This window comes from Phyllostomus discolor, chromosome 12 (assembly GCF_004126475.2).
Source record: "Phyllostomus discolor isolate MPI-MPIP mPhyDis1 chromosome 12, mPhyDis1.pri.v3, whole genome shotgun sequence".
NCBI classification, from domain to species: Eukaryota; Metazoa; Chordata; class Mammalia; order Chiroptera; family Phyllostomidae; genus Phyllostomus; species Phyllostomus discolor.
This window is the reverse complement of record NC_040914.2, coordinates 76,593,468-76,732,082: the sequence shown is the minus strand read 5'-3', so window position 1 is coordinate 76,732,082 and position 138,615 is coordinate 76,593,468. Positions and strand designations below refer to the sequence as shown.

The 138,615-nt window shown below is 58.7% G+C and overlaps 2 protein-coding genes, 2 long non-coding RNA genes and 1 pseudogene across 5 annotated transcripts; 3 read left to right on the top strand and 2 right to left on the bottom strand.

The window, feature by feature from the left end:
- Nucleotides 1-580, top strand: part of LOC114488410 — a 3,177-nt pseudogene extending 2,597 nt beyond the window's left edge.
- Nucleotides 581-30,807: 30,227 nt separating this feature from the next.
- ZFPM1 (zinc finger protein, FOG family member 1) lies at nt 30,808-105,635 on the bottom strand. 2 transcript variants are annotated; one of them, XM_036012388.1, is made up of 10 exons: nt 105,193-105,635; nt 75,020-75,148; nt 72,135-72,260; nt 48,855-48,988; nt 38,656-38,758; nt 36,756-36,965; nt 33,561-33,794; nt 33,206-33,301; nt 32,966-33,112; nt 30,808-32,765 (listed from the first exon to the last, which is right to left on the bottom strand). In XM_036012388.1, the coding sequence occupies exons 1-10, from the start codon at nt 105,230-105,232 to the stop codon at nt 31,039-31,041; spliced, it is 2,946 nt and encodes a 981-aa protein (XP_035868281.1). In that variant the 5' UTR covers nt 105,233-105,635; the 3' UTR covers nt 30,808-31,038. The 2 variants fall into 2 exon arrangements, with proteins under 2 accessions (XP_035868281.1, XP_035868280.1); XM_036012387.1 differs by lacking the exon at nt 105,193-105,635 and adding an exon at nt 78,060-79,212 and having other exon boundaries at nt 30,808-32,825.
- Nucleotides 31,840-42,883, top strand: LOC118497582. Its single transcript, XR_004900115.1, has 2 exons — nt 31,840-31,926; nt 42,720-42,883. It is a non-coding gene; the product is annotated as an uncharacterized LOC118497582 (long non-coding RNA).
- On the top strand, nt 44,578-47,654 carry LOC118497583. Its single transcript, XR_004900116.1, has 2 exons — nt 44,578-44,662; nt 47,551-47,654. It is a non-coding gene; the product is annotated as an uncharacterized LOC118497583 (long non-coding RNA).
- An 8,836-nt stretch (nt 105,636-114,471) lies between the features above and the next one.
- ZNF469 (zinc finger protein 469) lies at nt 114,472-127,750 on the bottom strand. The gene has a single exon (XM_028501907.2). It carries the CDS (start codon nt 127,594-127,596, stop codon nt 115,891-115,893), a length of 11,706 nt encoding a protein of 3,901 aa, XP_028357708.1. The 5' UTR covers nt 127,597-127,750; the 3' UTR covers nt 114,472-115,890.
- Nucleotides 127,751-138,615: the final 10,865 nt, after the last annotated feature.

The following is a 138,615-nucleotide window of genomic DNA, read 5'->3' as shown; positions in this document are numbered from 1 at the left end:
TAGGTGCTGGAGAACACGACAAGCTGGCCGTCCTACCCTGCTGGGGCTCATGGCGGGTGGAAACACACCGTGAGCACCACGAGCACACAAAAAAGAAAGGAAATAAAGGAAGACTCAAAGCAAAGAGGAGAAGGAGTTTAGGAGAGAGTTTGGAAAGGCTTCACTGAGAGGTGACAATGGAGTAAAGATCTGAGATTGGCAAGGGAGCACACTGAGCAGGCATCCAGGCCAAGCATTCCTGGTGGGGAAAGAGGGAGGGCAGCACAAAGCCTGAGGCAGGAGGCGCCTGGCTCTGAGGACCAGCAAGAAGCAGAGGTGAGGAAGGGTCCTGTGGGCTGGAAGCTCTTGACTTTGACTAGAGGGAGCAGGGGCAAATGTCTAGGGCATCCTGAGTGGAGGGACAGAATCCGTCTCAGGTTTCAGCAGGATCTCCATGTTCGGAGGCCGAGACAGGAGTGAGTGTACAGGTTCCCACATATAAGCACGATGGGGCACTCAGAGAGTCTGAGGCAGGAGGAAAACTGAGCAGAGAGGGTACCTGTGAGTGAGCAAAAGATGTGAGTGTAGAGAGGGCGGGAGACAGAGACACAGTGAGATGGACTGGGAGAAAGAGGGTGATTGAGAGAGAGGGGTGGGGGAGAAATAGGTATACAGAGGTGGAGAGAAAGACAGACAGAGAGACAGGGAGGAGGGAGAGGAAAACACAGAGAGGGAGACAGAGAACCGAGTCAGGTGCGTTTGGAGCAGCAAAGGCCTGTGCTCACACCTGGGGTGTAACATGGCCCCAGACACACAACTGTGGACACACAGAAAGTCCAAGTTCCTGGGGCAAAGAGTGATGACTTTCTGGGTGCTCCTCTTCCCCACCAGAATTCATGAGGAGACTTCTGTTCCCTGGATGCTGCAAGTGGAAAAGAGAGGCTCTGAGAGGTTAGGGGGCACTGCCCAGGGCCCCACGGCTAGGAAGCAGGGAGTAGTGGTCTAATGTCGGCTTGCCTGCTCCAGCACCCACACTCTCACCTACTGGCTCTGCGCCCTGGAGGGGGCAGCAGGGAGGCACCAGGACTGGAGCAGGTGAGGGGGTCCCTGGTGTTGCTTTCAGCTGGTCTAACTGGGAGCAGTACTTGTTGGAATTAATTGGTTTTCCAGAAGGTACTCAGTCTAGAGGACTCCTTTCCTATCCCACCATACACACATCGCCTTCTTTGGATGAAGACCAGCCTTTGGTGTGGTTGGTGGTTCATTTCACTTGCCCCACAATCTCTTCCATTCCACATCATTGTAAAGTATCCACTTTTCATCACCCATCACAATTTGTTTTAAAAACTGAATGTTTTCATTATACTTAAGCAGAGAATCACATACAGAAATATGGTCACGAAGGGTTTTTTTTTTTTTCTGCCTAACTAATGTAGAACCCAAACATCAAAACGATTAACATAACCAAGCTGGTGTAAAGGATCATCAATGCTTGATTTGAATATTTTGAGTATGTCAGCTATCTCCCACATGGTATAACATTGACTGTTCTCAATTAATGTCTCGATTTGATCTCTGTCAACTTCAGTGGGTCTACCGGACCACGGAACATTGTCCAGAGAGAAACCTCCAGCACGAAACTTCACAAACCACTTTTGACGTGTTCGATCAGTCACAGCACCTTTTCCATACACTGCACAAATCTTTTTGCATTTCTGTTGCGCTTTTACCTTTCTTGAAATAATAAAACATGATATGCCAAAGTGTTGCTTGTTTTCTTCCATCTTCAATATTGAAGTGGCTACACAAAAATTCAGCAATTTTAGTGAGTTTTTAAAAAATCCATGCTGTTATGACATCTGTCACAATACAATCTAACAAAAAAGTTTTGAATGAAGTTAAAGACAACTAAGTGCTACTAGAGCCATCTTACAGAAAAAAAAAACTAAACAAACTTTTTGGCCAGCCCACTATTTCATGATCTTATCAATCAGCACAGCTTTGAATGTCAGCCCTGGGCGGCTGCACAGGAAGTGTTCAGCACAGTGCCCAGAGGATAGGCAGCAATAATTTATTAGTTTAGCAACACTCTCATCACTTACTTAGGAAACTCTTCATAAGGCAGGCGCCATGGCTGCACCTTTCTGTGGCGTGTGCTTGGCCATCAGCCGTGAGGTGTGCCAGGCTCCAGAGGCTTCCCCTCCCACACCCTCCCACAGGTCACTGAGAAGCTGGGGGTGCTCATGCTGCCCTGTGGATGCCTGACCTCACGCTCATGCTGCTTGGCTCCTCATGGCCCGGCCTTTCGCAGACCCTTTGGTCCTGCTGCATCCGCATCTACACCAACAGTGCTGTCAACTCCATTGTCTACAGCTTCATGTCCCCAAAGTTCCAGGTGGCTGTGCAGGTGCAGGTGCAGGGTTGAGAGGCCGCAGAGGTGCACAGCCCACCTCACCAGCTGCAGTGTGGTTTGAGAGGCCCCCCAGAAGATTCTGACTGGCAGGAGTGAGGTCATAGGCCCTCCAACAGCTGTGCGCCTGCCCCAGGTGCAGGAGACTTAACTTCAGCACAGTCTGAGGGCTGCCCTGCCGCTGCCCAGCCTGTCTCCTTCGCCCCTTTTGCTTCCATCCCTCCTGCTCACTTCTGGGTCCTGTAGGTGTCTGTCCAGCCACTGTGGCTGGCAGGGCCAGGAGAGGGGCAGGCTCCCCTGTTGCCAGTGGTTCTTAGCTTCAGGTCCTCAGTGAGTTTCTCTATAGAAAAGGACATTAGAGTCTCCTGGGTCAGGCGGTTGGAGTTCAAGGGTGGACTCCATTTGAGTAGCTCCTGCACTTCCTTTGGAAGTAGGAGAGGTAAGAAATAGGAAGAAGAAGAAGATGCTGGAAGAACCCCAGTCTTCATCAGTGTGAAATTATGACCTTCCATTGTTACTTCTGTTGTAAGCATTGTGTTATAAGGGGAAAGTCCTGGTGGGTATTAAAGGAATATGCTTCCCGTCTTTGGTAATGTCCATCGGTCTAGCTGTGGACAGTGCCACCTGGTGCCATGTCGAAAAGGTACCCAGCTTCCACTGGCAGACACCCAGAGACACTTCATGCTGCCCATCATCTGCACAGAGACTGTGTCCACCTGGCCACTCATATGTGCTGAGGAGGACCAGGTACACAGGGGTCCTGCTTCCCTCCCTTTTGCGTTCTGCCCCTGGGCCAGGATACCCACCTGGGGCTGTCTCTGGGTCATAAACAGAGTAGAGGGCTTGACTGAACCAGAAACAGGGAGCCATTTCTGAGCTCCCTCACTCTCAAATGTGTGAGCTGAGTCTTGTGGGGTGCACTTTGACCTCCAGGCATAGCCACTTGTTCCCCTGTGGGTGAGCCAAGGAGCTCCTGACCCCAGAGCTGGACATGACAAAGGTGTGGGACCCCTGATCCCAACCCTATCCTTCTCAGGATTATTTTCCTCCAGGGCCCCTGCCCTGGTCGTTAAAAGCATATTTTTGGTGGAGCATTGTTTGGAAGGAGGTCTGAGTTTTGCAGAGATGGCCAGACTGCAGCCTGGCAGTGGGGCACCTGTGTTGGATGGAAGGCGAGGCAAGGGTGGGAAGGTGCTGTGAAAGCTGGGTCAGCCCGGCGGATGGTGCAGGCAGTGGTGGGTGGTGTTTCCAGTGGCGCCTGAGAGATGGATGGGGAGGACGGGAAGGTTAGGGGCCTCCATGGAAGAGGGGCACCTTCACTTGCACACTCGGAGCTGAGCCCAGTGGACACAGGCATCGCTTCGGACCTGCCGGTGTTGAGGTCCAGGCACTGGCCTTGAGGCCAGTTCTGTGTCAGTCTTGCTATCTGAACTGTTCCTTTACTATTTATTTTATTTTCTTGTTTGCAAAGGAACATCTAATTGATAGGGAGCTTAACATTGTATCGCCCCTTTCCAGGACATAGATGAAAATCAGGAAGTGAATTTGCGCACCCCCCATACTGCTGCAAATGGAAACAGAACTTCTGTAAGCACAGGAGGCCACTGAGCAGATGCACGGCTGCCCAGGAGTGGGCCTGTATCTCTTCGCCTTCATTTGACACACAGCTCTTGGGGGTCCCCAAACCTGGTTGTGCATCAGCCTCTCCCCCTGTTTCCATTGTATTTCTCCAGAGTGAAGCCCCTTACTCTATCAGATTTCCCTGTCCATTTCTCACTGCTTGCTGTGGACCAGAATGGTGATTTCCACATACGGCTCCCCTGGGCCCAGCCTGCAGGCCTGGGGGTATGCGGTAGCAGGGCCAGGAGCTGCTCAGTGGGAGCAGTGAGGAGTGACAGCTGTGGCAAAGTAGTCTGTGAAAACCATGCCAACCGTCTCTTGGGGAGGGTGGGAGCACCTGAGCAGAGAGCCCTAGCCCTCTGGCTGGGCCGCCCCCACCCACATCAATCATGACAAGGCCTGGTGGCCAGCAACACCCCTGTTTAAGGTGACAGATACCATACATTATGTTCTAGACATATTTCCCACCCCAGTGGCTAAAAGGGAAAACTTTGGTGTGTGAAGGCATACACCAGTGGTTCTCAGATGCGTCATGAAATCTACACAGATGAGTGCTGAGTTCTCATTTTGGCATGAGATTCATTCTGCCACAGCCAGGATTCGTGCTCTCCTGGTATTGATCATCAGCGGAGCTTCAACTGTGTATAAGTGGGCACAGCAGTCGGCAGAGCCAGCCACGGCAAGGGCCTGTGTTTCCTAGGAATGGGCTCAGAAGATGACAGTGGCACTGAGAACCACTGGGGTGGAGTGTGACACCGGAGGAGCTCTCAGGTATTGAGACACATTGGCATTGTAGCGGTGCTGACTTACTCAGTGCCACCAGAGCTCACCACCACCACTTCTGCTCTCTGATGAGTGTTTGTGGCTTCAAATTGGGGCTGAGGCCTCGGGCTCAATGCCCTGAGCGGTGTGGCTGGTGAGGGTACAGGGCCTGGTGTTGGCACAGGCAGACCTGTGAACCCTGGCAGGCGCTCTGTCTCCTCCATGAGGAGATGGCTGGGAAGACTGAGGGAAAGATGCGGGGCTGGGTGCTTTCTGCCACAAAGCTGGAGCTCAAGACAAGGAGGCCCCCTCAACGAAATGGCTGCACCAGCTGGGGCACTTCTGTGTGTGGTCCCCTCTGAGCCTTCTTAGGGAAACATTGGACTTTACCTTAGCCTGTGCTCCCAGAAAAAAAGGGGCAGGGAAGAAGCCCCACAAACCTTTTGCTTTCCTAATATCCCAGGAGGTGGCTGACTGCAGAGAACCCCTTCCCCAAAAGACTGCGATGAGTCCCCAGTCTACTCTTTCTCATGACCCCCGTGAGACCCACAGAGCCCCCCTGGGTTACCTGAGACCAGGCCAGACCCTGACCCTCTAATTCCTGTTCTCTATTTCATGGCTGATTACCCGAGATTGACTGGAGCCGTTTGTCTTCCTGACGGACACAGAGGAAAACATTTCCCACTCAGCTGCCCCCGACTCCCCCAACTACAAAACAAATAGACCTCCACCTGTCACCTGCAGACCACCTGTCACCATACTACGCCTCATAGAGCCCAGAGCAGAGTCACCAGCCAGCACATGTGGTTGGTCTTCAGACTCACAGAGCCCTCCCTTATCGCAAAGGCCTGGACGAAACTTCCTACGGTTTTGTCTCTGGTGTTGGCCCGAGTGGTGCTTCCTGACTTAGAGTCTGGGTGGGGGCAGGGCTGGGAAGGTGGAGGGAGGTGGGAGTGAGGGAGCTATGCTCTGGGGAGGGAGTAGCTCTGGGTGCCCCCCAGGCTCCTTCTCTCATTTCCCACTTGGGTGGACCCTCACAGTGGTCCTAAGGATGAAGGAGCATGAGATGTTTATGGTAAATCCTGACGTGTTCCTGGCGTGTGGGGGTCACCAATGCAGTGGGTCATCATTTGGCAGGCTACTGGGAGCTGTCTAGGTGGCTTAGGCACCTGAAGACCCCAGCTAACCGGCTGGCGGAGGCCACTTCCTGTGGCAGGGGCCCCAGGCCCCAGGAGATAACCCAGGGAGGGCTGGCGGTGCAGGGAGCGGTGCTGGACCTGTGCAGACTGAGTGCTCTAGGGCTGGGATGCTCTCTGCCTGGCCTGGGGCTGGGGGAAATGGTGGTGCCCAGGCTCCACCGTCAGCACGTGGAGAAGGGCAGGGACTTGAGGGGCCCTGGGCTGTGCCTTGACTGGCTGTGTGTCTAGCTAGATACCACATTAACATCACCGAGCCTCCGGTTTCTTCTTCAGCAAAGCAGAGAGCTCACCCCCATGACCCAGGGCGGGGCTGGGGAGTACTTAATCTAGCAGTTCTCCAAGTGCGGTCCTCAGAACCCTCAAGGTCTGCACCATCAAAACCACTTAGATGTCGCTTGCTTTTTTCACAGGTTGACTTTCTCACCGACAGGGCAGAAGCAGTGTCACGAACCTGCTGGTGTCTGAGCTGGACGGAGGCTGGCCCCCAGCCGTGCTCATGGTCACTGCAGCCTTCAGGCTCACACAGCAGTCAGAGAGACGCTGCTCCCCTGAGGCTGGCCTTGAGGAGGCAGCTGCAAGTACTGATTGTATTCCATCTCAGCTCTTAAATTCTGTCTTTTTAATGTTTTCTGTGAAGTGCACAGGTTGTCTGGAGGGAAGGCTTGCATGCTAAGTCTGTGCTGTGAGCCAAGCTGGCCGCTCTTCCCACAGAGCAGCCGTGACCGCGACACACCAGGGTGACACAGACCCAAGTCTTCTCAGAGACTCACCTGATGAGCCTGACACCTCAAGGGGAACAGCTGACAACACTGTTGCTAATGATAGCAGTCGAGATCTCTGAAGAGAAAACCGAGTTTAGGAGAGCCGGTCTCTCCACTGTGGGCTGGACAGCTTCGTAGGGTTCCGTGATGTTTCTGATGAGACCAGTGGTGATGCTGAGCTCGGTGTTTTGATGTTATGTGATGGAGTGTGTCGTGGTTTGGAACGTTAGTGTGACTCAGTGAACTTAGATTTTCTGATGACCCAATGTGGGGTGTTTGAAATCATGCCTGTGTAACAGATCCTTTCAAAATGTAAAACTGGATAGTACATTTTAATGTAACAGAGAATGAAAAGTTGAATGATATGGTAGCAGCTTCTGCAATGAAGCTAATCTTTAGGAATCTACCACTTGCTGAGTTTTGGTGCAGCCAAGATGGGCTGACAAGGCTATTAACACACTCCTCTCTTTCCAACTGCACGTCGTGCGAGGCAAGATTTTCTTTTTTTATCAATGAAAGTGGTATATCATGCCAGAGTAAATGCAGACTCTTCCATTTAATTTTCATTTTATTTTGGAAATTATTATTTTTAATAAAAACATGACATGTTAACATATAATGGTTTATTCTTGTTAGTTCTTTTTAATCTATAAAAATATGTTTATTGATTTTAGAGAGAGAAGAAGGGAGAGAGAATGAGAGAGAAACATTGACTGGTTGCCTCCCACCTGCACCCCGACCAGGGAGTGAACCCATAATCTAGGTATGTCCCCTGACTGGGGATCAAACCTGCAGATTTTTTGGTGTACAGGACAATGCTCCAACCAACTGAGCCACACTGGCAAGGGCCCTTGTTAGTTTTGAATAAAATAAGTATTTTAAAAATTCTCAATTTTAACATCTAATACGGTAAATAGCTATGGCTCAACTCACATAAATCAAAGCTCTTTGGGGTTCTCAGTAATTTTTAAGTGTAAACTGGGTCCAGAGACTAAAAGGTTGTGAACCACTTAATAAAAAAATCAAATAGGTGCGAATTAATTTGCCTAGTACCTGGCAAAGACTGTTCTAATAAATGATCATCTTTCTTCCTTTTGGCTTACTTTCGGGGAAGCAGGTTTAGAAAGAGAGAATTACCTATGGGTACAGGCAGAACCAGGCCACTGCCAGGCTCCCAGACAGTGATGCCCGCTCTGTTTGCTCTGCTCACCTCGTTTCTCCACCCTCTTCCTCCCTTCCTCCTGCCTTCCCCCAGACCCACCTGTGGCTTCTGAGCAAGGGCATCTTGGCGCAGTGTCTCCCTGAGCAGCTCGGAGCCCTCATGCCTTTCACTCAGGACCCACCCTCCTCCTAGAGGCCGCTGGCATCCGGAAACACCTCAGGAGTGTGGGTCCCTGCAAGGGCTCCAGAGGCAGAAAGACCCAGTGCCTGCCTTTGAGGAGCCTACCTTCATGTCTCTAGTCACAACCAATTCACGGCCAGGTTTTAGCTGTAAACAACACCTGAGCTCCTTCATAGATTCATCCGGTATGTTCCACTGCAAAGCACAGTTGGCCCTTGGACATCTGGGAGGTTAGGGGTGTTGACTTCCCACGCAGCCAAAAATTCACAAATAACCACAGGTGGCTCTTCACATGCTCGGATTCCCAAGGGCAAAGTGGAGCCTTGAGCGATGCGGGGTTGAACTGTGCAGGTCAGTTGAAAAACATCTGTGTATAAGTGGAGGTATACAGTCCAAACTCGTCTTGTTCAAGGGTCGACTGTAATTCAAGTCCATTGTCTCCTGTGAGTTTTTCCCCAGGCCAATGAGGTGGCTACCAGTGTAGTCTTGTGACAGCCGAGGAGGTGCAGGGGGCTGTTCGTGGTTGGAAGTGACCCCCTGAGTCCAGACCCAGGCTGTGCCCTCCCCTGCATCAGCTGTTGGGGACATATGATAAAAATAAAAGGACAGGACAGTTTGCTGCCACCCAGAGAACCTGTCCACAAGGGTGGAAGAGAGAGAAGATGGTTTGATTACCAAGTAAGCATGACCCCAGGATGTCATGCAGGTCACATCCGCTGGATCATCACAGATAGGGGAGCCCACCCTTTCCTTTTGCAGAGATGCAGCTCATGACATGTGTGTCCTCAAAATAGAAGTAGTTCACACTCAACCCACCTGGTAACTGGAGGGCCATCTGTGTCAGCTGGGCGCCTTTATCTAAAGGAATAATAACACTTCTGTCTCTGACAGGGGCCAGCCTTGCAGCTGGGAGCTTGGTGCCTGCTGAGATAGGCCCCTGTCCTCTGTGGGGACTGGGAGATAGGGTGCCCCTTTCTTTCTTTTTTTTTTTTATCCTTACCTGAGGGTATGTGTTATTGATTTTTTTAGAGAGGGAGGAAGGAGGAGAAGAGGGAGAGAGAGAGAGAGAGAGAAGAAACATTGATTAGTTGCCTCCCATTCATGCCCTGACTGGGGATCGAACCCACAACCTGGGTATGTGCCCTGGTCCAGGATTGAACCTGCAACCTTTGGTGTCAGGGACAATGTTACAACCAGCTGAGCCACCTGGCCAGGGCAGGGTGCTCCTTTCTTAATGACCACATTCAACGAGGAGGTTCCCGGGTCCTGGGGAGAGATGGTCCTGGCTTATAAAACAGCAAGAGGCTCATACAGTTAAAGTGTTACATGTGTTTCAAAAGAGGCAGAACAAGAATTTACAAGTTTTTAACAAGAAATGCTCTAAGAAGAGTAGGTTGCTCTATTTTCTTTTTGTACCTGGAGAAATAAAAATTTCCCCTATTTTGATACGTATTTGCTCTTGCCCAGCCCACCAGCGTGTCCTGAGGGGGGTGGAGGTAACCTGCCAGCTTGCATCTGGGGCAAGGAGGGTCCGCACAGACAAACAGGCCGATAAAAGTTGTTAGTTCAGCCCTGACTGGCGTGGCTTGGTTGGTTGAGTATCATCCTGCAAAGCAAAAGGTCGCCAGTTTGATTCCTGATCAGGGTGCATGCCTGGGTTGCAGGTGCCGTCCCTGGTTGGGGCATGTATGAGAGGCAACCGATGTTTCTCTCCCTCTTTCTCCCTCTTTTCCCTCCTCTAAGAGTAAATAAATGGAAAAAGATGTCAGTTCGGGAGCACTAAACCTGTGAAGAACTGGCAGGGGATGTCAGCGAGTTCCGGAGACGCTGGCTCTCCTTGTCTGGGGAGTTGGGAGCCTGGAGCCACAGGCCACCAGAGTGTCCCCTGCAGAAGTCCAAGCTGATCAAATCCTTCTGAAACACAGATTCCAGGATCCACAGTTCCGTTTCTGGACAATAGCTCCCTGCGTTGTTGGGAACTAACAGTCTTAGAACATGCACACAACCCAGCTAATGTTCCCATGGAGCCTGGGCTTACTGTGTCTCATCTGCTGCTCCCGCAACCCCGGAGCTGGACCATCGCTGCATTGCTGAGGAGAAAAAAAAATGAATCTGATGAGTTTCCAGGCCTGGCTCAGCATTACGCCGCTAGAACACAGAGGAGGCAGGACCTACCCCCCATTTTAACTCTAAACCCTCGTCCCCCTCCAGCCTGCTCCGCAGGCCCCTTGGTTTTCCTTGGCCCCTCCTGTGTAGTGAGGAAGGAGAGCTGCTCTAAAGTTGGCGACACTGCCTGTATCCTGTAAGCCAGTCAAGTGCAGATGCAGACGTGTGAGAAACAGGCTCCGCCACTGTGCAGGTGCGACCCTCGGTCATCAGCTCAGGGTCCGTGCCCGTGGGTTGAGAGCCACGTAAGCCAGAACAGAGCTCAACTTTTACACCTGGGGAACCTGAGGCTCTAAGAGGAGAAGGGACTTGCCCAAGGTTACTTAACGACTATAGCTCCAGATGCCAGTTTTCCTGGTGCTTCTGGGCCTGGAGTCCACCACAGCAAGGTCTCCTGCAAACCCAGGCTTCTCTGCTTGGCTGGCTTGCATTGTTCTTTCGCCATAGCAACCAAGAGGCATCTGAGATGGCTTTTGTTTCTTGATGGGTTTTGAGTATAATCAGGGCTCCTGGTCCCTCTCACAACAGGAACAGGATAGCTCTGATACCTGCCTCTCACCCTTGCCTGGCCTGGCGGTGTCCCTGGAGCCTGGCTCTAACCAAGGCCAGGGTGGGGAGGGGATGCACCCCTGTCACAGTGCAGAGTTTCTGGCTAATGTTTAGAGAGTTTACAACAAAATCAGATTCCAAACAGGCCCTGCTGGGTGGCTTGTCCTTTCTGCTGTCTTGATTTAACACAACTAAAATCAGAGTGTTTCTTTTAGGTCAGACTGTGTGTAAATGTCTTAGTGTCTCAGGGCTGCTGTGACAAAGTACCAACGAGGGAGTTTAAAGCAACAATTTATAATCTCACAGTTCTGGAGGCCAGAGTCTGAAATCAGTAGCACTGGGTCGGACTCCCAGTGTCTGTGGCGCTGCACTGCCCCTGAAGCCTCTGGGGGAGGATTCTTCCTGCCTCCGTCAGGACCTGGGTGCCCCAGGCATCCTTGGCTTGTGGCCACATCACTCCAGTCCCTACCTTCATGGTCCCATGGCCTTCTCTGCTTCTGAATGTGGCAGGGCTCTGCCTTGTGAGGATCCACATGATGACACTGGGTCTGCCCAGATAACTCAAACAAATTGCCCCCTCTCAAGATCCTCAATTTAATCACATCTGCAAAACCCTTCTCCAAATAAGGTCACATTTATAGGTCCCGGGAATGAGGACCTGGTCTATTTTAGGGGCCATAGGTGGCCAAGCGCAGTGAGTACAAACCACCAGACTCAATTCTGATCTTGAGAACCACCTGCGGGTCTGTGCTTGGATGTCATGAGGTGACAGGAAGGACAAGAAATAGTGGCTCCTGAGCATGCGCTCAGGTGACTCTGGGTGTGTCTGGTTGCTCTAATTTCTCACTTTCATGGAGGGGCTAACTCAGGCTTCGGGTTGGACAGATCTGAACTGCTGTCTTTGCTCTCCACTCACTCGTGAGCCGGGTGGCGAGTTAGCTGAACCAGCTGAGCTTTATGGCCCTCACTCGTAAACAGGGCTGGGAGCACAGGGTCACCCAGGTTCTCCTAATAAGATGCCATATGCAAAGTGCTTGATAGCAGCCTGGCCTCTTGGGAAGACCCCAAAACAGGTAGCTTTTAGTATAAAACAGGAGTTTTCACTGAAGCAGTAATGGCCCTGGCACTTTATTGGAGCCACCCCTCCCACCAGGTCAGGGAGAGTGGGGGAGCCGGCGCTGGGGCGCCAGCAGGAGGCCTGGAGCCGGCCTTCCCAGGCGGGGCACTCCCTCCCAGCTCCACAAGCTGGGTCCTTCCAGATGGGACCCCACTCCGTGGAACCCTCACCCAGCTGCTGTCTTTTTCCCTGGATCCTCTAAACAGGGCTAGATCCTCTGCTCAGCACATTTCATGCCACACAAATCCTCTTTTAACTGAAATTTTATAAACACTTTAATCTTGCATGTTGTAGCTGAAATAATGCATGTTTGTGCAGTCTTATTGAATAAGGAGTCTGTTACCTCCCAGATACCCATTGAACTTGCCTTTTATGGCAGGTTTGAGAGAGGGTGATAAAAGCATTTCACTTGCAATGCCAACAAACTGTGTACACTATGGCTTTAAGAAAAAGCATAGAGGAAATGATGATGACTCTGGGGAGCATTGGCCTTTGAAGGCCTTGGCAAAACATTTCCTTGTTTGTCCCCGTCCGTGGAGCAAGGTCCACAAGGGGCTTCATGGACTGTCTCTCCACCATCCCTATGAGCCTCACCTGCCATCCTCCAGCCATTGTTAAGTGCCAGGTGCAACAATAATAAATGCGGGCTTTGTCTTTAAGGAAACTTCTGTTTGGTTTAGGAGGTAAAAGGTAAAATCTGCACATAAATCCCAGTGATTCACGGGATAAAGTTAGAAGGCCCCTGTGTGAGTATCCTGCTGTAACAAAGTACCACTCAGCTGGGTAGCTTAAAAGAGCAGGAATCTATTCTCTCACGGTTCTGGGGGCCAGAAGTCTGAGACTAAGGCATTGGCAGGGCCTGGCACTCTCTCTGGAGACTCAGGGGAAGATCCTTCCTGCCTCTTCCAGCTTCTGGAGTTACTGGCAGTCCCTGTGGCCACATGACTCTGATCTCTGCGTCTGTCATCACATGGAGTCCTCCCTGTGTCCTCTTCTTACAAGGACACCAGTGGGCTTGTGGAGGAGAGGGGTGGGGCTCTGGAACAGGCAGGGCATGTGTGGCCCGGGGAGCCACGGGAGGAACTGGGCCTAAGGGGACACTGCTGGCCGGGTGTCATTGTGATAGAACCTCTATACAAGGTTGCTGCCTCCTAGAGAGATGACACAGCCGGGTCTCCTGTCCTTGGGGAGGATGACGAGAAGCTGAGAGAAGAAGCCGCACAGGCTCAATTCTACCAGCCTCATGACTCTGTCCCGGCCAGTGCCCACAAGCATGTTTAAAATACAGGACGGACGCTCATTCTCACAGGTGGAGCAGCAAAAGGCGGCCTGTCACCGTACCGGGCATGAGCCTTGGAAATGCTCTACATGAAAAAAGCTGGTTGCAAAAGGCCCCGTGTTGTATGATGCTGTCCAATGCACCATCTGGAAAAGGCAAAACTATAGGGGCAGAAGCAAATGAGCAGTTGTGGGGGGCTGGGGGTTGGGGGGAGGTGGGGAATGAGTGTGTGTAAGTGGGCACAGCCTTTTGTTCAGAGTAAAACATGCTGGAGACAGACTGAGGGGGTGGGTGCACACCGTGCTGAATATGCTGAACACCACTGAATTGTGTGCGTGAAGAAGGTGCATGTGTTCCGGCAAGATGGAGGAATAGGTGGACGCACCGTACCTCCTCGTACAACCAAGATTAGAAAAACAATAATTTACAACAATAATTTACTATCAGAATAACACCCAGATCCGGCAGAGGATTTATCTGAATGGAAGTTGGGCAGCCAAGAAGTTGAAGTAGACACGTTCATCCGGACTGGTAGGAGAAGACGAGCCAGGAGGGTGGGCGTGGGGCTGGCTCGGGTCGGCAGTGCGCGGAGGTCAGGGGAAGGTTTGGCGAGAAATCGGCGCAAGAGCCATCTGGGGGTGCGAGAACGCAGCGGTGATCCCTGAGTACGAAGCTGCGGCTGGCAGACTCAGAGGGGTAGCGATTGTGGACCAGGGCAGAACTCGCGGCCCGGAAGCCCAGATAGGGGCCTGAGTCCAGGAGAACGGAACTACCGCCATTGTTTTCTCCCGCCCCCGCCCCCGCCCCCGCCCCTGCCCCCACATATAACGTCACAATCTAGCGACTGCGGTGCCCAGCCCCGGTGAGCACCTAAGGCTCCGCCCCCCCACCGTAACAAGAGCAACCAGACCAGAAAAAAAAATTTAAAAAAAGGAGAGACGGGGAAAAAATATGTTTCCAACAGAGCAGATCAGTCCCCCAGGACTCATCCTTTTGAGCGACCAAGAATTAGCCAATCTATCAGATGTGCAGTTCAAAACACTGGTGATCAGAAAGCTCACGGAACTGGTTGATTTTGGACGAAATTTAGATGAAAGGATGCAGGTTACTATAAAAGAGATGCAGGAAGATATGCGGAGGAGAGCCAATAGTGAAAGGAAGGAATCTGAGTCTCAAAACAATACAGTGGACCAGAAGGAAGATAGAATCAACCAAGCAGGAAAGCATGATGAAATAAGAATTCAAAAAATTGAGGAAAAGATTAAGAGCATCCAAGACACCTTTAAACGTTCCAATATCCGAATTATAGGGGTACCAGAAGGGGAAGGGGAAAAGCAACAGATTGAGCACGTATTTGAACAAATAATAAAGGAGAACTTCCCCAATCTGGCAAAGGGAACAGTCTTCTAAGAAATCCAAGAAGCTCAGAGAGCCCCAAAGAAGTTGGACCCAAGAAGAAACACACCAAGGCACATCATCATTACATTAGCCAAGGTAAAAACGAAGGAGAGAATCCTAGAAGCAGCAAGAGATAAGGGGACAGTAACCTACAAAGGAGTTCCCATCAGACTATCAGCTGATTTCTCCAAAGAGACCTTACAGGCAAGAAGGGGCTGGAAAGAAATATTCCAAGTCATGAAAGACAAGGACCTACATCCCAGATTGCTCTATCCAGCAAAGCTCTCATTTAGAATGGAAGGGCAGATAAAGTGCTTCTCAGATAAGGTCAAGTTAAAGGAGTTCATCATCACCAAGCCCTTATTTTATGAAATGCTAAAGGGACTTATCTAAGAAAAGAAGAAAAAGAAAAGGCACGTATAGTAAAAGGACAGCAAACTTACAAATATTAACAACCACACCTAAAGCAAAACCAATATAAACTAAGTAAACAATTAGAACAGGAACAGAACCACAGAAATGGAGGGCACGTGGAGGGTTAGCAGCAGTGGGGTGGGAGGAGGAGAGAGGGGGAAAAGGTATAGAGAATAAGTGGCATAGAATGTAGATTGAAAATAGATAGGGGGAGGGCAAGAATAGTATGGGAAATGTAGAAACTAAAGAACTCACAAGTATGACACATGGACATGAACTAAAGGGGGGAAATGTGGGGGGGAGGAGGGTACAGGGGGGAGGGGAGAGGAGGGGGGAAATGGGACAACTGTAATAGCATAATCAATAAAATATATTAAAAAAAAAAGAAACACACACACACAAAAAAGAAGGTGCATATGAATTTTACCTCGGGGGAAAAAAGGCAGTGGGGAGAGGAGAGTGTGCTGGGGCACAGTGAGCCAGGTGGGGGGCCTGGTCCCCACACTGTCCTGGAAGGACTCAAACCCTCCTGTGATCCTGGGCACTCCCCAAAATGGGGTGTTTGGCTGGCTGATTCCAAATCATCATAATGTAGATAAAAATGGCTTAGAAAAGTCAGCAGTGTACTGATCATTTCCTTTTATTGGTTTTTTAGAGAAAGAGAAGAAAGGGGAGTGGGAGAAACATCATTTGATTGCCTTCTTGTGTGCATCCTGACAGGGATCAAACCTGCAACCGGGGTATGTGCCCTGACTAGGAACTGAACCTGTGACCTTTTGGCCCAAAGGACAACCCCCAACCAACTGAACCACACCGGCCAGGGCTGTGATGGTCGTTTTTAAAGAGTCTTTCTCATCCCATATGGGGAAATGGTCAAGCACACAGCTCTCTGCAGGTGGTTACTTGGTCAGCCTCTCTCCGCTCAGCTCAGCCCCGGATTCCCTTTCCCCAGGAGCCTTGGGCAGGCGGGGAAAGCCAGGGGGTGGCCTGCAGGGGGCGTTGGCTACCCCCTGCTTCCTGTGAAGTCCGGGCCTGGGTAGGATGCTGGTGTTCCGGGGCTCTGAGATTTTCCTGGCCTGAAGTTTGACGTGAGGCTGCGCAGGAGACAGGCGGAGGAGAGAGATGCGTGTCCTCAAGCCCATCTTCTGACCACAGGAAACGTTCCCCAGCTGTTTCCTCTTCAGGAGGCCATTGAGCTTTTGCCCTTCACCTTGGGGACTCCCACTTGCCTCAGGGAACCATCCTTATCCAATGCTCAGAAAGGAGGAGCCCCCTGCCTGCCCAGGGCCTGGGGTTGGGGTCACCCTGGGCATCCCTGTCCCTGGGTGGTATGTGTCTTGCTCAGGCAGGGCAGGGCCCTGGACCTCTCTGGGTCCACCAGAGCTGGCTATGCTTATGCGGTGGCTCCTTTGGAGGCAGAGTAGACCTCAGTGCGTGGTAGATCCTGTGGTGTAGGGGGAGTAAGGGACAGTCAACACCCCTGAGGCATGCATGGTGCTGGGGGTGGGAGACAGAGAAACACAGAAAGTTCCTTTTATTGGTGTAGAGTTTGGGTTGGGGTGGGGAGCACCTCTCCCTCAACATTCTACGTTTGACCTGGCCTTGAAGGCATGGGAGGGCGTGGGAGGTAGCCCAGAAGGTTGTGTACGGATGAGGAGCCGACGTGCAGCGAGTGTTTGGGAGGAGGGAGGGAGTAGTCAGGGCTCGGTGAGGGAGAGACCCCTTTGTCTTCTCCGATGGGGGTTCCCACCAGGGGCCCTAGAGCGGACTGCAGCCCTGGGAGAAGACTGTCCAGAGGGAGTGTGGGTTCAGGCTGCTGGGTTGCACCCCAAGTCTTGATCGAAGCCTCCTCCACCTCCATGGGGTGCCTCAGCTGGAGGACAGTCCAAAACACCGCTCCCCTCCCCAGGTATCAGACTGAATCCAGAAGTTCTTATTGCTGTTTAAGTGACGGTTCGCCTGAAAGCTTCATTACAGACAATCTGACACAGATTGGAAGTGACCTGCCACTTTTTAATTTCTTTTCTCTCTCTTTTTTAATCCTCACCTGAGGACACTTTTTTTCCATTGCTTTCAAAGAGAGAGGAAGGGAGAGAGAGAAACACCAACTTGGTTGCCTTCCTGTATGCGTCCCAACCGCGGGCCGGACCTGCAACCTGGGTGTGTGACTTGAAGGGGAATGGAACCTGTGACCTTTGGGTCCCTGGGGTGACGCCCAACTAAGTGAGCCACACAGGTCGGGGCTCACTTCTACGTTTCTTGGACTGAGTATTTAAAAAAAATAAAAACCAGAGTATTCTAGACATTACAGTTAAGATAAGACAGCCTAATGTCTCCTCTTGTGAAACTGAGTCTGATGGAGGATCTATTTTTAGACTCAGAAATCGACTAACTTTATTCTGCTTTAATTTTTCCTGTGTCGAGACCCAAGCTCCCTCTCCTTTTTGCCGTGTGAGTTTTGCATGGAGTTCGGCCAAGGGCAGCAGGACTGGGCTTGCAGCGGAGCTGGAGCACGGAGGCAGAGCGGCCAGCGTGCCGCTGCTGAAGGGTGGTTAGCCTTTTGGACCCTCGGTCTCCTCTCCTGTGAAACAAAGGAGCTTGAGGAGGGGTTTGGCTGGGAACAGAGCTTCCGAAACCCTGACCCACGCACTTCTGCTTCCTCGGCAGCACTTCTACCGGTCTGCAGTGAAACGAGAAAAATAAAAATCAGGAGTTTCAAGAAATCAAATTTATTTCATGCAAAAGCCTGTCTTTTGTTCTGAGAGTATGTTGTTCTAACATTTTTGATGCTGAAATGTGTTTTCGTGAAATGTTGAGATGATAAAATAGTGGTTAAAAAAATTAACGTCAGTGTTTGGGGGAAAAAATAAAAGGAAAGATTAGATCCAACTGACCCATAGAGTGGTGGTGGGCAGTTTCCTGGCTCATAAATTTCCACAGTCTGAGGACCCTGTTCTGGGGGGCGCCCTTGCCAGCCTCCAGCTCAGATCCCACCGCTGATCCCCTTGGACCGACCAGCCGTGCGAGCTGGGCCAGAGGCTCTGGGAGGGAGCTGCTGGCTGAGCTGTGGTCCAGCTAGATCAGAGAGTCTGCAGGTGGGGCAGCGACCCTTCAGTCTGGGCCACTGAGAGGTCAGGCACAAGCAGTCCTGCCCGGAGCTTGAGGTGGAATCAAGGAGGGTCCCTTGGCTCCACACTGACAGTGTCACCAGAAAGGGTTAGGACAAAAGGGAGAGGACGTTGACTAAAGCTGGGGACAGTGGGACCAGGAAGGGCCTAGGACAGGAGAGAGCCTGGGCGGTGCTCTGCTCTGGATCTCGAGAAATGTAGGAAAGAAGTTCGCCAGGGCAGGACAGCTTTTAGCTCACTGGGGAGTCCGAGAAAAGGGGCCTTGGAGACAGGTTCAGGGGGTCAGCGATGGGTGAGCTGGCCCTGTGCGCTGCTTCCCAGGAGAGAGAAGTGAAGATGCGCGCCAGAGGGGAAGAGAGGCGTGGGCGTGCCCCAGAGAGAGCCCCGGCTGGGCAGGCGGCCTTTGTCCCGAGGGCTTTTTTATCTGGTGGGAATCCTAAGGGGAGGCGTCAGGGGAAAATCCCAACAGAATATCCATTAGTTTTCCAGGTGTGCCCTTCAACATCTTGATTCATCAGAAGGAATGCGTAGGGGAGTTTGGGACTACTCCCCGGTCAGCTTCACTGCTTCCCTTTTATCTTGGGTTGTCTGGCTCTAATCAGCATTTTGCTATTTGTTCCCCTGACTTCATCTGCCCTTGGGCTTGGATGGCACAGGTGGCACTAACTGGGCCTCTGTTCCCTATCTCCCTGACCAGGGTGATTTAAGTTGGTTAGGGAGGCAAGGTATAAACCACGTGTTCTGGAGAGTCCTTGGCTACGGAAGATAAGGTCTTGCCATTCACTAGCTGGCTATAAATTCATCAATTGTTTGGCCTTGTATAATGGTCTTTTCCCAGTTTCCCCATTCCACTTGCCAAGGAATTTTCTTAGCTTTTTGCTGTCCTGCCTCAATGCCACATGAGAGCCAGGAGCCCAGACCACGGGGCAGGAAGAGCCGGGGTGGCCCCACCACATGGCTCTGGTCCCAACCTGCCAGGGCTGGGCTGGGGGCTTGGAAGCCCTTTGTGACTCCCGGGGGATGAAGGGGGTGCTCTCTTGGGGGAATGGGCTTTGCCGATAATGACATGTCTACCACTGATATTAAAGGATGTAATCTTGGTGGTAATGCTGTGGGGTCAGCAGGACGCTCCCAGTTTACCGATGAAGAGGGGAGGCCAAGCAGTGAATGGCTCTGCCGTCATGGGCAGAGCTGGGATGTACACCCTGTGCCACGGGGGCTCCACCAAGGTCATCGGTCTGGCTGTGGTATCTTCCTGCTTTGAGCCCACCCAGAATCTGTTCTTTCAGAACAAGCATGCCCCCAGCTCTGCTCCTGTCCCCTTGAGGAAAAGGGTCTTCATGCTTGCCTCAGCTCCGTGCGGAAGGGTCCCCACCTGCTGGCTTTAGGTGCCTGACTTCTCATCCGCCCACAGATGTACAGCAAGGTCACTCCGTTGTTACCCATTGGACTGGTGAGGACGCTGAGGGTCCTGAAGGTGACTTGCCCAAAGTCAAGTGTCCAGGAAGGGCCAAGATAGGATTGAGCTGGGGTGTCTGAAGCCAGAGCCCATTCTTATAATTTTTAGACTCGAATGATCATCAGCTTCTGCTTTTTTGCTTCAAAATGAACATCAATGTGGTAGGGATGGGTGAAGGGTCTGAAAGGACTTTTCTTCAAAGACATACGAAGGGCTAACAGGTACGTGAAAAGATGCTCCACATTACTGTCCGTTGGGGAAGCACAAATCAAAACCACAGAGAGACCTTATCCCCATAGGACAGCAAGAAGAAAGAGTCGGACAGTGACAAGGGCGGGTGAGGATGCAGAGGACTCTGACCCTGACACACGCTGGCAGGGGTGTAACACGGTGCAGCCACCATGGGAGACAGTCTGGTGGCTCCTCAAGGGGTTACGCAGAGGGCGTTCATGTGACCCAGCCATTCCGCAGGAACACCTGTGCATGGGCAGTCGTAGCAGCCTTATTCATGACAGTTAAAGAGGGAAAGCAGTCTAAATGTCTATTCGCACTGAATGAACAAAACGTGTTCCATCCATACAGTGGGATGTTTGGCCATCAAAAGGAATGAAGCACCAACACATGCTATGGCTTGGACGAACCTTAAAGACATTATGCTGAGTGAGAGGAGCCAGGCACAAAAGGTTATGAATTGTGTGGCTCCATTTACATGAAATGTCCAGAGCAGGTACGTCTGCGGAGACAGGGAGTCAGTCGGTGGTGCGGGACCGGCAGCAGGCTGCCTGGGAGATGCATACAGGCTGGGAGCGTCATTAAATGCGCGGTGGGGCGGGGAAGAGGTCTTCCGTTTGCCCTGTGTGGGTGAGGGGGGGGGGTGGGACTATAAATAGAGCCCTAGGTTATCGCTGCTATCAGTCCCAATTATGTGACACCCCCTCTGTCATCACTCCCAGTTTTCTTTGCCACTGTCGCTCTCTGTGTCACTCAATTTCTGTCCGTTTCTCTGTGGCTCTTTCTGTTTATCCCTCTCCATTGCACTCTACTTTTCTGTCTCCGAACTGGGAGATGGGGATGCAACATGTCAAAAGGTTAATTCTAAAGGAGGGACTTGCTAGCTAAGGAAGCGGGCGCCCAGTCTCCCCCCTGAGCATGGGGTGCAGCTGACGCCAAGGTCGCTGCTATGAAGTGTAACTGAACGCAGGTCCAGCTGCCTGCTGCCACGACAGCCGACACTCGAGAGGCAGGTGCTGATGTAAAGGAAAGTGGTTTATTTGTAATTGCTAGCCATCTGGAAGATGGGGGACTCACGTCTCAAAGCCCATCTCTGCCTCTTAGTGGAGGCACAGGGGTTTTTTAAATAAGGAGGGAGAGGGGAACAGAACAAAGAGATCAGGGGAAGAGGTTGAAGAGTTCTCTGTGTACAGATGAGCACAGCCCATTCTGATAAGGCAAGTGACGGTCCGGCGTGCAGCATCTTGGCTTCACATCACCCTGGCTTCACGTCATGCTGGATCCATGGATCAAGTTCAGCAAATCTCCTGGAGTTGGGGAGTTGGGATGCTTGAAGGTCAGGACCTGCATCTTTTGAAATTAATTCCTAGCATTCCTATACAAACATGCTGTTCATCTATCAGCCACGTATCAGTCAGAGTCAGCACTTACAGAAACAATGTCAGAAGGTGGGGTGGGTTACAATGGTTCACTGTTATAGAAGAGATGGCTGCCTTTCAAGCCAGGATGCCCAGATACACACGAGGGAATCAGAGTCCACAGTCCTTTGCTTGTGGCCACTTCAGCTCTGAGGGGACCCATGCTGAAGGGCAGCCAGGATGACGTGGTAATGTCTGCTTATGAACGGGCCTCATGAAATGCAGTGACTGCCGTCCTCTGTGCCTGACATTAGCCAGCAAACATTAGCCAAACAAACCTCACAATACTTTCCTGACGTGAAACCATGCCAAGCCCTGTGTAGGAAATGGATTAAATGGAGCCGTTCTTGTCCGTGTAGCAATGAGCCACCTGGAGCTGCCTCCCCTCAACCCCAGCAGTTTCTAACATGCCTCCACAGACCCCATGGGTCCTGGGGGCACAGTCTGGAGACCACCAGTGCAGTGGGCAGTCCAGGGCCTCCTCCCGGGTTCCTACCACTGTAACATGGCTGTGTCCACAATAGTCCAGTTCTCCGGGGTAAGGGCTGGCCGGCTTCTATGCCCCAGACTGTGGAGCTGGGCCTGGGTGTAGCATGCAGGCACTCCAGTAGGGCATTGACAAAAGGGTCTCCAAGTGGCCGTCCTGCTCACAGCCTGGACGGGCCTTGGGATCAGGGCAGGCTGAAGGCTGTCCATTGGCAAAGGATGTGGCATTCCTGACACTCCAGAAGCTTCTTGGTCAGCAAAGAAGATTGCTCCTCCCTCTGAACCTTAAGGGGTATCAGGTTGAAAAATGTTCTTCTGACCCTGGCTGGTGTGGTTTGGTCAATTGAGTGCCAGCTTGTAAACGAAAGGGTCACCAGTTCAATTCCCAGTCAGGGCATATGCCTGGGTTGCAGGCCAGGTCCCCAGGAGGGGGCATTCGAGAGGCAACCACACATTGATATTTCTCTTCCTCCCTTTCTCCCTCCCTTCCCCTCTGTTTAAAAATAATTCTTTTTTTAAAGAAAAAGGCAGCCCCGGCTGGTGTAGCTCACTGGATTGAGTACAGGCCTATGAACCAAAGGTCGCTTGTTTGATTCCCAGTTGGGGTACATGCCTGGGTTGTGAGCCAGATTTCCAGTGGGTGGTATGCAAGAGGCAACCACACACTGATGTTTATCTCTCTCTCTTTCTCCTTCCCTTCCCATTTCTCTAAAAATAAATAAATAAAATCTTAAAATAAATAAAAGAAAAAAGAAAAAAGAAAAAGGTATTCCCCCAAGTCCATTTGGAGTTCTGAATGTGTCCTTATTTGGAATAAGGATCTTTGCAGATATAACTAGGGTGAGGATCACAACAAGGTCCTCCCTTATTAGGGTAGACCCTAAACCCAATAAAAGTGTTCCCCCCTGGCTGGCATAGCTCAGTGGATTGAGCTCAGGCTGCAAACCAAAGTGTCCCAGGTTCGATTTCCAGTCAGGGTACATGCCTGGGTTGCAGGCCATGACCCCCAGCAACCGCACATTGATGTTTCTCTCTCTCTCTCTCTCTCCCCCCACTTCCCTCTCTAAAAATAAATAAATAAAATCTTTTAAAAAAGTGTCCCAAAAAGTGACAGAAAAGGAAGACATTTAAAGGGACTCGGAAAACAATGCCCCGTGAAGAGATACCCAGCCGGAGGGAGGACTGATGCCCCTGCAAGGCTGGACGGACCCACCAGCACTGGGCCGGGAGGCCTAGGCCTGAAGCAGCTGCTCCCCTAGAGTGTCAGGGGAGGGGCGGCCCTGCCCGCACCTTGATTTCTCACTGCTGGATTCCAGAACTGAGAGAGGACCCTTCTGTTGTTTTAAGCACCCCTCACCCTGTCTGTGGTCGTTTGCTCTGGCAGCCCCAGGGTACTTGTCCAGGGATAAGGGACTTGAGTGGGGAGGCACTTGGAAGAGGGTGAAGGCAGGATCCTTCCCCGGGGGCTGACTTCCTCCAGTCCCGCCTCAACTCCCTCCAGCATCCCTTACGCTCCCTGAAAAACTCAGGGAGTTCAGATGGCAGCTCAACCCCCAGAGCTGGTGAGTTTCCAGCAGATGCCCTGTCACTGGGCTGTGAGAATATAGAGTTAGGTGGCTCCTTCTTCTAGAGCCTTCTGTGGCTCAGTCCTTGAGCCTTCTGCCCGTGCATTCCTCCACAGCCACCCCCGCCCCAGGGCACAGAGTGCCCAGTGAGCCATCAGTGTTCAAGGCAGCCCCTCCGTTGCCCTCTGCCCTCCTGTGCCCTGACTGCGCAGCAGAGTCCAGCGGTTTTCTCCGATGCCTGTCAACACCCCAGGGCTCCCACGACTCAGTGATTTAGGCAATTACGCAAACACGGTCTGGTTGTCTCTTCACAGAGCAATTTGCTGACTGGTTACGTGGTGTTCCTTTGCTACCAGTGGGCCCGTGGTCGCTACCAAGGAGCCCTTTCTCTTGTCACATTCGCACCAGCATTCCTCTGAGGGGAGAATCTTTGTTTTCCTCCAGGTGAGTAACTTAGGAGCAGGTATCCGAGAGTCGGAAGACTTCGGGCTCATGCGGCCTTTATGCAGGTGTTTCAGCTCCTTGAGCCTCAGTCTCTTGTCTACGAAATGAGAAGCGCACCTGGGAGGAGGGGGCAGGTGACGTGCGCTCTGGCTCTGTTCTTATACGTGAAGGGCACTTGTTGCCGGGTGTAGGATTCTGGGTTGACAGTGTCACTTTTCTTTTAGCCCTTCAAACATTTTATTTTGCTGTCTTCTAGATATCGTTATTTTCTGACAAGCACTCAGCAGTCATTCTCATTTCCTGCGTTTTAGTGTCTTTTTTCTCTGGGCGAGTGAATCTGACCCGTTTGTGGTTCTGTGACATCCTGTGTTGCCACGTGGAAGACACTGGCTTACCGAGTCCTGCAGAACCTCCAGAGTGATGTCATTTGTCTTACAACAGTAAAAATAATTCACTTTCATTAATATCACCACCCATCTCAGCAGGAACACGTCTTTAACTATTGAGAAGCTGTTGCGCAGACAGTGATGGATACAAGATGCCCCGAAATCCCAGTTTTCACTTGAAAGCTCCAGTGCTAACAGTGGCGAGAAATACTGTCGTCTATTTTCCTCCAAGGGACAGGCGCACTGGTCGTTTCCTAGGGAGGGGTCTGCCCAGTGTCTGATTCTGAACAGTCACAGTCTTTTCATTATTCATTTTTCAGATCAGAGAAAGGTGTTCCCTGAGAAAATCAGGGGGTTCAGGTGGCAACTCAACCCCCATTGCTGTTCCCCCAGCAGCCCCTCGGCACCTCCCGCTTCCTCCTGGGGAATTCAGAGGAGTGTGCCCAATGGTAGGGATTTAATACAGTTGGTAATTTCTACAGCTTCATCAAGGACATCCTTAATCGAAGTGTGAGTGGAGAGGGGTCACTGCCACAGTCTCGTGCAGCTGCCTTATTTGTGTGAAGGTCCCCTTGTCGTACCCACCTTGACTTTTGTGCCATTCATGCAAATATGGGTCAAAATAGGGTCTTGTAGACCCTCTGCAAGGGTCTTGGGGCCCCCTAGGGTCCTTGAAAAACACTCTGAAGGCTGCTGATATGAAAGCACATAGTGGGGTGTGTGTGTGTGTGTGTGTGTGTGTGTGTGTCCCTTTCCTTTCCACCCGGTCCTCTGTTGGGCAGCTGGAGTGTCCGGCTGGTCGGCCAGGCCCTGTGGGTGTGGCCTTCCCTGGGGTCAGCTACAGCTCTAGGCTTCCAGCTGGGCTCTGAGTTCAAGCACACAGCGTCTCGGGGAGCTTCTCTGCTTCTCAGCCCCTCCCTGCCCCCGGCCACCTGCCCAGCCTCTGCAGATCTGCTACCTGTGATCTCACCAGGAGCTGAGTTGGGATGAGGGTTGGGTGCAGCTCTGCTTACACCTCATTTCCTTGGGCCTCAAAGGTCTGGAGGGTGAGCTCAGGCCACTCTCCCTAGTGGCCGTAGGACCGAGCTCTGTCCACTGTAGGACTTGAGGCAGCTTCTTTCTTCCAACCAGCTTTCCCTTAGGGAGCCCCCCCGGGGGACGGACTGAGTCTGGCTTTCAGGCTCAGGTACACACACCACCCATGGATGGTGGAAAGTTCGGCTGGCTTCTTCTCATGCTCCCCTGAGCCCCGCTCCCTGGGATGCCCACCCCTCTGCCTGCCCAGACGATCTGCCGGGGCCCTGCTGGGCCTTGTGTGTCCCTCTGGAGTCTCTCTGTCTCAAGGTCACCTCGTTGGCAACCTCAATTCCCCTGTTCCATGTAAGGAAACATATTCACATGTTCTGTGCTGTGTAAGGAAACATATTCATACGTGCTTAGGATGCGGACAGCTTTGGGGCCGTTATTCTGCCAATCACACCATCCCTTGAAGCTTTTCATATCCTTGCTCCCTGCGTTTGAAGCCGCAGTTATGTCTGTGCCCCGGAGCACTTGCGTTTCCCCCTCAGCACGGGGCCAGTGCTTGGCGAGGAACACACCCGCCGTCCGGCACCGCTGGGGAACTCCCCCGTGGGGTATTAGTGGGCAGAAACACATCTGTGGCTCCTCAAACCAGTTCTCATGAACAGTGCGCTGTGGCCGGGAGGACCCTGGTTGTTTCTTTTCAAGTTTGTACTATGGGAAGGGAAGAGCGGCAGCGCTCTGCACAGGGCATCCTTCCACGCCTGGGGCTGGAACTGTCCCTCCTGGCTATTCTGGGCACTGGGGTAGTCCAGGCTTAGCAGGGCCAGGCTCCAAGGCTCACCTGCGTCATGGATGAAGGGCAGAAAGGTATCGGGGAGAGTGTCTGGGACATTGGGGTGGTCAGCCACATGCCCTGTGGAGGGGGAGCAGTGGTCTTGTCATCCCCCCAGGCTGCAAGAGCCTGGGGTATGGATCCAGCCCCTTCCTGCTCATCCCTGCCCCAGCTGACAAAGGTCCTCTCAGCACGGCTGTGTCTGCACCTGCCAGACTCTTAAGAAAGACGTGAACAGTCTATGCTTTTGTTATGTGGGTATTTCTCAAACATGTTAGAGAAGAATCCGCTGGAAGCTCATTAAATGCAGGTTCTCAGGCCTCGACCTGCTTTGGCCCCTGTGGGGGGCCCTGGAATGTGAATTCCTCACTGGCTTAGGTAATGCTGATGGGAGAAGAGGGCTGTCGGGAACTGTGGCCAACTGCGGCCAGAGCACCTCTCCTCTGAGTCGTCCCCAGTGGTGAGGCAGCTGGAGACAAAGGGAGAGAGGTCTGACCTGGCCACGCAGGAAGGACGTGCAGGCCAACCCTTCTAAGCCGCCACCACTGAGAGCCCCGGTGAGGGCAGGGCTGTGAGCCGGGCTGGGGCCCTGGTGCAGCGGGGACCCTGGTTGCAGCCAGGAGGCAGCGGACGAACAGGAGGCCGGCCGTGTGTCGGGGCAGTCTGGGGTCATGCGTGCAGTTTGCTTCAGCGCTCCCAGCAGGTGTCACAGTTTGGGGGGATTGTGGCAAGTTGCACCCCCTCTGAGCCTTCTGCCCATTCCATAAGAACAATGACAGGAGGGCCCTGGCCAGGGAGCTCAGTTGGTTAGAACAGACTCCCAATACACCAAGGTTGTGGGTTTGATCCCCAGTCAGGGCACATACAAGAATAAACCAATAAATGCATAAGTGAAGAGAAACAAATTGATGTTTCTCTCTGTCTCACTCTCTCCCCCTTCTTCTCTCTCTAAAATCAATAAATTAAAAAAAAGTGGCAACAGGAGGACAAGCCATACCATGGGCACTGTGGAAGCAGTTTGATTATGGCCTGGTGCCTGCTGGGACTCTGCCTGGGGATGCCCCATCCTCTCTGAGTTCCCTCGCCCCAAGGCCAACCCCAGTCCAGGCCCCTTCCTCACTGACTGGTCATCTTCGTTGCCCCCTACTCTCCTGTGCAAATGGACTATTCTCCAAACTGCAAGGTTGATCTCCGTGTCCTCTTGAGGCTCATTCTTGGTTGTTATGAGCTACCTCCCACCCTTCTTTGTCCCCCTTGCACCCCTCTCCTCCTGTCTCAGGGGACAAAGGGCCCACAGACTTGGTGAGCCTGGAGTGTGATAGGGCAAGCTCCTGGCACCTGGCCTGCTGGCCCACATAAATGAGTTGCTGCTGACCTCTGGTGCCAGGAATGTCCACTTGCCTTGATTCCTAGAGCTAGGCCGTCCCTGGTGGTGTGCGAGGGCACAGGGCTGCGGATGGCAATGGCCTGGGAGTGGGCTGATCCCTTAGTACCTTCACAGGACTCTGGCTGGACGGCCCGGTTAGGAGGAGACGGGGTTGCACGGTGGCCTTGAGCAGGGGCCACATGTGCAAGGAGCTGTTATATGATGTTCCTGGTCAGAGCTGGCTCCAGGGAGGTGCGATTGGTATAGTGGAAGGATGGGATCCAGGAGAAGCCCAGGGCTGGACAGGAGGGGCCGGCTTTGGGGATGGGCTGTAGATGGGCCATCAGGGTGTGGGGGAGGGGGACTCGCTTATGTTTCTGCTGGTCCTTTCACTCCGTTGTGACTTCAGTGACTGCATGTCCCTCCCTGGTGTAAGGCCACAGGCCAGGTGCCCAGCAGACAGTAGCCAAGGCAGATGACGCCCGTGGGGAGGGACAAAGGGGAGGCAAAATAAAACCAGATTTCCAGAGTGCCACTGCTGTGGGGGAAATAAACAGGGTGCTAAGTGAGGCAGGTCAGGGATAATCCTTAGACTGACAGCAGCCCGACAGGAAAGGCAGCGCTTTGGGGAGCAGGCCAGGTTGAAGTACTAACACGAGCAGGGTGGGCAGCACCACAGGGCGTGGTGTGGTAAAGAGGGCCTGGAGGCCCCCTCTGTGTGGCAGGAACCCCTGAAGGCTTGAGTAGAGCCTGATCGGAGCTGGGAGGAGAGCAGTGGTGGCCAGGGCTGGTGGGCAGTCCATTGGATCTAGTGTGGCTGTGGGCACAGGCGAAGCAGCAGTAGTCTTGAGAGGTAGGGCCAAGCAGACTACCTGATAGGTTTGACAGTGGCGAGTGATTAAGAGAAAATCCGGCATCCAAAGGGTTGCTGGTTCGATTCCCAGTCGGGGCACATGCCCTGGGTTACAGGCTGGGCCTGCAGTGGGAGGCAACCACACATTGATGTTTCTCTCCCTCCCTTCTCCTCTCTAAAGATAAATAAATAAAATCCTAAAGAGAGAGAGAGAGGAGAGAGAGAGAAAATTCAGGGGAAGTCGCAGACCTGGAAGCTAGATGGTGGGAGCATCAGGTTTGGCAAAATCAAGAGTTGCTGTGACAGTGAGGTGTGGTGCTCCATCAGGGTGGATGGCAACTTCTGCACAGAGGCAGGGGGAAGACGCAGGTTGCTGAGGCACTCTCGGACATTCAGGGCCCTTGAGGGACATCAGGGTGACATCCAGCGCAGCAGGAAGACAGATCTGGCGCTTACAAGAGGCGTGGCTGGGCTAGAGAGAGATTTAAGGGTGTGGGAATCCATGTGCACAGTGGGGAGGCCGGGGAGTGGGGGGTTGTGCGGCTCTGCAAGCGGTGAACTCTCCTCATTTAGAGAAGCAGCAGGCCAGGGGGGTGAGGGCGTGGTTGGGAGGCAGAAGCTTTGGGTTTCCTGGAGAGAAGTGGGAAGGAGGCCTGGGTGCTGTCCCTGGGCTGTAGCTGGGACAGTGGCCGCAGTGAAGGAATCTGTAGGGTGTGGGAAACCTGGATCTGAAGAAGGAGGGCAGTGGACATGGGCTCTGGACTGTGGTTGGCTGCAGTAGGGTGCTCGGCACTACCTTGGAGGAGGGGAGCAGTGGGAGGACCCAGGACCCAGGTGTAGGACCCTTAACGAGTTGTGTGGTGCTGCCCTGGAGACTCCAGCCGAGCCACCCCGGGAACCTCCCCAGGCCAGGGTGAGGGCAGTTGGCCACTGGGCCCAGGACCTTCCGGGTGACAGGGCCAGCAGTTCAGGCCTGGAGCAGGGGTCAGGGCCAGCTCTGTCTGCTGAACTGAGCTCTCAGAAGAGGCCACAGGACCATCAAGTGCAGCCCTGCACACATTTACAGGCGTGGGAACTGAGGCTCTTTTCTGGACAGCACGGTCCTCCACTCACATCTGCCCTCTTGATTCACTTGTCCCTTTGTGTGTGGGGGTGGGGGTGGCTCTTGAGGCATGGGGAGGATGTGGACGCTGGTCTCCCTCATCTGTGAGTCTGTGCTGCATTTCCCCCCACTTTGAGCATCTGTTCCTCACAAGAAGCCAAATCCCTGATCTCCGCCAGCATATTTTTTAAAAAAAAAATATTGCAAAATTTATACACAGTAAAACTCACTATTAGGTTTAATTTTTTTAAAGAACAGTGTGAGGACTTCAGAGTGCCTTTCATTCAGTGGTCTGGCTCAGAGGCGGAGCTTCCTGAACTCTCCATGCAAATTAATGTGAAACATTGCAAACAAGGAGCAGGGTGGAGGGTCTGTGCAATTCCCCCACCCCACTCCAGGAGGGCAGAGGCCAGGCTGGTCTTTTGGAGGACAGGCATCTATCTACAAGAAAGGGAGTTTGGCTCCCATGGGACACTCTCCCAACCCTTCCCTGAGGGCGTGGGAACCCTGACTGTCCAGAGGCTTTGGCCAAGTGACCTTGTCTGACCAAGCCCTGGTACTCGGGACTAGCTCAGAGAAAGTTCTTGCCTGTGGATGATGTCATGGAGACTGAGTCAAGGTGGTGGCAGGAAGCACCTCTCAAGTCAGACAAAGGTCAAAGTCGGAGCTGCTGAGTGAAACTGTGTTTGCTACTTCAAGCAACGTTGGAAAGGACTGATGGAGCATTTTCAAGCAGGGACACTAGGCTGGAGGGTGCTCAGTCACCCAGCTGCCGAATGGCAGGATTGCAGCTAGGCTCTTTGCTAGGGTTTGGTCTGGCATCGTCCAGTCCAGCCGTGGCACGAGCACCCCTCGCAGCACCAGTAGAGCAGACTGGGGGCGCAGTGCTCCTGTCCCTCACCCCCACTGCTACACCCAGTTCAGGATTTGTGCCCCCTGGTCCCAGGGGCCACTGTGGGCCTTGGTACCCTCTCCCTTGTGCACCTTCTTCCTTGGTGTCTGTTAACTGCCCCTCCTCTCCCACCAGCCATGGCAACAACAGGGCTTCATCCTTCCCAAGATGCTCCCATCCCCAGAACCTTGGTGGCCTGTGACTGGATGGGTGACACCCAGGCCCCAGAACCAAGTGGGGTGGGAAGACTGCTGGGTAGGATTAAGCCCTCTGTTTTGTTATCTGGTGGCCAAACCACAGCTTCTGGTTGGATTCAGGGGGCAGCAACAGTGGGCCTAGAAGGGCAGTATCTGTTCCCCCTGTGCTTCAAGTGGGTACAGAGCAGCTGGCAGGGCAGCTCTCACTGTGTGGTGGCATCGGTCCAGCTCGGTCCAGCTCTTAGGGCCACTAACTGCGTGACACGGCTGGGGACCTGGTCATTCCGGACTGCAGTGGTCTGTATGTATGCTGGAGGTGGCAGTGGTGGCCTCTAAGTGCTTGGCGCATGGATTGCCCAAGATGCTGGCCAGCATGTGCCCCCACCCTGCAGGGCCCTTTGCTCAGAGAACTAGGCTGCTCCACCAGTCTACTCATCAAACTGAACTTCTTTATTAAGTGCCAAGGGTCCAGGTGGGTGCTGCCATTAGCAGCCTCCTCTGCTGAGGCCTGTGCTTGGTGAGTTTCCTAGGAGCCAGAGTCACCAACAGCCGGGTTCCTGGGGGTGATTGTGTCTTTATGAGCGTTAGGCTGGTAGGTCCTGGCTCCTGGAGAGCAGCGGGGCGTGTGAAGCGGTCTCCCGTCTGTAGTGTGGCCTCCGGTCACTTCACGTGCTCGGCGGCATGCGAGGAACAGTAATACTTCTTGTGGGCAATGAAAGTGGACAGGCTGCTGAACTTGATGTTGCACAAGCGGCAATACCTGTGGTTGCCGTTGGGCAGGGGGGCCGGCGTCCCCTTACTGGGGGTCTGGACGCCCTTGTCCGAGTGGGAAGGAGGGGTTGATGGGGCTGTGGGCGGGCCGGGCAGGGGACTGCTGTCAGGAGGGCCAGTGGGTGGCTCCTGGCCGTTAAGGCCATCACGGGGGGCGGCGGGCGAAGGCGTCCGGGCCTCTGCGCTGGGACCGGTCAGGGGTTTGCCCAACAGCAGGCCGTGCGCCAGGCGCAAGTGCTCGACGAGGTCCCCACGAACCAGACCATTCGGGGGGCAATAGGGGCATACGACGGCGGGGTCCTCCGGGGCCCGGGGACGGCGCGGCGCAGCGGGGCAGGAGAACTTCTTGTGCGCTAGGTAGGCCTCGAGGCTGTGGAAGCTCACGCGGCAGGCCGTGCATTCGTGGTAGTCTGCCAGGGCCGGCAGCACTGGCGTGGGGCTGGGCAAAGGAGCGGCAGAGGTCTGACGCCGCGGCTTTTTGCTCAGATCGATGGGGCCCTCGGACTGATCCAGCCCGTTTCCGCTTCCGGGACGCGGAGACAGTGACGCCGGAGGCTCCGGGCCGAGAGCTTGCGCTGGTGGGGCGGGGCCTGGCGCTGCGGGGGCGGGACTGACCACCTGCAGCTCGTACAGCTTACGGCGCCTGCGCGTGCGCACGGGTGGCGGTGCTGGCACGGGGATGCTGGGGAGCCCGGGGGTTCCTGGGGGTGCAGCGGGAGCCGGCCGGCGTGGCGGTGGGTCATGGCGCGAAGCGCAGTAGTAGCGCTTGTGCACCGTGTAGGTCTCATGGCGGCTGAAGCGGATGTTGCAGGCTTCGCACAGCGTCCGACGGGGGTCGTCTTCCTCGTCCGCCCCGCTGCCCGGGCTCAGGCTGCCCTCACTGCCCCGACCGCCCGTCTCAGCCTCGGGCGTGGTTACGTCCCCCGTCTGGTCCTCGCGCGCTCCGGGTCCCGGCGAAGAGCTTGGCGCGTCGGGTTCGGCAGGTGGCGGGGCAGGGGGTGCGCGAGCAGGGGTGGGGGGCCCCTTGGGCCTGCGAGCCGGGGGTGCGTCGTCGGGCGCGCGGCGGCCGGAGCAGTAGAGGCGCTTGTGCACGTAGAAGTTGCTGACGTTGTTGAAGGTGATATCGCACTCGAAGCATGTAGCGCCCTTGGGGGCCCCTGCGAGTAGGCCTGCCGGCGCCCCCGCACCCACCCCCACCTGCAGCCGGCTGTGCACCAGCTCGGACATCTTGGCCAGAATCTCCGAGGCGGGGGGCGCAGCGGGGAACTGTGGGAGGAACAGTCCACCGGGGCCAGGGCTGGAGCCGGGTGTGGGGCTGGGCAACTCAGCCTTGACCCCGGCGGGCGCGGGGCTGGGCGGGGAGGGCGTCCGTGATGCAGGGGCTGGGGGCCCTGGCTCAACATCGGGCTCCTCGGCCGCCTCCACCTTGATGCTCCTGGGCGCCGCTGGGGGCTCACCGCTGCCCCCGTTCTGGGGGGCCGCTCTGGCCTCTCCATTGGTGGCCTCAGCCAGGGCTTTCCTGTCCACTCCTGGTGATGGGGTGGACCCCAGGCCCAGGTCAGAGGAGGCCAGGGGGCCATGCAGGGCCGTGTGCTGCTGGAAGCCGGCCAGACTGTCTGCAGGAAGACCCCAAGGGCCACACTTCAGGGCTGGAGCAGGACCTGCCTGGGCCAGACCTGAGGAGGGGGCAGGGTGGGAAGGGAGAGCTGGGCTGGGTAGAGATGGTGGAGGGCCAAGGCCAAATTGACCCCACCCCCCCGGCTGTTTCATAGACCAGACCACTCCCCTGTCCTCAGAGGGGCCCCCTGGGACTCACCTGGAGGGATCTTGGCTGAGGGGTGCCCAGCTCCTGGCGAGTAGATCTCAGCCTTGGAGCCTGGCTGGCAAACCATGTGGCTGGTCACCAGGTGGCTGTAGAGGATGTCCCTTGTGGTGGAGATGAAGCCACAACTGTGGCAGACACCTGCAGATGGGCTGTGGTGTCAGGGCCCCGGAGCTGGGGGGGGCTCCACAAACACCCCCTGACCTGGCCCTGCTCCCTTCCCAGCCCGCTTACCGCTCAGTGTGTCTGTGTGCACCTTGAGGTGCCGCTCACAGTTGGCCTTGGTGGTGAAGGCCGACAGGCAGATGAGGCACACGAAGGGGCGCTCGCCTGGAACACAGGGCCCAGTGAGGGGCCATGATACCGGCCATGCGTGGAGGGCTCTTCAAGCCTCCCAGGACCCCGGCCTGGGCCCAGCCCCGGGCTGACCATCCAGGCAGCCGGGCTTTGGGCTTTGTGCCCCAGGAGCTTTGGGAGGCTATGTGGTATGGTGGGAAGACCACACAGGCCTATCTGTTGCCTGGGCGTAGTGGGCACGCATGCGCTATCGTGAAGCAGGCTGGGGTCCTGGGGGGGCGTGGAGCCTCACCACTGTGGCTGCGCATGTGGATCTCCAGGGAGCTGGCACTGGGGCAGCTTTTTCGGCACTGGGGGAAGGGGCAGATACGCTCGTTGGGGTACGGCTCCTTGGTCTTCTCATCGGTGGTGGCTGAGGCAGGGGAGCTGGCATTCTGGCGGCTGGCGCAGTAATACAGGAGATGAGCTTGCAGGTTCCGCTCACTGCGGTACCAGATGCCACAGTCCTTGCAGGGGAAGACATCTTCTGTGGGGCAAGAGGTGGGTAACACCTGAGGGGACAGTTCAGAAGCAGAGGGGGGGCTGCCTGCAACCCAGGGTGAGGCGGTGTATTCTCTGCAAAGTGAGGGCTCTGCCCTGGCTGCCTCCTGTGTCCTGCTTTGGGCAGTGAAGTTTGTGACCTGGCCTTCCCTCCCCATCACTACTGCTCTTTCTTATCTGTTTTTTTTACAGCCCAGGGTGCCCTCTCTATGGATTTCCAGGATGCTGTGGAGCCATGTGGACAGGGGCTCTGGGTACTGCCCAGGATGCTCTCCATGCTGCCTTCCAACAGTGAGCCCATAAGGACATGCCATGGCCTCATGGGGTGCTCACGGGAGGCACGTGGACATATTAGTGGACACCTGCAGGAGTGGGACTCTGGTGGAGCATGTGGTTATGTCAGTTATTTGGTGGCAGCAGTCACGTACAGGGGAAGGAGGTGGCGAGTGTGTGCAGGTGCATGTGTGGTGGCAGGGGGGCTATGAAGGGACGACCTGGGTGCTGGTGGAGGATGAAACAGGCGTGTACACATCAACAGGTGTGTGAGTGGCCAGGTGCGTAGGGACCAGATGCATCAAAATCCCCAAGCACCTGGGCACGAGGTCGAGAGTTGAACATTGCTCTGGGTGGCTTCTGGGATGAGGGTGGGAAGGAGGTGAGGCCAGGAGATGCAAGGAAGAGGAGTCCTTCCTGTTCCCTTGTCATCCCCTATATATCTGGGTGTTTCCACGTCAGTTACTGACTGAATGATCACGTTAATGGATCCACTAACTTTACCCCAAGTAAGCTGCCTCTAATTTGTCAGGTTCTGGAGTTTGGATCGCAGGGCTGATTTTGCCCATGGGGGAGGATTTCTCTGATGGATGCTCCACCGTTCTCTGGTTCGGTGTGTCTGTTGAGCAGAATTTAAAGGAGTGCTCTGTGTGTCTCTGCTGCTGTTCTGCGGCCAGCTGCCCCTTGGCCAAAGGTGGCCAGGGCAGGGCTTGTTGTACCTTAGAGGTAGAATGAGGGGCCCTGGGTTCCTCATCATCTGGTTTCTATTTCTGCAGGTTAGGGTGTGTTTCTCATCTTGGCTTCTCCGATGTGTGTCCCGGGTCCCTCGTTGCTGTGCAGGTGCTGCTCCTCCACCTAAGAGGCCGCCAGGTTTCCTGCTTTTCCCACTTCTCCGAAGGAACTGCCTTTGTCTGTCTGGCTGCGGTGACCACCCCTTGGACCCTGTACCTACAGTTTTTCTGGCTCTGTTTCCTTCCTACTGTGTTTTCTCTGGTTTTCAAGTTCCCTTTCACTTGGGGTCTCAAGGCAGCTCTGTTCTCTATAGACTGAGACCTTGAGCTGGGTTGGGGACCTGAGGCCACCAATGGGTTTGTTTTTATATTTGCAAAGTCAGTGCTGGGGACTGTGCTGCTGCCCATGGTGTCAAGAGAGGGGCCAGAGCCTCGGAGGTCCATTCAAGCCCTGGCCACTGTGACCTAGGGCTGACCGCAGGTGGGCTGACCACGGGTCAAGTCTGGGGTGGGTGCAGCTCAGGAAGCCTGCACAGACACCTTGAGGCCGGTATTACCATGACCCCAACTTCACAAGCGAGGAAAACAGGCTGAGGGTGGTGGAGTGTCAAGAATTAAACACGAGTCCTTGGCAGACTTCCCCCCACCCCACGCTAGTGTCTGAAGGCCCTGTCTCTTCCTGGGGCTCTCACGCTGCCCCAGGGCTTGTGGAGCTCTGACTACCCTGAGCCCCAGCTCGGGTTCCCCATCTGCCTTTGGGTCAGGATGCTCAGAAGGGCTCTCCTCTGACCCCTCACCAACAACGGTGCTGACTAACATCGACCTGGATGGCCACACCGAAGCGCCTGGTGTGTTGCTTGCTGCTGCCTCCTCACCCAGCCCAACTGTAGCCGGCTGGTCCCTGTGGGCTTCAGTGTCACCTCTGGCTCTGTCTCAGCTGCACCCACTTACATCAAGCCATCATCACCTGTGACTTACAGTTTTGCAACCTCACAGTTGCCACCCAGCAGCCAGGGTGATTTTAAAGCCAAACTTTGCTGCTTAAAGCCTCTACTGAGGCCTCATTGCCCTGAGAAGAAATCGGTTCTTGCCTGGAACCCCCCTCAGAGACTGGTTGCCCGCATGCCTGCCGCACCACCAGGTTCCAGCCGCAGTGACCACCTCCCAGGCCTCGGCAGGTGACCAACCACTCAGCTGCTCTTTCCTGGCATGCAGGTCCAAACCTGAGTGTTCTCATCTGAGCAGCTTTCCCGAGCACCTCAATTAAAGGAGCTCCGCCACTGCCTGACCATGACATTGCTTTCCTTCCCAGATGTACCCTACCCTGCAGCCGCTGCCGCCACTCTTGCAGTGGGCCAGCACCCCACCTTGGTGGCCTTGGTGCCTCCACTGCTTGGTTCAGTGTGGGTGTTAAACGAGTATTTGTGGAAAGAGTGGATCCTATTTCACTGTCATAACTCTGAGGCTTAGTGTGTGCTGAGAAGTGGGGGCAGTCCCAGTGGCGATCCACATGTTGGTGGGGGCTGAGAGACAAGGGAACCTGCTTTGCCCCAAAGGGAGAGGCATGGGCTCTAGTGTGTGCTTGCTTGCTGCACCTTTCCCAGTGCAAGACCTGAGTCCTGGGGACCTTGCTGCCTCCCTGCCCACGCTCAGCATGCGCTGCTGCCATGCCTCCCTGCCGCCTGCTCAGGGTTGCCCCCTCACCATCCCTGAGCCAGCCATGTCTCATGCTCTAGCAGTAGCCCGGAGCCCCACCCCAAACCCCCTTCCTGGGGCCCTACTTTCAAGCTCTGTGTGCCAGCCCACTGCGGCCCATCTCCTTCCCTGCTCCAATCCCAGTGGCCACAGGTCTTTGTGCTCCCGAGCACCAAGCACTACCTGCAGCCCTGTGCCTGGGGACTGGGCAGGCCCTGCCAAAGGCGGGGCATGAGGGAGGTACTCACTGTTGATGACTGCTGTGGCCAGGATGGATGCCATGCCGGCTTGCTGGGGCAGGAGCTGGATGTCAGTATGAGAGGGGGCCGGGCACTCAGGCTCCACTGGCTCCTTCTTCACAGGGTGGCTGGGGGTGCTGTGGGGCTCTGCTACAAGGAGTGTGCTCAGCAGTCCTCCTGCTGGCACTGGCTTGGTGAGCCTGCACCAGAGGGCTTCATCTGTAAGGGTAAGGACACCTTGATCGGAGGGCCAGTAACCCCAGGCCCGCCACACCAGCTCTGCAGACTCCCCGAATAGCCTTCTGAAGGCCTCTTCTTAGCCCTGAGTTTGGAAGCCAGAGATGGGGGTGTGGAGCCAAGGCCACGATCAGGGAGTGGTCATGCCTGATTTATAGCTGTGGCTGGTTGGTTTCCACAAGTGGTCCTGCCTCTCTGGGATAACTGGGTGGTGGCCTGCCCAAGCCTTAGGTTTCCTTGCCCTGAGCCCATCAAGTTGGAGGGCCCCAAGGGTGGCAAGCAGAGCTGCCCTGTTTTCCAGGAGACAGATGGCACATGGGACAGGGGTCAGAGTGCCCAGGCAGGACCTGGTAGCCACTGGACCTGCCTGTCTGCTCCATTCAACTCTCCTGGAGCACTTTTCCCAGCGTGGCCTGCAGGGGGCAGTCTTGGCCAACAGGACCCCAGTGAACTACCCAAGTGTTCCACCTCCAGTGTTCAGCACAGGGCCATTTCACTAGCCGCAAGGACCCTGGTCCTGCGTGGGCAGACACAGGTGGCTGGAGCCCTGCCGACCAGACTAGAAGGAAGGGTGAGCCAGGCAGCACTAACTGGCCTACACCCTGGCTTGGTGTATAGTCTCATGAATGACTAATTGCTACCAGTACCCAGCCTTCCAGCTGCTTCCTGCGTCCTTAGAGTACCCCTTGATGGGGAGGGGGGGCCGGGGTTCTCACCCCGCCGTGGGTGGGAAGACAGGTACACAGGATGAAGCATTGGACAAAGGTGCATGGGGCTGGCAGGGCAGGATGGAAAGCCCAGGTCCTCACATGGTAAGTCCAGCACCTGTCTGTCCCACGGCCAAGCCCTGGCAACCCCCAGGTGGGAAGGGGCCAGGCTGAGGAGCTGGTCACAAGGCCGCTGTCACCAATGGCTTTTAGCTCTGTCTGGACACCAGAGCCACCCTTGGGATGGAGCTTTGCCTCCACGGGGGTGTTCAGCCAAACGTGCTGTGTGCTCAGGTGGCGGTGAGAGTGAGGCCTCCCAGGATGTTTCGGTGAAGCAGAGTGCCCTCGCAGGGGAGTGGGGTGGGTTTCCTGTGGTCAGTAGGCCCACAGCCCTCCTGGGTGGCTACGTGGGAAAGGGCCCTGCTTGTCTGTAGAAGTTGTCACGTGTCTGTCTCCACATCCTCCCCTTATTGTACTGGGGGAGGGGGTTTCCACACCACCTTGACACTCACACAATGGAAAGGCCATGCTGTACTTTCTTTAGGAATAAGACCATCCAGGGCAGGTGGGGCCATGGTGATGGAGACGAAAGCCCATGTATCTGAGTGGCCTTAACTCTGAATTGAGGTGAGGGGGGCAAGGACCCCCATCTTGGACCCCTTTTCTAAAAGGGGCAGAGAGGCAGGAGTGGGCCAGCATGTATAGGCCCTGGCCCAGGCTCCTCCACTGCACTGGTGATATCCCAGGGGCCTTGAGAGTGGTCCTGGCTTCCTGAGACCCTGCTCCCCCATCCTAGGCCAGACAAGTGCCCACCCCCAGATGGGCATTAATTGGGTGCTAGGAGTGTGGTGACCAATCCCTTGGCCTGGTTCAAAACGGGCTAGTTTCCCTTTAAGAGCCAGCCCAGGGAGAGCCAAAGGACCTCCACCTTCCGGAAGGCTGAGAGGGAAGTGCCAGATACCAACCCTTCCTGTGGATCTCCACATTGGCCTGGGCCTCCGTCGGGGCCCGGGGCAGTGTCCTCAGCCAGCAGGCCTCATCCTCCAGTAGCAGCATCAGGGTGGGGTTCTGGGGGGTCAGAAAGGAGGGGTCAGCAAGGACACGGCAGGGGGAAAGCCCATCTGGGGACCCTACAGGGAGACCACCTGGTGGGTGGCAGGCTGTGGGCCTGCTCCTTGTCAAATGCTGGGTTCTCTTAGGAGCTGAGACCCAGAGAGATCATGCAACATAACCCAAGGTCACGCAGCCAGCCTGTGGCAGAGAGGGGACTCCCATCCAGACCCGTGTTCTCTCCTTACTGCCCCACCACCTTAGCAGGCTGCTGGGTGCTACGGTGAGTTCCTAGGGTGCCCATGGGGGCATGGGTTCCTCCCATGTGGGCTCCCAGGGCCTCTGTGGGCCAAGGCCGAGATTGGTCCTGAGGAGATGGCCTGTCCTGACAAGGAGGCCTTCCATGTCCTCCCAGACAGTGGGGCTCCCCTCCCCCATTGCAGGGCAGGGCAGGCCCACTTTTGCTCAGACCGACCTGGGACTAGAAGGTGGTAGACATTTAAGGGACACCTGCCTGGGCCCAGCAGCTCACCGAGGTCCCCAGGCAGTGTCCCCATGCTGAGGCTGGCTCGGCACCTGGTCCCTTCCTCATGGCTCCCGGAGACTAGCCCCTTGCCCCCCTGGCTTTGGGCCAGGCTGGAGAGCAGGCAGTGTTCTCCCACCTGACAGGTGAGGAAACTGAGGCATGGGGAGGGCGGGAGGCAGGGGAGGGGCAGCCGGGCCTGGGAGCCAGCCTTCACAGCACCGGAAGGAAAGAGTGCTCTGGTCAGGCCCTCATTGGGGGTGGCCTGGTTTCCGGAGCCCTGCAGAGTGGAGGAAACACTCGCCCTCTGGCCCAGTGCGCTCTGGTGCCTGGCGGTGGCTGCCTAGGGATGGGCCGCCTGCAGCCCCCTCTGGCCCAGCTGCTGGTGGTGCTCGGGGTTGTGGTACAGATCCACGGCTGACTGGTGGGCAGGGCAGAACCATGGCCCTTTTTACCCAAGGTTGAGGTGACCACCGCTGCCCTTTGGGCCTCAGACCCAACCCTGGACCCTGGTTCTGGGCTCCTCTGCCTGGAGGTCCCTAAGCTCAGCAACTGAGTCCCACGTGGAAAGGTATGGCACCACGTGGAAAGGAATTGGGTGTTTTGTTTTATGCAAATAAATGCTTTTTACTTAGAAACGTGGGACATCAGGACCTTTTACTGAAGAACCAGTGTCACTTGCTCTCACCAGGAAATACCACCACCTATATGGGGGTGGTTTTGTGCGCCTACAGGGTATATATGGCAGTTGGAGGGGATGCCGCCACGTGGGACAGCTAGGGCCAGGGATGGGGTATGGGGTGTGGGGTGTACTCAGACAGGTTCCAGGCACCTCCCTGCCGGGTTGGAGCCCAAGACACTCTCCTGGGCTTTGGCTGTGAGGGCAACAGGGGCTCCAGAGCTGGGCATCGGGGTCACGTCCACGCTTGACCTCCACCACCGTGACCCCCTCAGCAGCCCCTTTGACCACCTCTGCATCTTGTCCCCATCCTGTGGCAGACTTGGGGATCAGGCCAGTGTGCTGGGCACTCCTGGTAACACTCCCAACCACGTCGGGGCACCCTGGTCACTGAAGCAGCTGTGTGGCTCAGTCATGGAACAGGCGAGCAGAGTACAGCTGGCCAGTGGGTCAGGGAGAGCCCCACCTGCCCCACTACCACGCAGCCCTCCCTGGGCCTTGGCATCTCTCTGCAAACAGGTGATGGACGCCCTTCCTGGTCGGAGTCTGGACCCATTCTTGTCCTGCCACATGCTTGCAGGGCACATCTCATCTTTGGCTCTATGACTCAGTTTCTCCTAGGACCCTGGGAAGAAGCAGTCCATGTGAGGCCCTCCTGTGAACAGTGCCTGTGTGGTGTGCAAGCAGCACTTGACAAGCCCCCGCCAGCAACACCCTTGCTTTTGCATTCCCTTTGGTCACCAGGACACACCGGGCAGGGGCTGTGCCTTTAGGCCCAGGAGGCTGGTGTCCGTGGGGCACCAGGCCAGTGGTTGGTAAATGTCAACTGTGGGCATCTCCACCAAGGAGCCCGCTTTGGGGCAGGCGGCTCTCTGCTTTTAGTAGACACCTGGTGATTGTAACATTGCAGAGCAGGGGGTGGGGGCTGGGTGCCAGCTGGGGGTTCCCTGCCGGCTGCAAGGCCTCCTGAGGCCACAGGGGTGGGTCAGGCCTGGGGCAAAGTGGAACTGGTGGGGGGTGGCTGGTGCAGGGGTGGGTGAACCAACGGGGCTAGCAGCAAGGCAGAGGCTGGGCCTCCTGAGTCTCTAATGAATATTAATGAGCAGAGAAGGGTGAAAAAAATTAATCTGCCTGATCCTCCGATGGGTGCTGCAGTAACGATATGAAATCTAATTATTCGTCCCAATATTTCTAAACCCTCAAACTGAGACTGACAGCCTCCCGGTCGGTTTAATGCTTATCATTCTCAGGAGTGCGTGTTCGCAGCATGATAAAAACCCCTGCTCTCAGCTTTGCTGACGCTGCAGAACCCCTAATTTTCTGTGTGCACGCTAAGCCGACGGAAGGCAGTGGCGCCATGTCCCTGGCCAGCTCTGTGCCTTTTGCCTGGAGCAGCCCATCTCTGTGTCTTGACGGGTACTGAGCACCTCTGCTTGGTGTTCCCTGGCTGGGCAAGGTGACAGCCCCTGTCTGGGGGGCAGGTGAGGAAGGAGGGGATACGGGGGCCCTAGGGGGGGGCCACACCTGATTTCCAGGAGGAAATGGGTCAGGAGATCTGGGGCTTTATGACTGACTTTCAGCCCATATTCCCTCAGCACTTAACATTGGAGTGGGCTCTTCGCCGCCCTTAGATGGGGAAAGCTGGAAAAGGAGGGGGCACAGCCATCTGAATGGCAGCACGTGCCTGCACTTGGCCTCTGGGGGTGCAGGGGCCACCACACTCTGGCTCCTGGGGAGTGTAGCTTGGCCTTGCCATGCCTGCCCCTCCCCTGCCCCCCAGCCAGCCCTAAGCCAGCACCCCCATGTATGCTGGCTGCAGCCTGAAGGCCACCCCTCTGCCCCCAGGGGCATGTCGAGCCTTGGGGGCTAAGGACATCCCGCGAGAAGCAGATTTCAATCTCTGCCTCTGCTGTGCAGGGGCTGGCACACCATGGGGTTGCCCCATGTTACTCTCTTCCTTTTTTCCCTCCTGCTTTCCCCCCAGTTCCGAGCAGCCCAGGGAACAGAGGCCCTTTTCTCTTGCAGTGAAGGCGCTGGGCCAAGGCAAGCCCCCCTTCCTGGCCTGCCCTGCCCATGGGCAGTGGGGTACGAACTTGGGAGGGGCTACTCATAGCCCCCCACCTTGCCTTGGCCCTTCTGCCCAAACTAGCAGTCATGTGTGCCACCAGCTGCTCTCCCTCCTTGGGTGCCCCCTGACTCGGTGCCCAGTCTGGGTCCAGCTCGCTGGACAGGCCCGGTAGGGAGAAAGCGAGAAGCCCTGCCTGACCTGCCTATAGCCCCTCAGGGTTGTCCTGGTCCCTCCCTCCTGGCTCCAGGCCGGCCCCACCCAGCCCCAGGATAACGGGTGGCCACTTTAAATTCTCTGGGTGCGTCTGAGAATGCTCCTTGTTTCCCAACAAAGAGGTCAGTGTCTGGATTCTCTGCCCACTGATAACCATCGGAAACCCTATCTCCGCCGCATCCGCTGTGACAACTTTATCTGAGGCTGTTCCCAAACCTCGCGGTGCTTCTCATGAAGCCGCATGGAAGGGGAGGTGGGGGCCCCGTTCTGGGGGAGGGTGGCCGCAGGGCCACAGGGCCTCCCCCAGGTCACTACAGGCAGGTTTGTGGGAGGGCAGGTCTGGGGCAGGCCCAGATGGGCTCTGACTGGGCCCCCCAGTCCCTGTTCTGTAGCCCACCCTGCGAAGCCCCGCTCATTTCCTCCCTACCCTCACCTCTACACTCACCTTGCCAGAGGCAATGGCCTTTCGCTCCTCAGGCCCCTCTTATCTCCCCAGACTCTGTGAAGAACCCATTTCACAGGAGAGGAAACTGAGGCCCACAGAGGTGAATGGCATCCAAGACCACAGGACGTGGCCTTGTGTGCGCAGGACTGGAACCTGGGTATGCGTGATCTCCACTGAATCACTGCATCCCATCCATTCATTCACTCACTCACTCATTCAAAACCAGTCCCAGAGGACGTGCTTTGTGCCGGGTGCAGGGACGCCGTGAACAGAACATGCAGTCCCTGATGTCCCAGCGTGGATGGTGGAGCGGGAGGCCGGCAAGAAACACGCTGTGGAGGCTGCGGGAAAGTGCTGGAGAAGCAGGAACGAGTCTGAGCTGGGCTGAGGCCTGGCCGGGGCAGGGGCTGGGTGTGAGCGGCCATAGCCCAGGCAGTGGGGCGAGGCCTGGAGGGGTGAGTGGGGCACTCTGTGGGCACCAGTGGAAAGGGGACACGGTGGGGGTGGGGGAGACAATAGGGGAGGGAGCAACAGGGAGGAAGAGATGGCGTGGGGAGGGACTCTGTGGCCCCCAGCTCTTTTCCTCAGGGTGGCCCTAGGGCTCAGGTAGGGAGCTGGTCCTTAGGGTGGGCCTGTGCCCTGGCCCCAGGGGATGGGTGGCCAGGGCTGAGGAGAGGTGGTCTCTCCCAGCCCCCAGCATGGGTCTTTCTGGTGTGGTGGGAGAGGTCCTGAGTGCTGACACTAGCTGCGTCCTCCTCCTGTGTCTCCAGGAGGCCAGCCTGGGTTGGCCCTGTAGCTACAGCCCCTTCATGCCGACAGGGAAACTGACGCATGGAGGGGAAGGAAGCCAGGGACCCAGGAAGGCCAACAGCAGGTCTGCTGCCTGTGGCGTGTCCCGAGAAGGACACCCACACTGTTCTGTTTCCTGCCCTGGCACTCCAGCCAAGGCCAGACCTGGGCACCCTCAGGGGCTGTCCCACAGAGGGCCAGGGGCCCGCCCGGCCTGGCCCTGGCCCTGCCAATTGCTAGCTCTGTGGAGTGGGCTGAATGTGGCCTCCAAGGATGTCCACCGGGAGCCTGAGTGTGACCTTGTCTGGGAAAAGGGTCTTTGCAGGTGTGATTAAATTAAGGGTAGCCCAGATGGAACCGTCCTGGATTAGCCAGGTGTGTCCTAAATCCAACGGCAAGGAGAAGAGAGAAGGCAGAGGTGGGACTAATGCATCTCTGAGCCAGGGACCCCCGGGGTCACCAGCAGCCACCAGAAGCTGGGGAGAGGCCTGGAACGCACTCTCCTTCAGAGACCCCAGGAGAAACCAGCCCTGCGCACACCTGGCCTCCGAACTGGGAGGGAAGGAATTCTGCTTCAGACACCAGGTTGCAGCACTTTGTTATAGCAGCTAGAGGAAACCTATATTCTGGCATCCTCTCTGAGCCTTAGTTTCCCCATCTGTACCATAGGGTTAGATGGAACAGCTGCCTCAAGACCAAGGTGAGTCAACAGCATCAGGGTAAATCTCTAGCCCAGGGCCTACTGGGGAACAACCACCATGGCCCTGGTGACCTGTTGGCACCCCAGGGTTTGGGCCAGGCTGCACGACACTGATGTGGAAGGGGGAGGGGAGCAGAGCCTCAGGGCGCTTCCTGCGAAGTCCCACAGGGCTGCTGGGTCCGCTGGACAGAGGACGTCAGGCCGGGATGGTTGGAAGAGGTCCCTGGGAGCACCAGGGGCAAGGACGGCCCATGGGGCTGTTAAGGAAGGAGGCAGTGCTGGGCAGGGGCGTGGGGAGGCACAGCCGGCAGGCCGGCTCCAGTGCTGCCAGGCTGAGCCCGGACCGTAGTGGGTAGCAACCCCGTGCTGTCAGGGTGAGTCCACAACATGTCCCATGTCACTCTCACTTTCCATGTAGGAACGTGGAGGCTGGACAGCTGCAGCCAGCGGCACCTGGCGCTGTGGGGAAGAGGCTGCCCTGAAATGCTCAGAAACATGTCAGCAGGTGAGCAAAGCAAGATGCAGGGTGGCTTGCAGTGCAACCCCACTTGGGTGAAGAACTCGCAGCACCCTGCCCCTGGGCTGGGAGTCCCAGAAGTCCCAGGGAAAGCAGTGCAGTGATGGGCGGGGTGGGAGTACTCTTCTCTATTACAAACAAATGTAAACGAGAATCAAAGGAGAGAGAGGCATCATTGGGAGTGTGCCTGGGCATCCCGCCTCAGTTCCCCTCGCCCCCCAAAAGGTTCCTGGCCAGTGCTGGCCCTACTGTGAGGTTTGCCTCTGCCGTGGCAGTGACCCCTGACGCCAGCCTTCAAGGCTTCCTGCACGGAGAGCAGCCCTGCCTCCATCTCCAGGTGAAGGACCAGGGAGGCTGACCCTCTACACTGACTGCTGGACAAAGACTCACCTGGGGCCACATGGGGGGTCAGGTCCCAGGGGGTTTTGTTTCAGTCTCTTAGGCAGGGCCTTTCCCCACTGAACCTGTTGCCCTGCTTGGCAGCCAGAGGTCCCTGCCAGTCTCACTGATGTCACAATGACTTTAGGGCTAAAGTGGGTGAGCCCTGGGTGTACAAATGGACAGAAAGATGGGCCAAGCCAGTGTGGGCCAAGCTGAGGGTGAAAACTTGTTCCTTCGTTCATCCATCTATCTATCCACCCATCCTCCATCCACCATCCACCCTGAACACCTTTTTTGTGGCTGGGCCTCCAAGCCCCATTTCCAACAGTGGAAGCTACTACTGGATCAGGGAGGGACCCCCGCCCCCTGAGTTAACACAGCAGGTTGTGCCAGAACCATCTCTCAACCACCGCTGGGCTCTGTGCCATCTGTGTCCTTCCTGAAGCTCCCAACCTCAGCGTCCAGCCACCCTGTCCTTTCCTCAGCCTGCAAGAAGCTCCCCCTACCACCAGCAGGAATGGACGGGTCACCACACCCCATCGGGTGCCCCTACTCCTGCCCCCTCCTCCTTCGAAAACAGCCGCCTGGCGGCTGATAGGACGATCTGGGGCAGGAGGTGCTTGGGGGAGAGAACTGGGACCCATCAGCTGAGCTCGATAAGAGGCCCGCTGAAATCTTAGCAAAAATATTTAGACAATAAATGAAGTATCAGAAAAGTGCGAGTATCTTTAAGAAATCAATCATCTTGTACGGTGCGTCTGGACACTCGGCGCCAAGGCAGAGATAGCGCCTGCTGGGGAGATAAGGGTTAATCAAGGATTTAATTCTGCAGGAGATAAAGCTGCAGGGAAGAGCAGGCGAGGCTCCTTCCTCCCCAGGCTCCTCCGCAAGAGCCTCAAAGGTTGTTGGCTCCTCTGGTGCTCGCTCCCTCGCTCCCCTCGGCATTATCTCTCCGCCTGGAGAGCGTTTCCAGCCTCGTGCCAAGTCTCCCCGGGCTGACCTGTGCCCCAGGCCCGAGGAGGACAAACCCCCACGGCGGGGGGAGGGGGTCAGGGGGGCCTGGGCTGGTGCCGGTGTCTCCGGTCCCTCAGCCCTGTCCTTAGGGAGCCTTCAGGAGTCTTTGGGGCTGGGCAGACAATTCTCCCTCTGCTACTTGATCTGGATGGCTTTGCAAAGTCACTTAACCTCAGTTTCCTCGTCCGTAGGACGGGGCGGCAGCTTCTGCCTCGTAGGGTGGGAGGGATGAGGAAACGAGGGGCTGTGTGTAGGCATGAGCACACACGTGTACATCTTGGAAGGGGCCGATTATCCCCAGGAGGGAGCAGAGGAGAGACATGCAGACCCCACCCCTCAGCCACCCTGCCTTTGTTCTGCCACTGCTCACAGGTTTTCTTGACACTTGGAGAGTTCGGAGACCAGGTCCCCAGAGCTCTCAGCCCATCCATTCCTCCTTCCAACTGCCTCCTGACAGCCTACCCTTGGAAGAGTCAGCTGCTACTTGAATGCCTCCAGTGACAGGAAGCTCACTGCCTCTAGAGACTGCTCTAAACAACACAGTCTCCATCCCACAGTGGAGCCAAAATCAGGCTCCTTCCACAAAGCCAAAACCCATCCTGGAGCTTCCACTATTTCCTCCCAGCTTGAGGCCACAGGACAAGATCATCCCAGCTGCAGGCCTGCTGGGCCCGGCGCCTGCGGAGTCCTGCCCTGTGGTAGGCACGACTCATGGGTCATCGCTCTTTGGCTCTGCCCAGCTGCCCTGGGAGGCAGGCATGCTGCTGGCTTCTCCACTTTGCAGACAAGCTGCAGCTCCTTTGAGCAGAGGCTGGGATTCTGCAGGCTCAGTCCTCAAGGACCGACCCTTCAGGGCTTCCTATGCCCCCTTCCAAGGTCCCAAACAGTGAGGAAACAGAAGCTCAGAGAGGTTAGAGGCCTGTCTGGGAGCACACAGCAAAACAGCTATGAGGTAGGAGACCCTGGGATCCGGACCCTGTGCCACAAAGGTGGGAGCCCTTGGTCCTGCGCCAGCCTCCCACTGACTCGTTGGGTGGCTGCCTCTCTGTGCCTGGCTGCTCAGCTGTGACTGCCATTGTGGGCAGCCCAGGGGGGCCTCAGCAGGCTTGCATATTTGGACCCTGGGAGCTTCTCCAATCTCCTGAGGCCCAGATGCAAGCCCAGAGATTCTGACACAGAGATTCTGGGCTGTGTGACCCACAGCCCAGGTTTTATCGTCCACCGCAGTGGGTAGGGGTATAAATGCTGGTCCAAGGGTCTGCAGCCGGGGATTCCGCCTGCAGCCCTACTGGCCCTCCACACTACTGCAGGCTGAGTTCCTGGGGCCCTGGTTCCCACAGCTGAGAAATGGGGGCTCTAACTGCCAGGTTGGAGGTGGTTAGAGCTTTCAGGGCAGCATTTAACCTGTAGGTGCTGGAGGGGGTGGGGGTAGGGGAGAAACCCACTCAACAAACCCACCGCTACTTGATGATTACATGCAGGCTGATTGGAGGCTGACACCTGCGGTCTTAGGACCAGGAGACCCAGCACTGCAGGGCACCCACGTGCTAGTATGTACCTTGGATCAAGCCATACCTGAATGCCACATCAGGAATCAAAAAGGACCTAGGCCATTGCTATGGCTGCACAGTTGCAGCACCTGAGCCTGGGCTTGAGAGGACCAGTCTGGCGTACCACCTGGCCTCCCAGGCAAGGGCCATCAGGACACTCATCATTCACAGGCCCCTCCCAGTTACCGTGATACTATATGCTGCCCACCTGCTGTCCCGTACTTACTCATAATTGATGCCCTTTCTTAATTGAAATGTATTTTATAAAGAGACTTTGTACTCCCTGCAAGAGGATGCCAGACCGACCTGCCATACATAGGAGAGGGTAGTTTAGAAGTAACACCAAGACAACGATGACCTGGAGGTGCTGCCGCCCAGATGGGGCTTCTTAGTCGAAGAGGGAGAGGAGCACGTGCCGAGGAGGCGCTGCTCACACCCGTGCCCTCTCCTGGTCCTCAGAAGGACCCGCAGGGACAAAGTCAGAACGGATCTCTCCCCCTCTGCTGCAGCTGTCCCTAAGTGCCCAGAAGCCCACCTAGTTTCCCACCGGGGGCCCTGTCCATAAAGTGCTGGGGGGTGGGGCGTTCCTGACGTCCTCCTCAGACGCACGCAGGGTCCAGCCCCACACTTGGGCTCCCTGTTGCTTCCTCCCCTCGAAAGCTCTTCTTCTCTGCCTCGCCATCATCTACTCCTCTGTTAAGGGCCCGCTTAAAACACCCTCCTCCAGCCCTGAGTTGGTTGGGCATTGTCTCGCAAAGCAAAGGGTCACTGGTTCGATTCCTGGCCAGGGCACATGCCTGGGCTGCAGGTTTGGTCCTCGGTTGGGTATGTATGAGAGGCAACTGATTGATGTTTCTCTCTCATATCGATGTTTCTCTCCCTTTCTTTCTCCCTCCCTTTCTCTCTCTTTAAAAATAAATCATTAAAATCTTTAAAAAAGCCCTCCTCAGGGAGTCCTCCCTGTGTCATCCAAGGTCCCACAAGCCTTGCATCACCTCCTCCAGGAAACCCTCCTTGTGCTCACAGGTAGTTAACCCTCCCTGCCCCAGTCCCCACCTGGCTCCAATACCCACATCTTCTGATGTGTTTCACATGTAGTGGTGGGGGTTCCTGAGCTGGAGTCTACCCCTGACCTGGCTCAGGAGGGTCAAAGGGGCCTGTGCCCTGGGTGGGAGGCTGCCCTGGCCACAACCCTGCAACCGGTGGGTGGTCTAGCGGTGGTTGGGGCTCCTTACCGGTTCTGCCTGCCTGGGGGATGAGGCTCTGCTCTGGATGCTTCCTTGGAATGGGCCCCAGGACAGGCCCTCAGCAAGGCTGCGTCGGGCCCGCACGCACCTCTGCCCATCCTGCAGGACTTCCTCCAGCTCGTCTGCGGGGAGAGACATCAGGGGTGTGAGGAGCGCCCACCATGGTGACCACCCAGCCCTGCTGCCTGCGCAGGTCTAGCCTACCTCTGCAGTCCCTGCCCCCAGGAGCAGTCAGGCGGCTGCAGGGCCACGGAGGCAGTGCCACCCTGTGGGCCTGGGCCTGAGGTACAGGGGTGGTAGCTGGTGCCCAGCTCCGGGGGCCAGGCCAGCCCCTCTGGTGGGTCTTTCCCGAAGACCAAGGGCTGCAGAGATAGGACACTGAGGGGTGCCTGCAGCTGTATTTGAGCAGGCAGGTGCATAGCTTGGGGCCCATAGCTGCGCTATCAGGGACATGTGTGGTCTGGGAACCATAGCCACTGTGCCAGTAACACACATGGCCCAGGGACCACAGCTGCCATGTCAGGGACATCTGTGACCCTCACACAGCCCAGAGAGGCACTGGCAAAGTTGCTTGTGCCCAGGATGCATGCATGGAGCCAGATCACCCTTGCCGCCTGTGCTGGGATGGGAGGAGCAGAGGACAAAGATGTTGACGAGACCCATCCCCATCCCTCCGCACCGTCCTCCCAGCTCCTTCCCAGTGGCAAGTCCCTCATTCTGCACAGCAGGCCTGTGAAGGCAGCTGTGGAAATGCTGAGCCTTGCTTTCCGCACCTATAAGACTGGATCCCCGATACTTCTTACTTCCCTGGGTGGTGTGAGGATTGAATGAGCTCCCCACCCAGCATGCTTAGCACAGTGCTCGGAGGGGCAGCCGAGGTGCAGAGAGAGCCCGAGCCCTCCTCACAAGGCCCTCAGCAAGGCCAGAATCTCCACCTGGGTTGTTGGAGCTCAGTTCCATTTACTCTCCAAAGATCAGTGGGGTCCCCAGGATGCTGTTGACCCCACGTGGCCTTCAGGACCTCTGTTCCCTCTCTGGAAGGACTGGACCCTGACTCGCCCTCAGGTCTTGGGCCAGCCATGGCCCCTGTAAGGGCCCGTCTCCTAGCTGAGGGTAGAAGGTGGCATGGGCTCTGCCAGCTTATGTGGCCTTGGCCGTGACTCTGTGGTATGGCTCGAGTAGTGGCATCCGCTGCAGAGCCAGCATTCTGCTCTGCTTACACAGACAGGCCTCAGCTGTGAGCCCCGGTGACAGTCTCCCTCACAGGCAGGGCCTTGGGCTTGGGCAGGGTCTATAGCCAGGCTCCTGGGTTCAGCCAAGGCATGATACACGATCCACATGACCTTGTGTGCTGGGCTGAAGGGCGGCCCCCAAGACATATGTCTACCCAGAACCTAGGGCTATGCCCTTATTTGGAAAAAGGGTCCTTGCTGACATTATCAAGTTAGGGTCTCCAGGTGACAGCATCGTGGGACACCCACTGGGCCCTAAGTCTAATGACAAAGGTTCTTGCAAGAAGAGACGCAGAGAGGAGAGACCCCAGGAAAAGGCCGTGTGAAGACAGAGGCAGAGATGCAGTGGTGCGCCCAGGAGGAAGCTGCGCCTGGGGCCCCCGGAGTTGGGAGAGGCGGGAGCGGCCCTCCCCTGGAGCCTCCGGAGGGAGCACAGCCCTGCGGACACACAGATTTGGGACTTCTGGCTCCAGAACACTGAGAGAATGCATTTCTGTTGTTCTAAGGCACCGAGGTGGTACACATTTGTCAGGGCTGCCCTGGAGGAATCACACCTGCATCTTACCTCTCCTCCCCCGCCTCAGCGTCCTCTTTGGACGAGGGGAGAGTGGCGGCCCTGTCCTCAGATGGCAGCACCTCCCTAGGCCATGCAACCTCTGCTCAGGAAGGCCAGGCCACCTTATGCCTCAGGTGCCACCCAGGCCGCCTGGGCCCACGGAGGCCTCATGTGGCCTGGCCAGGTCCCTGAGCAAGCGCTTCTGTGGCGGCCCCACTTCCTGGAGCCCCGATTGGGCAGGCTGTGGCCTTAATGGGCCCGATTATCAGATAACTGCCGGCCTAATGGCAGAGATAACGTGTAAATATGCCAGGAGGCCCGGCTAAAACGTTCTAACTGGGTCCTTGTCTTCCCCAGGGCAGATAAGATGGCAGGAGACCAGGGCGAGGCCGAGGAGGCCGGCGCCCCTTTATCAGCCCCGCAGAGAGGGGGGCAGTGGCCAGCTCTGTTGCTCTGTGGCCTGCCTGCAAGGGTCTGAGTCCTCTGCCAGCCCCCGAGGATGCCTGGGTCCCAGCCCACGGGCCACACCCTCCTCAGGCCCTCAGAAATTGGTGCCAAGGGACAGGAGTGGGGCCCAGCCACATGCGGTCACCCAATCTGGCCCAGGCGGCCCTACGAAGCTGGCCTTCTCCTTAAGCCCCCCTGTACGGATGAAGAAACCGAGGCCCTGACAGGACCCACAGCTGGCTGTGGGATGCCAGGACCTGACCCCAGGCCACCTGGCTCTGGATGCTGACCGAGGGTCCTGGCCCCTTGTGTCCTAAGTATATCTGGGTCTGTGGTCCTCCACCTGGCCATCCCTCAGGGGTAGGTGTGTGTGAGCGAGAGACGGGCGATGAAGAGGCTGTCTAGAGATGAGCTCGCTGGGCACTCATTTGTCTGTCCATGTGTTTGTCTGTCCAGCTACCTGATGGGCCCATGTGCTGCTGCTGAGGCTGGCAGGGAGCTCACCAAGGACTGAGCCCGTGGATTGCCCACTCGGGGCAGTAGGATCAAGGGGGAAGCATCCAGAATCCTAATGCAATGGCTCACCCTACCCTGACAACGAGACACGCACTAAGCCACGCGGGTTGGCCTGCACTTGGGCCTCTTAACTGGGTTGCCCATTTGCTCCTCTGGGCACTAGTTCTGCTGCTGGGGCCACAGACAGGACAGGCGCAGTGGCCCTGGCGCCCTCAGTCTTCACATATTTTCTTTTCCATGTGCAGAATGTTTGTGTAGGAGTCGTTCCTGGCCTTGTCAGTCATGGAGCCCCCATGAGGAGACAACACTTTCCATCTTAGGCTGGTGCCCACCTTCCTGTAGGAGGAGGAGCTCGGAATTCAACTCAGTCTTTCCATGTGTGGGCTGGGCCTCGGGGGCATGGAGGTGGAGGGAGGCAGCTGGCCCAGGTGGCTCCACACAGAAAACAGAGAGTGGGGCAGCCCCTGGCATCCCAGCCTGCCCTGTGTGTCATACCTGTGGGGGCCCGTGGTCCCCTTCCCGGAGCTCTGGCTCTGGCTTGCCCCCTACCTGCCCACGCATGCACCCACAGGCAAACGGCCGTGCTTCCTAATCGGAGCCCCACGGCTGGCGGGCCCAGCCTCCCAGATAACAGCATGGCTGGTGTTCCCCACGGCAGCCGCTCCATCTCCTGGGTATCATGCTTTGCCAGACAGGCCTGGCTCCTGATAAAGGCGACTGTTCTGCATGGCTGGGGACAGAACCCACCACTCTGGGCTTGCTGGGGGCTGGTGAAGACCCCGGAAACGTGGGGTGGCTGGGAAATGGCAATGGTCACTAAGACAATCCACCTTCCGGGTCAGGGGAAAGCCGTTTGAGGCTCCCCCTGTGGGTGGATGGCAGGTGCCGGGCACCTCCGTGCAGTGTCCAACCCGTGCAACTGTCCATGGTAGCCCTGGTGATGTTCAACCCCTGTCTGCTCGGATGACCTATTTCCAGGTCCCTGTTCCTGCCCAAATCCTCCCAGGGCCAGAAGAGGGTCAAGCAGGCGTTAAAGAGCAGTTAGTACCTCACAGAGACCCCCTTCTAACCACAAGTAAAACTGCATTAGAAAAGTGGGGGTGGGTGGGACCACTTGCTTCTGGCAGACTGGGTATCTCGTGAGGGTTCAGTTCAAGGCCAAGAATGAATGAAGGCAGACATAAGCAAGGGCGAGGGGCTAAGAGGTGGGAGGTGCTGAGCCAGGGGTGACGGCTGACAGGGAGAGTGACAGGCAGGAAGATGCAGTTATTTTTAAATAGCCTCTGTAAGAGCCGGAGGACCCGCTCAGCAGCAGCTGTGCAGATGGCCACTTCCCAGCCACACTGACAGGAAACCCGGGGCCCAGAGAGGCCCAGGAGCACCCACGCCACACCGTGCGCTCAGGCTGAAGGTGGGACTGAAACCTAGGTCTCTGGACTCATGGCTCAGTGTTCACCCAGGTGGGCACCCGGGGAAAGGACAAAGGAGGCACAGCGTCTGCCCTCAAGGAAACGCAGAGGGAAACATCTCTGATGGTGGGCCAGTCAGGGTAGGCTTCCAGGTGGAGGTGTCCTACTCCCCAGAAGCCTCCTGTGACCCATATCTCTTGTTTCCTCATCCCCAGCTCCAGCCAGGTACTGGCCAACTCTTCTCTATCTACCCTGGTCCCTAGCCCCTGAGCTGGAGAATGAGGGCAATGACATTTACCCCAAGAAGTCGCAATCTTCACATGGTTTCTGGCCATTTATTGAGCCTTAGCCAAGGGCTTGACCCAGTTTACAGAGATTCCTCCTGGCCACACTGCACTTATTCCCCAGTGTACAGAGGAGTGGGAGACTGAGGGTCAGAGAGGTTAAGCAACCAGCCCGAGGTACACAGTAAGTAGGTGGGAGGTCATGGCCAGGGCCTCAACACCCTTTTCTGGGCAGAGGCAGGAGGTGATGGAGAAGACAGAGGATAGAGAGGCTGCCGAGGAGGAGGTGGGGTGAGGGTGGGTGCTGCGGGCCAGCTCTGAGCTCTTCTGTCCCATTGCTGACTTCCTGCTGTCCCCAGTTTCTCCATTTGCAAATGGCACCCTCTGGGGGTGAGACAGGTCCTGATGCCTGGGTGGACCCCCCACCCCCATAGGGGTCAGCCCATCACTATAGGCACAGCATCGGGAGAAAAACTAATTTATTCCGGCAAACAACCTCACACGCGTTATTTCCAGAGCAAACACGCAGCATGGGATTCAATTTCACCCCCAAGCATCTGTGAGCAACCAGATGAAAAAACTCAGTTTTTGCATATTTATACGATTTACACGTCTATTTAGGTCTCAAAACCCTCAATGGCATCCCACGGGGATGGTGAAGGGAAGCAGGGCTGAGTGTTGCCACCTGGGCCGGTTAGACCCACTCCTGGGCGCTTGGCGGAGGGGCGGCTAGTGAAAGAATTGGGGTCTGGGGTCAGTGGGCTGGGGCCAGGGCCTGCCTCCGCTCGCCCCTCACCAAGCCTCAGTTTACCTGCTGGCTTGGCAGTTGTTCAAGTAGAGGCCCAAGTGTGGGCCGAGCACTGCTTTCCTCCCTGGGTCCGGCCCAGGGCTGCCCTGAGCGGCCGCCGCCCTCAGCTTTGGCTCCAGCTCTGCCCCGCCCTGGAGCGCGTGGTGTCCTCCCTCAGCAACCTGAACAGGCCAGGGAGGGTTCCACTCCTCCCTCTTCATCCCACAGAGGGGGCCCAGAGAGCTGGAGCAACTCCCTAAGGGCTGCACAGCAGGCACCCGCCCAGACCGGCCAGGCCTGGGCTCCTTTCTGACAGAAGACCCAGGGCTCCAACCTGGACCATCTGGCTCCGGAGTCCACTGTGCCTGGCTTCCTGGGCCTTAGTGTCCCCCAGAAGCAATGGCCCCAGCAGGCTGGCTTGCAACTCTGACCTGGGGCAGCTCTGTATGTTTGCTGGAGTGGCCCTTCCTTTATGCTAATGGCTGACGGCCTCCAGAGCAGAGTCCAGCCACTGGGCAGTCCCTGCCCTGAATGGTGGGCTATGGGCTCAGCATGTGGGTACTCACCCTGGGGTCACTGCCAGCACCCACTTATCTAATCAGCCTCATCACTCCCACCCAGCCCCGCCCTGTGGCTCCTGTGGGCCAGCTGGCCCTGGCTTTGTGGGGAGTGGCCCTATCTCAGGGATCATGCTGTTTGCCTTTGATAAAAGTCATAGAAAAGAGAGGGAAAAAGGAGCAAGAGGGAGAGAGGGAGGGAGAGATGGAGGAAAATCCCAGGACGAGCAGTACCCCCTTCCCCTCGGTAGGGCTTTAAAAGTGTTCCTGGGTTTGGGCTCACAGTGGAGCTGGCTTGGAGACTGTGTGGGCCCCGAGAGAGTGTATTTCTAACACATCCTATGCCAGTGTAGAAACCAGGCCCAGAGAGGGCAAGCGGCTGTTAAGGTCACACAGCAGATCACAGCTGGCCCTCTATTCGCCGGCAACAACGTTCTCCAGACCCGTTCGCTCACACACCTGCTCGGCCCCTCCCACCGCAGATGCACCTCACTGGACCCTGCCATGAATGATCTGGAGCAATGGGGACTGTGCCCCTTTTACTGAGGGTAATGTGACTTGGCTGAGGTCACCTGCTCTATAAATAAAGTCCAGCCCTTTCCCAGTCCTCAACTCGGCCCTCCTGACAAGGAAAGCCATGAGCTGGATGGCAGCTGAAGCCCTAGAAGAACAGAAACAAGGACAAAGGGAGGAGGAGGCTGAGTGACTCCTCCTCCTGCCCCAGGTGGCCACCACCATCCAGGGTCTGTCTTCTCTGCAGCTTTGGCAATTGACCTTGGCTCTGGAACCTGTGTTTGTATCCTACCACTGACATCTCCTGGCTGGACAGGTCATTTCCCTCGCTTCTGTTTCTGCTTGTGTGAAACAGGATGTAAGAGCACCTGCCTCTCAGGTCATTGCAAGGAGAAAAGACATAATAAATATGGTACATGAAGGACAGGGCCTGCACACAGTAGGTACTCAATAAGCACTCACAGAAGCATGGCCTGCAAGCAGGCCCCAGGGGTCCAGCTGGGCGAAGTGCAGGCTCTGCATGACCTCGGCCAGGCTCTCAGCCCCTCTGGGCTGCACCCCATCTCTAAAAGCGATGACACCAGTGCCTGCTCTCAGCGGGCCGGTGCTGCCTGATGGCTCTGGTACGGCGCCGCACGACTGCCAGTCCTTGCCTCCGAGTCCATGGTGGCTGCCGTGGCGGTGGAACACAGCTGCAGACACCACTACCTGCCTGCCTGGGCACCCCGGCCCCGGCGTGCAGGGGGACTTGGGAGCCACCCATGGGGGGGTGGGCGGAGCCCAGTCCTGTGGACATACCAACAGGGGTCACAGGTAGGCACAGAAGGCCAGCTCCTGGGTGGTGGTTGTGAGCTGTGAGTGGAGCATTCTAGATGGGGCGGCGCCACCCGAGGCCATGAGAGAGCCTGCGGCCCATGGCTGGTCAGCCTCCCTTCTGCCCTGTGAGAGCCTGGGGAGGGGGGGTGTTATTCCATGGGGATGCTGTGATGGCCTGGCTCACGTGGGACCCTCCTGTGATCTGGCCGGAGGGGTCAGATCGAGGCCTGGGGAGAAATGGCTGGGGGAAGGCAAGTTCCCACCAGCTTCTTGGAACATCCCCACCTGCTCAGCCCCACCCTTTGGTCCCCTGTTCTTTTCTTTTTTAAAAAAATTTAATGACATTTATTTGAGGTGGTTTTGGGGAGATGGCTTGGAGATTGTGGGGGATGTGATTAAAGCCCCCAAAGTCCTTGGCATGGTCTTTGGGACTCAAAACACAGAACAGGACTGATGGCCGAGGGACAGACTACTACACTGAAAGCCCATTAAAAAGGTTGGTCTTGTTCTGTGGGCTCCTGTTCTTGCTTCCATTTAAAGATGGGGCAACAAGGCCCAGAGCGGGGGATGCCTGGCTCAGGGTTCCTGTGTGGAAATGGCACCCCATTGTCCTAGGGCATGAGGACAGCTGTGGGGCTGTCTGGGTGAACTGGCAAGGTCACAGTGGACTGAGGACAGCCCGCTGTTTGTTCCCAGGAGGCCCACCCTTGCTGCCAGTTGTCCCCCAGGCTTGCCTGTCTGTGGGAGCTGTGCAGATTTTCCCACCTGGGCTGCTTTCCCCGGGGTGTGGCAGTAGCAAGACTCCCAGCTGCACTGCTCACAGGCTTGGTGCCGACCTTCTTGTACCCTCTAGGGCATGAAAAAGGCAGTCATATCAACATAACCCAGGGCCTCAGGACCTGGACCCCAGAGCTACAGGGTGCCAGTCAGCTCTGGGTATGTCCCCTGGATCAAGCCACACCTGAATGTCACACCAGGAAACAAAGAGGAGCAGAGTTTAAATTTAGCTGTGGCTCCGTCACTAGTGGCCACCATACCTTTGGACAGACCTTGCCCCATCTCAAGCCTTTGCTCTCATCTGTGAATCATGGGGACTCAGTGTCGAGAGGACATGGCTTAAAAAGCTTTGGGGAAAAAAACAGTATGGTCCCTTTCCCAGGCTCTCTGCCAGTCCAGGGAAGCAAGGCTTGGGAAGGTTGAGGGGTTGTCCAAGGTCACATGCCCAGCAAGTGGCACAGAGAGCCAATCAAGCTCAGGTCCCTCTGACCCCAAACACATGACCCTAACCCAGGCCGCGTGCCCGCTCTCATGGCGAACCTGGCCCCGCACATGGCTGGCACGCTCCCGGCCACAGCACAGTCCCGGTCCCATTTCACAGGTGGGACATACTGTGCTGACAGGGGAGTCAACGATTCTGATGCCCAGGCAGCATGCACAGGCTGCACCCCAGCCCTGAGGCTATCTTCCAGGCCCCGCTGCAGGACCCTGGCCCCATGGCAGTTGGTGCGGCCATGGTGGAAGGAATAGAATAATCCGGCACATGCTGCTCTGGAGGGAGGCAGTGGTGACAGGAGTGAGGAGCCTTGGAAGCAAAGCCACCAGAGCCTCAGCGGATTAGTGGCTTGTGGCCCGGGTGAGGATTTCTATCCCACCTCTGCCTGGGCCCCATCAGAGGGCTCAGACCCCCACAGTAATGCCAGATGGTCTGGGAGCTGGGAGCTGAGGACATGAATAAAAACGGGGACCTGCTGTTGTGATTTAAAAATAAGGTTTCACATACAATCTGGGAGGGAGATAGTGGATGCTGTGACGGAGCCCGGCTCCGGTTCCTGAAGGCCAGAACCCGTGTGAGCCCGCGCCAGCTGCTGCCCCTCGGACAGCAGCCACTCCCTGGGTGGTGCCCCACCCCCTGCCCCTATTCTGGCCACACTTCCACCACATCACTTCTGCGTTATTTTATAATATTGAGTGCCCAGTGCTGGAGATGTGGGTGTGACTGTAACCAAGCCTGGCATCCATTTCACTGGAGGGGAAAGTCAGGGAAAATTCCTGGGAACCTCCCAACCCCCTGCGCAGGGCCTCCTGGGTGTCCCCCTGGTCCCACCACCGCCCGGGGGCATCTCTGGCCTCTCTGTCCTTACCCTGGTGCCCTCTGCCCAGCATGGCTCCTGCTGGCCTCTGGGCATGGTTACAGGTGCCCAGCCTCTGCTAGCACCAGCCAGCCCGGAGCTCAGGCTAGGACGGTGCACAGAGCCTGAGTCCCCCCTGGAGAGGGCATTTCCCTCTCATTCCAGGTCAGAGCCTTCTTAAGAGGTGTCCCACAGACCCTGTGCTCCCAGGGGCTGGTTGCTGGGGGCAACATGAGTGTTGACCTCCTCCTGTGGCAGGGGCACACCTGCCTGGAGAACTAGGGTGGCTTGCCCAGCCCATGCACAAGGCTAAAGCGTTCTTTCCACTGAACATGGGCTGACTGCCCACCCACTGGGCAAAGCGCCCTCTCCTGAACCTCCCCTCTCCTGTCAAGCTCTGCACAGCAGCTGCACAACAGGGGGTGGGCTGAGATGAGGCAGAGCTGGCAGGTGACATTACTGGGAGCCAACGGCAGAGGGGGCTGGCATGTTGCTGGCTCCAGTGTGGGCCTGTGGATGCAGGCGCGATGACCGCCACAGGGACAGGGCCTAGGGGTGTGCTCCATGGCCTCTGTGTACCTGAGTGACCTCATGCATACAGCAGTGTCGATGCCCTTGGCCACCAGCCCCTAGCACTGTGGAGCTGACACTTGTATTTTATGAACTCTGTCTCTCCACCAGAATGTTAGCCCCTTGGGCTGGGGCTGCCAAGGGCTGTGTTCTGATGGCCCCAATAGAGCTGGGCACCCAGCAAGTACCTGTGTCTGGAGGACGGTGGTAGGAGTTGGCACTAGAAGTGGGTGCTCCAGTCCAATCAGCAAGCATAGGTCTGGGAGATTGGGGCAGCTGGTCCTGCTGGGCATGAGAGGGGCCCCATGCCAGCCTCCCCTCTGCATCTGTTCTCACCTCCCAGCCACCTCCCCTCCTGACCCTGGGGAGGGGCCTAGCCACTGCGGGCCTCCTCATAGGGGTGGCCCTCAGGCCGCCCACCCACAAAGAGGTGGTGGGCATGGAGGGGGACTGCCGGGACTAGAGGGACTAGAGTTCACCGTGGATTGGCCTGCCTGCCAGCCAGGTGAGGGATGAATGGCGGGGGGTGGGGGCAGCCTCAGGCACTGGAGCCCCCGGCCCTGCCCCCACCCTGTCCGCCAGCTGGTGCCTGTGAACTTCTCTCCCTATCACTGGAACATCACTGGGCATTATTGATTTTTTGATACAGAACAACAGCCCATCTTTATCGGGCTGAACCCTGGCCCCGGCTAATGGTGGAGCTGGGACCGCCTGGGAATAGCCCGGAGAACAGGGTGGGGCCTGGCTCCCCGGCCTGAGGCCTGTGGGGCCCTTCGCCGCTATCGGGGCCCGGAGACCTATCTTGGTGAGCGGTGACCCTAGGGTTGGGGGTCTGCAGGGCTCAGAGGGGACAAGGCCTTGAGCAGCAGGGGTCGTAGGGGTGCCACGCTCAGGCCCAGACGTGCCCTTTCTGAGGCCTTGTGGGCAGCTTAGAGTCTTTGGGAAGGTTGAGGTGGGGGACGGTCTAGAGCTCTGATCACCCCCAAGGTGGGGCTCTGAAACCCCAAGGTGGGGCTCCTTAAGGTGGCATGTGACCCAGATATCGACCTCCCCCAGGCATGGCCAGGAGCCCCAGCTTGACTGGCAGGAGCAGCCGTGGGGTGGGTGGTGGGCCTGAGAATCCTCAGGGGCAGTGTGCTGGGCTCAGGACACTGCCCTGACCTCACTGAGTTTTCCAACAGGCCCATCCCTGCTCCCCACCCTGGATGGAGCCTCCTCTCGGCCTTACGGAGCTGGAGAGCTATAGCTTCCTGGGTGCCTTAAAGCTCCAGGACTCATGGGCTAGCTGCCTTTTTAAAAAGCTAGCAGTGCTGGTCTCTGGGCCTCAGTCTTCCCACCTGTGAAGTGGGGAGAGGGAGCCCCTTCAGCTCCTGGGCCCTGGTAATTTGATCCTGGGAGACCCTGAGGCCTGAGCACTGGGGTCAGGGTCCCTGACTCTCCCGGCCCTGCCTCATCCTGTAGGCGGGCTGGAAGCAGGATGTGTGATAAGGCAAAGAAAATACCTCCTGTGCAAATAGCTTATCTGGCCCCTATCAGCCTGGGCGTCCTGGCCCCTGTCCCCTGTTTTTCCAGGGGCTAATACCACTGAGGGGGCCCTTTCTTCTCATCCAGCCTCCAGCTCACCACCGCTCAGCCCCCAGACTGGCCGTCCTGCCCTGCTCCCTGAACCAGGCTAGGACATGGTCCACACAGGGCCCTGACTCTCTTCTGTAAATGGGCAGGTGGAGCGGGGTTGAGCGAGGGTCCAGGCAGAGGCTGGGTGGTTGAAGGGTGAAGGGAGGACCCACTGCCACTGCCGAGGCACCAGGTACAGCCCCCAGTCTTGTCCCGCTGGGGGGCAGCAGTGGACACCAAGCCAATACACCTGAAAATATTATAATACTGCCACTACCTATGCAGGGTGAGCCCCTTAGGGATTATGAAGATCTCCCCAGAAAAGGCACCTGCTCACCCTTTATGAGCACCAAGCACCTCCCATCTGCTCTGCCCACAACGGAGGTGTTTACACAGGGGCAGGGAGGCTGAGGCCTGTATGGAGGGCCCTGGCTTGCCCACAGCCCCACAGCCTGAGGGACAACCCAGCAGGAGGCTGGTCCTGGGAACTGTTAAAGCCCTCTCTTGTGAAAGCTGGGCGTGTTCGCTGCACTATGCAAAACCAGCCAACACCTGCTTCCACGGTACAGATCAACTCAACCCTCCAACCTCCCCATGCCGTAGGGACTGGTATTCTCTTTCACAGATGAGGAGACTGGGGGTCTCCTGCTTCGTGCCCCTGAGGAGGTGGCGGGGAGGACAATGACTGGGGAAGGGCGGGGCTGGGGAGAGAGGTGAGGACTGCAGTACAGCCAGCCTTGCCCTGCATGCAGCAGGCGCGGGTGGGCCCCCGCCCCAGACACAGCTGAGCCTCCGCTCAGGGACTCTAGGGGCTCCCCGCTGGGCCCTGAAAGGAGCGCCCTGCTGCCCATCTAGCTGAGTCCGTAGCCAGGCTCCACCGCAGGTCCCTGTCTGGGGGCATGGTGCTTGCTCCCACCTCCACTCCATCTCTGGTCTGCCAAGACGACTGCATGACCCCTCTGTGACCCAGCAAGGTCCCCCGGGCCCTGGAGTGGAACACGTAGAACTGGCAGGACCAGCAAAGCTCAGGGGCCTGGGAAGGGGGTGGGTGGTGGTGGGACTGCCCATGTTGGCCCCAGGTCTGCTGTTCCTGCCCATGGCCTTTGACCCTGGGCATGTCTGACCCACCGTGTGTGCGGGGACATGCACATGATGGCGGAGCAGTGGGGACATCTGCACAGAATTCGCTACTTTTAGAATCATTTCTCTCTCTTTTTGTAGAAATTGTGCAGGCCAGCAAAAATAAATAAATAAACAAACGAATATAAATGGTTTGCTATCTTCAACGCGGTGTGATGGCTATCCTCGCCATCCTGCGCCTGTCCACGCTGAGATTATTTTTCTGGGATAAATTCTGAGAAGCTGAACTGCTGAGTCAAGGCAAGAGCATCACAGGGCTGTGTGGGATCCGGCCTGGGCACCGGGTGTGTGAATGCTTCTTTTGGAGAAGGGGGTAGGTCCCTGGAGCCCACTGCACCCAGCAGCTCCAGGCAGCAGGGGGAGTCTTGGTGACAGCCACGAGCACCGAGGCTGAGGGAAGCTGGAGAACAGCCCAGGAGGCCCAGAGGCCCGGGCATGGCCCAGATGGGAGCCTGGGGCCAAAGCCCTTGCAGGAGCTCACTGCTCTCAGGGCACTCGGGGATCCTGTGAGGGATGGGGCTGGGGATGCGTGGGACACAGGGGTCCGTCTGGAGAGGCAAGGACAGGTTCTGGCGGGGAGGGGGCGGGGGCGGGGGCCGAGGCAGGCAGGGCCCCCCTCCTCACCACAACACATAATAAGCCCCCGAGATAGCATCGTGCCTCATTTCAGGCCCCGCGCGGCCCTTTCGGGCAGGATATGACCAGCCCTCGAGCCGATGGCGGCCCCTTTGTCCCATCTCCGGGGACCGATCTTATCGGCCACGTCCAGCGCTGCCGTAATGGAAAAGCGCGGTGAGGAAATCAAAAGTTACGCACAGAGATAGAGGAATAATAAATAAATAAATAAGGAGCCCAGCTCGCCCGGCAGGGGGAGGGGCTCCCCGAGAACAAAGTGTTAAACCGCATGGCGAGGAGGGCACGTGGCCGGCTGGGCCTGTGGGGTCAGTGGGGGCCTGGTGCCCATCCTGGGTCAGAGAGCCACTGCAGCTCACCCAGCCTCCGTTTCGTCATCTGGCAAGTAGGTGTGATCAAAGAGCCCCCCTGCCCCCACCCTGGGCTGAGGGAGATCCCATGACAAACAATGTCAGGCTCGAGGGCAGTGCTGCCTGTGACTGACAGTGGGTTGCCTCTGTCTCTCCTGGGCAATGAGAGCCAGCTGGTACAGGGGAGGGAACTGCCTGATGGCGACCCCGACACACCCCAGCTGAGGCTGCATGACCCCAGGGAGAGCCCAACACCACGCCCTGGGGACCACAGCCCCAGGCACAGCATAGCCCGGAGCGTGCTTAGAGCTGCCACATTGCACGCGCTGCCTGCCTGCGGCCCTGCACTGCTGGGGCCTGTCCCAGCCCTCCTGGCACTGCCAGACCCCTGAACATCCTGTCCCCCTCCCACAGAGAAGCAGCTTGAGCCCAGAGAAGGGTGAGGGGGACCCAAGGTCCCCAGTGAGAGAGGCGACAGCTGGATGCCAGGTCTGCCCTGGTACCAGTGTGCCCCCACAGCAAGGGGGTAGCGGGACAGTAACAGTACTGGTAACAGGGACAGTGGTCGTGACAGTGAGAGCACTAACGTGAGCACCAGGGTTAGTGCTAGCAACAGCAGCAGTGAGTGACAGTGCTAGTCCCAACAACAGCAACAGTGCTGGGACGAGTGACAGCAGGAGCGCTGGTGCTGGGAGGAGTGACCCTGCCATCATGAGCACCAGTGCTGACAGAGGACCAGTGGTAGTTGTGGCAGCAGTCCTACATGGGGGACGTGGCTACCCCACCGTCCCCATGGGGTCCTCTGTGTGCACGGGGGGCCGTTTTCCTAGGAGGCTCAGAGGAGGAAGCTGATGCACCCCAGGCAATACGGCCCGGCTGTGGTGGGTGTGAGTGTGGGCCCAGGAGAGAGGACAGGGAGGGAAACTTCTGGAAGGAGTAGCCAAGGCTCCGGGGGCTCCCCAGGTGGGGGCAGGTGGACCTGCACTACTACACTGATGTTTGGGAGGGTCAGGGCAGGCGGAGGCTGACGCTTAGACAAGCAGACGACTGGCGACTGGCGGGGTGGGCTGGCTGAGGCAGGAAGCCGGCGGGAGGGCGGAGGAGGAAGCCAGGCTTGATTAGCACCCGCAGCCAAGATAGGCTGCCCTGGCCACAGATAGGCGCTCCCGGAAGGCCAGTGAGGTCAGCGGGCAGCGTGGGCAGGCAGCCAGGCCCAGACCCCCCAGACGCTGGGACAGCCATGGAATGGGGCGCCAGCCATGCTCCTCGAAGGGCGATCTGCTGCCCGCTCACCCTCTGCCTGCACAGTGTCCACGCCCTCTGAGGAGAGGCCCTGGGAGCCCTTGAGAATCCCTTGGGGCCAGGCCAGGAGAGGGGGGCTGGGGCCACACCCTGGTAGGTGAACTGCGGGCTCAACTCTCAGTCTTCCAGTGGTGGCATTGGGGCAACTGGGCCTCAGTCTCTGGGCCTCAGTTTCCATATCTGTAAACAGGGAGTCCAGCATCTGATGCCGAGTTTCAGGCTCAGTTTTTTCACGGGTCTCCCAAGTTTACCCCAAACCCCCCCAGTCCATTCCCGGCACAGCCACCAGCTCAGCCACCAGCTCTCACCTCCTCCTGCTCGGTCCTTGTTTCCCCAGTGGGCCGCCCTGCACGCAGGGTTTCCGCACAGTGTGCTCTGTGGGGCCGACTGCGTGGAATCCACTGAGCTCTCTGGCTCGAACCCGCGAGGGTGAGGGGTGGCCCCGCCTCAGCCCCCTGCCCACACCTCCATTCCCGTCTGCATTCCTGCTTGGCCTGTGCCCCGTGAGGACGGCTCTCTGTGCTGCTGGCTGAGGCTCTGGGGGGCAGCAGCTGGTCTGCTTTGCTCACACTATATACCCCCAGTGTCTACAACAGGGGCCGACACGCAGGAGACACTCAATAAATAAAAGTGTGAGTGAGCGAGCCAATGGGCTAGGCCCCTATGGAGGAGTTGGGTGGGACGCTGGTAGAGTCTTACAAAGAGCCGCCCTTTGACAGCCTTCTCCTCCCACATATTCCGACCACCCCCAACCTGTGCCCCCAAGGCCCACGTATCTTTGGTGGGGGCTGAGGTTGGAGTCAGAACCAGGCAAGGGGCAGCTGCCCTGCCAGGGCTGATGTGGGTGCTGGGCGGTCAGCTCCTCCAGGCTGAGGAGGAACTGCTGAACACAGTGAGGGGCTTCCCAGGGCCGAGGGGGCCAGCTCTGTGCCTCAGTTTCCCTCCCAGTTAGAGAGGGCATGGGTGGTCTTATTGTAGAGGTGCCTTTGCACAAGGCTTTTCTGGGGTGCTGGAAAGCCTTGTGTGTGGCTGGGTGCCGGGCCCCTGGGGCAGTGCAGGAGGCAGCACCCATATGGGCCAGGACAGCCACCCAGGAGAGGCCATGGGCTCTTAGCCCCACCTCAGTCCTGTCCCGGGGTCTGCCCACAGGGCCTTGCTCAGAGAGGTGGGCAGTCCTGAGCTCTGGTGGTGGACACGGGCTAAGGGTTCAAGGGTAGGAAGGGTCCCTATCCTACCGGGGACCAGTGCTCTGCTGACGGGTCATGGAAAGAGCTTGGGGCCCGGGGGCGGTGGGCAGCCGAGCTATCTACCAGCCAGCCAGCCACCCTCAGCCCGTGCTGGCCAAAGCCTGTGACCTCTGAACTCTGTTTCTAAGACAGCCACTACAGAGGGGGCCCCCAGGCTCTGCACTCACTCCAGACCCAACCCAAACACTCGGGTCAGGGCTCGTGCCTGCCCTGCGCCCTCCGCCTGGTACACCGTCCCCAGACAGCAGCTGCTTCCCCTCACTCCAGGTGTTTGCTCAGGCATGGGCTCAGGGAGGCCTCCCTGGCCACCCAGTTTAGAGTTGCTCCCCCTTGTTTCTCTTATTCCAGAGCCTCCCCGCCTTGAACACATCATTTTCACTTCCTTATTATTTAGTCTTTGTCTCCCTGACTAGAACATCAGCTGCCTGGGTGCCAGGACTCTGCTGGTACCAAGCAGCAACTTAAGACACATGTGTTTACTGAGTGAATAAATGACAGCCTTCCCTTCCCTTGCCCATGCCTGGGCTGTAGACCCATGCTCCTCTGGTTCTATGGACTGTGTCACCCCCACAACACACTTCCATGAGGACGGGGCCGAGTCTGCTTCTGTCGGCACCTGCGCCGTGCCCGGACCCCGGCAGGTGCTCAGGAAAACACCTGGGGAAAAAAGGATGGCCCACTGTGGGGGCACAGAGACCCCTCCTCAGGGTTCTGCTCCATTTCCTGAGTCTCGGTTTGCTCAGCTATAACATGGGGAAGTCAGGATGGTGTAGAGCCCACCAGGGCACCTGGTGTGGACCCCCATCCCTGGGAAACCCAGAAAGAGATGGCTCCTGACCCGGCCACTGGGTCTGGTCTCTAGAGCTGACTCCAGGTTGACCTCTGACATCAGCCGTCACCCCCTCCTGTGGCCCTCCCCTATCTGTTAATCTAAGACAAATAGGCCTATCGGGCTGCAATGCCAGGCCTGGTGATAAAGCAAAATAGCTGAAATGATTTTTCCCACCCACACATGCCGAGCTGGCGGGAGGGGACTTGTGGCCGGGCAGTATCGGCCCATCTCCCAGGCTGTCCATCAGGACGGGCCGTCCTGCCCGCCCACTGCCCGATAACAAACCGTGAGGTTTGCATAGAAACTCCAGGCAGCAAGATTAGTCAGCCGAGCACGGCCCAGATAGTGAGCCCTACGCCCTCGCTCACACTCCGGGGCGAGGATTCCCAGCTGCAGCCGGCTCCCTGGGGACCCTGGGGATGGGGGAACCAGGCTTCGGTCCCCGAGCAGGAAATGGCTGACAGACGCCTCCTCCAGCCCCTTACAGCAGCCGCTTCGCTCCCAACCGATTTGCCATGAGGCCGCTGACCACATACCCTGCATAAAACCCTTCATTTTATAGCCAAGAAGATGGAGGTGTCCCCCCACAGTCCACGGCATTGAGCTGAAACCCTGACCCATGCCCACCTCGTCCCACCTCTCTCCAACCCCGCTCTAGTCTCCAATGCCCGAGCCACACGGGCACTGCAAGCCTTGGGGCCTTTGTGCATTGCCGGCTCTGTGCTCGGGCAGCCTTGCCCCGATGCCAACCTGCCCTTTAGGGCTCAGTGTGGGGATGGGGGAGGGGCTAGGGGTACCGTGCTGACCTGACTCTGACCACCTGGCTGTTCCCTCTCTGACCTGCAGTGCTGTGGGAACACAGCCAGCCTACCCATCACTCCCTCCAGGGCTGGGGATGGAGCTTGGGACAGAGAAGGCGACACCAGTATTTGGGCAACTGGGTTTATTCTGTAAACAGAGGTCACTGGGAAAAAGCTCTAGGCCCTGAGACATTGATGGGGAGAGGGGATGTTGCTCCTGGGGCCCTGATCACACGGCCGGGCCAGGAGCGAGGCGTGGAGGCAGAGAGGGAAGGGAGGGCACGCAGAGGAAGCCCAGAGACGCCTCCCACCTAACAGGCCGAGCCTTCTCCGATCCCAGTTCTGTGTACCATGAGGGGTCGGTGGCCTTGGCCATGTCACTTCATCTTGCCAGGCCTCAGTTTCCCTAAATATACAGCGGGAATCAACTAGTAGCTCCCTCACAGGACAGCTGGCAGGATTCGGGGAGATAATAGTCACCTCAAGAATTACAGAAAATCACGATCTACAGAAAGCATGAGCAAACGCGGTTCTCGCCAGGTCATGCCATTCTCCACGGTCCTTCTCTTGGTGGGCATTGGTCCCCATCCCCACCCCATGCCCTTCTCACCTGAAACTGGGCTGTCCCAGACAGGGGAGTCCACCTCAGTCTCAGCTCTTGGGAACTCTGGATCACTCCCCCACTAAAGGCCCTGGCTTCTGGGGGAGCAGAACCAATGTATCCCGGGAGTTGGAGACGTGGAGGTGGTGGTGACAGACTGTGGCCCTTTGTGGGGACTGTTTGCCCCACAAGTGTCTCGGCTGCTACCTAGTCTGGGATGGGGCATGGGTTGCTGCTTAGTGTTGGGTGAAAGGTGGGTGGCAGGTGGTCCCCAGCTCTTCACCCCTGTCCCTTCCTGTTCCAGTTCAGACTCTTCCTGCCCAGCACCAGTCTGCGATGCGGACTTGTGGATGGGCCTCCTGCCCACCCTGCGCCCTCACGACAAAGCCAGGCTGCCGTCCAGCTGTCAGTCCTGCACAGTGGGTGCCCCGCTGTCCATGGCCTCTCACCCACGGCTCCCACCTTCTCACGTGGTCCCCACCCTCCCAAGGCTCTGCCCAGTTGGCTTTATTTTGTAACCAGTGCTCACCAGGAAGGTCTTCCAGGCCCTGAGATATGTACAGGTGAAGGAGACCCTGCTCCCTAGGCCCTCATCACACAGCCAGGCCATAGGGACCCACCACCCCAAGCAGTAAATGTGCCCCTGGCCACCTCCTTCCCTCCTGGGCCTGTGAAGCTCAGGCTGCCCTCACAGCCCCTCTGTGCCCCCAGAGCAGGTGGGGAGCCCTGTAGGCCTCCTGGCTTCCCTCCTGCTCCCCAGTGAGTACGGCACCCATGGTGAGCAGCCCTGCGCTCAGCATCTGAGGCATCTGGACCACGCCGCCTCCCTGACGGGTGGATAGAGAGCTGGACAGAGACTCTCCTGATTAGAGACCCTGTGCTGGGAACACAGGGTAGGGGTGGGGCGGGAGGGAGGTCAGAGGAGTGAAGAAGGGGTCACCCCGCCTCTACTGGCTGAGGAGCTGTTCAGTGGAAGAGGCCCTGGAAGGCTCTTGGGGGGAGGGGTCCAACACCTGAGGTCCCCCTGGGGGCCCGAAGCTGGGTCCAGCCCTACACACGGCAGCCACTCCCTCCATCCCCCTTGGACAGGGCCATGAGGTGGGCGGAAGGCCCAGGACCCTCACTCCGTTAGATGGGATGCTTGGTGCTCTCAGCACCAAAGGGGCCTCTTGTCTGTCTGACCTGCTGCTTCTGGGTGTTTAGTGGAGACGGGGAAGGAGAGGAGGGTGGTGGGAGGTGCGGGGACAGGACACGGAGTGGGGGTGGGACACAAGGGGGGCGGAGCCAACCCCTGAGGAGCAGGGAGTTTAGCAGAGCAAAGGCAGGGGCAGCCGCCCTCCCAGACAGGCGTTGGGGATTATAGATTATAGCTGGCACTATTTGCATATCAGAATTTTAAACAGCCAGCCTCTCCAGCAAACAAGGTCATTTCAAAGATAAAACTACTGAGTTCTCCCTCTTCCTGCTGCCTGCCCCCTTTCCCTTTGAACTGGGCTGAAGGCTCAGGCCAGGGCAGCTCCAGGTCAACGTCCCCTTCTCCAGCCCTGGGGGTGCCCTCCCCACTGTGAGCTGTGACCCCCTTCCCACAGAGGACGGGGTGAGTCCTCTGCCCTGCCCTGTGTACTCGTCCACTTTCCCGAGGCAGAGAGGGACCCCCCCCTCTGCTCAGATCCCACCCCCACCCCTCTCCCTTGGGACTAGGCCCCACCCACCTGATCCCTCCCTGATGCTTCTTCCCCTCAGGCCCTAGGGCCTCCTTGCTGGGCCCTGATCCCACCTCTGAGCCTTTGCATGGGCTGTGCCCTTGGCCTGGCACCCTCCCCTCCCACATGCTCTCAGCGCTGCCTGCCCTGCTGGGACCCTGGGTCACTCTCTGGGACCCCATATTTCCCACACACCCCACAGTGCACGCTGGTGGTGCCTGAGCTCCGTGAGGGTGAACATCCCTGGCACAACCAGCCTTCCTCCAATGCTCATTCAGGGTGCCTCTGCTCCAGCCCCCTCCCGTCCCTGGTGGCTCAGAGGAGGAGGTGACAGTGCAGAGGCCACACTGTGGTGTCACTGCAGAGCTGGGACTCAAACCCAGCTGGGACCCTGGGCTCTGACCTACAGGAGATCTGGCTCCAGGGTAGCCAGGCATCTGGGTGAGAGGTGGGTGTGGCACCTGCGGGGTCGAGGTGACCGCCACCTGCAGGGGAGCAAAAGGTGCTGCTCCCAGCTCTGCAGCCACACAGCTCGGCCAGCCCAAGAGCAGAGTTCTGGTTGTCTCAGACCGTGGCTCCTCCCATTGAGCCCGTGACACTGCCAGGCACAGATGACAGCCCTGAGCCTGATGTGGAGGCCTGGTGCTGGCTCTGCAACAGGCACGGCTCTCCCCTCACAGCCCCCTTGAGCGGCCGGCACTCCCCTTAGCTTTCTTGGACACATGAGGAAACTGAGGCCCGGAGAGGACAAGCGGCCTGCCCATAGTCACTCCACAAAGTGTAGGCCCAGGCTGGGCAGGCTGACTCGGGGTTGGTGCTGCTGCTCCCGGACAGTCTGGGGGTCCCACTTGAAGCAAGCTGCTAGCCGCTGATACAGCTCGTAACTTTAGAAAATGAAAACAAACACCCTGAACTCCTCCTCAGCCTGACTTTGGTGTTCTGGAGTCCCAGGTATCCGCCAGTGGTAGGAGGAAACCAGGGCAGGGTGCAATGGGGCCTGTGGATGACAGGATGGGGAGGGGGACCTCACTGGTATTTGCAGTGTGTGTGGAGGTCCTCCTGGGAGGAGAGGGGTGGGAGGCCTCCCTTCCGCCCGGTGCCATGGGCTGCCTCCCGGGGGTCCTTCTGGCGGTCTGCTCAGGGCCCTGACCACTGGAAGCAGAGCAATGGCAGTGCCCCCACTGTGCAGCTGCAGAGAGAGGCCCTGGGTCCCAACCCGCAGATGGCAGCCAGCTGGGGCTGCAGCACAGGTGCCGAGGCCTGGGCTCTGTGAGGCGACCAGCTCCTACCCTCATGCAGGCCAGATGGGAAACCAAGGCTTGGGCCCAGTCACTTGCCCAAAGCCAGACGGTGTAGGGTGCACTGTGGTCTAAGCTGCGAACACCACCCCAGAGGGGACAGGTGGCTGATGCCCCCAAGCTTGCTGCTGTTGAGGGTAGCGGCTGCATTTTCCCCCATATTTAGGTCTGGGGGCTGGCTTTAGGCCGGGGATCAAGAAACAGGGAGAGAGATGCTCACACATGACAGGGAGGGGGTTCAGAAGAAGAGTAAGAGAGAGAGCCCTGGACGTGCAAGGAGCAACAGGACTTGCAGGTGTAGGCGGCCAGGCACTGGCTGCACCTCTAACCTCCAGGCGGTCACTGCTGGGCAGTGCCCTTGGGGACACCAACCCAGCTGGGCCCTGACGAAGCCCTGCTGCCCCATTGCTGGCACAGGCGGCCCCTGCAAGATAAGAGCCCACTGGGCCTCTCTGGCTTCCCCGGCCGGGTGATAAGTGTGGCCTGCTTGGGGTCTGATAGGGGGTGGCTGCCATGGCGGTTGGCCAGTGGCCGCTTATCGGCCCATCGCTGCCCACTTCATATCTGTGGGAACTGATAGGGAGCCCCTCGGCCCTCAAGGATGCAAATAGCACAGGAAGCTCCTGGGTGTACCCCAGCCCTCCCTCGGGTCAGGTTCTGGTCTCCAGGGGCCTCTGCTTCTCTGCATGTGAAATGGGGACAATGGCCCAGTGCTCTGGGGATGCAGACAGGTGCTGCCTAGGGTGGTGGCTTACGCTGGCACTCACACACCCATGGCCGACTCTGGAGCCAGGCAGTGGGTCCATACCTGGTGCTGCCCCTTCCCACCTGGCGACCTCGGACAGGCCCCTTGGTTGCTCTGTGCCCCTCTGCCCTGGTGGAGACTTCCCCACACCCCAGCAAGGCAAAGCCCTCACCATGTACCTTCTTTCCACTGGTCATGAGCCTCACTTGTATCATTACACCCGTCTGCGCGCACGCCTCCCAGGGAGCGTGCTCACAGGTGTTTGGTACACAGCAGGGGCTCAATAAATGCTTGCTGCATCCACAAATGTGCCTGGCATGAGCACACTGTCTCCTTCCCATCCTTCTAGTCACCAAGAACCACACTCTCCCTCCTTCACCCCAGCTCCCACGTAACAGGCCTCGACGGCCAGCTGTGCCTGCGCCTGCAGATGCAGTCCTGCGAACCTTCTCGCATGCCTCTCCCGGTCCCCGAACTGAGGAACCACAGAGGCAACCAACATTCTTCCTTCCCATCACAAATGAGCCGAGTTGGGGGACCCAGAGAGAACACATATGGCAGGACCTCCAAATTCAGAATTCCAGTTGCAAATTAGAGGTGGTTATGATTATCGGCCCAAGACCACCCTCAAAGATACTTGCTGTGGTCCAGGGCCAGGCAGTCTATAGCCACCTTCTGCCTCCCAGGAGTCTGTAGCCACCGCAGAGGCAGGGCCAGGGCCAGGGCCAGGGAGGGCTACTCTGTACAAACCTGAGCACCTGTATGGCTCTAAATCCCTAGCCCAGCTGGGAAGGTCCTCCACACGCACCCACCTCCCTCTTTGTCCTGGCTGTTTCTGCCTCCTGGGATGCCTTTTCCTGCCTATATCACCTGCTCCTGTTTCCAGCCAGACCAGACTCAGCCTCCTGGGAATCCTCAGGACACTTCCGTCTGCCTGGGATTCAGCTCTGAGCATCAGCAAGGCTCGGTGCTTGCCTCCAGCCATACCACTGGCCCCACAGGCGGGCTGGACTTTGGAACAGGTACAGGCCCAGGCTTGATGGGTTGCCACCAACCTCTCCAACCAGCAGGCCAGGCCTGTCCCACTCAAGCCGTCAGAGTGGTCGGGTCCCAGGACTCCCAGAAGACTGAGCCCTGGGGCCACCCCGACAGGCAATGCTGCTGGACGTGACCGCAGACATGGTTACCTGGCCCGCTCCAGGAGCTGCTGGCCTCCTCCTCCACGCTCGTCTCTGGCTCCTGTCCCTCCGTTTCCTTGGGGCCTCCGGGAGATGTGGGGTGCGGTGTTGGTGGTGGTGGCGGGGGATTAGCTTCTGCAGAGAGGAGAACACCATCAGGCCCTGCCAAGCTCTGGGCACTACGCTGCCTGGCCACTTGCCCAACGCTGTGGCCAGGAAGGACACTGAGGCCCAGGTGGGCGGGTGTGTGCCTAAGGTCGCCCGCCCCCAGGATTGTTCTAAATAGGGGGGATCAGACAGCTCAGTTTTCCCCTTGGCCTTTAAAACCTCTCACCCCCCCCCTCATTAATTGTAGCAATAATAATTGCTATTCCAGCTGCTGTTAATAATTAGAGTGCAGGATGCCCTACCAGGCACGCCCAGGCCAGGGGCCCGCCCAGGCCAGGCATAAGCGTGGGCTCTGCCTCCCGGTCTCCTCCGGGGCAGCTGGGGGCCTCTCCGGCAGGCCCTGCATCCGATTCCAGCCCAAAGGGCATGTTTGCCTTCCCTGCCAGCCTGATAACCACCTCAGCCCCCAATCGATGAGCTCCCATAAAAGCCCCCCCTCGGTGACGTCACATGCCGGCAGAGTATTAATACCCAAGATAAGAGCCATGATTAACATCAAATAAATCAATCACACAGTATAAAAGTCCTATTATTTTTGGCTATAAATCAACGTGGCTGGCATTTGAGCTCCAGCCACTGAGAGGGAGCTGTGCTGGGCCCGCCCGAGAGGCAGATATTGCTCCTGCTGCCTTATCTCGCCCATCACCACGTTATCACCGCGGCCTGTGCCAGGTGCAACCCCGGCTGTTTTTTCCAGCTCCTTCCCCACCCCACCCCCACACAGCCCCAGTTCCCAGATCAGATAAGGGGCTCTGGCACCCTAGGAAAGCCGCCGGGTCGAAGTCCACCAGTAACGAGCCGCTCGCCCTTTGGCAGATCAAGGCCCCCGCAAGGCCTTCCCATTAGTGCAGGGCATCTAACAGTGATGCTGATGGTGACGAGGGGCCCCTCACACACTCTCTCAGGCCCTCAGCCACCCTGAGGGGCTCACGTCCAGTTACAGATTGGGGAACTGAGGCTCAGGAAGGGCAGGAGCATGGGCTGGGGACCAGCTTGTGGAGGGAGGCTGATGCTCCACTAAGCAATATGAGATGATGATGATGATGACGAGGATGATGATGATGATGATGATGGCAGAGATAATAGCAAACCAGAGCAGGAACCAGAGGCCAGGTACATGATCCTTTCACATGGTCTGGTGGTCCCTGGTGAGCTGTTGGGTGACGGGAACCCTGGCTCCTGGGTGCAACTCTTGTCAGCCCAGCCTCCTCTCACGGCATAGCCCTGGTGACCCAAGCGGGCCTGCTGCTGGGAAATGGATGCAGAGGCCAACAGGTCTCAGAGGACGAGGCCTTTGGGCTCCTGGGCCTGTAGTCATTCTGGGGGAGACCCTGAGGCTCTGAGACTAGGAAATGCTGGGGGTGGGGTGTCCACAGTGAGAAGGAACCTCCCTGCCAGGGACTAAGGTCTGTTCAGGGTATCTGCCTGCCTCCCTTCCCCGGCATAGCTCTCCTGCCATCTACTCTCCATCCCACCTCAGGGCCTTTGCACGACCTAGTATACCCTTTCCTGTGCACTGGCAGCATGGGTGGCTCCACACGCCCTTTGGGTCTCTGCTCAGTGCTCCCCCCCACTCCATATCTCTCCTTCCCTCCATGCCCACCCACTTACCACCCTCCCAAATGGTCCACCCCCTGTGGACCACCCCCTGTGGCTGTCTGCCCTATCAGACCATTGCCTGGGGTAACTTAGCCAGGGTACGCACTGTGGCATAGAATGAGAACAGGAGTAAAACTGCTAGCCATGGCCACGGTGGGGAATCCAGGGAGGCAGAAGAGAGGGAGCTGGGGCTCACTCCCCTGTCCTCCTGCCACAAGCTTTCTGTCCTCAGTTTCTTCATCTAGAAAATGGGTGGGGATGCTGACCTCCCCCAGTGCCTCTGCCTTGGTGAGGGGTCTCTCTTTTACTGGGGGTCTCTTGGGGTGTCTGGGGGTACAGCTAGTCCAACAGGCTGCCCCAGCCTTGAGGGCCCCCTGGGGACCTGTTCTGAGCAGGCCTCCTGCTGCCAGGTCAGTCCACCCCTGAGTAGAGGGCTGCGCCTCCCTCCAAGACTTGTTCTCAGCTGGAGAAACTCATCCTACCTCCGCCGGGGAGACTGCCACCAGGAGGGCCCGAGAAGAGATTCTGGTGCCTGGGGTGGGGTGAGGAGCAGCTGGAGAGACAGGGGGATCAGTGTGACTCTAGACCTGGGGGTCAGACCCCTGCTTGGGTGCTCAGGCTGTGTGACCCTAAGCACCTAGCAAATGGGGTGACAGGCCCTAGTAGGAGTACCTGCTGTGTGCTGAGCACCACGTGTGCTGAAGGAGGTCCCATAACCAGGTGAGGGCTTGCTGCCCAATTTCATAGAGGGTAAACTGAGGCTGGGAGGGGATATAGCTTTCCCAAGGTCACTCAGTGGCCCATATGACTTGCTAGCCAACCCTGGACTACACTTCCCCCATCTGTCCAAGAAGCTAGACTTCTAAGACCCTCCTGTTGCAGGTGTGCATGCCTCCTCTCCCCCAGTGCCCCCAGCCCTGTGATCAGGCCCCCTGCTGGGAGTCACCCAGGTTTCTCCTGGCCCTACCGGGCACAGTTGGCCCCCAGATACACCAAGCTCAATGCTACTTCGCAAGTGTGGAAGCCCAGAGGGACTGGCTCCCACGAAGTCATAGGTGAGAATGTGAAGAGGTATGGGTGGCTCCAGGTGCCAGATCCCGGCCTGCTGCACCCACTGCCCAACTCACCTGGAATAGAAGGGCTCGGTGGACTGCACTCTGCCTTGGCCTCGGGCTCGGGCGCTGCTGCCTCTGGCTCTGGGAGGCTGATACCTGTGGCCTGGGCCTCTTCTCCCGCCTCCATGTCTCCAAGGGAACCTGCACACATAGCCCAAGGGGAATCATGAGGTGCTGCCTCCTCATGGTATACCCTGGCCACCCCATGGGGTCAGAGGCCATGAGGGACCAGCCATCGGTGTGGGGACTCCCTCTGGGTCCCCCAAGACTGGATGTGAAAACCTCACCCTGTATCAACCTGGCCCCTGCGACAATTCCAACACCTGGGGGTCACAGGCCTTCCTGCCCCACCTCCCCTGCCCTACAGCCTGTGCTGGCCCAATGAACCGCTCTTGCCGGGACAATGGACCCAGGCTCTGCCCTCTGCTCTGCTCCAGACCATGGGAGCAGCTATGGGGACTCTCGTGGGTCAGGGAGATCCTGGAGCTTATGTGGCCGCCGTGGCCTTCCACGTCCCACAGGTGCGCACTTCAGGGGCTTGCAGGGCCCGAGGGGACATCTGCAGCCCCTGTGGGCAAACATCTCCTGGGCCTTGCACACTTGTTTCCCCTGCCTGGGACCCCCCTCCAGGGAGCAGCCCGCCCTCAGGTTCCAAAGTCTGAGAGCTTCGTGAGTGTGGGCTCCAGCAGCTAGCACACGAGGCGCTCAGAGAAGCTGATTAGCTAGTAAACAGCTAATGGGATTCAGGTGGGCACACAGGCATCCGCAGTCCACCTCTGGGGGCTAGAGTGCCACAGGCCTGGGGTCCCCTAATTCCAACCCCCCAGAGGCTTTAACAGGGGGAGGCTCAGGGAGCCCACTTTACAGGTGAGAATCCAGGGGATCTGACCCAGACCAGCCCTGGGAGGGCGTTGCAGCTGGACCCCCCAGGGCCCCTGAGTGCAGGCCATGGTTGCAGCGTTTGCTTGTTCCGAGGTCAGACAGGTGGCGCCAGTGGGCAGAGAGGACACTGGTGAGCAGGCGCCCAAACCACCTGAGGTCCTTCTGTCCGTGTCTCAGCCTGGGCCCTGAGAAAGGTTCCAGGCGCACTGCCTCCTGTCCCAATCACGGGTTCTTTTCATTTTTAAGTTTTGGTTTTTTTTTAGAGAAGTTTTTGGTTTTCAACAAAATTGAGAGGAAAGTACAGATTCCCCACGCGCCCTTTCCCCCACACGTGCACAGTCTCCTTGTTCACAGGAGGCGCTTTTTTTTTTTTTTAAATCAAGGACGAATAGCAGGTTCTTGAATAACATCATTTACTTGTAACGTTGAAGAGATGCTGTGGCAACCTAACTCTGGTTTGGTGTCCCTCAGCGGAGGGAAACGTGGTTCCATCACACCTAGAGTCACAGAACCTGTAAGTGACATTGAGTAAGGATTTACTGTACCTCCCCAGGTTCTCTCTCTGCAGCCATCTGCCCTGCCTCCTCCCACCCATCATCAGGGAGATGACACTCGTCTCGTCACCCAGGTGTGGCATGGGGGAGGGTCCTGACTCATGAGCCCCAGCCATGGAGCTGGGGAGGAGGCTTCAGGGCCCAGGGAACTGAGTCTGAAGCATCCTGGCCCTCTTGCTGCTGAGGACAACGAGCAAGAAGAAAAGTCTAGAAGACATGGCAACATCTGTGAATTCCCACGTCAGAGGGGCCTGAAGGAGCAGAGGGGGGCTTGCTTTGACAGGAGCAGAAGGCGCCGGCAGGAAGGCCTGAGCAGGGAAGAAGGGAACGGCCCCTTCCCAAGGGCCACTGAGCTCCCGGGCCCTAGGGGCAAGCAAGCAACTGCAGTGGGAGACTTGTTTGGTATTCACACCTCAGTGGCCGGTGGCTCCTGACCTTCTGTATGCCTTGATCCCTCTGGGAATCTGATGAAATCCAGTACTTTCTCCCCAGAAAAACACAGGGAGGGACGGAAACATGTCCAGTTTCAGGGGGCTTCTCACCGAATCGCTAGTGTCCTCCATCCCGAGCCCTTACCCTCCAGCTTTGCCAGGGTTTTCCAGGGGCGGAAGGGGTCGAGTGGCTAGCTGGTGGAGGCCAATGGGTCCTGCTGATGCTTCAGTGACTGTGCAGCACGTAACAACTGTGCCACCTGCCAGCGTCCAGCACAGGCCACAGGAGCTGGCTCAGGGCAGAGGGCCAGGGAGATCCATGAGGCTACGACAAAACGTGGTGCCGAGTTCCCAGGCTTCCTTTCAAAACCTAGCAATTTACATGGAGCAGGGAGGTGTGAAGCTGGTTCTCTTTGCATTTCAGCGCACCTCTCTGACCACAGGTGGGGGGTGGCCCACTATGTACGTAGTGGAAACTGAGTTGTCTCTGGTGGGGCAGATGCCTCTCCTGACTTCCGCAGACATCTGAGGGCAGATACTGCTCTAGAAAGTGGAGGTACTGGGACCACTGGGCTCCGTGGGGACTTCCAGACCAGCAGGGAGATAGTCAGACAATATACAGGCCCCAAACCGGAACAGGAGAAAATTATAAACGCGCAGGGAGAGAGGGAGGCGAGTGAGAGCAACAACAGGTCAAGATGCTACCAGTAGGTCTCAGAGGGGTCGATGTTGGCACGAGGCTGACGGCTGAGAAGAGGGCAGAGGAAGTGGCTTGTGCTAAGGTCCGGAATCCGGACAGGCCTCTGTGTGGTAGAGGAAGGAGGAGGGGGTAGTCAAAACTGAGGGGAGAGTAGGGCCGGCCTAGAGGCAGGGGTGGGTGGGGGGTTGGGAGGCAGGCGGCTCCTAACCCTGGAGGCCAACAGAGGGTCCACGCAGGACAGCAGGGTCATTTTCCAGCTGCAGCCCTCTGGAACTGGCTCCTGCCTCTCCAGCCTCCTCAGGACACCTCAGAGCTGTAATTACTCGGACCACACAGAACCAGCCCTAGGCTAAGCCTCCGTGCTCTCGTCCAGGTGCCCACACAGGCAGGCTCTGTGTTGGGCTGGGCACATCCCAGACCGGTCGGACTCGTGCCCCTGGGACAGGTGGGAGGCCTGACCTGCCGTAACCTCCCTCAGCTCTCACCTGGGCAGGAAAGCGCTGGATGCAGTGGAGGGATCAGTCTCCGATCCCTCTCCCACGGTGTCGGCCCTCAGTGGGCACTGCCCATCACTGGCCAGCAACCTGTCCTGAAGTCAGCCCTCTTGCTGGCCCTTTTCCAGAAGCATGGTGCCTTCTGTGGCTCATTCAGAGCTAGAGGGATTGCCCAGGAGCTGCGGCCCCTCCTGCTGAACGGGCCAGTGGATTTCAGGGCCTTGGTTGCCTACTCTAGAGAATGGGTATGAAGCCACCTGCTTTCAGGGAATGCAGGGACCAGAGCATTGGGGTGGGGCTGCCAGTCCCCTCCCCACACCTGCCAGGACCCCAGGGACAATAGCCCCCACTCTTGGTGCCTCATCAGGTGGGCCTCAGCCACCCAGGGAGGCCCTGAGCTGCTGCTGGGTCCATTTACAGGAGAACAAAGGCGTGACAATGAGCGTGAAGAAAGAGGCTGCCGGCTGAGGCAATTTATTCTAATGCCACTAATTCAGTTCCAGCACAATTAAAACAGCTCTGATAATACAGGAGACAACTGCCAACCAGCAAATCGCTACAAGCCCACAACCAGGATGCAGCATGGCAAATTCTGCCCCACATTTGCCTTGGTGCACAGAGAGCGTGCTGCATGGCCCCCACTTACGGCCCGGTACCCACCCCGGTTCCACCTGGGGCTTGGCGGGGAAGGCTTCTCAGCTGGCCACGGTGATTGCTATGATGGTGTGCTTTCTTGGGTGCCCTGTGCTAGGAAAGTACCCGGATGGCCCCTGTGGGACCCTCTCTGCCCAGAGACCCCAACAGCTGAGCCAGGCCAACCCATGGCCAGGCAGGAGGTGACCTTGCTGTGTGTCCTCAGACAAGTCACTCTACCTTTCTGTGCTCAGTAACCACACAGCTCCCACCTTATAGGATGAAATGTGGCAACACCTGTATCTGAGCTTAGCTCAGGGACGGCACACAGCACGTGTGCCCCAAACAATGACTGTCATCACTGTTGGCTACTACCACCCACCAGCGGCAGGGCCTGGGAAATGGTGGGGGATGCACTTATGATTAAGTACCACACTGTGCTCATTTTATAAATGTCCTTCATGCCCCCCATGCCCCTGTAGCCAGGGCTGTAGGGGCGGTGGGGAAGGTGTGTGTGGGGAGGGGCTTACAATACCACCGCAGCGGGAGGAGTGGGGGCAGAGGACAGTGGGAGGGTGATGCGGATGGAGTGGTCTGGGCAGGCAGGGCGCTGATGACAGTCATGATGGGCCAAGGCGCCTCGCAAGGTGGAAATGCAAGTCACGCAGATGAGTGAACTGAGTCCCAGCAAAGTGAACTGAACAGTTCATGGGCCTGAGTGAGAAAGCAGTGGTGGGGGGCAGGTAGGGAAGGAGCCTCCTCTGATTAGCCATGCTTCCAGACAGTGGCCCAGGCCATGGCTCGCCTCTGCACCAGGTGTGGCCCCATGCCCCTCCTCAGCCTGCTAGTGAGCTGGGAGGGAGGGTGAGGCTGGGCCCGTACCCGGTGGGGTCAAGAGGCCGATGCCCAAAGCAAAGCATCTGTCTGGGGGGAGCCTATGGGGGATGACAGAGGTCACCAGTGGCCAGGGCAGTACTGGGCATGGCCCCTGCTGCCCACAGCCCCTCAGTTATCATGGTGAGCAGGCGCCACGCGCGACGATCTGTCTCCTGCTCATTAAGCTGGATGCCGAAATGGAAATGAAAACATAATAGCTATTTGATTGGGGGTGAGATATTTTGCATATTGGCTTGGTGCTGATAGCGGAATTTCATCAACTCCCTTTTTTCATGCTTTAAAACTGAATTATGGAGACAGGCTCTGTGTGGTGCGATGATCCCAGCTCCTTCCAGTTCCTGAAGCAGGAGCGATTGTCGACCCCCTCCTGGCTTTGATGGCAAGGCAGCTGGGGGGTCCTTTTGAATAACTGCCTTGAAGAAAGCAAGCGCTGGTATCCGAGGGGACAAAACCCCCCCAGATGTCAGACCTCAGGTGGGCCTCCCAGGTGGGAGCAGATGGAGACGGCTGGAAGCACGGGACAGAGCCCCCCATCCCTGACGCCTGTGCCTGTGTCGAAGGCGGGCAACTCTGACCATCCCCTGCCAGGCCCCTGGAAACTTGAAAGAACCAGAGCAATGTCCTGGTGAGCCCTGACCTGGACTGCAGCTCAACCACAGGTGCGGCTCTTTCCCCTGCGCCCACCCATTGCATGGGCCATTCACGCCTCTCCGGAGGGTCCTCCTCCGCAGTCCCAACTCACAGAAGAAAACAGGTTCCGGCATCTGCCCGGGTCCCCTTCCTGTGTCAGGGTGGGGTTTTGAATGCAGGCCCACTGGCCTGGGGGCCAGGTGGACACTGGCGGGTTACATGCCCTGCTCCTCACCCACCAGTATCCTGGCCTGTCCGGGGAGGTGCAGAGCTGGGACAGGGGCACCAGGGAGATTCCAGGGTATAGGTGGAGCCGGGCTCCGACGGCTCCTTCTCAGCCATTGTTCTTTCACTCACTCACCCACCCACGCACGAGTTCAGTTCTTCACCCCCTTATTCATTCACTCATCCAAGCTTGCCTGAGCCCACCGACACAGGAGACCCTGCAGCAGCTAAGATGCAACCCCATGAAAGAAACATGAAAAATGCAAGTGCGGCCACTGGCACAAAGGAGAGGGTGCCAGTCAGGGCAGCCTTCCTGGATGAGGCAACAAATGAGTGGAGACCTGGAAGGGGACAAAAGGAGGTTGCCTGCAAACAGGGCCAGGACAAAGCATGGCAGGCAGAAGGAACAGGAGGATGTTGAGGCCGGCGACCGTGTGCGGGCCCTGCCTCCCTGAGTCCGGTTTCCTCACTGAAAGCCTGGGAGAAGCAGCCTTCTGTCATGGACTATGGTCAGGGTTCAGGCAAGGAGGTGCCCGAGGGGGCTGGGTACAGACTCGTGGGTATTATTACAAGTGTTATTATTTCAACTCTCCACGGAAGTGCCCCCTGGCCCTCCAGGGGTGAGGATGGGGGTGACAGGGCTAGGGGTGCTGAGGTGCTAGGGCCTGGGGAGGGGAGTGCAGGTAGGAGAGGAGGACTTCTCCCCAAGACTGGCAGAAGGCCTGGCCTCCTGTCTTACTGGCCCTGGACAGCTGGGGGAGGGAGGGGGCTCAGTGCTGCCAGGAGCAAGACCCTGGCCTCTGGGTGGCACAGTGGCCAGATAAGGCCCTGATAACAGAGAGAAAATAGCAACAGATTCAGACTTTCCCACCACTGGGCAGCGGGCAGCTCAGGCCATGGCGGGGACAAAGAGGCGGTGGGGACAGCTCTGTTCTCCCTGAGGGAGCTGTGCTGTGGGAGCTCAGGGTGATAGGGACCTGGTCATTTTGGGGCCCAGTAGACAGTTGGGTCTGAAGCTTGACCTCTAGGCAGGAGGCAGCATGACCTCTGGTGAAGCTCCCCCTCCCCTGGGTCCTGTCGAGCATGAGGGGATGCTCTTAAACCCCTTGTCAGATTGGAGGTCTTGGACCCAGCTTGTGTGTGACAGACACGGAACCCAAGACATAGAGTGCAGGGGCAGCTGGTGGCCCAGCACCCGCCTGTTAGCTGCAGCCTGCAGCCTGCATCCTGCAGCCTTCACTCACTGCCCAAGCCCCTCATGACGAAGTACCTCGTACTCAATGCACAATTCTGACAGGTGGTGAGCTGATTTCCAGGCCCAGGTGGATGGAGAGACACAGGTTAGAAGAGGGAAGTGCTGGATAGGGAAAGCCAGGTCAGGGTCAGGACCAAGCCTAGAGCAGGCGGGAGTCCAGCATATGGGGCTCTGGTGAAGGCAGGACATGGCCAGGACCCACAGTGGACAGGCCTCAGGCAGTCAGGGGACTCATGAGGTTGGCTTGTGCTACCCACAGGGGCAGGGGCATGCTCAGTAGTGCTTCTGATAGAAAAGGGGCTCTCGTGGGTAGGCACAGAGGGTAGATTCTAGGAAGTCGTTACAAGGCCTGGGAAAAGTGTCCACTTAACCAGAACTTCTTCAACAGCTCCTCTAACGTGAACAAAGGCAGGTTTCTGGGCCACTGTCTCCTAAGAGCTCACAGCAGCAGAGCGGCGGGGCTCCCTGGAGGGGTACAGGCACCCACAGGAGGAAGGTGGAGCTTGGGGGGCCTCCTGGACACCCAGGCAAGCCCTGGCACTGACTGCCGCTCCCGGCAGGTCCTCTTATGCCCACGTCCCACCAGGATGCCGAGGGCCGGCACAGGTGTCACAAGGAGCCTGGCGATCTCAGTGAGTCCATCTCTTGTCCCCTGAAAGTAGCCTGAAGCGGACCGCTTCTCTCTGCACCACTGCCAGCACAGGGGCTTGGCCATTGGCAGGCGCCCCTCTTGGGCCCTAGCTCTTCCCTGCCCCCAGGATCAGCCAAACCTCTTCCACTGCCCTGGCCCTCCAGCCCCAGGGCCTCCTCAGCCCATGCTGTCCTTCTGCCAAGACACTCTCTCATCCCATCTCTGCCAGGTTACAGCCTTCTCACTCCTCAGCAAACTCTTCCTCCCACAGTCTGGGTGTCCATGGAGCTTCCCATTTATTTGCAAGTCATTCGTGCAATTCTCTGGGGAGGTGGAGTGGGGGCAGCCAGTCAGCTGATGCTCCCTCTGGTCCCCAGTGCCCAGAGGGAGGAGGAAGGGTGACCCACCTGTAGCCAGTTTCAGGGAAGGCACCGGCCCAGTAGCCCTAATGGGCGTGCCCAGGGTTCAAGGATTGCATGGATGGCCGTGAGGAAGAGTGTCCCAGAGAGGTGCAGAGGGGTCCCTGGAACCTAAAGAGGTGTGAACTGGGAGGGGCCCCTGGGCCCCTGCTGTGGCCTGCCAGTGGCTGTCATCAACCCAGGATCAGTCCCGATGACAGCTAGGGCGACCGCAAAGAGGATGTTGGCAAGATAATCGTGGCTTATTCGAGCGGGCAGCCCGCTCCTCCAGGGGCAGAGTGAGCGTCTGAACCTCTCTGTTCTGGGGACCTGGGACCAGACGCATTCCTGCGCTGATCCTGCGCCCGCCCTGCCCCAACTGCATGAGCGGGCCTGGGGCGGAGGAGACATGCGGACCGAGCAGCTTGACTCTGCTTCTCCACCAAGGTCAGCCAGATGCTGACTGGATGCGTCCTGCATTGGGAACTCGCTCCTCTTCCAGAGGTGCAGACATCTGAGTCCTACACCTTGGTGCCTCTCAGGTCTTGGTGTCCCCATCCTAGCTGCTGTGTGTAAGTGTCAGGCTGTGAGCCGCCCGGCTCAGCAGGCCTCCAGGCTGAGCCCGGAGGTGCTAGTGAGTGCAACTGTCCCAAGTTAGCCAGGCTGGAGGAGGGTGGCTGGCTGCCATCACAACACACCCTGGGCCATCCAAGGGCAAAGAGATGCCCTCAGTGTCAAACACAAACTTGCAGGGCCCGGGGGCGCCAGGCAGGAGCCCACGCTCTCTGGAACACAGAAACGTGCTCCAATGGACAAGAGCCGCTGGGGCCGACTCCAGCTTCCAGCCAATTAAAAAGATCCTAGGGAGATATAATTCACATACAATAAAAATTCATCCTTTTAAGGGCGTGTTTATGAAAGATGGGAGGGACAGTCACATGTGCCCAAATAAAACCCGGGGCCCCCTGTGACTCAGTCTCACGCAAAGGGACTAGCATCTCTCCCTGTCAACTCTCCCACGCTCCCAGCCAGCTGGCGCCTCTCACTCGGGGCCCTACACCCAGCCACGAGCCAGGTCCTTGGGCCTCTGCCTTTCCTTCTTGCACTCGAATGTTCTTTGTCCCAACCTCCCTCTCCCTTCCCCAGGTCCCTTCTCCTCACACCCACGTTCTACTCCCTACAGGCCTGGCAGCTGGGCTGGCGCGTCAGGCCTCCCTGGAAGGGTTCGGAGGGAGGCCCCGGGGTGCTGAGGACAAAACAGGCCTCCTCCTCAGCAGGTGGCGGGCGGGGCGCAGGTAAAGGCCGGTAGCCATGCTCATGCAAATATCTTGTCCCTGTGTCTCCATTATGCCTGGGGGCCGCTGTAACCGAGAACAGCCCCAGCCCAGGAAATGAGGCCCCCTCTCTACCTGGGCAGCTTCTAGGGCAGGAGGACCCCATCCGAGGCCTTTGGCCCTCTCACCTTGTGGCCCTCACCCTGCGGCCACCCCCTCCTCCTAAGGACTCACCCTCCCTGGTCACCCAGTGGTCAGCTTCCCATCTCCTTCCTCCGGGGGCTGTCGCACAGATTCTAAGGTCGCGCTCCGTGGCGGGTGGTTGTCTACACGCGACTCCCATTGCACCCAGGCCTATTGGTGATGCGCATGGAATCTTCCGCACCTTGACCCACCCTCCTCTGCTCAGCACCCCCATGGCTCCCTTACCGTGGCCCACAACCTGGGCGAGTGCCCTGCTCTGGAACAGCACCTGGCACATAGTAGGTGCTTAATGTACACTGGTGACTGTGTGATGGATGTGGGGAGGGAAACGGGCTGCTCGAAGATGACCTGGCTCAGAGCCAGGTGTGGCGGGGGGCCTGCTGGGCCCCCACAGAACAGGACCAGGGCAGGGGAGTGAAGGGCCTTGGGGGTGCTGGTCAGCCCCAGAGGGGAGCCTTGGGGCCTGAGCCCATGTGTGGATGGATGATCAGGGGCTGAGTCCCGAATGAGGGGTGTGCCACCTCCCCCCACTTGTGGAAGCCAGGCCTTCCTGCCTGGGAGGGAGATTTGGGGAGATAGGGCACTGACACCCAGCGGGGGGGTCCTGTATCCATATCCCGTCCCTCAGCCACCACCACTTCCTCCTGCGGTCAGTCCCTAACCGACAGGCGGAATGCAGGGGGCTTAACTGCCCAGCACCCAGGGTCATGCCCAGTGGGGGCCTAGAGTGAGCCTGGCCGCTCCCTGCACGCGTGTGCCTCTGGAGGCCTCACAAAGCAGGAGGGACCACGTGCAGCGCCGGGGCACCTCCCAGCCGGCCCCCGCCGGGCAGGAGTGAGCACGGGCAGCAGCAAGGACTGCGGTGGCAGCAGGAGAGTCCAAGCGGCCTCTGCAGCAGGCCCAGTTCTAAGGACTGAATCACGCTGCACTTTTGATCCCTGACTCCTCTATTTAGTGTTATCCCCACTTTACAGATGGGGAAACCGAGGCAAAAGGAGGTTAAAGAAACTGGCCCAAGGCCTCACAGCTAGAAGAGTGGACTGGCGGCCGCCTGCTCCCCTTCCCTGTGTCTGGTGTTTCCTGCACGCTCCCACCCATCATCTCCGTTTATGGGGGTGGTGGCAGGAGACCCTGGTCTGCGGACTCTCAGGTCTGTGGCTTTGTCACCTGGTCTCCCCTCACCTGGCCTCAGTTTCCCTTCCTGGCCCCATGCCACAGAAGGACCAAGGCCTGGAGAAACCCTCCCTATCTCTCAAGTTCTTTCCCGAGTCCATTCCGTGATCTCCGTGTCACCACCAAGTGGCAGGAGTGGCCATCTACCTGCCACTCCTCCCCCAGCTGCCAGCAGTCCGTTCCTGAGGCCAGGGCCCAGGCTCCACTAGCTACCTGCTGTGTGGCCTGGGCCAGCATGCCCCTCTGTGCTCCGTGGGGACGTCCACCTGCCTCCCAGGGGTATGCAGTGACAGGCACTAAGGGCCCCCCGCCGCCCCACACAGGAGCTGTGGCCCTTCTGGCCCAGATCCCTGGGACACAAGTACATAGCCCTCGACAGTTTACAAAGCTCTGCCAGGACCCTCCTCAATACCAGCCTGGTGTCGGTTCCTCTGCACAGATGGGAAACTGAGGCAGAGAGCACTATACCAGTCCTCATCTTGAGCCTTGGGTTATCTACCCACCACAGCTAGTCAGGGCAAGGCAGAACCGAGGCTGCGCCAGGCTCTGGGGCATATGGCTCTGAGCCTGGGGAGTCTGCCCAGGCCTTGGTTTGCACATCTGGCACACGGGCACTGCCACAAGGAGTGGATGGGAAGGGGCTTCGCAGGAGGTGTAGACTCCCCAGATGCGGGCTGTTCCCAAGAGTTCTATAACCCCTTCTACCAGGTTCCTGAGCACCTGCCACCTGCCAGTTCAACCCGGGCGAACAGGTCCAGACGGGGTGTGTGTGCGCATGTGGGTGATGTGTGAACATTAGGGTAGTGGTAGACAGGCATCTCTGATACTAGGAAGAGCTAAGATGGTACAGCAGGTGGGGGTGGAGGTGGCCGGCGAGGGGTTCTCAGAGGAGGGGGAGATATCTCAGCTCTGACTGTGAACAGGGAAGCCCGCTCCAGGCGGAGGGAACTGTCCGTGCAAACCCCTGGAAGCAGGACAGAGCTGGTGGGTTCTGGCTCTGCAGCCGAGGATGGTGGAGCAGAGAGGCAGAGGGGCTAGAGCACCAGGCAGCTGGCCAGGGTTTATTCTCAGCACCTGGGAGGCTAAGCAAAGACTGTGGGTACTGGGCTGAAGGGAGGCCAGCGGTTATGGATGGCCGCCGCCTCCAGGCAGCCCCTAGCTGGGTGCCCTGTGCTTGGCCTCAATCAGGATCCTCCCCTGCCCCAGCCTGCCCCTTTCTCTGGCTAGGGCCAGTGGGCAGGTCCCCTACCCCTGTCCCTAGGGGCAGGGTCCAGGCAGGGCAGGGCAGAGACAGGGGAGGCAGAGGAGGTAGGAAGAAAGTGCGGGGCCTGAGAAAGCCCAGCCTGGCTGATAGGGGAGAGATTGGTTTCAGCCAGAGCTGCGGGCTTGCCAAGTCCACATCCTATCGTGCGGCCTGCACTTACTCAACATTCATCTCCGCTCAGCTCAGAAACTTTATCAACGCTGGAGGTTGGCGCCATCTCTGGGCCTGGCCACTCCCCACCCTCCGATGGGCCCGATAGCTGCTGATAGATTACACGAGATTGTTTCACTCCAAGGACCGATTACTAATACTCCCGGGGGAGGAGGTGCAGACCACGTGGCCTGGGCCAGGTGGAGAGGGGCCAGGCCACTCATGGCCATGGAGAACAACGCTTGGGGCCATGTGGCAAAGACCCTGGCGTGTGACTGGTGGGGAGGTGGAGGGGAGAGGCCACAGCACGGGGTGACAGTGGTGGTCAAGGCCAGGGTGCACGGCAGAGGCGGCCAAGGCCGTGGCATAGAGTGCAGAGCAGCAGGCAGCCTGGGGAGGAGACGGGGCCATAGTGCCCGAGAAAATGGAGTGCCGTTGGTTCCAAAGAGATTCCTTCTCCAGATGAGCTGATAAGGCTGATAGATGGGAGTGGGGCTGCGGCTAATGGAGCCGTCACCGGGGAGCCCCCAAGTCAGATGAATGGAGGCAGACTGCCTCCTGGAAGGGGCCGGGGCTCTGGTGTGACGGGCCCTGCCATCTGGTGGGGGCAGGAGGCTGCGTGGGGAACCGGCAGCTGGCGGCCCCTCCTCAGCTCCAGATTTCTCCTCTCTTGCTTTGGAAGCACTGCACCGGGTCTGCACTACCGACATCCCGAGAAGGGCCTGTCCTCAACCACTTTACCGAGGAGCCGTGGCCCCAGGAAGAGTGGGAGCTCTGGCCCCAGGAAGGCCTGGGTTCAGGACTCCATTTGCTTCCCCTTCCAGGTCATGGAGTCCTGCCCCCACATCCTGCAGGCTGCCCCGATGCTCCATGTGAGGAGCACACCCGAACCGAACCAGGAAGACTCTGGCACCTAGACTTGTACCCTGGGGACGGTGTGCAGGGAGGAAGGAAGAGGCCGGTCCTCTGGGCTGGCCTTTTCCCCTGTTGGGTTTGGCCAGGTCCCAAGCAGCAAATCTACTCTGCTCCCACTGTATAGATGGGGAAACTGAGGTACTTTCCCATTCCCATGACGAGTTTGTGGCTCTGCAGGGCCTGAAACTACCTCCTGGCCCAGAACACCCCACCTCCCCACGGGGCCAAGGGCCAGCATCTAGGAAGCTGGGGTGGGGGATACCCGGGCTCACACCCCACAGGGCAGGGCCCCTGTCCCCTGAGCCTGTTACCACAACCCAAAACTGGGAGTTAAAACATCAACCTTAAATTTGTAGGCAGAGAGTGGAGCAGAGGCTGTGGGGGCCAGGGGAGGGGTGGGCACTTAGTGTTCGACGAGGACAGAGTTTCTGTTGGGATGACGGAAACTTTCTGGAAGTAGATAGTGGTGATGGTCGTACAACCTTGTGACTGTATTTAATGCCACTGAATTACACATTTGAAATTGTTACAATGACAATAAATTTTATGTGTATTTTATGTGTATTTTACTACAGTTAAAAAAAATCTGCCACCCAGTGCCACGGAGCACAAAGCAGGTGCTCCGTTAAGCATCTGCTCCTTTCCTCAGGGATTTGGAGACACAGGTCCCTGTGCACAGCCCTCTTCAGGGACACTGCCTGGGGCCACTTGCCGGATGTGGAGACTGAGGCCAGGGCTTGCTGGGGTCTGGTTCTGCAACCACGGGTGGGGTGAGGATGCTGGAGGGTTGTGGCAAGTCCAGGAAGCAGGCCAGACCAGCTGGCTGGTCCCACGCATGGCCCTGGGCGAAGCTCTGCTGCCGTTTGGCCCTGCGAGGCTCTCGATGAAGGGTCTGGGGTTTCCTGCAGCCCAGCCGAGAGTCCTGCAGCCCAGAAATACCCAGTGAGACTGGAGCGAGCCCCAGGCCTATGAGAAGCATGGTCCGTACAGCCCCTAGTGAGTTCCTCACAACCTCGGAGGGCGCCATCCGAGGCTCAGGGGTTTCCGTGACTGGCCCCAGGGAACCCAGCCAGTGGAGGTCTGGGATTTGTGTCCAGAACCAGCAACCTTGACTCTGACAGGATGAATGAGAGCCATGGTGATGACGGTCACCATGGAGCATGGACATTACAGGTTTGAGCTGAACCCTCTGGCTTGTCAAACACTGGCTTGCATCTGAATTCCCAGAGATCATCGGGCCAGGACAGAGTAGGTGGGGAGGACAAGTCTGGGACGTGAGAAGGAAGAACTGCATGCACAGCCCACTGGCCCCTGCTCACACGCTGGCCCCAAGAGCCAGGTGCTGTCCTGGAGGCGAGGTGGCACGCTGAGGCAGTGCTGGCACCTGAACTGGGCATGGACAGCACTTCTCCCAGCACAATCACACCATTCCCCGCTCAGAGCTGCGCCTCTGTGCTTCCTTCCGCCTGGAATGTGCTTCCCCACACATGCCACCATGCCAATGTCTGTGCTTCAGTGTGGCCACCTCACCTTCCCCGACCGCCAGGCCCCCAGCTACAGGGGACCCCTCCACTGCTGAGGACTACTTTCTGCTCTATCTCCCACCAGCCTGGGGCTCCATAAGGGTGGCGACGGAGGCCCTGCCTGTGAAGGTCACGGGATCCCTGGTCCAGCTGCCCCCTCCCCACAGTAGGTGCTCACTGCAAGTTAGAAGTCAGCCTGTATGCGCCAGTTTCCAGGCAGCCAGCCCCTGAAGGAATGAGTCCCCATCATGCCTTGGGGATGGGGACCTCGCTGTCCACTGGGTAGGACCCCAGCTCCCATAATTTAGGGTTCTGCCCATGACGTGTTCCCTTGCAGGCAGTAACTTTTTCTTCCAGTTTGCTTTGCTCTCCTAGGAGGGCCCAGGGTGGGGATAAATGTAGACATCAATTGAAGTATAATTTATTGAGCACCTACTGTATACCCTGCACTGTCCTGGGGTAAACAAAGCTACTGGTAGAATGGGGTCTCCTCTCAAAGCGAGTTCCAGGCAGGTGTTAGGAGACCCCTCCAAGGGGAAGCTGCCACCTCCCAAAAAACTGTCCTTCCACTCTTGTGTACTGAGTCCCTCTGACCCTCACCGCCCCCCACCCTGAAAGGCACCATCACCCCATCTTACGGGGTAGGGGACGAAGGCCCAGAGAGGTGAGGGGCTCAGCTGAGGACACACAGCGGCAGTCTGGTTCTGGCTCGATGGCCCCCTCCCCGTTTCCTCCCCTTAGATCTCAGCCCAAACGCGTTCTCTCCTCACCCCGCTGCTATTTTCCACTTACGCAGTTTTGAAAAACGCCTACGCCTGTGGCTGCTTTTTGGTCACGGAGCCCTGCTGGTGCCGTGGGAGCTGGGGGAGCCTCTGGCCGGGCCTACCTGGGTCCCGTCTTGCTGACAAGATGTCCCGTGGGGGTGCAAAGTGACTGCGAACACAATGAGAACCCCCCAAAGGGGGGCTGATCGCTTCCTACAGACATGGTCCCCTCTCACGTACATTTCTGAAAATGGGAAATCTAGAAATCTGCCTCTAGTTTCCAGAATACACCGCAGTCACAGGAAGAGTAGGGAACTCCCAGAGAATCTCCTTCTCGTTGTGTGGATGGGGTAACGGAGGCCCAGGGAATGATAGGGCTTACTGCAGGGCACAGAAACTACCCGGGAGGCAGGGGCCAGACCCTCCTGTTCACAGAGGGGGAAGCAGGTCTGGCAAGCAGGTTGGAACTGTCATTCACGAAGTCGGTGCTACAGAGCCTGGCAGGGCAAAGTCCTGATAAACGTCATAGCTAGGGCGAAGGCAGAAAGTCGGGGGACAGCACGTACAGGGTCTGGAGGTACCCAGACACAGGGAGCAGGAGGGGAGGCTGGCCAGCCTTGAGCGGTCCCCACCTTGCTTTTGAACTTGGTGTTCCCATCTGAGAGTCAGAGTTGTCAGCGCTGATCTCAAGGAACACACAAATCCTGGCCCCCTAATTCAGGCTGTGGGTGCCTGGGCTCTGAGGGTCAGCAGGAGGTCATGTAAAGGCCAGCCTGCCCATCCCCCTGCTTCCAGGCCTCCAGAGCTGAGAAAGGGGGGATTCCACCAGCAGGGCTAGGTCTGGACTGGGACACTGGAGGAGGGCCCGCCCTGGTGTTATCAGCCAATTCCTGGGTCACACATGCTCATTTGCATGCCCTGTTCCCATTGGCTGCCAGCACACAGGTTAGGACCTGGGTTCCTGGGCTCAGGGGGTGCCTGCAGGGGAAGTTGTGGGGTAGGTGGGATTGGGAGACTAGGTCAGGGTGCTGGGCTCTGGGGGGCCTGGGTTGGGACATCAGGCAAGGGGCCATGGACTCTAGCAGTGCCAGACTTTTGGGGGCTGCGCTAGTGGGGCCCTGAGTTCTGGGAATACCAGACTCTGGGGTGCCAGGTTGAGGGGCCTGGACTCTGAAGGCTGGGCTGGGCTTTGGGGGAAGTTGATGGGGGACTGGGCTGGGATCTGAGAGGCTGGGTTCTGGAAGTGCCAGATTCTGGGGGGCTAGGTAATGGGGGTTGTGCTGGCTCTAGGGGCAGCCAGGCTGGGGTGGGGCACTGACTCTGGGAGTGACAGACTCTGGGATGCCAGGCTGGGGACCTGGTCCCGAGGAGCAGGTTTTGGGGGTGCTGGGCCTTGGGTGACTGGCCTGTCCCAGCCCAAAATCTGGGACGCAAAGGGGAGCTTGCTGCGTGGGGAAGACTGGTTATAGTGCAGGCCCTTCTTTTTCCTCCACGGTTTCCCTAACTCCTCCGACTCCACCAACTTTCTACCCCCAAATAAGGAACTCAGAGGGGGAAAGATACTAACCCTAGCTCACACAGCCAGGAGGTAGCAGCACAACTAGAACCTTGCCCCAAGTCCTGGCCTGGCCCCCCCATCCCAAGGCTAGGTCCTTCCCTCCAGGGAGGCCCTGTAGAGGGGAACTTCTTAATTCAGCTGCTTTGTCTCAGGGAGGTCTATTTTTGGCTTCTTTTGCAAAATGATGATGAAGATGGTTTTAAGAGAACCTGAACGGCCCCCAGCCCCTGCTTCCTTCCCCCTTAGATCTAGTGGCCCTACTTTCTCGGGCTCCGCAAGGGCCAGGGTGGTGGGCTCCCCGGTGCGTGTTTGAGAGCGCCGGTGCTTTTGTTCCCGGCATTTTGGTGGGCGAGATAAGAGGAACGACAGAGCCGCTCCGAGCGGCAGGCAGATAGAAGCAGCGATAGGACTCCTCTACCACGCCGGCCTATCGCCCTCTTTATCGCAGTTCCCTTTTCTTTCTCTTTCCTTTTCTTTCTTTCTTGTTGGGGAGGGGTAGGGTGCACTAAACTCCCACCCTGGCCCCCAAGCAGAGGAACCAAGGGGTGAGGCCTCCCTCTCTCAGGCTCCCTCCCACTGTGTCCAGCACACCCAGCACCCTGGCCCAGAGCTCCCAGCTGGAAGGGGCGGGGGTCCTGGGATGGCTGTCACCATGGGGACCACAGCAGCAGGCACATCTGCCCTCGCAGAGTCAATACCCTGGATCCCTCTCATCAGCTCACGAAAGGGCCCTGAGCGGGGATGACTCCCCATTTCACGGAGGAGGGCAGAGAGGCTCAGAGAGGAGACGGGACATGGGTGGGGCCGGGATTTGAATCTGGGCCTTGAAGTCGGTGGTCTGGAGCTGAGTGCTGAGCTCCTCTCTGGAGAAGCTGTATGAGGCCACAGGTGCCTAGGAACAGGGAGCCCTCAGGGCAGATGGCCAGAGCCGGCCTCTGACTCCCAGCCCAAGGCCTGCAGGGTGGGTCTTAATATTTTCTGCCCCATCTTACAGATGTTGAAACTGAGGCTCAGCACAGGGCAGTGCCTCTGAGCCACAGAGAGGAGACACACTGGACCCTACACTCCCTGTGTTCCCTCTGGCTCTGGTGAAAATGGAGGGTTCTCCAAGAAGTGGGCTCCCTGAACTGTAAGACAAATGTTCTAGAACCACCAGCATCACTGAGGGATAGAACAGGGCCCTGGACTTCTGCAAATGAGCTGTTTGCCAAAAACAGTCCAGGAAGAATGCTGGTGGATCAGGGAGCATGTGCAGCTGACAGCCCCAGCGACCCCTGCTCCGTAAACTTTGTGATTCGTGTTCTCCACTGGCAACCTGCTTTTGTCCCGTCCTGCACACGTCTCCTAGAGAACCCGAATCCCTGATGCTTTCCCCATTTCTCTCCTGCCTCATTCCTCATTCCTCAAAGGCCAAGGAGGCTAGAATTGTAATTATGCCATTTTCAGGTGACTTAAGGTCAGTTGACATAAGTCACTTGCCCAGGCCACCAGCCCAGGGGGCAGGAATCAAACTCCAGTCACCCTACCCTTCACTTGTCCCCTTCCCCTGCATATGCACTCGTTTTATGGGAAATAGCCGACTTCCCTTAGAATACTAAAAGGAATCAAACCCCAGAGACAGAAAGAAGCCAACTTTTTCATCAAAGGTGCCAATGCAGAGGCAGCTATCATCTAACTGCTCCTGGACAGGGCTGTGTGACCCAGAGCCTCTGTTGCTCTCTCCTGCGCTGTGTGACCTTGGGTAAGTTACTTAACTTTCCTGAGCCTGAATCCTTCGAGGAGAAATGATGTCAGAGGTATCTTTCCCGGGGCTGCTGGGAGTACTCTACAGGATAACACAGGTCAGCCCTATGCTGGACCTGGCTGGTGTGGCTCAGTGGGTTGAGTGCCAGCCTGTGAATCGAAAGGTCACTGGTTCAATTCCTAGGCAGGGCATGTGCCTGGGTTGTGGGCCAGGTCCCTGGTTGGGGGGCACACAAGAGGCAACAGATATCTCTTGCATATCAATGTTTCTCTCCATCTCTTTCTCCCCCCTTCCCCTCCCTCTAAAAACAAACAAACAAACAAATAAATAAGAAACAAACTCTTAAAAAAAAAAGAAAAAGAAAAAGAAAACCCCACATAGGTCAAGTCCAGGCCTGGCCTGGCATACAGCAAGCACCAAGTATCTAACAATGGCCACCATTAGGATTATTATAATTGGGAAGTCCCAGGGCCATCCAGAAATGTCACTGACTGCCCACTCAGGCCTCTTGCCTCTGGGCTCACAGAGGATCTCATTTCTCAAGAGTCGCTTAAAAAAATCAATGCAGAAAGTGGGGAAATGGCCAGCTGCCCTGTGCCCCCCCAGGAGCCTCCACAGCCCCTCTGGAAGGCTCTTTGCACCAAGGGAGGCGGGCTTTGCCTGGCCACTGCCCCCAGCTGGCATGCCGAGGCCAACAGGGCCTCAGTCTCCCCTTCTAAACAGCCGGGGCTGGGAGTCCCCCCGCAGGCGCCAACCCCACCACAGCTGCCTCACCTGTCCCTCACTGGGAGGATTAGCCACACGCCAGCCCTAATCGTTGCTAATCGCACCATCAGCACCGGATCTCGGATCAGCTGAAGGAGGCAGCTTTATCCAGACAGACGCGGAGATGGCACCTCAGCCCCGTTTGGGTGCTGCTGTCACTCGTGGCAGCCTAGCTGGCCTCGGCCTCAGAAGGCAGGATGGCTGGGGACGAGGCAGGGAGACAGCCAGGTGCCTTCCCCTTCCCCAGCTGACAAATGGGGCCCTCGACATTTACTAAGCACCTGCTGTATAACAGGCACTGTTCTAGGTGTCCAGAGACAGCAGAGACCTGAAGAGGCAAACGTCCTGCCCTTGGGGGCACTGCATCCTCTCCACAAGCCTGCACCCATTTGACAGATGAGGAAACTGAGGCCCAAAGCTGTTTCCCTGGGAGTTAGAGCCCAGGCAGCTAGGTTGACTCCAATGTGATTCCTCTTCTGAGGGAGGTCTGCTCTGCCTCCCCAGCCTAGGAGCTGGAGGCTGTCTTTGTACCAAAACCTGCCCTGCCTGCCTGGGGGCCAGGAAAGGCCGGAGAGACAGCCAAGGGCTCCCCTCCAGGGCCCCCATCCTCCCCGCCCTCCTCCCTACCTTCTTTTTCAAAAACATAATTTATCTGTGTATTATCAAGAAATCCAGACACTTTAATCAGTGAGCTATGAAGTCAGAATTTCCATTCTTATCTGCGGGAGGAGTGGAAATGGAGGAGATAGGCGCAGGAGCGGGTCGCTGGTGGGGAATGTTAATGGGTGGAGAGGCTGGGCTATTGGCCACGGAGAGGCCGAATCTCCCCCATTATCAAGGCAGTATCTCGCCAACCATCTCAGCGCAGTAATGGGGCCAGTTCAACTTTCCGAGTTATCACAGGAGCTGAAACCTGCGCCTGCCAGAGGCCCGGACTGGGAGACAGTTCGGGGCAGGCTGGGCTTCAGCCGGCAAAGCCGGGAGGGAGAGAGAGACTGCTGGCCTGGCTGGGGCCCCCAAGGGCTTGGGTGCCCGGTGACCCTCAAGGCCACCATAGGAGCATAGCGGTGCTCCCTGTTATCTGGTAAAATGCTTGGTTTTGGTGGAGCCGGGTATGGGTATATCGAATAGGAGGCAAAACTGAGGTAGGAGGCTACCTCAGGGTCCCAGTGGGGGCTGGGTGGTCCCAGGCCTTCCTGAGCTGTGCCAGGCCCATGAAGAGGAAAGATGGACGGTGGTGTGGGGGCACAGCAGGTGGGGCTGGGGTGTCAACAGCCTGCCCTCCTACCTTGAGACCTGCAAGGTCCCATGTCCCTTGCCTGGGGCCTTTTCTAACATTAAGCTGCAGCAGCAAGAAATATCAGTAGGATGGGCTCTGCCTTGCAGACCCCAACCTAGGGTTCTGCTGAAACCCCACAACTCCTGGGCAGCCTGGGGAATCTGGGATATATATGCTCAGTGTGCCCCTCAAATACTGAGGGCCATCTACCTGCTGGCATGGGACACTCTGGTGGGTGGGCCCAGGGCCCATGAACAGAATACCTCTGTCCGTTCAGAGGAAGGAGTCCTGAAATGCACACATCCCAAGCCCCTGGTGACTGCGTGCTCCCATACAGGGGGGCAGCTAAGGAATGGTGCAGGGGTCTGACCGTAGGGCCCCTCCTACCTGCAGCCCCTGTCGGACAGCGGCAGCTCTGGTTTCTCTCCTGCACCCAGAAGGCTGGGAGGCAGTCACCTTGGCCCAGACGGGGAAGGGACTCAACCAAGGCCATGTAGCCAGTGAGAAAGAGCATGGAGACCCAAGCTGGATGCTGCCCGGAACCACAGGAAGGCCTCAGTTTCCTGAACTTGAACCCAGGCATGGCCAAGCCCAGGAGGGACCACAGAGCTTTACCCTGGAAACCACCAAAGGCAACTTCTCCCTCCTTTCCCCAGGAGCTTATTGCAGCCTTAGGTCTGACTTTCAAACTCTCTGAGCCTCAGTTTCCCTTCTGTGCTAATCACTGAATCTCCCTTGAAGGTTGCTAGCGGGGAGGCTGTGAGCTCATGGCTGTAAGTCCTGGGCACAGAGCAGAGTCTTAAGAAATGCTCAGCTAATGCTTGCTGTAATGACCAATGACCAATGAGCCTGAGGTGACTGAGAATGAGCTTGGGGGCCCTGGATAAGCTGGGGGCGGATGGGGGAGGCCACGTGGGGCCCTCTGGCTGTCTGTAACTCTGCCTTGGCCTTCCTTTCTTGGGTGGCCCAGTGCCTACTGTCAGAGCAGCCCAAAGACCAGCTGAGGGGGCAGCCCCAGACCCCCGATCCTTCCCCAGGAGCTGAGAATCCAGCAATACCCAGGACAGACCCACCATTGCCTGCAACGTCCTGTTTCTACTGGTGGGCCCTCTGGCAGCTCTTCCCCTGAAACCCCCCTGCAGGAAGAGGCCAAGACTACCTGGCCCTGGGGCTAGCCCCTCCCCTTCCTGTGCCCTGGGTCTGACTTGCAGGGTAGGGGCTTTAATGGAGAAAAAGGAAATTGAGGCAGAAGATTATGATGGGCAGATTGGGAAAGCCAGAGGGCTTGAAGACCTCAAGAAGAACTGAAAGGAAGCAGCCCGAGGGAGACTGGAGGGGAGCGGTGCCCTGCTGTCCTCGGATGACGCAGATGACACACTAACTGTCCCAGGCCGTACCTCCTATGTCAAGTCTCGTCTGTTTCACTGACGTACGTGTCCAGAGAGGTCTGTTCCATTTTGCAGAGGGAAACTGAGGCTCATAGAGGCTCAGGGTGCACGAGGCCCAGGCACCCTCAGAGCTCAGTCCAGCATCCCCATCTTGCAAAGGTGGAGACAGGCTCAGGAAGGTGAGGTAACTTCTGCATACCTGCAGAGTCCAAAAGCCTTGACCTCGGGATTCTACCTGTCCACAGCAGTGGCACACACGTCCAGAGACGCCCCTGTGGTCTTCCCTCCTTCCTAGGAAGCAACACACTTGCCAGTTCTGGGGGTGGGGTGCACCCAGCCTGGAAGCTGGGGCAGGACTCACACAGATCACCCTGTCCATACTGTCTCCATATCACGAATGTGCTGTGTGACCCTGGTGCAGCCACCCACACTCTCTGGTCCTCTATTTCTTTGTGTGCAAAATGGCTTGAGAACCCCAACCTGAGCGGGCTTCAGGAGATCGGCAAGAGGAGATGCCTGCAAAGTGCTCAGCAGGTAGGTGCTCTGAGATGCTGGCTGGCTGGCTGCCTGGGGCTTTGTCCTCCTTCCAGCTCCTGGATGGGAGGAACCAGGAGCTGCTGAGCTGCACTCTGAGCAGACTGGGCTCAGGGCAGCTGCACACCAGCACCCCATCACCTCTTCTACAGGTGGGGAAACCAAAGCTCTGGGCGTCCATAGCCTTTCGGCCCAGGGGAGGCAAGATGGAGGAACAGGAGGCCAAGCGGAGGGCCTGCTTATCTGCCTCGCCAGGCTCCAGCCCAAGGTCAGCTGGCACATTCCTGCCCCAGCAGCGCCCCTGCCTTCTCCCAAACATGGGGCTGCAAGGAAGGAGAAGGGGTGGGGAGGAGAGGGGCTGGAGAAGCCTCAGGAGGATACAGGACACTGGGCAGATGGCCTGGGGGGCTGAGCAGGCACTGCCCAGATAAACCTCTGTCCACTTCTGGGTCACAGACCCAGCTCCTGCATCACATGTCACAGTCTCCTAGGGCCTCAGTTTTCTCACCTGTAAAATGGGTCAATCAATAATGCTGATGATCATAACAGCAGGTAAGATCCCTGTGTAGAAAAGGACTGAGAGGGCTTGGGTGTAGGGCTGGCCCAGCCCAGGGCGTGGTCTAGCCAGGGCACCCCTGCCCATGAGTTCCTCCTTTTTCAAAAACAAACACCCGAAGAGGAGGAAGGCAAAAGGCAGGGCTCTGTATTGAGTGATGGGCCCCTGGGTATCTGGCAAAACATCAGTAACACAGCCCGCAGTTCTCGGGGCCCAGTGTCCACCGAGGGCACGGCCCCAGGGCAGCACTTGACAGTGTGCACCTGGGGTTTCCTGGGCCCCTCGTGAAAGCCCCAGGAGGAATCTGCTCTAATTAAGCTCTTCCTACAGGAGTGGAAACTGAGGCATGAGAGAAGCCACTTGCCCCCAGGGTCACAGTGAGGCCAGGACTCAAGGCTGAAAGGTGGCCCCCACTGCAGTGGCCCCCCGCTCCGGAGGCAAGGGCCGGCCTGCTGCCCAGAGCCCTCAGCGGGTGGCCCAGGGCTGGAACTCAGAGCCTGGCTCCCCGATGCGGAAGATAGGGTGGGCATGGAACCCTGGGCCCCCCGGAGAAGGGTCTCTGTCCTCAGTCCTCCTGGCGGCCCCGTGGACAGCTGGGGTGGTGCGAGCAACACACCACTCAGCAGCACAAAGCCCGGGTCCCACTGGTCTAGGACCTCAGGTATGTTCCAAGTGCGGCTCTTCATCGACACTGCTGTGGCCCGGCCGTGTTCAGCTCTCAGCACAGCCACGGTGCAGCCACGGGTAACACGCATCCCACACATACGAGAACCAGGACTGGGAGGGAAGGAGACAGTCGCCAAGGTGCTCAGCTGTGGGCTGAGAATCTCAGGCCTCCTTCAGAGCTTGACCATCTCCATTTTCCCCTCCTGCCCTAGGGCAGGATGCTAGTCCCGACCTTCTGTGGCCTTCATGTCCTCTCTGAAAAGCAGGTCATTAAACTTGGATGTGCCCACTGAACCAACGGGCAAGCCGAGGCAGACAGAGAGCAATGGCGATGCTACTCTCTACCCTGTGAGCACCCACCGAGTCTACCTCCCTGCACAGACCCCACTCCTCCTGGACCCGCTGTTCCAGGCCCACTTCTCTTCTGACCCTGCCAACTGCTGGCTGGGGACACTGGGCGTGCCCACCTTCCTCTCTAGGCCTCCAGCTCCCGTTTTGTCTGTGAAATGGGTGCAGGGACACAGGGGACTCTCATCTGGCTGCCTGGCTCTGTGGCCACTCACCTCCAGGATGGCTTGGTCCAGACCCACTTGGAGCTCAGGTAGGGAGGTATGGAGGTGGTGGGGGAGGCGGGGAATGTCACTGACCACTCCCCAGTACAGCCTCTCCAGTTCCCCTCTCCTCCGACAAAGAGGAGACCCCACCCCAGGGACGGCAAGCAATGTGCCAAGGTTGCACAACTTGGTTACTCGCTTGGCAGGTCATGGTGGGAATGCACAGGACAGAAGGCTAGCCAGGAAGAGGGGTGGCACAGTGAGCTCTGTGGGCCACAGGGTCGCAGAGGGGGTGGGGACACTTCCTGAGTAGGGTCATGCATGTATTTTACTCTCTGGGAGAGAGTTTGGGAAAAAGGATTTCTCCATCTCACATGAGCTGGAAATTACAGATCTGACCCAACTGACCACAGAGATACTGTAGAGGAGGAGGAGGGGGGGAGGGGGAGGGGGAGGGGAAGGAGGGGGGGAGGAGGCAGTAGGGTTCTGGCAGCTGTTTCGGGGACGAGAGTATTTCTCTTTGATCCTCACAGCTGCACTCAGAGGCCAGCAATGAGGCTCCCTCCCATTTGTAGATGGGGGAAAACAAGGTTCACCTGGGGGTGTGGACACTGTCCATAGTCCCATGGACAGTAAGCAACTCAGCTAGGATCTAGTCCATGTCCATTTCCACCATGTATCCATTAGATAATTTAGTGGACAGCTCTGGAAGGGAAATCTGTGTGCGGGACAGGACAGACCCCACCGCTCACAGGGAGTGGGTGATCAACGGACTAACGAGGTCACTGCAGGAAGGTGCATGTGCAGGTAGGGATGACTTGCCCGTAAGGGGCTCTGAGCAGACAGACCTGAGCAAGGGCAAAGGCAGTGACGGGGGAAGGGATGGAAGGATGCCAGAGAGAAGACGGTGAAGAAAAGTCTCGGGGTTGAGGCCCCGGTGAGCGGCTCAGCCCTGATGGGAATCCCCCAGAGCACAGGCTCACCCCTTCTCACAGGGCCACACACAGTACAGACCCAAGGAAGCCGAGCTCTTACCAGTGGGGCCATCTGCCCCCATCTGACACAGCCAAGGGCACTGAGGCCCACAGAGGGCCAGGGGACATGGAGGCTGGCTCCCTCTTCAGGTAGAACCCCTATCGCCCCTGGCCACTCCTGTCTGAGTGGGGAGCGGCAGACTAGGTCCAGAGAGCACACATGTGGCTGTGGCCTCAGCTTCCCCCTCTGTGAAATGGGGACAGCAGCCAAGGGCAGCTCCAGGAAGACCCAGCCAGGGACATGGTGGCTGGGTGGGCAGGAGCCAGCCAGGTGCCGAGTGTGGCCCAGCCAGCCTCCGTGAGGGCCCAGGCCTGGGTCTATGGGGTAGGTGATACCAATCGGCGAGGCAACAGCTGCCTCCAGGAGGAGGCCTGTCGATGGCAGATAGGCTGGCCGGGAGTATTATTCACGAGCCCGTCAAGCCCCAGGAACGTCTGGTTGGCATAGAAACAGGAGATAAGGGGTACAATTAATGGCATCGCATTCCCTCCTCCTTTCTTCCCCAACTGACCCATTTAAATCGCTGGCGGTGCTGGTGCCATGCCGGGCTCCCGGTGACCTCCGGGGAGGGGCCGGCTGGGCGGCCAGGACTAGGCCAGGCTCAGGCCCCCGGGTGGGGCTGGGTGAAGTCTCCCCGGGGACCACTACTGTGCGGGAATGTCTCAGGAAGGAGGCCATGGGAGACTCAGCAAGGGCAGGACTGGGAAAGACCCCAGAGCACCTCTGCTCCCAGAAGCCCATTCCACAGCTGTGGAGACTGAGGCCTGGAGAAGCCCAGAGGCAGCAGAGGGGAGAGGGCTTCAGGAAAGCAGCACGGTGTTCCTGGACATACTGGTTCAGAGTGAGGGGCCAGGCTGCCTCCCTTCCAACTGTGCCTCTGCCACTTTCTTGGGCGAGAAACTTAACCTCTTTGTGCTTTAGTTTCTTTACATATAAATGACAACAAGAATTAAGATGTGCTTAAGCTCAGGAAGTATTGCTTACTACTAATATTTAGTATTACTATCAAATGACTGACTGTCTTCCCTGGGGCCTAGGAATGCAGAGGAACACCAAGAACAGTCTGGAGCCGGGTGAAGCCCACGCCGTGGCGGGTGAGGGGCTGGACTGCGGAGCACGCCAGGCTCAGGGGCAGGGCTGTGAGCAGATCCCTCCGGGTCGGCAAGCCCTCTGTTCCCTTCGCTCACTGTGCTCAACCCTCATTCCCCCAGGGCTCTGAGAAGGGGTCAAAGCTGGCTGAAGGCTCTGAACGTAGGTGCCTGTCACACCTGTTTTTCAGAGGCTGTGACAGGTCAAGTAACCTGTCCACGACGGCCTCAAGTCAGAGGCAGCCAGGATGCCACAGCCCCCTCTTTCCCAGCTTCTCTGCCATCACAGTGCAGTGCGGGGCATTTTAAAATAGCCCCTGGGAGCAAGGCAGAGCCCAGGTGCCTCTGGCAGCGGGACAGAAAGCGTGCCTGGCTCTGCGCAGACAGCTGCGCTCGTACCCATGCACTCGCGCACAGGACCGCTTCATCTCTTCTCAGGGCCTGACCCAGGCTCTCCCGGAACTGGCTCTTGCCAGAAGGCACAGCCAGTCCCACGGGTGGGTGTCAGGCTGCTGGGGAGAGCAGGCAGGTGACTTTGAAGCTCGGAGTAAATTAGTCATCCTGTGGCCACCAATAATTTGTTTAATCAAACTCTGAGAATGTGTGAAAAACACCATTATCTGAGATGGAGCTGGAGCAGCTGTCAGGGCCTGGACTGGCGGGGACTGTTGGGTCAGGCGAGCCTCAGTTTCTTCTGGAAGCTCCTTCCCTTGGCTGGCCTCAGTTTCCCAGTGCTTGGTATCTGGGATCCACGGTCCCCAAGGGCCTGCTCACTGTAAAGGGACTCTGTAGCCCCTGGATAGCCCTAGTCTGACTTGAGGGTTCTCTCCTGTCCCCATTTTTCAGAAACGGAAACTGAGGCCCAGCCCCACCCTCCCTTCGACCCTCATTCTTGCCTCCTCACATAGGCTGCCCCTTCCCTAGCATCATGTGACTCCCAGCCCTCCATCTGCCCCACAACAGCCAGGAATCATCATCCCATTTTTCAGAGTTGGAAACTGAGGCCTGTCCATTGTCCCTGGGGCACCCTCATAGCGAGCCTCTTCCTGACCTCTCTGGAAGTCCTTCCTGTTCCCAAAAGTGTCCTTGACTACCTGATGTGCCCCATCTGCTCTCTACCCCGTACCCTGTGTGTCTTGACTTTCAGGAGTCCCAGGCTTCACCCCTTCCATCTCCTGGTGAAGTGTGACCCAGCGCTTGCATACAGCAAGTGCTCCATAAAGACATTCTGAGTGAACCAAGGCAAATCCACACGGACCTTCTCTCCTGATTTGGAGGACCTGCTCAAAAAGAAACCAGCACCCCAGGGTCCCTCTAAAACCCAGCCTGGGCAATGGAAACCACCTCAATTTTTTTCCCAAGCAAACTCCAAGCAGGTTCCACCTCATACTTGCCAGAAAACGACACCAACCTCAACATGATTCAAGAGGAAAAGCACCATCTCTTCTGTCGTAGGTGCCAACCCCACCTCTGCTTGTCTCACACCATCTAATAGAAATTAGGGGCGGGGTGGTCCTCCCCTGCCCTCCCCCATCCTGGCCAGCACAGAGTCACTTTTCTTTCATTTTGATGGACTGTACCACCCGCAGGGGGAGGATCAACTTCTTGGCAATTAAGTGTGTTTGGGATGAAAACTCGCCCAGACAGACAACCCTGGCGCGGGAAGCCCACTCCCCCGGCCCCGCCCACGTCCGAGGCCCCCACTCGCCCCAGCCAGACACCCCCGCGCTGTTGTTGCCTTGAACCAGCGGGGCCTGGTGGCCATAGATAAGGACTCTTATCGTTCTTGGCGATCGCCATCCGGCCGACTGGCCCCGGAGTTTATCAGAGCTCACATCGACCCGGGCGGGAGGAAAGCTCAGCGGGCCGGGGGAACAGGGGTCCCGGGCCGCGCTTCGCCCAGCGCTCCCCGCCAGCGCAGCCGGGCCTATCATCGCAACCATCTGGCCGGCCAAGGCCGCGCTCCCGCCTCGCCCTCCCCCGCTCCCACGTTTGAAGTTAATAAATGGAAGCGCCTATCGCCGCCGCCATCGGTTACTCGCCTTATCAGCGCGGCACATCTATCTCTGCGCGGAACAAAAGGCGCACAGAGGCGCGGGCAGCTGCGCCCCGGCTTTGGGGCGGGGGAGGGTGGCGGCGGCCCCAAGAGCTCTACCTACTGCCGTCCGTTTCGCGGCCTGGTTGCAGGTGAGGCTGGCGCGGCGGACGCACAGCTGCGACGGCCCGCACGCACAGCCGCGGGCAGAGGGCAGGCGGGCGGGCGCCGCCGCTGGTGACAATCAGCGCTCGCATCTTAACGCGCCAAGATCTGCCATTGGGAGGAGGCGCCCGGGGCCGCAGGCAGCAGGGAGAGTGCCCGGCCCCGCCTCCTAGGCCCTGCCCCCTCCTCTGCCCTGGTCTTGGGAACGCAGAGGGTGGGCAGCGGGGTCTCCCCGGGCGCGTGCTGCAGTCTCGGTTCCCAACTCGCCCCGCTCTGCCGACCCAATTGGGCCCCCGGCGCTCGCCCCGCTCTAGGCCTTATCTACGCTGGCGATCGGTTCCCAACCTGCGATCTCCCTGCCGCGCTATCTGCATTTCTCATCACGCTGAAACACACACACACATACGCACACACGAGAACAGACCGAACAGTGGCGCACAGGGGAGGAGGGGAAAAAGAAACCAGAGAACGCGCGCAGATCGGGACCTGTGGGTGGTTTTACCTAATACTTGAGTTGACTGATAGAAGGCGACTTTCTGAAAATAAGTCCGGCTGGCACATTGAGGGCGTCGGATTACGGATTACGGGAACCAGGATTCATGCCTGTGTTCCCCCCTCCCCAGGACCTCAGAAGTAGACACTCCCCCAGGAGTTCGCACATACGGTCCTGGTGGCACTGGTCATGTGGACAGAAGTGGCCCCTCAGTGCCTGGGGCTGGGCAGTGGGCTGGCCCCGACTACCTGCCCTTCTAGCCTGGGTGATGCGACCCCCGGAGGAAGTCCCTGCCTCTGCCCTGGACACCGCAGTATTAAGTTATGGGTCTGGGGCAGGGAGCCGCGCTTCCTATGCGCTCGACCCGTTGCTCCTCCCGAAGTTGCGTGGCTCCCAAGAGTGCGGGCGCTCTTATCGAAGGGGCTTCGGCAGTGTGGACTCAGTGGCCACCCAGACCCCCCGAGGAGTGGCCCGCAGGCTGGATGGGCGAGAAACTTGGACACACACAGAGGCGACCCTAGCCCGGGGCGAGTCCCCAGGAGCCCCCTCTCTGATTTGGGGTGCGGGGTTGTGCCCGCAGGCATCCCAGCGCACCTTCTGCTGCTGGTGCGGCCTGGCCGAGTCGGACCTTCAGGAGACCGTCTCCCAGCAGGGAAGTCTCGAATTTGAGACCCCGGCGAGAAGGGTCTGAATAGCTGGAGCCAAGTGCTCGGGCTGCCGTAGCTGCACGCCACCGCCACCCCCACCCCCTGCAAGCCACGTGGCTCCTTGGCTAGCAGGGGTCTTTGGGCATGAGCCGCTCCTCACCACTCGGCCGTGCATTTCCACGAGGCCGCGGGTGTCCCCTCTTCCTCCCAGGTCTCTTTCTCCCTCTACATACAAAGCCTGGGAGAGTCAACCGTTCAAGATAAGATCACAATTTCAGCCCGTCCCGACAGAGCGATCTTATCAGGATGGGACTTGCAGAATGGAATATTTTAAACTTTATCTGAGCCCAGATCGGGGCCGCCTTATCGCCCGCACCATCTCGGGGATGCAGGGGAGGGGTCGGTTGCGAGGTGGGCGCGCCCAAGACACCCCGCTCCCGGCCCTCTGGGCGGACACCTCTCCGGGTCGGACCCCCGGTGCCGAGCCCAGACGCAGGGGCCCAGCCCGCCGTGGAGATTAGATTACGGCGCGCTTGGCACAGAGCGCGGGGGACGCGGCGCGGGGTGAAGGTCGGCGGCGCCGCGGGCAGAGCGGGGCGGGCGGGGGATGGAGGCGGGCGGGGGGCGGGCGAGGGACGGCGGGGGTCGGGGACGGCGGACGGGCGGCAAAGTTTGACTCACGCTTGATCTGCCGGGGATTGCTCTGTTTCCTTCTGGACATGTCTCCGGCGCCGCGTGCCCTCCCGGCGGCCGCCTCTAGCCCCTGGCGGGCGGCGGCGGGCGGCGGGGGCGCGGCGGAACCGCGGGACGGCTCATGCCCCCGGTCCTTGGTCTCCACGGCGCCCGGCCCGCACCCCCAAGCAGCAGCGGACCGTCCGGAGCCGCTCGGAGGCGGAGGCTCGGCCCTGCGCTGCAAGCGCGCGGACCGCCGGGGGCGGCGGGCGGCGGGCTGCTGCCAGTCCTCGGCTCCCGCGCAGACCCGCCGCCGCCGCCGCTCAGCTTTTCTCCAATGGAACCTGCGGGCAGCGCGCGGCGAACCGGGCGGCTTGGACCCTGGAGCTCGGGGAGGGCGGGCCGGCAGGGGCGGGACCTGCTCGTCAAGGGCGCCGCGCCTCCAAACCCGCCTGCCGCCCTGGCCCCGCCCATGGAACAGAGTGCCCGCCCCCGCCTGCTGTGAGCTGGCCCCGCCCCTCGTTCAGCGCCACGGTCCGCCCCTGGTGTCGTGGCCCCGCCTCACTGCGCGGTCTTCGCCCGAGGCCCCGCCCACGGCCCCGGAGAGACCTCTGGCCTCGACTCCTCCTTCGGTTCTGTAGCTTTGTCTCCAGGCCTTTCTGGGACTTATTCTGTCTCGCCGGGACCGTGGCACTGCATCCGGCCCTCCTCCAGGCCTGTCTGGACCGGCCCCTCGCCGCTAGCCCTGCCTCCGGCTCTAGACCTGCCCCAAAGCCCCGACTGAATCAGATTGGGCCCCTGGCTGCTGAGGCCCCGCCCCCACCTCCGCCCCAGCGGCCTGGCTCCTCCCTCGCTCCGCCCTGGCTCCCCCAGGGCTCCGCCCCCTACTCTTACTCCGCCCCAAGATTTTAGGTCCAGTTCCCAAAAATGGGCTCACCCGCCTTCCCTTGCCCTCGGGAAGCGGCAGGTGAAGGGTCAGGGAACTCAATGCCTTGACACCTAACGTTTCTCTTGGGCCCGATTTGGGAGCCAGCTCTGGCCGGTGAGGCTTCCGTCCAAATCTTTGGTGGAAGCAGCATCCCCGGATCCGCCACCGAGTTGGACGAGACCCCCCGAATGGAGAGGGGGACCTCGGGTCCTCCTCCCTTGTGCTGAGATCTGGCAGGGAACGTGGGAAGGTGCAGAAAGGTAGGGGCCTGTCCTGCACCCTCTTCCAAGCAGCCAACGGGCATCACCCCTCGGAGCCTCTACTCCATCGGGCGCTCCTTCTGGAGCCCAGGAAGCAGGCCCTTCAGCGGGCTGAGCTGAACCCGCGCACCCCTCGCCGCCTGGGCATTCTGAAGGGAGTGAGGGTCCCAGGGTCAGTACTGTCTGTTCCAGTCCTGGAAATGGAGGCGACCCTCCCTGTCCTTTGAGATATGTTCACGGGACCCCAGAGGCCCCGCATTTCTAGTGAGTCTTGCTCAAGCACACAGCATTAGGGTCGTCCGGGAGGGAGCACAATTGTATTCTTTAAAAAAAAGATCTTATTTATTGATTTTTAGAAAGAGGGGAAGGGAAAAAGAAAGAGGGAGAGAAACATCAATGTGTGGTTGCCTCTCTCTCACCCCCCACTGGGGACCTGGCCTGCCACCCAGGCATGTGCCCTGACTGGGAATTGAACCAGCGACCCTTTGTTTTGGCAGGGCGGTGCTCAATCCACTGAGCCACACCAGCCAGGGCACAATTATATTCTTTTATTTTAATATTCTTGGCTTGAATTTGGTGCCTGCCTCCTTTCCCCTATATTCACAAAAAAATAGGGAGATATTAGGGCCCCAGGGCTACCAGGCAGGATTTTTGCAGAGTCCCACCCATCTGATGGCAGATAATCATCATCACTGTCACATGCAGAGGCTGGCTGAGTGCAGAGCTGTCTGCCTGTGAGACCCTCCCCCCCATTCTGACCCCTGTAACCTTTGTTCCCCAATCCATGGATAAGGAGAAGTGTTATCCCCAGAGCCTGGGCACTCTCTTCTGCCCTGCCACTACTCTCAGGGGGTCTCTGGGCAGTAGAGTGGCAGGCAGGGCAGGAGGCAGAGGTCCATCCTGGGACCACCCACTGCCACTGGGCAGACAGGAACACTCAGGCTAGGAGGCCAAGAGACCGGCCCAGGGTCACCCAGCTCCCTACCCGGGTAGGCCTTCCAACAGCTGCCTCATGCTGTATCCGCTCACTGAGGAGCATGGAGCCTTGCTCACTGAGGGGATACACTGGCTGGTTCACTCAGCACAAGGCTCCCACAGTGTTTGTTGACAGAATGAGGCACTTCACCTGTCTGTGCTTCCCACTGAGCTTACTGCCCTCCCAAAGTTGGGACTTGGAGTCAGAGGGATTACTGGAGGCCATGAGCTACGTCTGGGGCTCCATGAACCTCAAAGTTGGCGCTGCTGAAATGGCTGGGTATCTGTGTTAAGGAGGATTCTGAGGATCAGTAGGAGAGAGATCCATGACCTATTATTGATATCTGTCTAGGGTACAGGATGAGAAAATGAGCATCACTTTGGCCACTTCTTTGCCCATAAACAGGACCCAAGAGGAGAAACACATCCAAATCACCCATGGATTTAGGAGCAGAGGCAGGTCAGAAAACAGAACCTGCTGACCAGGACTGGCTACATCATTTTTGGGGCCCAGTGTAAAATGAAAATGTGGGGCCCCTTGCTCAAAAGTTGAGGATTTCCGGGGCAGTGACAGCAGCAGAGTGTGGGAAGAAGCCATCTTCCCACAGGCCCATGAAGTGCTGTGACAACCCTGGACCCAGGTGAGAGCAGCTTCTGGAGCACTTTCCTTCTGTGCCCCCCAATCTGCCCTGAGGGGTTGTTTTCATCCCCGTTATACAGAGGAGGAAACCGTATTGTTGGTGATCAATGGTGATGCACGGGACCTGAACATACTACTAGCCCTCAGAGGAGGTCTGTTGATAAAGGTGAACTGAGGAAAGAGGAGCAAGAAATGTTGAAAGGAAGGCCTGGGTGAGTCCAGAGTAGGAGTACCTGCCTCTGGCTGGGAAGTCAAGGAAGGCTGTCTGGAGGAGGTGACATCTGAGTGGGACTTTGCAGGAATCCCTAATCAGGTGGGAGAGGAGGAACAGGGTGTGGGGTTGCTGAGTGTGTCTTCCCTGGCCATCTCCATCCCGCATGGGCTGCCCGTTGTCAACTCTAATTTCCACCTATCCCTGTGTGCCTGTGAGGAGTGCCAGGATTCACACCCGAAAGTCATTAGTGGAGTAAACAGAACGGCATTCAGCCTGAAAGGGGGCTGTCAATGCTTGCTGTGGAGCTGGGAGGGGCTTTGCCTGGAGCCGGGCTGCCCTGATCATGGTCTGGTTGTTCCTTGCTCACTGGATTACAAGGCTAATAGCGGGCTTTCTGGAGGCCTCCCAGGAGGCTCTACGGGTGTCTGGACCTAGGAAAGGCTCCTGAGCATGGCTCTGTCCTGGATGTCCAGTCTAGGGGTGATGTCGTTGTTGTATCACCAGCATTTTCTAAGCCCTTCCTTTGGGCTGGTTCATATTCTCTCATGAGGTCCTTGTGCAACCCCCTGCTGGTTACACCCATCAGGGTCACCCAGGCAGAGAGTGGCAGAGCTGGGCCTGGGACACAGTGTTCAAGGCTGTTGTGGTGGTGATGAAGACACCAAGGCTCAGAGTGGTCCTCCAGCTCAGGCGTAGCAGAGCTTCCTGCAGCCCCAGGCAGGCTGACTCCAGAGCCCATGCTCTTAACCCTGGCCTGGGAGTCTGGATAACTGGCTCGGAATCCTGTCTCTGCCACTTTAGAGGGCGGGATCTGAGCAACCTGGTCCTCGGTTTCCTCACTGGTAAGTGTGGGCGGCCCCTGACCCCTCAGGGCTCCTCTAGCCTCAGTGCCATTGTGGTTCTGGGCTCATGTCTGGTCTACCTCTGCCCTCTGACCTGTGGGCTGGCAGTCTGTGGGCATACCCTGCCCCTGGAGGGTGGCTCAGGCCTGGGAAGTTGCTGTGGCTGGGGGAGGGAGGTAATCGTGGCGGGTCCCCCATGTCAGACTCTGCACTGATTGTTGAGCTATGACCAAGTGAGCCACAGAATGTTCTAGAAAATGAAGCTGGCCATTGTAGAATGAAGAGGGCATTCAAGAAAGAGTGACAGGAGAAGAGTATTCTCAGGTGAGGGAAGAGTGGGTACAAAGGTGGGCAGGGCCGAGTGTGGGCAGCAGACTGGCTGTGGGCGGAGCAGGCCCTGAGGCCAAGCTGCCGGAAAGGCCTCGGGTACCGTGCCCACCAAGCCCTCTTTCTGTTGCACTGTCTCTCCTGTGTTTGTGACTTCACCCCCTCAGAGCTCCAGAATGCCTCCTGAGATGCTGCCCCCACCCCGTTTTGTTCCAAGCCTCCCTTACCCACTGCCCTAACCCTTGCTGCCCCCACCCCACTAATCCCCCCAAACCACTCCTGCCCCTGCTGCCTGCGATAACCTCTACCCTGCTCTTACGCTTTTTTCTGAACCTCCTTGTGTCTGGGTCCAGGTGCCCTGCAGGCTGGGCCTCCGCTCCAGCTTGCAGCGACTGGAGAGGCCTCTTCCGCAGCCCTCAGTGCTGTCGTCTTGCCCTGGCAGCTGCGAGAGTAATGTCATGGAGGGCTCCTCAGTGCCAGGCCCGGTGCCGAGCACTAATGCAGGTTGATGCGCTGTCTGCTATAATGGCTCTCTGAAGGACTGTTAGGGTTTTCATTTGCCAGATGAGTAAACTGAGGCTCAGAGAAGTGAAGTGACTTGCCCAGGGCCATACAGCAGGTAAATGGTGGAGCTGGATTCTCCCCAGGAAATCCACACCCTCTGGTCCAGAATGACCACCGGTTGCTGTGTTGGAGGGAATGGGCCCAGTCCGTCCCAAGGCCCCTGCCTGGGCCAGGCCTCTCTACCCACCCCACCCCCCACTTCCTCCTGCCTGTCAGCCCAAGGCTCTGGAGTCTCTGGGCAGCTGTGTCAGGGGCCCATCCTGACATTCATCAGCACTGGCTCTGTGAAGGGTTTAATTAACTTCCTGTTTCAATGGGGGGATAATGAGTTTTAAGCACCACATGACTCCGTAAGGAGGTCAAAAGGCAGCGAGGATGTCAAAATAAATTAAGTGAGGAATCAGGAGGCTGCCTGTGAAACGGGCAGAGCAGAAGCTGGCCCAGAGACAGCTAGCTGCTGCCTCGGCCACCCCAGGCAGGTGGGAGCAGGTGGGTGGGCTGCAGCCTCGGCCGCCCCCACCGTGGATGGGTGGCTCTCGCCTTGGAGACTGGGCGCAGGCAGTTCTGCCTGCAGCTGGGAGTTCCATGTGGGGGACAGTAGAGAGAGTCGGCCTGAGACCATGCCAGATAAACCCCTCCCTGGGCCTGGTGCTCCTCTATAAAACCAGTGTCTCTAACAAGCCACGCTCTCGGATATCCTGGGACATGAAGGGTGTCGCCTGGAGACTGCCCTAGGTCCTTGGGTGTTAGCTAGAGACACATTTTCATGCAGCTGCCCAAGTGTGACCCATTGACCCCTCGTGGTAAGGTGGTGCTGGGAGCAAGTATTATCTGGAAGGAAGTATTAGCTGGACATTTCCCAACTCTGAGAGCTGGGGTCACATGGTCATATCACCAGATAGGAAATGCACACTTACCCACAGGAAGACTTTCTTTCTTTCTTTCTCCCCTTTTCCTCCTTCTCGACTCCCCCCCCCCCCCCCCCCCCCGTTCCCACCCCTTGGCCCGGCTCCCTTCCCTCCTCCCTCATCCCTTCCTTCCTTCTTCCACCTACAAACTTGTTTTGAGCTCCTACTCTAGGCACTAAGGGTAAAACCGTGAACACACACAACACGTCACTGAGAGCCCAGCAGCAGGAGGATAACAGCCACAGCTAAGGAGTGGGCCCTGGGGCACAATAGAAGGTCAAGTGTGGCATAAAACAGGGTGGGGGTCTGTGGGGGCCCTGGGGGTGCAGTTGCCACCTTAGGCAAGGTGGTTAGGGAAGCTATGGAGAGGAAGTGTCATTTGAGTACCTGTACCTGAAGGAGGTCTGTATCTGAAGGAGGAGCCAAGTGCATGCCAGGGTGCAGAGCCGTGAGACGCACCAGCCAGCCGCACCACTGAGGCCTAAGGGCATCTCCGAGTGCCATGGCTGGAAGGGTCTTCAGTGATCACTGTGCCCATTTAAGCAGTGGGAAAATTGAGGTGCTGAGGTTGGTAAGGAGCCTGAGGTCTGCCTCCCAGTCCAGAGCCTGACCATCCTCGGTGCCTATGGCTCGCCCTCCCTCCTAGGCCCCAGACATGGATCTGGGGGTCTCTTGGCAAAGCAGGTCTAGGTGCAGTCTGTTCATGCCCAGCTAAATCCCAGCCCAGCCCTCAGGAGGCCCAGTCCTGTCTGCTTTCCTTCTGGGGGCTCTGGGGAGGAGGCCTATGGCCTTGAGGTACAGCCCACAAGGCCACATCAGCCAGTCAGTGGGGTAGACAGCGCCCTGTGGGAAAGGGGCTGTGGCCTTGGGCATCCAGGCCCAGAGTGGGTGGGAAAGAGAGATGGCCTCGAGGGGCTCAGCGAGGCTGCTTGGGGCCACTGTCCCCACAGCGGCAGGACCTCGGGCCCTGAGGGCAGGCTTCTGCAAGAACCGTGCTGCCCATTCACTGGCCAGGCAGAGAAACGGGAGTCATGAGGCCTCAGGGCTGCGTTTTCAGAGTCCACATGCAGTGTATTCACAGGTGACATGGGCAGGACACACAGATCTCCTCATGGAGCATCCGTCAGAGAACCCTGACCTTGGCCAACCCAGAACACCAAGGATTTCCTCTTCCCTGGTGGCTGGCTGCTTCTCTGGGGCCAGCTCTGTCAGGTCCTGCCCACTGGATTCTTCCCAATGTGTGGACCTGGCCATCTGTGCGCTTTCTGGGGAGACTGGACTCTCTAAGGTGTTCGTGGCCCTAGGAGTTGAGGGAAGCCCACTCTAAGTAACATTCTCCAGCCGGTTCCTCAGGCGGGGGTGCCCAGCAAAGCTCCCCCTTGCTGAGGTCTGGGGGGATGGACACTGGCCTGCCACTCCACCACTAGCTGCTCTCCGTCTGCTGACCTGACCACTCAAGTCCAGGGTGCTTCTGCTCTCCCACTCTGCCAGCCTGTCCCCTCCACCTGTACCGCTTCGCCTCACTTGGTCCCAGGCACCATCTTATCTCCTGCTTGTCCCTGGGCTGGTGGGGCGAAGAAGTCCTTGGGGCCAGGCTCTGGGACCTATTAGAGGATACAGTTGAATAGTGCAGCCATTTACGTGATCTTCTGCTAGCCGCTGGGGGGACCCTAGGGTTTCTTAGATGGTGAGCCACGGAAGAAGCAACTCCGACTTAGGGCGCACAGAGGTGAGTGAGGGGCTGCGCCCCATTTTCTCGGCTGCAGGGTGGCCGGCCACTTCCCTGGGTTCTCAGGGAGCGCAGGCCCTGCTCTTGCCCAAACCTTCTCCCATTTTGTCCAGCCCACTCCACGGCTCAGACAGGCCCTTTGGGATGCTTGCCTGGGGACCTCTCAGGGACCAGGCACCCTGGATGTGCCCACAGGCACTCAAGTCTTTGTGTCTGGGCAAGTCCCGTGTTTGCCCGTGTACGGGGCTGCATGCCATGTTGGCGTGTGTAAGGCTGTGGAGGGGTGCACGTGAATGTACGGTAAGCGGGGTTTCTGAGCTTGTTGGTGAGGCAGAAGGGGCGGGGAGTGGGGGAGGGTGGTGTGGCATGTGTCTGTCATGTTTGCGTGTGAAAGCCGTGGGTGACTCCAGGCCTGGAGTGTAGCTACGGGGCCCAGGTACCCAGCCTAGCTGGGTGAATGCTGCCACCTGCTGGCCAGCCACGCATGTCCACGCTGGGGGGCTCAGGGAGCAGGACGGGGCTACGCCACAGGAGTGGGCTGACTTGCTCACGCCAGTCCCAGGGCAGACTGCAGCCATGGTGGGTCCCCAGATGTTGTGAGCGCCAGCACCCCAGGGGCATGTGACATCACAGAGTGGTGGTCCGCCCCAGGGCATCTCACCACAACCTGGGCCACAGCCTGGAACATCCACCTTGTTCCTAGGTGATGTGGAAGCTGCTGGCCCCAGGCCCTGTGAGGTATGGAAGGCTAAACAAGACCACCCAGGATTGGGAGCACCCAGTCCTGCAGACCTACTGGGCCCCATGGGTCTCCATGCCAAGGCCCCAGACAGCCTTTCTCAAACGTGACTCAAACTCATACCCCCCTCTCTCTTTTGCATGGCACTCAGGGCCCTTCCCATCCCTGATCTCTAACCCTGCTTGGGGCCCTGCTCTGGAGACCCCCCACCCCAGTGGGAGCAAAGGCCCACCCCTGACAGAATCTGCTGGAAGGCCTCTAAGGGTGCGAGCTGCATCTGGTTCACTCCCGGTGCAGAAGAGGTGTGTAAATGGGAGATGGATGGCCACAGCCGCCCCCCCCCCCGGCCCCCGAGTCCCTCATGGCCGCCTGCCTGGGGCTGGGAGGACGCCAGCAGGAAGGGCTAGGACTGAGGGAGAGGACTGGGAAGGGTGTTCCTGATGGAGGGAACTGCACGGGACGGGTCTGGCAGGGTGAAGGTGAGCTGGGCAGGCAGGGGGTGTAGGTGGGGCAGGGGCCCTGTGGGCTTGGCCAGCAGCGATGAGACCCCAGATACAGTTGCACACGTGGGACCCCTTTCCCCGTGGAAAGGGCTTCGCTCTCCTTCCCTCCCTCGCACGTGGTGTCAGGGGCCTGCTCTGAGCAGCTGCCTTCAGGTTCGGGCCCAAATAACCGCCGGGGGTAGGACCAGACGGGTGTCTGCCTCTGGACAGCCTCACCTGCCCTCCAGAAGCTTGTCCCGGGCACTGGAGTCTTTGAAGGGACCTTCAGGACATGGTGAACTCGGGGTTCAGAGCCTGCAGTGGGGGAGGGTCTCCTGGTTTCACCCCTCATACCGCCTCTGCTGCCTTCTTGTGTCCCCTACACTGAGCTGCATGGATGATTTCCCATCTCTCCCGCTCTGCTCCCCACGAACCCCAGACCAGTGCTGTAAAGATCTCGAAACAAAGTGCGGCTGCCCTGTGGCATCATCTGCACCCCGTTAATCCTGGAGGGGGTGGAGGGACCACTTTGCTGCTCAGGGGCGCTCCACAGGGCCAGATAGCTCTGGTGATGGGACAAAAGTGGCACCCGAAGCCGACACTTTATGCGCCAGGCTCCGGGCCCTGGCGGGCAGGCAGGGCAGGGCTGGTCGGAGGACAGAGGCCACACGGCAGAGGCGTTCTGTGAAAATAGTGGGCATATATTTGACAGGATGCGTTTGCTGTGATGTGTCCAGTACAGCCTCAGAGTCCCCCTGTGTTTTGTTTGTCAGCACTGGAGAGGCATTCTGAGTGGCACACAACACTGTCCGGAAAGGAGATCTGGGCCTGATTTGGTGTCTTTCAAAATACCAAAATAAAAGCTTTTGACATGCACATTGCACCCGAAGTAAAAATGGAAAAAAAAAAAAAAGAAGGAAACAAACCATGAACCTCAGACACCTAAGAACAGAAGGGAGCCTCTCCCACACGCCTACCCTCTTCAAAGACACGATTCTGTGAAAAAGGACACGCGTACCAACTCCCGGGTCACGTCAGTGCATGAGATGCCAGCAGCGCCACACCCGGCCCTGAGTGTCCCAGCCAGTTGCTCTGACTGCAACCCTGGGGCTGGAACCTGCTGGCGGGGGAGCCAGTGAAAGACTTCTCGGGGTGGCTGGGACCTGTGGGCCTTCCGTGCAGCCCCCATCGTGTCTCCGCACCCTGCTCCTCTCCCGTCTCCCAGGTAAAATGAATCAAGGAAGCCTGTATTCACATTACAACATGAAAATAGCACCAGAAACTTCAGAGCTAAATTGCTGATACTTGCAGCCAAGAGCTCCGTGTAGGAGGAAGGCTCTCGAGAGGCAACCACAGAGGCCGGGGAGGGAGTGTGTGTGTGTGGGGGGACTGAGGGATGGGGAGGAAGGACTGGTGGGAGCTGGCTGGTCAGTTTTCTCCCTGTCCAAATGGGAACCCGGTTCTCAGGGGTCAAGGTGCACTGGAGACCAGCGCTTCTGTCAGGGGCATGGATAGTGGCTGTCATGACCATATGGTCAGAGATGGCCTGTTGTGCTCTGGGGGCAAGGCAGCTCACAGACGGCCCTTCTAGCTGGAGAGCCTTGCACTCCCCATTTGATTTGGAAGGCCACTTTGGAATTACAGCAACAGCAGCAACAAGACTAAGAGGGGCTTGCTGCGGTCCGACCGCGGCTGCCTCAGCTTAGTTCCCTGCTAGATGACACGGGGGTTGAGCCCTGTTAAAACCTTCAAAGGAGGGGGCATATAGGGTACAAGGTGTGAGCTGCCCTTACTTCAAGTTCTTGGTACTGGAAAAACAGCTGTGTGGCCTCAAAGAGCCCGCAGCTGGCCTGTCCCTTATCCTCACTTTCCAGGTGGAAAGGGGTTGCTGTCCGTCAGCCCCAGGCCTGCTAGAAGCATCAGAGTCTCAGCTCTGACACCAGAGTCCGAGCATTTGCATGGTAAGTCAGGTGGATGACGACGTGGCCGTCAATCTGGCTCCGTCGGAGGACTAATGCTTGCCAGTGTAGATCGGAGTCCCCTCGATCACTGGGTTCGTCCCCCAGCCCTTCTCCCATGCGCTCTCTCACTCCTGTAAATTACTCAGAAGGGTCCTTTTTTAAAGGGATCTTGAAGCTGGTTAGTCTCTGTCCGAAGAGCTGGCTGAGGAGGTCGTTCTGGGATTCAGCTGTCCAGCACGCTCGGGAGTTGGCACGTTCAGCACCGTGGACAGGTCTTCCCCTCTTGGGGGTCCTGTGCAGGGGTCTCACCTGGGAGAAGGCCTTGCCCGGCCCATCCTTGCCGCGTCTGAAGTCCCGGTGTGTGTGGCTGGGCTCCGCTTTCTGCTGCTCTGAGGGCTGGGACACCGTAGAGCTGCTCTGGCTACTGGGCCTGGGCTTGGCAGGGAGCACACGGCTGGGAGTAGCCTGTTTTCGGGGAGCCCGGGGGGGTTTGTCAGGGACTGAAGAGGCTCTCCCCAAGCTCCCCATACCATCACTCCTGCTTGGCCCCAGAGTCCGGCCCTTTCTCTTCTTCTCCTTGCCCTCCCCATCCTCGCTGGGGACCAGGATCCCTTGGGGCCCTTGGTCACCAGCTTCCTTTGGTGTCTTGGGGTAGCCCTTGGCCAGGGCTCGAGTTGGGGGCTTGTCCATGGCAGAGCTCTGGCTGGGGCAGTTGGGCTTGGCTGGGGTGGTGGCCGTCTCGCTCTGGAGTTGCCCACTGGCTGGCTGCGGCCGGCTGCCACCTGCTGTCTTGCTGCCGCGCTGTGGGCCTCCATCGCCCTGGGAACTGGGGCCTGGCTTGACTTTGAGGGTGCTGGGCTTCTGCCTGTCCTCAGTGCCACGGGCTGGCTCCCCAGGTGTTGGGCTGGCCGTGGCCTTCTTCGGTTTCACTGGGAACTTGGGTGCTTTGCTGGGGACGGCCAGAGCTGGCCTGTCCTTTGACGAACTCCGACAGCTCCCGTGCTTGGTGGCAGCACCCTTGTGGGAACGGACTCCTTTGACCTCCTCGACCCCCTCAGGCGTCATGTGGCATGTGGACACCTGCTTGTCCCTCCAGGGCAGGGAGGTGGCTTCTGGGCAATGGTCAGGGCCACATTTGCCAGGGGCACCCAGGGTCCTACCTTTCCCTGAGAATGGGCCAACAGCCCTCTGTTCCTCTACGGCTTGGCCTCTGGCCCCTGGCCGGGGCAGAGACCCCTCCAAAGGGAGAGCCTGCTGGAGAAGAGGCCTAGGACTGCCTGGGGAAGCCTCATCTGTGGGGCTGTCCAGGGCTTGGTCTGGCTTGTGGCCATGTTTGCCATCAGCTGAGGCTGCTGGGAAAGGAGACAGAGATGGGAGGAGCTCCTGGGGGTCAGAGGGCAGATTGTCACTCCTGGCCAGGTGTTCCACAGGGTCTGTGGATCTCTCTGGGGTTCTAGGCTGCTCCTTGGTGCTGCAGGGATCTGCCTCCGAGCAGAGCTGGAGCAGGGCTGGGAGGGACGCCTTGTTCAGGGTGGGGCTGCTGCCCAGAGACAGAGGCCTGTCCACGACGGGCCCAGGGGTGCTGCTGGGCGTGGCCACTCTACGCTGTTTGCTAAGCAGTGAACCCCCCTGGGCCTTCTGCCCAGGGGTGCCTGGCCTCCGCACCCTGCGGAAAGTGAAGGGCTGCTGCCCCCTCCTCAGGTGTTTGTCCATGTGTCGGTCAAACTGCTCCTTCTTGGCAAACGTATAGTTGCAGGAGCTGCAGATGAAGGACCTCTTGCTGATGTGCGTGACGTTGGCACAGAGCTCACAGGTGTACAGTGGGGTGTGCTGCAGCTCCAGCTCCTCCCTCACACCATGCTCCCCGGCTAGGTGCACACGCAGCTCACCCGGCTCAGGATAGACCCTTGGGCACTGGGGGCACAGGAAGACGCGCTGTGGGCTATGCACCGCCAGGTGGCGCTGCAGCTTGAAAGGCTTGGGGAACCGCTTGCCGCAGTGGTGGCAGTCTCTGGAGGGGTCCTTGCAGTCCTGGTGCATTGGGATGGCGTGGAGTAGGGGCTCTCGGTTGGAGCGGGGTTCAGGGGATGGGCTAGGGCACATCTTGGTAGAGCCAGGGAGAGTGGCAGACCTGCTGGGTAGAGTGGGATTTGTGCAGGCTGACGGGCTGTTGTTGGCTAAATGGCTTTCTGGCATTAAAGTGCCATCCTGGTTTGAGTTGTTGGTACGAAACTTGGGTTTTGCCCTCCCCTTCTCTGCGGGGCCCCCATCTGCCTGGCCAACTGAGCACTTGCCCCTGTGGGGTTTGGATGCCGGCCCCATTATGCTGCTCAGGAAGCGTGTGACAGTGCTGTCCTCCTCCCAGCATCCAGGGGGGTCCCCCAGGGACCTCCGTGCTGGCCCCTTTCGGGCAAACTGTAGGGCATGTTCCCGCAGATGCTCGTTGTACATCCAGACGTCGGCCACCTCCCTCAGACACATGCCGCAGGCCCACAGCCCCGCCCGGCCCTGCATGTGCTTCTCCTGCAGGTGCTCCCGCAGCAGCTCCCGAGAGCCGAACCTGCGCTCCACACACATGTAGCAGGTGGGGGGTGGGGAGGGGCTGTGGGCCAGCTTGTGCAGGTCCAGCTCACCCAGGCCGTGAAAACGCTGGAAGCACACCCTGCACTTGTAGGGCGCCCTCCTGGCCTTGTCATTCTGGTCTCTGCCCAGGGCCCTTCTGGCCCCTGCCACCTCCTCTGTTCTTTTGCTCTGTGGCCCCTGGGCATTCGCTGTGGCCTTGAAGTCTAAGAAGCTCACACTGGGGAGAGCCACAGGGTCTTTGCAGGTTCCCAGAAAGCACAGATCTTGCATCTCAAGTTTGGTGCTGAATCTCTCAACCTCCACAGCGTTGCCCGGGAGCCCGTGGTCGTAGTGTTCTCGCTCCAGGTTGGGGGGCTCAGGGCTCATGTCTCCGAGAGAAGAGGCAGTCTCCTCGGTGGAGCCCCGCAGCTCCAGGCCTCGCCAAGCTGCAGGGACCATGTGCAGCTCGGGAATATTCTCCAACGGGTGGTCCTCGGCACTGCAGGAGGGTTCCTGCTCGGCACAGTCTGCTTCTGGGTCAGGCTCAAGGGACCACAGGCTGGGTCCAGGGGCCCAGGGGTCAATGCCGGGCACCTTGCTGCTGAGGAAGCCGTCCAGGAGGAAGGACTCAGGCAGGCCTGTGGCCTCGTCACTCCACGGGTCCTCGAGGGCCAGGCAGAGGGAACCTGAGTCACTGAGATCCATAGGCACGTGGGCAGAGGGCAGAGCAGCGCTGCTTTGGAACTCCCCTCTGGGCTCCGGCAATGGCGGAGGCTTTGGCTTTTTGCAGCGCTTCCCGTAGACTCGGGGGTTCTTCTTCCGAGTGAAGCGGTTGCCAAGAGGGAAGAGCTGGGAAAAGGAGGCTTCGTCATCAAACAAGCTCAGAGGGTCCCCGAGACCTGGGCTGGGGACTTCAGGAGTGACGTCTTCAGGCTCCTGGACTCTGTTTTCTGGGTTGTTCCGGGGAACCTGGAGGCAGCTGCTGATGGTGCCACCTGCTTCAGAACCACTAGTCTCTGGAGGGCTTGGCAGTCCGCCAGGGGGCCTGTGCCCTTCCCAGTCAGCCTGCCTTGACCTGCAGTCAGCCACCCTGCTGTCCCCTGCAGGTGCACTCCCAGCTGCCCTTGACAGATCTTTGCAGACACCCCAAATCCTGGTCTCTCTGGGCCCCCAGCCCCCCCTTGTCAAGGCTGCCTTCTGACCCTCTGGCCCTTTCCCAGGAGGCACCCCCTCCCTCCTTCCTGGAGGGGTCACCCAATTCCCAGGTGACTTCTGTGTGGGCGTCTCCTGCAGCTCTGTGGCCATGGGGAGAGGCGACTGCGTGACCTCGGTCTCCTGCTCTGCCTCCTGTGAGAGGCTGCAGCTCAGAGCGGGTGGGTAACTGACAATCGTGGGTGATGGATTCCAGCGGCTTCTATCTGAAATCACATCAGGAGAGACTCGAGGACCGCTCTCCTCCTCGAACCTTCTTGCTCTTGGCTTTCTCGTCTTATTTGATTTCCTCTCTGACTCACTGGGGACGTTCACGGACTGTCTGCGCCGCCTCTGGCCTCCTCCTCTCTCTGCCTGTTTGGGGCAGGGCGCATCCTTCCGCGGCAGCAGGTCCCACTTCCTGGGCTCTGCGGGCCTCGGGCCCACTCCTCGCCTGACTGCACCCAGGGCGGGTGGTTTCTGGCTGGGGGCACGGCCTGGTGTTCTCAGAATGCCAAGCCCCTGCCCGAGCCCCTTGGACATCTCGGGGCCTGGGACATCCTCAGGAGCCCCGGAGCCCCGGACGGGGGGTGACCCGGCAGTGCGGCTGGGGCTGCTCAGCCTGTGCCTTGGTTTCTCCTTCCCAAGAGCCCTGCGGCTTTTCTTCCCAGGTGGGCGGCTCATCTGGGCTGCAGGCTCTCCAGTTTGGGGAGCAGGTGGGGCTGGAGGGCTTGGCTGGGAGGTGGCTCCCCCGTGCAGCTTGTGCTTCCTGGCTTTATGGCGACTTAGGCCTGGCCTGGACCGGAAGGTGGCTGAGCAGACCTCACAGGTCACAGGCTGCCGGCTGGGGCCTTGGTCCTTCCAGAGGTTGTCCTCCGTAGACACAGGCCTCCTTTTGAAGCCACAAGGCTTCTGTTTGGGGTCCTGGGAACATAGAGGGTCCCCCTGGGGCATCTGGTGGGAGACAGTGCTGAGGCTCTGGGGGGAGCTGGGTCTGGACTTGCTGGCTGTATTGCTCAGAGAGGTGGCTCTGTCCTGGAGGAGCTCTTCGTAAGGGCAGGTGATGCTTGGACCTCTGGTGCCAGCTCCTGAGGCCTTTGTAATGCCAGGGCGCCCAGCCCCAGGTATCCTAAGGTCCTCTTGGCCCTGGGGACTGGCCTCCATCCCACCTTCCAGGCAGGCATGGGGCTCTGGCCCAGCTGTCCTCTGGGTGGGAGGGTCAGTGGGCACAATAGCGGTGCTCTGGCCATCTCTGTTTCCTGGGTGTTCTGAGGAGGGACCCTTGGGTGTCCTGTCTGGGCTGGTGTTGGGCGTGACGCCCCTGTAGTGGGGGTCTGGCCACTCAGTCCTGGGGCCTCTGACTGCCTCCGTGTCATCTATGGTGGGAATGCCAGGCAGGGAAGCAGCCTTGATGGTCACTCTTGGGGACATGGCCCTCACTGGGGGAGGAGCGGCATCATGGGCAGGAGATCCCCTCAGCCTCTGTTTTCTGGAACCCCCCAGTGGTCTTGACTTGCGGCCTTCAGGGTGATCCCCCACATGGGTGGGTGTGAAAACATTGCTGAAGCCTGGCTGGCCCGGGGGAGGGTCTTCCGGGGAGCTTTGTTCCCCTAGGGGAGAGCAGCAAGCCTGGCTTTTCTTGAGGTCACAGGGGCTTGTCCTCAGCGGTGAGGGGGTTGCCAGAGACCCCTCGGCCCTAGAATCTGTGGGATCTGGGGTATTCTCAGCCCTTTCCAGAGCTGTGCAGACAGAGGAATAGGCTGGCAGGTGCTTCGTGCTGGTAGGGTCCCCGCAGGATGGAGACGCTGGGAGCGGCCCCCTTAGCTTGCCCGAAGGCACCGTGGGAGGGTCCTCCTGGAGCACGAGCTCAAGACTGCAAGGAGCAGGGATGGCTGCTGGAGGGGGCAAGGGGGCGCAGCCAGCCAGGCCCCTTGTGAGGAGCTCAGGGCTCTCCCCAGGGAGTAGCAGGTGCTTCTTAGGGCTTGGACCTGCTGCCTCTTGAATCCAGTCCTCAGGCCCATTCTGGGCGTATGTTGCTGCCAAGGACGGGACCAAACATTCCGATTCCGAGGAGGTGGGGCTGGGTGTGGACTGGGCTTCATCCTGAAGGCCCAAGTTTGTCCTGCTTCTAAGAACCGGCCCCCCCAGCTGGTCTGCAGCCCTGGCCAGGCTGTCCTGTGTGGCCTCAGGATTGGCATTGACTGTGCCTAGGTCATCTACTCCCCCTGGGCTCCCCCAGTTATCTGGTGGAAGTTGGCTGGCTTTGTCTTGGCCTTTGAACTCCTCAGCCTGGCTGAGTGAGCCCAGATGGTCATCTCTCTCTGGTCCCAGCTGACATCTGGCCATTGCAGGGATGGTTGTTATCTGCACACCCCACTTCGAGGCCTTGGCAGGGCTCTGGGCCACGTCCCCACATTCCATTCTGTCCCCTTCCACATTTAAGGGGTTGCTCTGCTGAGGGCTCTGGGCATCGGCAAGCGGGGGCCCCTGCAAGCCCTGGGCAGCCTCTCCGCTCTCAGCTGCTCTGGCCACCAGGAGCTGGAGCTGACGTATTGGGCTTCCAGAGGGATCCTGGGGCCTCCTGCTGGGACTGGTGTTGGGCGAGCAAGCAGGACTTGCAGAGGCTCCTGCTGGTGCAAACTCCTCGTTACCCTCAGAGCCAGGCCCTCCTGCTACAGGGTGGAGGGGACCTGTTCCTTTTGGCCCATCTGTGCTGCTTCCAGAATGTCCCTTGAGGGCCTCACTGTGACTGGAACCAGAAGGTGGAGTAGCACCCAGATGCAGAACTCCAGCACCCCGAAATGCCAAGTCAGGCGCTGGACGGGCAGCAGGGCTGTTGAGTGCTTCCAGCTTGGCAGCATCTTGGCAGGGCCCCTGTGCCCGGCAGGGTCCTGGGGACGGCCCTCTCCGAGTGCAGGGAAGAAGCAGCAGGATATCTTTGTTGTGATGGAGTCTGGTGGCCCTGTTATTTTTAGGAAGTAAAGGCTCACGGTTTGGACTGCACTTTGCTAAATGTTCCCTGTCTGACAGGGGCCTGAGTGGCTCTCCAGGGTCTGGGAGACAGGTTTCTGGGCAGACCCCGCGGCCCTCTGCGGCCTTGGGGAGCCCCGCCCTGGAGACTCTGGTGTCCTGCACTGGCTGGAAACTGAGGCTAGCCCCAGTGGGGCTGAAAGGAACCCCAGAAACCTGGTCTTTGTGGGTACCAGGGGGAGTGGCTGCTTCTCTGGGGTGAAATGAGGGCCACTCTTCCTGTGGGTTCTCCAGGGTCCCCTCCATGGTGGCCATGGCTGATTCTGCTCCTTTCTGGTGTGGGCTCAGTTCCCCAAGACCAGTGGGGTCAGCTGCGGAGAGCGAGTCCTTTTCAGGAGCAGCAGCTTGGTGCGGGGGCAGGGCGGTGCCGGTGCCCGAGTGAACTCTGTCTGTGTTCTGAGCTCTGCACAGCTCCCCGGGGACCCCGTGCGCGCCTTTACTTTCCAGCTGACTTTCTAACTCGGTGACCAATCTTTTGATCTCCAATTCATCCTCAGACAAGTTGCCCATAAAAGCCATGTTACATTCGTTAACCTTGCAAGGCAAAGGGAGCGGGTTGGCAGCCACCGTCTGTTCGTGAGGACTCTTCTTGCTGAATGCCTTTTCCCCTGAGAGCGGAGGGAAAGGGCCCAGATGGCTGCATAGCACCGGAGAAACTTCCTCCAATAGGGACCAGCCCTTCTCAGGCAGAAATGAGGGGTACGGTGGGTCCAGCTGGGGTCTCCTCAGGGGAGGGTCAATGCATGTGGGTGGTGAGTGTGCACCCCCATTTCCAGACAGGCCGCTGTAGATGGGGGAGTCGAAGTCCCCCGCGGGCAGCCCCGAGAGAAGGGGCGTGGACTCCGCAGTCAGTGGGGACTCAGCTTTGTCGGGGTCTGTGTTGACTGTGTACGGTGGGTTCCTGGAAGGCTTTGACTTGAGGGAACTGGCAGTCACACCATCCTGGCACAGGTGCATGTTGCTGGCTGGAGGAGTGTCCAGAGCTAAGGGCTTGGAGTACAAGTCTTCACCGAAACAGCCAGCCAGGTCTTTGGGTCCAAGGAGCAGCTCGCTGTGGGGGCTGCTGTAGGGCTGCAGCCCCTTTTTGTCAGCTGGAACCATGGAGTCTCTGTTAAAAAGAGCTGAGTCACACTCAAGCTCAGGGCTCTTTAAAAACAGGACGCTGGCTGCGGGGTGGGCAGTGCTGGTGTTAGTGATGGGCACCAGCGATTCTCCCGGCAGGTAGGCTGGGGGGTCCTCTTTATCATGAGAGATGGGGGGTTCTGTGCACCCGCGCTCATTCGGCAGACTACCTGCACCTGGTGCTGACGAGCTCCTGTGGGGCACCATGGTGTCCTCTCTGCCTGGACGTGGCCGCTCTGGGGCCGGGGAACAGGGACTTCCTCCCACACAGGTGGGTGGAGGAGAGCTGGAAACATCTCTGAGAAGCTTTGTGATGACAGGTGGAAAATCCTGATGGAAGTCCAGCGGTGAATGGCTTTCCTCTGGGGTCTTGGCACTGGTGGGAATCTGCAGGAGACTCTCGGGGTCTCTCTCCTCAGGACCCTGTCCAGTCTTAGGGCTTTGCAGTGGGCCCTGGGCTGCAGGGCTCTCACCCGGGCCTGGGCGAGGCATGCCCGACTTCGTGGTTTCCTTCCTCACGACCTTCCTGGGTTTCTGCTGCTCTCGATCTTCTCTGGAACTCGGGGTCAAGTCTACCTCCTTTCTCTTCTCACCTCGGCGCCACTGCCGGCAGCCATGGAGGGGCTGGCCTCTGACGCGGGAGCCCCGTGGCTGCGAGTGGTCCTCCTCCTCAGACTCCGAGGCATAGTCGTATTCCTGGAGCCTGCGGTCCAGGGCGCTGGGTGCGGGACTGTCCGTCTCCGGGGAGAAGCACCTGCCCCGGCCACGCTGCGCCTGCAGCTTGTGCAGCTGATTCTTTTGTTGCACAATCTTGTGGATGAGCTCCTTGCTCCAGGTGCCGCCCCGTGCCTTCCTCCTCCTGGACTCTTTCCCTGGGGACAGTCGGAGGCGCTTGGAGCTCCTGGTCTCTGCTGGGAGGGCCCTACCACGGGGATCTGTGTAGCCCTTGGGGGCTTGTGTCCTGAGGTCCCGGGGGCAAGGTGGGGCTGGCTCAGCCCTGTTACGCCTTCTCCTGGGCCTCAGGCAGGTGGCTGTGGTGCCCCTGCCTGACCTCTTGGCAGTATTGGATGTGTCCAGCTCTCCCTGGAAAAACTTAAACTGCTTCCCTCTCTTCTGCTGGCTGCCCCGGCCGGCCCCAACTGCTTCTGTATTCACCAGGCTCAGGGACCGGGTTTTAGGCCTGTTGCAGGCTGAGTGGCCTCCGTCCCCAGGGCGGGGAGCCTGGGGCTCCAAGGCTGGGAGCAGGAGCTGAGCTTTGTTCTCTGGTGTGGCCCCCACCCTTGTCTTGGGGGGGAGCCCAGCACTGAGACCTCTGGAGCCTGAAGGTTCTTCGTCGGCAAAGACATCGATGAAGCTGCTGTCGATCTCCGGGTTGTCTGACTGGTATTCCAGGCCGTTGAGCGTCTCGGTGATGAGGCTGTCCAGCTTGGCATCATCCTCCAGGTCCAGGTCCACAGCAGAGAGTGGGAAGGGGGCAGTGGTTAGGCTGGACAGGAAACTTGTCCTCAGGGGGTCGTCTTTGCCATCTACCCGGCTGTCTGCCCCTAGCAGGTAGGGGACTGTCTTGGTGTGGCTGAGCAGGCTTGGGTTCCCGCTGGCCGCTGCTTTGGGAGCAGCCAGCACAGAGGGGGCAGCAGGGGCTGTGGGGAGCTCTGAGGGCTGCGGGTGGCTGTCCTTGGTCCTGGCCAGGAGCGCACTGCAGAACTGCCGGTGCTCCAGGAAGGTGGCCAGGCTGCTGTAGTTGCGGTCGCACTGCTTGCAAGTGAGCAGCACGTCCAGCTGGTCCAGGCTGGCACTGCTGAGGGGGAAGTGGTGGGCGGAGTAGGCGGGTGGCTCTGGGGGGAAGCCCTCCAGCCCCCTGCTGCCCACCTCGGGGCCCACACTAGGGAATGGGGCCTCCTCCAGGCATTTGAAGGTGCCCTCGGCCCCCAGCCTCTCTGTGGAGAAAGGGAAGGTCTTGACCGGCTCTGACTGGTAGTGGATGGGGAGGGTGTGTGAGGGCTCCGGGGACGGGAAGGGGCTGCTCTTCTCCTGGGAATGACTGGGGGTGTGGAAGAAGGCAGAAGGCCCTAGTGGGCCGGGGAGCTGGCTCTCCTCTGAGCTGGGGTTGGCTGGGCTGCTGGACAGTGGTGACAGCGACGAGCAGGTGCTGCTGCCCGCTGTGTTGGTGGCAGGTGAGGGCAGTGGGGACTCACTGGGAGAGGCTGCCACCAGCCTGGGTTGGGGCAGGCCAGAGGTCCCTCGGGGGGAGACCTGGGGCTGGGCTACACCAAAGAATAGGGGCTGGGCCCCAGGGTCCTGCAGCCCGTTGTAGGAGAACAGCCGTGGGGAGCCGCCGCCGTGCTGGCCCGGGCTGTTTCTCAGCACCGCCAGCTTCTCGCCCAGCCCAGGTGTCTTGCTGGCAGCGACCAGGGCTACGTGGCCACCCCCCTGCCACTCAGGGGTGCCTGGGGGAAAAGGCAGCTGGCTCAGCATCTCCACTTCATGGGGTCTGGGTCCAGTGGCTGGGAGCACCTGTGGCCAGGGCAGCGGGGGGTTCTGGGGGAGGCCAAGCTGCTGGCCTGGGCTTGGCTGGCCTTCAAAGAACGCACTCCTCGTAGCAGCCAGGGGGCCCAGGGGAGGTGTGGGGTAAGAGGCTGTGGTGGGATCCCACAGCTGGGGCAGTCTGGTGGGTGGGGGCCCAGGGGTGGCCAACTCTGTGTCCAGAGACCCAGGACTGGTGCCCACCCCACCGGCTCCCGGGCTTCCATATGCCTGCCTGGGAAAGTGCCCCCGGGGCAGAGAGTTTGGGGGTCCCCTGGGGCTCCCCAGCCCATTGTGGGCTGAAGGCGGTCTCTCAGAGAGGGCTTTGGTCAAGCTCTTGTGCAAACTGTCTGGGAAAGTGGCCGTGCTCTCTGAGAAGGGGCTGGGGGCTGGGAGAGCAGCACCAGATGGGGGGAGAGCACGGCCGAGGTCACTGGGCGGGTCAAGGCCTCTGGGCTGGCTGGGGTAGCAGGGCGGGGGCGGAGGAGCAGGCTGGGTGGGCAGGGGGTAGGTGGAGCCTGTGCCCACGGCCTCCTCCTGCCACTCCCCCCGAGGCTGGTGGAAGGCAAACACCAGCGCCCTGTCTGGGTAATCAGGCCTTGCCGTGTCCTTGGGGAAGGGCTTCGGGCTGGCCCCGTGCAGCGCTGGGAAGGGGAACTGGAAAGAGTCCACCCTGGGGCTGCCGCTTTCAGGAAAGGGCTCCGGCTCCGCGGGGAGGACCCGAAAACTAGCACCTGGTAAGTTGTTCTCGGCAGTGGGAAGCCAGGCATCGGCCCCACTGGCCTGGAGTTCTGAGTAGGAGGCCAGCCTGCAGGGGCTGGCACCACTGCTCTGGGGGGCCCTAAGGGGTGGAGGCCCCTGGGTGGCACTTGGTGAGGTATAACTGGTGGAGGTAAAGCTGGAGGGGGTCTCCTGGAAGCACCTTTGGAAGCTGAGCTCTTCTGGGGCAGGAGGGGCCTCTGCCTCTGGGGGCCCGGGGGCTTCACGCTGTGGCCCCTCAGGGGTCTCGTCCAGGGCAGGTCTGGCCCTTGGGCCTGAAACGCTCAGAGTGTAGAGCTGCTGGGGGCTGCCGTCCGCCCTGCCTGCATGCCTTGTGGGAGCCTGTGTGTGGCTCCTCTCTAGTGGGGTCCGGGGGCTGCCACCTTTTCTGGGGAGGCTGCTTAGAGGCTGGGGTCTCAGGAGGGGGGCCTTGGGCTCCACCTCCCTAGCCTGCCCAGGCTGGGTATCCGGGGGTTCCATGGCCTGCACCCCGCTGCTCGCCTCCCGTGTGGCCTTGGCGGTCCTGCTGGCTGGGGTACCGTCCTCGCAGGGGGGCTGTGTGGCTGTGCCACTGGCCATGCCGCTGGTTGTTTGGCAGGACTGTAGGCCTCCGGTCATGGTTGGGGTTGGTGCTCCGCGGGGCTGCTCCCCAGGCATGGCCCCTCTGTCCGGGCGCTAGGAGGATGTGGTGGTCCGAGGAGGTCCGTGGGGAGTGGGCCGGGGGGTTGTCTTTGCCCCTTGGGGGGCCCTGGAGAAGCCTGCTCTCATGGTCCTGGGTGTGGCCTGGAGGGAAAAGACGGAAGCGATGAGTAGGGAGTGATGGAGGCTCCCTGGGCCGCATGGAAGCTGTGACAGGCTGAGAGTGGAAGCAGCGGGCACACAAGCCCTGACCTTCAGAGACAGGAACTCAGCTCCGATGGCACTTCGAGAGGCAAGAGGAGAAAAGCGTTCCTGCCAGACTGAGCATGGGGTTGGGGGGAGAGGGAGAGAAGGAGAAAGAAAGAGTGTGCTGTTTGGGGCCTGAGGGTCTTAGAAGACCCCCGGCCATCTCGAAGCAGCCCTGTTGGCTTTGGCCAGGCTGTGAGCGAAAGGCCCCGGGCGTGCAGAGGCCCCGTGGTGGGGACGACGAGCACCAGCTGGCTGTCTGCGTGGCCGGAGCTACAGCCCAGATGGGGTCAGGGGGCAGCCCAGGCAGGACAGAGGCGGGACCTCATATCAGAAGCTGAGCTGGGAAATAAGGGGTGAGATTGTGCATGCCCGAGTCTGGCCTGAGGCTCACACTGGGTCCTGTGACGGTCTTGCAGCTGGTGGGCACAGGACAGCCTCAAGCCACTTGCTCTGGGAACCCACTGGTCACTCCCCAGGGTGGGGTCTGTGTCTGACTCTCTAGGCAGCACCAGGCACTGCTGGGGCTCCCTCGCTGTGTTTGGAGACCTGCCCTGGGATCACACCCACTGAGGAAAGGTGTTCTTCTCGACTTGGGGTACAGACATCTCTGTCTCTCCTGGGTGGGGATGGTTCCAGTACTGGCCAGCAGAGGTTGCCACACTGTCCTCCTGATCCCCTGTCAGCCCAGTGGACCCTCCCCTATCCCAGCAGCCTGGGTGCCCCTCCCCTCGTAAGCAGAGGTCTCACCCCTTCCTCTGGGCCCCACTGCCTGGGGCCAGCCCTCCCCTCCTCTTCCCATCTCCAGACTGGGAGACCTTGGGGCAAGGTCTCATGGGTGAAGGTTGTTGAATGAATGGCTGATAGCAGTAACAGCAGCGTGAGCGCCTCCTGAGCGTTTGGCTGGGGGCCAGGGGCCGAGCACTTTCCATCAATCACTTCTGTTCTCACGGCCAGAACTGTTAGAGCTCTGGGGAGGTGAGTAGCTTGCCCACGGCCTCGAAGCTGGTGGAGGGCACTGGGGTCCCCAGACAGACCTCCTCCAGCCAAAGCACACATGGCCTGGGTACCTGACCCCTCACGAAGCCCCCTGCAACAGCGAGGGCAGGGCCTGTGAGGCGCCAGCCCCCCGCTGCACCGGCCTGCTGTGGGGCCTGAGACTGCTCCCTCAGTCTCCCTGAGCCTGGAAAGTGGGGGTCCCAGGAGGCCCCAATGGGGCTATTGTCAGATGACAAGGGTCTCCGTGTCCACACTGTGATGTGGTAGGTCCCCTGTGGATCATCTGCAGTTTCTGTGGTTTTCCGACTATTCCTGCTTCTGTCCGAGCCTGGGGCCCCCAAGCCGGGGGGCCTGCCTCGTCCCCACAGCCTGGTGTGTGGCACGCAGTGGGCACTCCAGATTGAGGAAAGGCCAGTTTCCATGCCCTTGAAAGAGGGGCGGTAGCAGTGCCACCCTCACGAGGTTGTGCTAAGGGTCAACATTCCTGTGACCAGGCACGGTGCCTGACACGCAAGGGCATTACCTCCCTGTGACCTCTTCAGGCTCAGTGTCCCCGCCCTGTGCCTGGGGTCCTGGCCTTGTTTCTCCAGGGGCACTGCTGGAGGCCTCGAGGCCGCAGCCGTACCTCAAGTGGGGCCACCCTGAGTGGGCTTAGGGGCAGAAGCCTCTGACCCCATGGCCTCACCTGCTCTCAGAGCCACCTGCAGCTTCTCAGTGGCCCAACGCTCTGCCCAGGAAGCCCCCCATTGGGGTTCAAGGCAGTAGATCACATTCCTAAGATTCTGTTTGTCCCTGAGGAAGGGCTGTTCCAGCTCACCCCACTGCTGGCAGGCGGGCCCTATGGCTCCATTCAGCCACCAGCTGGGAGCAGCAGGGACTCAGGCTCCTTCTGAGCGGAGACTGCCGGAGCAGAGGCCCAGAAGCCCGCCTTGCTGCCTTTTCGAGGACTGAGGTCACAAGCGGTGGCCAGGGGGTGGGCTGATTGCCCGGCTGCTGGAGGGGCGCTCACTGTCCATCTCTGGGCTCCCTCTTCCATCAGCCAAGGGGAGCCCGAGTTATCTTAAAGGGCCCATTTGGTTCCAGCAGCCAGAACCAGCTTCTCTTGGTGGGAAGGCCAGTCACTGGGACCGGCCCCTTGCTCACACGTTCGCACTCATGAGAGTACTTCCGGACATCTGCCTGCTGCCCAGCATTCACGGGCGGAGATAGACTGCAGCTCTGGAGCCTTGACCCTGGCTCAGAGCTCCTATAGGGCCACAGAGGCTGGGCATGGGCGGGGGGTGGCAGGGAGTGGCAATTGTTGAGTACCTACTGCATGCTACGTGGAACTGAACTTAGGGCCTGGGGGGCCGAGGAGGGGGCTTCTGCATGGCTGGCACCAGTAGAGGCTTTCTAGAGGAGGTGGCCTCTGTTCTGGCCGCCTGGACGGAGAGGGCATGCCAGGGAGAGAACTGTGAGCACACACTGGTGCAGGACTGCTTGGAAAAACTAGGAGAAAGAGTTCTGTGCCCCAGGAAGGAACTATGGGGAGCTGGGCCAGTTCCTGAAGGACAGTGAGGCCCTTACAGGGTGGGCGAGTGGGGCCCCAAGTGAGCCAGCATCCAGGTTGCAGCCAGCAACTTGGGCAAGGTGGCCTGCCTTTGCATGCACACTGACCCGGGCCAGGGAGTCTCCTGGGGGGCCCCTTTGTCACTGGCTTCAGGGACACCCCACAGGGAATGCCCTTTGCCCAGCTGCAGGGTGGTGATCCAGCAGAAGTCGGGCCAAGAGCCGGCCCTGAATCAGCTGGTGGTTGGTGTCTGGCCCTCCCTAGGAGTAGGAGGGGGTCTGGCCTGAAGGTTCTCTCGTCTGAACTTCTCAGGCAGCTTAAGGAGGCAGGACCCAGGCCGACCTGCAGACCAAGCCCAGGGCTCCAACTGCAACAGGCGGTGCAGTCTGTGGGGTCAGGCACGCGGAGGTGCCGAGGGCCTGTGGCCTTGCAGGGCCTCCTTCAGCTGCCCCTGAACAGGCTGCTACTGGGACATGACAGAGGACCGGAAGCCCCGGGGCCCGGGCCTCCCCACGGCTTCCAGAGCTTGTCAGGGGGTGGTGGGTGAGGCCAGGGTAGCCGTTAGACAGTGAACCCCACAGGCCCAGGCTCTAAGCAGCCTCGGAGGGGGGTTCCAGTTTTGGTCCCCCCCCCAGTGTCGGCTGCACAGCCCCAGGCACGTCTCTGAGCCTCAGTCGGCCTCGGCGTCTCTGCCGTGATCTGGGAATAACACTGAGACCCGTCTCACAGGGTGTGGCAAAGGGGGACCAATGTGTAACCTCTTCATCCAGCCTCCAGCAGAGAGTGTGGTGGGGCCAGCCCCTCCCTGACTGTCGAGGCCTGTCACCCTCTTGCCCCGATTTGCTCATGGGCACAGAGGAGAAGGAGAGAGGAGACTGCGGGAAGGGGGCCGTGGGGGAAGGCTGGGTGGGGTGAGAAAATGGGAAGAAGTGGCTAATTTGTGGATGGTTTGAAAATAGCTTTGTCCCAGGCTCCCCTCAGATCTGAGGAGGCCTGAGTTGCTGGTCCCTGGAGAACCTGAAGTGACAAGCTGTTGCTGCTGCCCTGGACAGTCCTCCCACCTGGCTCAGGGCCCAGCTAGGAGCGATGCGTGCGTCCCAGACAGATGGCTCGGGGTGTTGATCTCGGGGGGGGGGGGAGCTGGCATCCCCATTACCACCTGCCCCGGTGGGGTGGGTGGGGTGGGTGGGGAGGCTGGGTCGGGGGCATCTCTGGCCGGGTGGTGACTGGCGGTCCCCTTCTACATACCTGGGGAGTCCGGCCCTCAGCTGGGTCGCCACACAGCCTCCTGAGGAATGAGGACTTCTTGGCTGCAAAGAAAATGGAAATCATGTCAGAACCCATGTGGTGCCAGGCAGAGGGAGCGACTCCCAGGCGAGCCCCCTCCCAAACGCCATGCAGAGCCAGAGGGTCCCAGGGGCCAGGAAACCGGCCAGGAGAGATGGTGAACTCAGGAGGCGGGCAGGGAGCTCAGCCTGGCCCGGGAGCCCAGCAGCACGGGGGGTCAGCTGGCTGCCTTTGCCCCAGGTTTGTTGATTGTTTTACATTTCTTTTCGTTACATTCTTATGCACAGACTACACATGTGTGTGGCTCCCAAACTTGACACGGTGTTCAAAGGTCTGCGGTGAGAAGTCTCACCCTGTGCCCTGGCCGGCTGGCCCTCTCGCCCCTTCCTGCTGTGTAAACACTTGGGAACTTCTTGTGTTTCCTTCCAGAGTTTCTTGATGTAAACACCAGCAAATCCCATCCCCCTTCTTCAACAAAAGAGAGCCTACGGCACTCACGCTTCCAGGCCTTTTTTGTATTTACCAACGCATCTTGCAGGTAATTCTGCAGTACTGTGTAGATTCCTGTCCCTCCATCCACCTCTCTACCACAGATAGCTACAGAATATTCTGCAGGATGGATGGGCAGCTATCCTGCCCATCTAGACCCCTCCCAGCCCACACTGGGTCTTCCTACATCGGGCTTCACAGGGTAAACTCTAAGAACAGCGATGACGGGGTCTAAGGGCAAGTGCATTTGTGATCGGAAGAAATAGTCAAGTTAATCCCTGGGGTGGTTTTAACATATGGCCACAAAATTCTTAATCCTCCTTTATTGGAAAGGTGGGGCCCAGTTCCCTTTTTTCAGATGTGGGCTGCACCTGGTGACTTGCTTACAAACAAAATGTGGCGGGAGTGAGGGTGTTGGACTTTAGAGATCAGGTCATAACGGCGGGCCCAGCGGCGTCTGCCTTGCTCCCCACCTGACGGCTCACTCGGGCGAGCGTGCTGAGTGGACACACAAGCAGCCCCGTGGAGGGTCCACGTGGGGAGGGACCGAGGCCTCCTGCCCACAGCTGTGCAACGAGCCACCTTGGGAGCGGCTCCTCCAGCCCCAGTTGAGCCTTCAGATGAGACCACGGCCCCTGCTGACATTCCAGCTGCAGCTTCTCGAGAGGCCCCGAGCCAGACCGCCAGCCGAGACCGTGCCCAAGTCCTGACCCACAGAAACTGCAGATAGTAACGGTATTGTTTTAAGCTGTTACTTGTTACACAGCAACAGACAGCTGATCTCTTAGCACAGCCCTGTGGGGTCACACCGACTTGCAGTCCTCCTGACCAAGTAGAGAACCCCAGGCTTTCCCGTGTGTCCTGGCATCACAGTGAGCCCTTTCCCCGGGGGAGATGGCAGCTGAGGCCTGGCGAGGGGGCGGGGCCCAGGAGGCCACTGGTGACCCAGTGGGAGAGCTTTTGCTGTATCTTCTCATTCATTCATCCACTCATTCACTCCTGCCCTGGTCTGCACGTTGTAGCAGATGTGGCACTAGGCATGGGTGTACAGCGGGGAGTGACCGATCGGGGGCCTCTGGCGCATGGGTCTTACGGGAAAAGTCAACAGACAACTACAGATGAGGGAACCGAGGCTGAGAGAAGCGGCGTGCTCGTCTGGGTCAGGCAGCACACAGTGGAGCACCAAGAGAGTGGGGCAGGCCCGCCCCACGGCAGGCAGGGTGGCTCTACACCTTGGTCCTGCCTCAGCAGCCCCTTCCCATCCCCGGGGTGCCCTGCCTCCACACGCCAGGACTGTGGACGAAGCTCGGCCCCCCATCATCCTCCTTCCTCGGCCTCAGGACAGCGGGCCCGCTGTCTGCCCGCAGCACCCAGGTCTCTTGACGCCAGTGGCCCCTCCAAGGGTTTGAGGGCCAGGCCGTAGAGCTCAGACGGCGGGGCAGGCGCGGGGCCATGTGCGCCCTGGGTCTCGGGTTCCCACACCCTCCCGGGCTCTTGGCAGAGCCCCTTGGTGAGCACTGGTGTGGGTTTCAGTAGCCTGGGGCCCCTTTGAAGTTGGGAGATCCAATCCCCCAGATCCGGGGCTGCCCCAGGGAACCCCAGGAGTGCAGGCATCCCCTTTCCCTCAGAAACACTACCTGGCTCCTACCCTAACAGGCCTGGTCCCACAGCTCCAGGTAACTCAAGACCGCAGCGGTGCTGGCTGGCTCCGGCCTGGGGTATTGGCGGCTGCTCCTGGTGAGGGCAGTCCTGCTGTAGGCCTGGACCCCTGCTGCCTGTGTCCCTCCCTGTGGCCCCCAGCCCCTTGCACAGTGTCTGGCTTCTGCTCCTGACCCCCTTCCCTCACCTCCTCTTTCAACCTTCCTGGTTTCGGCTGCGGTCTCTGTGCTAGAGCTGGGCTCCCCTCTCCCTTCCTCCCTACCTCCATTGGTCCGTTCCAGCCCTCCTTCCCCGGTCTGTCTCGGGACCTGTGCCTCAGCAGCTCCCCCTACCTAGGGCACCTCCTCCCTCTTCTGAAATCTTCTGATTCTTACCTACCTGCAGGGAGCTGCGCAGGCTCAGCGGGGCTGGGCTCGCATGCATTCTGGCTTCGGCTCTGCTAGGCTGTGGGACCAGGGCCAGTCCGAGTCTCTCTGAGCAGTTTCCTTACTGGCCAAATGGGGGTGACCCCAAAGGGTTGTTGAGGAAGATTAAAAGGGACAGCACACCCAAAGCATTCACACAGACCAGCTACAACAAGCCCTCAGCGACGTTTTGCTCTGAATATGGTCATAGCTCTTCTGCATTCTCTCCAGCCCACCTCTTCCGAGAAGTCTCCCCTGCTGTGTGTTGAGTCCACCTGAGAGGTATTTGTTCCGGAGGCAGCGCTTCACCCAGCAGTTACCACTGACCTCATAAGCTCTCAGGGCAGGACTGTCTTCCGACACCCTGGTGGCCTGGGGCAGCTCTGTGCCCAGCATGGCACTGTCCGGCCAGAGCTCCACGTGTGACCCTGGGCCTCCTGGCCCCATCTACAAGCGAGGGGTTGAACCTGAGGACTCCTCAAGCCCGTCTATGTCCATTTTCTAAGACCAGTGACGTGGCTGCTCATGGCCTCCAGCCGGTACCCAAGGCCCACTCCTTGCCCCTCGGCCTCCTCAGCCCCCCGACGCTGCCCACCTGCCGGGATGTGGAGTGAGTTTAAATCTCCTGCTTCTCTCGTCAAGGCTGGACTGTACCTTCTTAAAGGGCAGACACCGGGCCTTCCCGAGTCCCACTCTGCCAGAGAGCTAGGTGTTGCCCGCCCCCCCAATCACGGCGGAGGAAGCCATGTCTGCTCTTTCGTCCCCTATCCTGGCTGTCGTGGCTGAACACCTGTGTCCCCAAATCTGTGCGTTGAAGCCCCAACTCCCCATCTATTTGGAGGTGTGGCTTTTTGAGGTGCTTAGGGTTAGAGGAGGCTGTGAGGTGGCCTACTTCTCTGGGGTAGCCCCTTAGAGGAGGGGCCTGGACAAGGACCACACCGCCCCTCAGCAGCCAGGGTGGCCTTTGCTGTCCAGCAGCAGGCTCAGCGCTGGGCATAGGACAAGCACAGAGGGAAGCTGGTGGGGTCAGGTGGGCGCGGGGAGGTGGCAACAGGCTGCAGGTTCGGGCTCTGTTGCTTTTCTGTCTTCATTGTCCACCCTGCCCACAGATCTGTCAGCGCCGGGAGCCAGCATGTGCTAAGGACAATGACGGCAACAACGCCCACACACTTGTCATACTCTCTGGGTTCATTTCTTACTTGGTCTCCATGGCTACCTCACAAGGCCGGCACTGCTCTCCAAATTCACAGATGGGAGACTGAGGCATGAAGAGGAGGGCATGTCTTGCCAGGTCATGCACCCCAAGGGGGGTACAGCTGCGCCCGGCGCAGGCATGGCTTGGGTGTGAGCAGAAAAAGCAGCTGTGCACTGAAAATGGGGCGAAGACAGGGAGAGGGACCCTGGGGGAGGGTGGTGAGCTTGGGGCCTCTGTGAGGACGGGGCCCTCAGCAGTTCATGGCTGGGCCGTGGTTAAGGGGCTCTCAAGCACAGAGTGGGTGGGGGTGGGGACTCCTGCCTGGGAGGCCGGGTTGGGGCATGCAGTCCTGGAGAGGGGATGGGCCGGTGTGGGCTTTATCTGCAGGTAAAGGGAGGCCACAGAGGGATGCTGTGGACATGCATGAGGCTCATGTCCACACTCAACCCCAAGGCCCTGCTCCCTTTCCTAGATACCAAACAGGAGGCAAGGCATACGTGCCACTGGGCAGAGTTGGCTGGGAAGGGCAGGGGGCGGTCCAGCCTGGCCTGGGTGCAGCTGGGAACACGGGGGCAGGCTCATAGCCAACACTGGCCTGTCCGAGGGCAAGTGGCAAGTAGACCCTGCCGCTCCTAGCAGGTCACCCCCAGGCCTCTAGGAGGCCCCTGGCCAGCCTGGGTCTCGCCCAGCCTCTCTTATTATTGATCCCTGCTGCACTTCCTACCTGGCCTCCCTGAGCCTGCGCAAGTCTGGCCTGAGGCGTGCTCTGGCCCCTTTGGTGGCCAGGCTGCTCCCACGGGGTGTGGTGGGCGAAGCCATGTCCTTTGCGTGCCAGCTGTGCTGGGTAGAGGCTTCTGTTCCCAGATCATCCGAGACAAACATGACTGGGAGAAGTGAGCGGAGCACAGCTGTGCCCATTCCCCTGTGACGTCTTGCTCCCCACCTGCCCCAGGCTCTTTCTCAGCCGGCTAAGCACCCAGACACGCTCTACGACCTGGGGCAGCCATGCATAGTGGAGTGACCCAGAACAGCCCCTGGGGCTCCCAGTCAGCTGTCCTTGCTCTAAGGGGCTGTCGTGTGGCTCATTCTGACATTTATTTCACAAATACCCTCCTTTCCTTTTCCTTCAAATGCAGCCGCTTTGCTTAAAAACTATCTGTTACCCAAGCACGCAGATAAACCTCTGCAGGTAAAATTATATCTGAGATATGGCCTGAGGGTATGTTTAAGAATACGGTGCAAATTATCAGCTGCATTTATCTTAATTACTTTGGGGGAAAGTGGAGGCTCTGTTGGAAGGGGCCGGGAAGCCGGCGCTTGTCCCACCTTATCGGGTGCATATTTGAGATCCTTTAACAGAAGGGAGATAAGAGGAGCACGCGGGGAGAAAATGATGTCTTCGAAAATGACAGGGAGGCGCCGGGAGGGGGTGATGGTGGCGGGATGTGTGCTTGAAGGCAGGGCCTGGTGCCCCCGCAGGCTGGCACGGCACCGGCCACTCTCTCCGTCCTTTTGTGTCCCCAGGACAGACTTTGGGGCGCAGGACAATGCTGCTGACGGCAGCTCTTCATTTCCCAGACCGGAGGTGCCAGCTCTTCAGGAGGTGGCCGGTTCCTCCTTTGGCCACCGAGGGCCGGTCAGGGCCCTGCCCAAGCTCCTCCCAGAGGGAGCCCGAAGCCCGCCCTGCCAGGGCACTGCGTGCCTTCATTCCAGTTGCGGCTGAAGAGCAGGCCCTTGCTCTGAGTGTGGCCGTGGGAGCCCTGGCCCTTCCAGGAGGGCCCAGCAGGATGGTGCCGGCTGGGAGTGCAGAACGGTTCTGGGGCAGGGTGAATGCGGGAGGAGGTGGAGCTGGCTGCCCCTATCCTGCTCTGTCCCAGATGCCTCTCCTGGAGAACTCCGTCCCTGGACAGCAGGGGCCTTGCCTGGGGCATTTCAATGGCCCATGTGGATCTGAAAAGTGCTGGCTGGCTCAGCTGGCCGCCCCGCATGAGGCCTGCTAGAAATGCAGGGCAGGATTCCCAGTCTGCTCACCAGCCCAGCCAGCAGCTGCCCTGATGCCTGCAGTGACTGGTGCTGTCTAGAACCCTCCCAGACACCAGCTATCTAGCGGGGGAGGGACCTGGCTCTCTAGGGGTCCTTGGTGCCCTCACCTGCAAGACAGGAATGAACTCACAGTTCCGCACAGGCTGAGCAGGAGAGGGCCAAGCAGCCAGATTGGAGACTTGAAAGGAAGAGGGGAAGTCAAGGCTCCAGGGACATCAACCACAGCCCTCAGTGCTGTGCGTGCGCATTGCAGGGAGGCGCTTTGAGGAGCCCTGTGCCTTCGCCCCCAGACTCCTGGTTCAGGCACCCATATACCCCAGGGGCCTGCATGCTGTGCTGCCTGGATCCTCCTGCTCAGCTGCCCTCTGCCCTCTCCACTACCCTCCCTAGCACCTACTCAACCTCTGTCACCCTCCGTGTTGCTGCACTCCAGGAATGCTCCTGCCTTAGGTCCTTGCACCCATTGTTCCCCTCCCAGGATGTGCCTCCTGCCCTCCTCCTCTGGTCTAGTGTCAATGCCACCTCCTCCAGGAGGCCCTCCCTGACCACAGAGCTAGCCTAGCAACCGCTCAAGATCACTTTCTGCCCCTCCAAGGCTTGCTTGTCAGTCTCTCACGGAATGTCCTGTCCCTGCACTGGTGCTATCGGCTTACTGCTGCATTCTCCCCTCCCCACCCAGGCAGCACCTGGCCATGCAGGCTCAGGCCCCACTCTCCGCCCCTTCCTGCCTGGGGCCAACACAGGCTGCAGGGGACCCTGGTCTGGCTGGTCTTGCTGCGAGCCTCCCCGGGGGCCTCAGGAAGGCCCTGCAGTCCTCAGTGCCCATCTGTGAAGTGGCGCACCCCCACCCACCTGTGCACAACATCACAGAGCAGGATGAGACAAGTACTGGGGAACCTGGGGCCCAGCCTCGCAGAGGGAGGCTGCCCGGAACTGTCATTCCTGGGGCTCCCCGGGGTCTTCCCCTTGGACCTGGGGCTCCCGGTCTGAGGGACCAACAGGGGAGATCTCGGGGGCCAACAGAGCTGGTGTGCAGGGCAGCGCTGGGTCCCCCTCTCGGCACACATGTGTGCACGCACACACAGCACGTACACAAGCACATGCCCTCACCGAGGCTGTGGAGGAGCCTCCCACTCTGTCTCTGGACTCAGTTTCCAAAAGAAGTT

What these genes read in the sequence shown, in the direction of transcription:
- ZFPM1 (XM_036012387.1), bottom strand. Translation starts at nt 75,134, where the DNA reads ATGGAGGCGGGAGAAGAGGCCCAGGCCACAGGTATCAGCCTCCCAGAG. An exon ending in GGCCACAGCAGTCATCAACA is followed by an intron (nt 33,795 to 36,755) that starts GTGAGTACCTCC and finishes CTTGCCCCACAG; the next exon opens with AAGATGTCTTCCCCTGCAAG. An exon ending in CTCAGCCAAGATCCCTCCAG is followed by an intron (nt 32,826 to 32,965) that starts GTGAGTCCCAGG and finishes CCCCCTCCTCAG; the next exon opens with GTCTGGCCCAGGCAGGTCCT.
- ZNF469 (XM_028501907.2), bottom strand. Translation starts at nt 127,596, where the DNA reads ATGCCTGGGGAGCAGCCCCGCGGAGCACCAACCCCAACCATGACCGGA.